Source organism: Sus scrofa, chromosome 3 (assembly GCF_000003025.6).
Source record: "Sus scrofa isolate TJ Tabasco breed Duroc chromosome 3, Sscrofa11.1, whole genome shotgun sequence".
Taxonomy (NCBI): Eukaryota; Metazoa; Chordata; class Mammalia; order Artiodactyla; family Suidae; genus Sus; species Sus scrofa.
Window position 1 is genome coordinate 4430344 of NC_010445.4, and position 141639 is coordinate 4571982.

The 141639-nt window shown below is 46.9% G+C and overlaps 4 protein-coding genes, 1 long non-coding RNA gene and 1 pseudogene across 6 annotated transcripts in view; 1 reads left to right on the plus strand and 5 right to left on the minus strand.

Moving 5' to 3' along the window:
• RBAK (RB associated KRAB zinc finger) overlaps positions 1 to 9600 on the minus strand; it is a 17463-nt gene extending 7863 nt beyond the window's left edge. Inside the window, exons 1-2 of one of the 2 annotated variants that reach the window (XM_021086052.1) lie at positions 9202 to 9600; positions 7790 to 7844 (exon numbers count right to left, since the gene is read on the minus strand). In XM_021086052.1, the coding sequence (XP_020941711.1) occupies positions 7790 to 7828 (39 nt within the window). In that variant the 5' untranslated portion in view covers positions 7829 to 7844; positions 9202 to 9600. Of the gene's footprint in view, positions 1 to 7789; positions 7845 to 8106; positions 8255 to 9201 lie in introns of those variants that run through there. The other variant, XM_005653058.3, reaches the window with a different exon arrangement.
• Positions 11538 to 18181, minus strand: LOC100520556 (speedy protein E4-like). Its single transcript, XM_005653055.3, has 7 exons — positions 18073 to 18181; positions 17384 to 17596; positions 16734 to 16792; positions 16421 to 16506; positions 14000 to 14168; positions 13743 to 13847; positions 11538 to 12443 (listed from the first exon to the last, which is right to left on the minus strand). Exons 1-6 carry the CDS (start codon positions 18179 to 18181, stop codon positions 13788 to 13790), a joined length of 696 nt encoding a protein of 231 aa, XP_005653112.2. The 3' UTR covers positions 11538 to 12443; positions 13743 to 13787.
• On the plus strand, positions 24668 to 40404 carry ZNF12 (zinc finger protein 12). Its single transcript, XM_005653056.3, has 5 exons — positions 24668 to 25166; positions 26098 to 26162; positions 32427 to 32553; positions 32803 to 32898; positions 35448 to 40404. Exons 2-5 carry the CDS (start codon positions 26124 to 26126, stop codon positions 37292 to 37294), a joined length of 2109 nt encoding a protein of 702 aa, XP_005653113.1. The 5' UTR covers positions 24668 to 25166; positions 26098 to 26123; the 3' UTR covers positions 37295 to 40404.
• LOC102160627 lies at positions 37547 to 100911 on the minus strand. The gene is made up of 9 exons (XR_002342211.1): positions 100390 to 100911; positions 98954 to 99096; positions 97937 to 98031; positions 71205 to 71334; positions 70098 to 70401; positions 51791 to 54508; positions 49084 to 49328; positions 44816 to 44939; positions 37547 to 44470 (listed from the first exon to the last, which is right to left on the minus strand). It is a non-coding gene; the product is annotated as an uncharacterized LOC102160627 (long non-coding RNA).
• Positions 84587 to 89132, minus strand: LOC100520018 (annotated as a pseudogene).
• Positions 122200 to 139250, minus strand: ZNF316 (zinc finger protein 316). The gene is made up of 8 exons (XM_021086071.1): positions 139212 to 139250; positions 138318 to 138448; positions 135686 to 135843; positions 135120 to 135475; positions 134801 to 134907; positions 133883 to 134009; positions 133298 to 133411; positions 122200 to 127435 (listed from the first exon to the last, which is right to left on the minus strand). The coding sequence occupies exons 4-8, from the start codon at positions 135445 to 135447 to the stop codon at positions 125097 to 125099; spliced, it is 3015 nt and encodes a 1004-aa protein (XP_020941730.1). The 5' UTR covers positions 135448 to 135475; positions 135686 to 135843; positions 138318 to 138448; positions 139212 to 139250; the 3' UTR covers positions 122200 to 125096.

The window sequence follows — 141639 nt, forward strand, 5'->3', positions numbered from 1 at the left end:
GATGAAAAACCAGGACCATGGAACATACTTCACGCACAGGCAGATGTTGGGTGGCAGCAAAAGTGAACAGCAGACTCGCCACCAGAGCCCTGGGAGATCTCCAGGCCCATCAGGAGAACCTGAGTTCCCACAGCATCAGAGTGACCAGCTGACAGAGACATTAACCACAGGACCAAATGCTCAGGTTGAGAGGTTTCCTGTTCTCAGTACATAGTGGCCAGGTGCACACTGACTCTGCCAAGAACCCTCTGGCCATGGGCACTGGGGCCCACACACTCCAGACCCCGGCAATCAGGGTGACCACACATTCACTGTCCAAACAGAAAACTGCTGATGGGGACGGAGGATAAACCAGAGAGGACACCAATCCAAGTCCACTTCAGGCAAAAGCAGACAAAGAGTCAATTCTCCCCATGCTGGACATGGACATTTTTCTTAAAGCAACTCTTAGAAAACTACTCTCGCCATAAATCAACCTGAGCAGCTTAACCTTGTCCACCAACCCACTGCAGTGAGGTATGAGGTTCAAAAGGCAGTGGTGACCATAGGTATTGCATATCAGAAGAGATATCTGTACACCTAGGTTCATAGTGGCATTATTAACAATAGCTAAAACGTGGAAATACCCAAGTGTCCAACTATGGATGAATGGTTGAGCAAGCAAAATGTAATATATACACAATGGGAAGGTCCCGTCGTGGCTCAGTGGTTAATTAACCCGACTAGCATCCATGAGGATGTGGGCTCAATCCCTGGCCTCGCTCAGTGGGTTAAGGATCCGGCATTGCTGTGAGCTGTGGTGTAGGTCACAGACATGGCTCGGATCCTGCGTTGCTGTGGCTGTGGAGTAAGCCAGCAGCTAGAGCTCTGATTTGATCCCTGGCTTGGGAACCTCCATATGCCACAGGTGCAGCCCTAAAAAAGACAAAGAGATTTCTAAAAAAAGATTTATTCACAATGGAATATGATTCTGTCTTAAAAATGCAAGAAGTTCTGTCACATACTGCCACATGGATGAACTTTAAGAACATTATGCTGAGTGAAATAAGCCAGTCACAAAAGGACAAAAACTGTAGGATTCCATCTACATGAGGCACTTAGAGCTGTCAGAAACGTAGAGACAGAAAGTAACAATAGCATTACTTAACAAGAAATGTACAAAATCTATACTTGAAAAAATTTAAAACACTCCTGAGAAACAGAGAAGTAGACCTGAACAAATGCAATGATTCTCCTTGTTCTTGGACAGGTCAACTTAACACAAAGATGTCGGTTACCCTAAACTACTTCATAAATATGCAATCACAACAAAAACAGCAAAAAGCTTTTTCCTGGAACTAGACAAGTTGACACTAAAGTTCTGATGAGGAGGGACAAAAATCAAGAACAGCTAGGAAAAATCTCCAAAAAAGAAACAATGAAGTGGGCCTAATACCACCAGATTTTATACAGAGACTCTACAGTTAGTAGATACAGTTTGGTTCCGATACATCAATGGAGAGAGACCAATGGAATAGAGCACAAAGTCTACTGAAACAGACTTTAGGATTATGTATTAGTAAGATATATGATTTATAAAATCATAATAATCATGGGGTTCCCACAGTGGTGCAGGAGAAACGAATCCGACTAGGAACCATGAGGTTACGGGTTGGATCCCTGGCCTCGCTCAGTGAGTTAAGGATCCAGCGTTGCCATAAGCTGTGGTGTAGGTCGCAGAAGTGGCTTGGATCCTGCATTGCTGTGGCTGTGGTGTAGGCTGGCAGCTGTAGCTCCAATTGGACCCCTAGCCTGGGAACCTCCATATGCCGCGGGTGCAACCCTAAAAAGCAAAAAAAAAAAAAAAAAAAAAAAAAAAATCATAATAATCAGCAGAACTGACTCAATAAATGATGTTAGAGCAATTGATAGCTTTATGAATATGGATAAGACTGCATCCATTTCTTACACCACAAAAAAATAAACTCCAAATGGATCAGTGATCTAAAAGTAAAAAATGACACTACACAGGAAAAAAAAAAAACAAAAAAAAAACCAACAACCCATGGGTGAATTTCTCCATAACTTCAATGTGGGGAAAGGCTTTCTAACTGACTCAAAATACACAAAACTATGGTTTTCAAGACACTGATCATAAGGCAGTGAAGGACAGTAATTCATGAGAGACAGGAAATAAACAAAGTGAGCCCAACAGCTACTGCCCTAAGAGTTTCCACCCATGGAGCAGGGAGGTGAAAGTGAGACAGAGTTTAGGAGAAAGAATTGACAAATTGGGGTAAATGGATAGGAAAGTACAACTCATTTAAAAAAAAAAAATCAATCAGCTGAAATGGGCCTAGACATGACGTAGATGTTACAATTAGCAGAAAACATTAAAATGGTTTATACCTGCATTCTGTACATTCAAAACATTTCAATAGAGACAGGGAAGATACTTAAACAGACTCAAATTGAACTTCTACAGAAAAAAACTTACAATATTTTCTTGAGGTGAAATTTACAGTGGACTAGATTAGCAGCACTGCAGGAAAGGAACAAATGAATGGGAAGACAGAGCGGGAGTTCAATCCCCAGCCTCACACAGTGGGCTAAAGGATCTAGTGTTGCTGTGCTGCAGTGTAGGTTGCAGCTATGGTTCCGATTCAATCCCTGATCTGGGAATTTCCATATGCCAAGGGTGCAGCCATTAAAAAAAAAAAAAAAAAAAAAAAAAAAAAGAATAAGAAGACATAGCAATAGAAGCTACATAAAATGAAACACAGAGAAGCAAGAAGTAATAGAAAATAAAGAACATCAGGGAGTTGTAGGATAATTTAAAGTAACCTAATATATAGGGAACAGAAATCACTGAAGGAAGAGGTGGGGGAGAAAAGAAATATTTGAAGAAATAATGGTCAAAATTTTCCCAAGGATGATGAAAATCATGAACAACACAGATCCAAGAAGTTCATGATTTCCCAGCACAGAAATATAGCGAAAGCAATACAATCAGACCTGGGAGATACTACGGGTTAGGTTCCAGACCACCACAATAAAGCAAATATCATAATAAAGCATGTCACATGAATTTTTTGATTTCCCAGTGCATATGAAAGTTACATTTACACTACACTGTAGTCTATTAAGTTTGTAATAGTCTATTGAGTTTATATTTAACAAAAAAGTAGATACCTTAACTAAAAAATACTTTATTGGCATTCCCATCATAGCAGAGAGGAAACAAATCTGACTAGGAACCATGAAGTCATGGGTTCCATCCCAGAACTTGCTCAGTGGGTTAAGCATCTGGAGTTGCTGTGAACTGTGGTGTAGGTCGCAGATGCGGCTTGGATCCCATGTTGCTGTGGCTCTGGCGTAGGCTGGTGGCTACAGCTCCAGCTGGACCTCTAGCCTGGGAACCTCCATATGCCACAGATGCAGCCCTAAAAAGACAAAAAAAAAAAAAAAAAAAGACAAAAAAAAAAAAGTTATTGCTAAAAAATGCCAAAACAATTACAATAATAACACCAAGATCACTGATCACAGATTATCATAACAAACATAACAATAATGAAAAAGTTTGAAATATTGTGAGAATTACCAAAATGTAACAGAGGCACAGAGTGAGCAAATGCTGTTGGAAAAATGGCGCCATCAGACTTGCTTGATGCAGGGCTGCCACGGAACTTCAGTTTGTAAAAAAGAAATGCTTGTGGAGCACAATAAAATGAGGCCTGCCCTCACCTAGGCCTATCACATTCAAATGGCTAACCATCAGTGATAAAGAGAAAAGTTTAGGAGCTCCCGTCATGGCTTAATGGAAAAAATCTGACTAGCATCCATGAGGACACAGGTTCCATCCCTGGCCTCGCTCAGTGGGTTAAGGATCCTGCGTTGCTGTGGCTGTGGTGTAGGCCAGGGGCTACAGCTCCGACTCAACCCCTAGCCTGGGAACCTCCATATGCTTCGGGTGCAGCCCTAAAAAAAAGATTTAAAAAAAAAAAAGAGAGAGAAAAGTTTAAAAGCAGCACGAGGGAAAAAAAAAAAGATGTGTAACACACAGAGAAGCAAAGATGAGGATGACATCAGATTGCTCTCGGAAACAACGTAAGCAAGAAGACGGTGGAGGAGCACATTTAAAGTAATGGAGGGAAAAAAATAGCAATAATGCCTTTAAAAGTAAAGACAAAATATGGAGTTCCTGTGTGGCTTAGCAAGTTAAAGAGCTGGCATTGTCACTGCGGTGGCGAGGCTTTGGTCCCTGGCCTGGGCACTTCCACACGCCTCAAAAGCAAGCCCCTCCCCCCCCCCAAAAAAAGTGAGGTCAAAATAAAGACATTTTTCAGACATGAAAGAGCTGAAAGAACTCATTACCAACTAGAAGAAATGTTAAAGAATGTCCTTTGGGCAGAAGAAGAATGACAACAGATAAAAATGTGGATCTACACAAAGGAATGAAACCCCAGAAGTGGAAACTACATATTTTCTCTCATTGCTTAAATCTCTTCGAAAAGTAACTGTTTAATTAAAAATAACAATGTACTGTGGGATTGGTATTACCTATGAACATAAAACGCAACAATAATGTAAAGACCAAGATGAGAGAAATGGAACTGTGGCTTCTCCTACTCTAAGCGAAATGGTGTTATTACTTGAAGATAAACTATGATCAACTAAACTTACATACTATAAACTCTAAGGCAACACTGAACTAATTAACAAGTGTTAGAGCCGATAACCTAACAAAAGGTACAGAATGGAATCATAAAAACCGTCAATCGAAAGGAAGGAAGAGAAAAAAGATGGGACAAATAGAAAATAAGACAACAGACTACAACCTAACCAGTTATATCAATCATCACATTACATGTAAATAGTCTAAACGCCGCAGATAATAGGTAGAAATTGTCAAATTGGATTTTTTAAAAAAGATCCAACTATATGTTGTGTCTAAGAGGTGTACTTTATAGAAAAAGAAGTGAATAGGTTAAAAGTAAAAGGACAGAATTGGATACATTGGATACTGCACACCGCCAATGTTCCAAAGAAAGTTGGAGTGACTTTACAAATATCAGACATTCTGTTTCACAGCACAGACTAGTAGCAGGATAAGGGAAGCCAATTCACAAAGACAAAGTGGTTAATTAATCAAGAGGACATAGTGATCTTAAATGTTTAAGGATCTTTTAATGAAATTCATGAAGCAAACCCTGACACAATTACAAGGAGAAACAGACAAATCACAATTGCAGGAGATTTCAATTCCCCTGTCTCACGACGGACAGAGGACAAGAAGGCAGGTCAGCAAGGACAGCACAGCACATCTGCCCAGCTCCCTCTACCAACTTGACCTGGCTGACATTTACAGAACTCTCCATCCACCGGGAGCAACAGGCAATGCTTCTCAAGTGCACAGAGAACTTCTCCAGAAGAGACTCTACGCTGGCTCATAAATTTGAAAAGAGTCACTGTTCATGTAGTGTTCCTGTCAAAAATTCACAATCCAAATCTAATCATGGAAAAACATCAAGGAAACCTAAATTCAAAGAATTCTACAAAAGAACTGGCCTATGTTCTTCAATGATTATGGTAGCATTGAGAAACGTCTCCATGTTAAACAGACTCAAAAAGCATGAAAACTAAGTGCAATTCATAATCCTGGACTTGATCCTCTATCAGAAATAAAAAAAAAAATTGCTATAAAGGAAATTACTGGGGAAACCAGCAAAACTGGAAGACGAACTGTAGATTATGGTATTATATCAATGTTAACTTTCCTGAATTCAGTAAATGTGCCAAGCATATGTAAGAAAATACCCTTGATCTTAGGAAATATAACTGAAACATGACCAGGCAAAGGAGCATGACATACCATATATCCTCTCTCAAATGGTTCAGAAAAAATTATGTGAAAGTTAAAACAATGGCAATGCAATCAACACAGTCTCAGATTCATCAACCAACTGCAATGTATGGACTCTATTTGTATCTTCATTGAAAAGAAAAAAACGAAAAACATTTCTACAAGTTGTGAAATTTTGAACATCAATATTATATATTAATACAGTCTCTTGGGAAAGACCATGATAGAAGATAAAACAAGAAAGGAATGTATATATATGTCTGACTGGGTCACCTTGCTGTACAGCAGAAACTGGCACATTATAAATCAACTATAATTTATACTAAGAAAAAAATGGTCTTGCGGATTATCCCCACCCATTTTTTCATTTTTCTTTCCTTTTTTTGGAAGGGGAGGCCCCACACCCGCAGCATATGGAGGTTCCCAGGCTACGGGTCAAACTGGAGCTGCAGCTGTTGGTCTACACCGCAGCCACAGCAATGTGGGATCTGAGTCATGTCTGTGACCTACATAACAGCTCATGGCAATGCTGGATCCTTAACCCACTGAGCGAGGCCAGGGATCGAACCTGCGTCCTTATGGATGGTAGTCAGATTAGATTCTGCTGAGCCATGACAGGAACTCCCACTTTTTATTTTTTAATTTTTTTAATGCTTTTTATTTTTTCTTTTTAGGGCTGCACCTGCGGCATATGGAAGTTCCCGGGCTAGGGGTTGAAAAGGAGCTGCAGCTTGCTGGCCTGTACCACAGCCACATTGTATCCAAGCTGCATCTTTGACCTACACAACAGCTCAGGGTAACACCAGATCCTTAACCCACTGAGCAAGGCCAGGAATCAAACCTGCATCCTCGTGGATACTAATCAGGTTTTTAACCTGCTGAGCCACAACATGAACCCCTCCACTCACTTTTTAAGACTCCTTATTGGAGTTCTCTCGTAGCCCAGCAGGTTAAGGATCTGGCATTGTCACTGCAGCAGCTTGGACGCTGCTATGGCTCAGGTTTGATTTCTCGCCTGGAAACTTCCACATGCCAAAAAAAAAAAAGACCTCTTCTCATTTAAAGATATGCACAAAAATACAAACAAACTTTGTTAAAAGCCAAGAAAAAGGAGATTCCATGAGTTTGGAGGTAACAGATGTCAAAGGCAGATGAAGGGCCACGTGAGCTAAGGAGTGGAAGATGCCCGCTGGACTTGACTATCGTTATTCACTGCTATTCTTTACCAACAGATTCCGGAGAGTGGAAGGAGAAAACCTAGGCATGAAGAGCTGAAATGGGAATGGAGAGTGAGAACACCTTTACTGGAGAATATCTGCCTGCACTGTTGGCTGTGCAACCCCAAAACCACGCTGACAGAAACATGTGAAGGATGAGCAGGCCATTCCATGATTTACATTTTGTCTCTGGACTGAACAGTAAAAATGGCAATGGGTCTACTAGGATCAACATACTCTGGAGCCTGGAAAAATCACACATACCAAGTTCCCCTTGGGCAGCTGGCCCTCTGCTTAGATAAGCAGTAGTATAAGCCATATACTGCAATGATTTCATGGCTGTTATTGGGAGAGCTAGCCACAATTACACCAACTTCAAAAAACGTTTTTTCCTAGGAAATCTTTAAAACCCATGAGCAACAAAAATAGGTTCTTATTAGTCAACACAAATCACATAATGGATAGCATTTTCCTTTATCTCTAACTGCCAAGAACATCAGTGCTATTTGCAGCTCAACTTGAATAGCCCTGAAGTATCCTACTCCCTATAAATCGGACTTGTATTCAACCAAGTCTAAGTGCCCACCTACCCTTTAACAACTGTATTTTACACGATTGTCATAGTTTCTCTATTTCTACCTTTCCCTCTTAAAGCATGGACCTTTCTAAACCTCCTAAAATGCATTACAAAACAAAGTGGGGTAATAAATACACAGACAGGAAAACTCACCTGGGGTTCATTCATTTTCTGCTGCTCTTGGTAAAGCATAAGCTATCAAGTGGACCTAGAGAAAAGGAAGTAAGTGACTGTAATTATGAGTGACCTGGCCTGACTAAGCAGTAACTTCCTACAAGAAAACCACCCAAGAAAGCTCAATAAAATGACACCCTATGAATATGAACAGAGGCCAAAAGGGTCACACAGGAGAAATACACAACACAATCAGGTCACTGACATTACTGAATACAAACGATGACTCCATTAAATAGAAAGCGCCCCCCCCCCAAAAAAAATCCCCCTGTAACACTGCTTAACTATTTCCTTACTGCTTCTTTAAATTGCTTAAAATCAAGGAGTTCGCTGGTGCCCTAATGGTTAAAGATCTGGTGTTGTCACTGCTGTGGCTCCAGTCACTGCTGTGGTGTGGGTTCAAGCCCTGACCCTGGAACTTCTGCATGCCCTCGGCACAAGAACCTAAAAAATAAAAATAAAAAATAAAAAATAAAAAAAAATCGCTTAGGGGAGTTCCCGTCGTGGCGCAGTGGTTAACGAATCCGACTAAGAACCATGAGGTTGCAGGTTCGGTCCCTGGCCTTGCTCACTGGGTTAGGGATCCGGCGTTGCCGTGAGCTGTGGTGTAGGTTGCAGACGCGGCTCGGATCCCACGTTGCTGTGGCTCTGGCGTAGTCAGGTGGCTACATCTCCGATTGGACCCCTAGCCTGGGAACCTCCATATGCCGCAGGAGCGGCCCAAGAAATGGCCAAAAAAAAAAAAAAAAAAAAAAAAAATCGGTTAAAATCAAAGATTCCACAGGAACAGAGAATGTGAGCTCTCAAAAGTGGGATAACTGTGCATCAAAGCACAGTATTGTTGTGTACATTATCTGACTGAACTTGGCTACCTTGGCACTTTAAAAGTTTTTAATTAAGAAAACTCTAATACAGTGGACAGAACACTGGCCTGGAAGTTTGAGTCCTGTTACCAATCCCACCTACAGACCCGGTGACCTGGCACAAGAATCTCCCTTCTCATGCCCAATCTCCTCCACCCTCAACCGAGGAGGCAGGACAGATGCCTCGCAGACTCATCCTGCACCCCACTGTGTGGTTCTACAGGGCAGAACCCAGGGGAGTCAGCGGACACTTAGGTTACAGAACCAAGATGCTGATGGGCCTTTAGAGACCCGGCGGAATCCCGAGAGGACGGGAGGAGGAGGGGTGTGTAGCCCCCAATCCCCCAGGACACCCAGAACTCCCAAGTCCTAAGGGAGCGCCCATCTGGGACAGCCGCCCCCTCCATCTCCGGGTAGCGGTCAAACTCTCCCGCTCGCTCTCTTGGGTGGCCCGGGGAGAGCGCCCCTCAACCCCGCTTTGGCGTCAGGGTCGACCAATGCCCGGAGGCCCCCAGACGCAAGACTTACCCCCTGGGACTCGCTGACCCGCCCCGAGCTCCCGAGGCTCCGGGCCAGGGGCTGCCCCTCCGGCGAGCTCCTTTCCCTGGGTTCCTCCTCTCCGCCTCTGGAGGCCGCTGGGCCCGAAGGGCCGGTTCTGGGCCTACAACACAGGCTCCCTTCAGGCGAACTCCCTCCCGGAGCCCAAATCGGCCTTCGGGGGCCTCAGTGTGCCGCGTGCTGAAGCCGGTCGGCCCGGGCTCCGCCGCCCCTGCACCGCCGCCCTCCAGACTCCTCCGGCCCAGGCCGCAGGCCGGGAATCCTCGCCCGCCAGAGGCCAGAGACTGGGAACGAGGGACAGCTGTGACCTGGGCACCGACAGGAAGCGACTGCGGCGCGGCGCGGCGCGGCGCGGCGCTGGTGCGCGTGCGCGAACACGCACCCAGGGCGAGGCGCACAAACACAGCAGGGCGCCGGAAGTCCGCCTGGCAGGGCCCGCAGCGGGGAGCCAGACAAGCTCCAGGACTCTATTGCCCATAAGTCTCCGCTCCGTCAAGATAGGGAACGTCGTAAATGTCTTCACCTCAACTGGAGGTTAAGCGATGCTGTGCTGAGAGCATTGGCCTCCCGGACCAGGGAATCAGGGTCCCTTTAATTTAAGGGAACGTCTGTAATGTCACCTCTTCTCTAGGTGTCTTGCCTGATTGGGACCTGGTGCCCTAATCTTTTCCATACCTTGAGTATTTAAGGCTTAAAATCAGTAGCTACATACAAATATGATAAATAAAGGAAAAAGGGGCGTTCCCGTGGTGGCTCAGTGGTTAACGAATCCGACTAGGAACCATGAGGTTGAGGGTTCGATCCCTGGCCTTGCTCAGTGGGTTGAGGATCCGGCATTGCCGTGAGCTGTGGTGTAGGTTGCAGACGCGGCTCGGATCCCACATTGCTGTGGCTGCGGTGTAGGCCGGCGGCTACAGCTCTGATTGGACCCCTAGCCTGGGAACCTCAGTATGCCCCGCGAGGTGCCCAAGGAAAAACAAAAACAGTAATTCTTGTGTTGTTGTTGTTGTTGTTGTTGCTATTTCCGCTCAGGCATGTGAGTTCCAGGCTAGGTTGAATCGGAGCTGTAGCCACCGCCTACACCACAGCCACAGCAACGCGGGATCCCAGCCGAGTCTGCAACCTACACCACAGCTCGTGGCAACGAGCTAACCCACTGAGCAAGGGCAGGAACCGAACCCGCAACCTCATGGTTCCTAGTCGGATTCGTTAACCACTGCGCCACGACGGAATTCCCAAAACAGTAATTCTGTGTGTTCTTTTGTGCATGTGTGTTCACTTGCCAGGGATCAGTTCCAGGAAAGTACATCTCAGTTAGTTGTAACTGAGCAGGATCCTGTGTGGTCTTTCCTCAACAGCCCCTCTTCCCCACCCCACCCCACCCCACCCCAATGTCCTCTGCCTGCTTTGTAGTTGTTTGTAGAAAATCTTTAGCCTCCTTGGCCTTCCCCAAGTTGCAAAGAATAATTTTAAACCAAGAAGTGAGAAAATGCAAAAACAAAGGAAAACAGTCGTGTAAGACAAAATAATAATACTTTAGCCATTAAACAAAGTCAAGGACTTTATTTCCGCCTCAAAGGCTGTAGATAATATTCTGAGCCATATCATTTGAGCTATTTTGCAGATACTGAAGTCCCCACCAGGTGGAAGAAGCCAACTGTATGCTGCCCATAAGCATGTAAACCCCAGACCAAGTGGAATCAGAAAGGTGTTGATGTTGACTTCCAGTTACCTCACCACCAACCAGTCAGAAGAATGTCCGTGGGCTGATCATGCACCCCCCACAACACTCTCCTCAGCATGTAGCCCCTTCCTCTGTTTCCTACGTAATTTCTTAACAAAACCTGGGGAGGGGGGAGTTGGTTCTTTGGGACATGAGTCAACCTTCTCCCCAGGATTGCCAGCTTCTGCAATAAAGCTCTTTCCTTTTACCCAACACTTGTTTCTCAGTATTGGATTCTTTAACAATGAGCAGCTAAACCTGGGGTTGGTGACAGAGTCACCGTTCCTTCATTTTGAATTTTGGTTTATTATTTAGGTACCCATAGTACTTTCTTCCATTTTTTTTTCTACTCTTATTTCTCTCCTTCAGTATCTTCTCCTTGTTTCCTACTCTAAGACTCTAGCCAGGATCCACCTAATCTTCTATCTTTTTTTCTATGTGGAAAGTAACTCAGGATTATTTTTCAGAGTTAAGGAATGTAGTCGAATAATCACAACCCCATTAACAATATCTCATTTGACAGCAAACAGGCAAAGCAGACTGATAACCACCACACACATCACGAATGTGAGAAGATGTCCATCTTTATTATATTTCTTCAAAACCTACATTGCACAGTCCTCTTTAATAACCAAAGACTACATGCAAACATACTGAGATTAGTTTTTAAAAATTATACCTAAATTCCCACAATTCAAAAATGAAGACTAAAAAATAAAAATTTATTTACAAGAACTGGAAATAAATACTGGAATATATTTATTCTAGCTATAAGTAGAGTGGATATATTATGTAAATATAATAGATGAAAACACAAAAACCTCTCTTGAAAATGTAAATACAATTGTATTGACACATATATAACAGCTATAATACTCATCACAGAACTTTGTAGGAATAACATATTTTCAAAATAATGACTATTTCAAAGCTATTTAAAATACATAAACATAAAAGTAAATATAATAATTTTATAGGCAACCTTTTCGAGATAAGCCAATAAAAATTATGACATATATTAAGTCATCTATCACAGTCCTAGGGCTCTAATTTTATATTTTAAAGTAATTCCCTCCCATCCTGACCTCCCACACTCCACTTTCAAATGGTTCCAGGCTGGGGCAATCAAGTATATATAAAAAAACTGGCAAAAACAAACAAATAAACAAACAAAAAAACTGGGACTTTCAATGTCTATCTCGGGGGAGATTTGAATGAAATGATTTGGAAAATTGTGGCAGTGCCTTAGGAAAGGATAGATCCTGGGGGAAAAAAAAAACACTGATTTATTATTGTCCCACCACAAACTCCTGGAACCACACCCTTCTTCTAGGAGTACAAAACAATAGCGCCATCCAGATCATTCTAGGAGATGCTGGGTTCCTTCCTGTTATCTGCACAAGGGGCATCTATCCTCCTTCCTCATGGCGGTCTTCCCTGTCTGGATTGACTTCCTCTGAACATTGGCATCTCCCCTGGGCTCTGTGATCTGGAATTAAGAGAAAAGAACGAGGATGTCAGATTTCAAAGAGGCAGCACTCCAGATACAAAGATTATTCACGTTCTCAGTCAAGTCTAAGCACAGTTTAGATTAACTCATAATGCCAATTTTATCTCAACGTCTCCATTCTAAAACCCAATCCTGAAGCACGGTTCTCAAGTGTTATTCTTGGACTTTGCCGACCCTGAGTTCAAGGATGTCTGAATACACCTGAGGTCAGTGCTGGTAATCTGCTTTAGAGCAAAAACTCTAGCTGATTCTGCTCAGGGAGTTAGCCCTTAGAGAACGCTGCTCTAGTCTTAACTCACTGTGGGTCTTTAGTACCACTTAAAATCTGAACTTCTAACCACGCTACAAACATCACCAATGAGTTAACATGATGAACCATGAGACCTGATGCCCGATAGCTAACCCTAACCCTTGATCCTAATACTTTAACCATGATACTTAGTACTAAGCCTGGTTGGTGTTATGGTCTGAGTGTTTGTGTGCCCCAAATTCAGGTGCTGGAATCCTAACACCTAAGGTGAACGCATTAGGAGGTGGGGCGTTTGGGAGGCGATTAGGTCATGGGGGGAGCCCTCATGAATGGGCTGAGTACCCGTATAAAAGAGACTGTTGCCTGCTGATTATAAGCAGTAGTATTGTTATTGAAGCTCAAATGGACTAAGACAGCCAGTTCACAAGAGTTCAATCAAAACTTTGCTTTATCTTCTGTCCAAATCTATAACTCTAATGTGTTGATTGTAATAAGCCATGATGAAGACAGCATTTCTTAACCTTCACTCCTTCTGATAAACTCCCTTGACCATAAACTTGGAAGGTGGAGAAAGACCTAACTGGACAAGGGAGTGGTTGGTCAGAAGTGGTAGGTCAGGGGAAATAAAGAGCCACAGGTGATGTGGCCATAAGCAATTTAAAAGTAAATTGGGATGAAAAGAAAGCCAGTCCTAATGTATCTCTTATTACTGAACATGTAGGCTGTTCCACCTAAGATCCTGTTGGGAGACATGTACCCTGTTGCAGATAAACCCCTGGATTCGATATCCCTGAGGGAGGTAAGACCACAAATGAAATAAAAAACAGAAGCTCAAAACATAATATATGGAAAAAATTGGAAACATATTCACTTTTCACAAAAATCAACCTTCCGTTAAAGCTCTTATTTGGACCCATGACTTTTGGTGAAATGACTTCACAGTGTCATGGGTCCAGCAGTTAGATTCCTCAGATTTCCTCAATAAATAGCAAATCATTCAATTGGCACCTGGAAGGACAGAGACCTACCTTTCCTCAGGCCGATGACCCCAGGCCTGCATGGTCCTGGTTCCTCTAGGAAAAGAGGGCACGATCTCGCCCCCACACCCAGAGCTCCGGATCAAAAGCCTGGATCTGGAAAGACAAACATTCCATGAAATGATGATGACTCTCTAGGCGGACCCCCTCTCTCCTCTTGCCCAGCCTCCATTTTTTTCTCATCCCCAAACCTCAACCCCCCAAGACCCAGCCCCTCTCCCTTCCAGCCCTCCCCCTCCCCCACCCACCTTTTCACACTCTTCCAGCGTGACCCTCGTCTTCCAGCCCATGGAACGGAGGAACTGGAAACGCAATTTGTGGAACAAGGGACGCTGGGAGCGGTTCTTTCCATAGAGGAATGAAAAGATGGCCTGTTTGGGGGCCTGGTTGTCCTCTTCCATGTCATTGGCCAGGTAGCTGGGGAAAGACATCAGTTAGCTGTCAGGAGCAGGTCAGGAAGGACCTCTATGTGAGGGCGGCTTCCCAGAAAGGTTGCAGGCTGAGCATCGTCACAGGACGTACCCAGCCCCACTCAGCATTCCAGAGAGCCACTCAGTCATCAAGGAGCCACTTCTGGGCAGAAGGGCACCTCTCCCACCTTGATGAAGAAGGACAAAATCCCAAAACCCCTGTTCCCTTCAACTTGTTTCATCTGCACACACCCGCCTCCCTATGTTGTAGGAACAGGGGCAGTTCCTGAAGGCAGGAGCTGATTGGTCCATTTCTGCATTCATCCCTCTCCTACCAAATGATGATTATAGGGCTGGGTTCATTTTTTAAATTTTATTTATTTATTTATTTACTGCTTTCTAGGGCCACACCTGCGACATGTGGAAGTTCCCAGACTAGGGGTTGAATTGAAGCTGCAGCTGCCAGCCTATGCCACACCCACAGCAATGTGGGGATCCAAGCTGCATCTGTGACCTGCACCACAGTTCATGGCAATACCGGATCCTTAACCTACTGAGCAAGGTCAGGGATCAAACCCATGTCCTCATGGACCCTAGTTGGAGTCTTAATCTGTTGAGCCACAACAGGAACTCTGGCCTTGGTTCATACTGATGGATTCATCCAACAGCATTTCCTGAATCTCTCTTCCCATCACCTCATATTCCCAAGCATGTAGGGTATGCTTTAAATGGTTTCATTGAATGGGTGAATGACGGCTTTATCTCATAGTCAAGTGCAATACTGATTACTTATTGCATAAGACTCGCTATAACTTCAAAATCTGCAACATGAAAAATTGTGCGGTGTTTTGGGGATGCATTGATATTTTGATAAGACCTGCCTTCTGCAGGTTCTAGTCTAATGGGATTGGTGAAGGGGGAGGGAGGAGAGATAAGAAATAACTATAATCCAAATCATCACATTAATAGAAGATTTTTTTGGGGGGGGGGCTGCATCTGTGGCATATGGAAGTTCCCCGGACCAGGGGTTAAATCTGAGCTGCAGTTGTGACCTATGCCACAACTGTGGCAATGCTGGATCCTTAACCTGCTGCGCCACAGCAAAAACTCCAGTATAGGATTTTGTTTCTTTTCTTTTTAGGGCAGCGCCTGTGGCATATTTAAGTGCCCAGGCTAGGGGTTGAATCAGAGCTAGAGCTGCCGGCCTACACCACCGCCACAGCAACGCCAGATCTGAGCCACATCTGTGACCTACATCACAGCTCATGGCAATGATGGATCCTTAACCCAATGAGTGAGGCCAGTAATTGAACCAGTATCCTCGTGGATTCCAGTATACCACTTTTAAAAGTGCCACTGGGATGCAGAAGTGAGGGAGATCAGGCATCTGGAAGGTTTTGGTGCATGAACCCATTTTAAGGATGGGGTCATTTTCTTCAGATAAATGTGTGGAAAAGATACCTGGACAGAAAGCACAATATAAAAATCGAGGGAAGAGTACTGGGAAGGAACAGTGAAATAAAGGTATACAGTATTGGGGTTGGGGACTTCCCTGGTGGTTCAGCAGCTTAAGGATCCGGTGCTGTCCTTGCTGTGGTTCTGGTTGCTGCAGGGATGCAGGTTCACTCCCTGGCTAGGGAACTTCCGCATGCCATGGGCTCGGTCAAAAAGAAAAAAATAATAAAGCATCAGGGCAGTGAGCAAGTGTGATGGGGATTGTAGAGGGGGGTGAATTCCAACCGAGAGCTCTGGCCTTGATTTGACATGTAATTAGCCAATGAGCTGGTGTGAAGGGTTTGACCCGTGTTTTGGAAGGGTATTCAGGCAAATAAAGCCAGGCTGTACAATGAGGGCATTTGGGCATCTGCCATGGGAAAGCACAAGAGGAAGCTCATCATACTTGGTACTTAGGTGGGAAGCAGTGACACACAGGAAATGTCTCCAGCCTGTCCACGGGGTGGGGTGGGGTGGAGTGGGGGTCAATTTCTTCTTCCTCTCCTCTTAGGAGGGTTTCATGTTTTGTTCTGCTCAGTGTTCTAATGGACATTAGGGTTGTTTCTTTTAACCATAACCAATATAAAAAAATACTTCAATTTAAAAAGAACCCACTTAACCATAATGCTATCGTTTTCACACACCGTGTAAACAGTACTAAAAAAAAAAAAAAAGCAGATGGACAGTAAGAACCCCACATCTCTCCCTCCCTCCACCCTCCCAGGGTGTTGGATACTGAGGGTTGGGAAGGAACAAAAGACTCACAGAGCAATGAAGAAATGAATTCTCTGGTACTGCCAGGGGAAGAGGCCAGCCCGGCTGAAGTAAGCAATCACCATCGACAGAAGATACTGATGGGAAAAAGAAAAAAAAAAAAAAGAGAAGAGAGAGAGGTCACATTTGGAACAGGAAGAACAGCGGGATAAGGGAGCAGGAGGCCGGTACAGCCGGTAGGGGTGGTGTCCCTCGGAGAGGAGACCCCCGTGTTGGGTGAACCTGATCGGGTCAGAGAGGGACGTGGCAAGGTGGGTCTACAAAGCATTCCGCCCCGCCCAGGACCGTCTCGGGATGACGTTACCTTGTCAGATACCTTCATTTTTTTGTCCCAGGCCAGGAATCTCTTAACGACCGGGTCCTCTGCGAAAAGAGAACATGTGTTAGGTTGACACCGGGGACAGGGCTGCCCTGAGAACATTCCAGAGCAAAGAGGGAGAAGCATGCCTCCCTCCCGTGGGGAAATTCCGGGATGTGGTGGATGGTGAGGCTGATGGGAACAGCGCGCGGGGTCGGGGGTGGGGGGGCAAGACCATGCCCTGTGCAGCAAAGGGGGTGACTCCCCTTTTGGGGGGTGGGCGCCGAGCGACCGCCAGCGCTACCCCTCCACGTGCTGGCGGGTACCACTGCGGGAGCCACCGAATCGCAGTTCCTCGATGGCCAATCAGGGGGCCAGGATGGCTTGATGCCCCCCACCCCCCGCCTTGAAGGCATTTTGATTCAAAAGGCCAGTCAGAGCTAAGGAGCTTCAGGGGTGCAGTTGAAACCAAGCGAACCCAATCCTGTATCATTTCTAAGTGTCCCCGAAGAGTGATGAGCAGTCCTCCAGGGACCGAGAGCCCAACTAGTCGGAAATTCTTTTCCATTGGAGAAGTGTTGTCACTGGAAGTTTTTTTTGTGTTTTTTAAGCATAGGGTTGGAGGATGCTGGGGGTGGGGGGTGGGGGCTCCTCACCAAGCATCCTGTTGAAGACCTCGTGGTGCTCAGGCAGCACCGAAGACACCCGCTGTCTCTTCAACGTCATCTTGAGCTCGCACACCGACTCCACCATCCAGACGTCCTCGGCCTCAGCGGCGGGCTGGTCCTCCACGTCCTCCGGGAAAGCCGCCGCCAACTTCCTCTTCCAGCAGGGGCACCGAGGCAGGGGGCCGGAGCCGGCCCAGGGAGCTGAGTAAAGGAAACAGGTTATAGTCAGAAGCTTTGGTCTTTGGAATTCAGCCACGGGTTTCCCAAACTCCGCCTCTGCACCCCTTAGCCTCGCTCGTCCAGACTCGTGGCCTTTTCCCACGTCATCTTTCCATCTTTCTCCTCATATCCCCCCCACACTCATCTTATTGTTGCAGCTACCTGTCCTCAAAACTCTTCCTTCTTGTAGATAATCTCTCCCACCAGGAAAAACAAACAAACAAACAAAACCCCCACAACCGTCCCCCTGTTTCCTCTCTTCCTTTGATCTCAAGTCCTTTTTCCTGGCTTTCCAGGTTTTCCGTGACCCCAGCTCCCATACTCTTCTCCAATCCCTGGCATCCTGAATCTCTCTTTCCTTTCACACACACCTATGCAGGTGTTCCTTCCCTACCTCTGTACCCTTTCCTCCTTACTGGTCAACCCTCTCAAGTCTGTTCTCCGTCCAGGTCCCTCACCTGAGGGTCCTGGGCTTTCTTCATTCACAGTCACCTCCAGGGGGTACCCTGGGGAGCTGGGCTTGGGGCTCTGGTCCTCAAACTGGGAACTTGGTGGACAATTGGCCATGATTTCTTCCAAACTCTTCCCTTACAGTAAACCTAGATTGTTCTGTCTCAGCTCTTCTGGACTCTGGCTGAACACAAGCGTGTCAGCCCTTCTCCAAACTGAGCATGAAGAAGGGCTCCCAGGAGATGCTGTTGTCCACCTCTTCTGCCGGGCGCCACGGAGTTTGGTCCTTCCAATCAGGAAGTTCGGAAGCCTCTGATGTCATCGGTCATTCCAACCTGACAACCGGTTTGAAGAAAACACGTGTAACTGCCAGGTCCATGTGTACACCTCTCCTAGAGATGGGAGGTAAATGGTACATCCCGCCAGTGGCCCAACCTCACACTTTCCTCCAAAACCATCCTCCAAGTGTCTGGACCACCCCTTACCCTCCCCGCAGCGGATGTGCTGTTCTCCCCACGGTGGACACTCTCTCTTCTCCCCAGTCTCATTTCAGAGCACAGTCTAGTGGGAGAGACAGGAGAGAGACCAGGAAATTTAGAGTAAGCAGAAATGGTAGAACCTTACAAGAGGGAGGTAGCTATGTAAAAAGATCCCAGGTACACTGACTCAGGGGATTAAGAAGCTCCTTGAAAACACTCAATTGGGCAGAGCTCTTCCGCTCAGTATCAACTGATACTGTGTTCAGGATTGTCTGGGGGGAACACCTGTCCACTCCCCTCAAGGACTTCTGAGTCCAAGAGATATTTTGAGAACCTAAAATCGTAGAACACCCTATGTGCTCACACACGCTTCAGTGGGCATCTGAAAGTTCACAAAGTCTGTGGATTGTCCAAAGCCTGCCCCTGGATTCCCATTAAGGAAGTCTATTCTACTTATCAAAATTCTGAGAATGCGTATCACTCGACCCAGAAATTTCACCATCACTTGTGCGCCTATGAGTAAAGTCATCACACGCACAAAAAGACTAAATGGAAAAATCTCCAACTCAGGACAGATTATGTTATTGTCTATGAGGGTAGGAAGTTAGTGGGAGTACAGATGCAGAAAAGAAAACAACCAACGTCTGTCATACAGGACCTGAGGAAAGGCAGCCTGAGCCGCAGCAGTGACAGTGCCAGATCCTTAACCTCGCTGAGCCACAGAGGAATTCCTGATACCCCCGCTTTTTAGCTGGGTGTCTGAATCTTGCCCGAGCCTCCTCCTTCCCTCCCTCCCTCCTTTTCTTTCTTGTGATAAAATATACATTACATAAAATTTGTCCTTTTTAAGGGTGCACTTGAGTGGCGTCAAGCATTCACATTGTTGTGCAGCCATTACACTGTCCATTTCCAGAACATTTTCATCTTCCCAAACTGAAACTCAGTCCCCGTGAAACCCTAACTCCTCATCCCCTCCCCCAGCCCCTGGCACCCACCCTTCTACTTTCTGTCTCTACGAATTTGACTCTTCTAGGGATCGCCTAGAAGCAGAATCATGTGTGTCCGTTTGTGTCTGGCTTATTCACTTAGCATAACGCCTTTGAGGTTTATCCATGTGGTAACCTGTGTCAAAATTTCCTCCCTCTTTATGAATGACTAATACTGATTATATGAATATACACATTATATTTTGTTTATCCATTGTTCCGTCAATGGACATTTCGGTCGTACCCACATTTTGGCTCTAAATCTTGCTTTTGAATTAGCGTTTGAACTTTGATGCGAAGCATATGTGTTATTTAGGATGTGCCTAAAGTTTTTTGTTTTGTTTTGTTTTTTGAGGGTTTTGAGTGTGTGTGTGTGCATGCGTGTGTGTGTGTGTGTGTGTGTGTGTGTGTGTGTGTGTGGGCACGCGCACACCCATGGCAGATGGAGGTTCCTGGGCCAGGGTGGAACCTGCTCCACAGCAGCGACCCAAGCTCCTCCAGTGACAAACCAGATCCTTAACCGGCTGCACCACAAGAGAACTCCAGGTTGTGCCTAAAGTTTTAGTTTGTATGTTGATCACTTACATGCTGATTGGTCCAATCATGCACATGTAAAGTCCAGTCAGTTCATCCAAGGTACAGGGTCTGTCTCTTTGGTTTGCAGTCGTCGACTTTCTGAGTTGGACTGGGTCTCTGAGGCCAAGCAACCAGTGCTGAGGTGTCCATGCTCCTGGGAAAGGCAGCCCTGCTGGAGGACCCAGGTCCCACCGCTGTAAAAGTTTAAGTGTTAGGAAGCAAATGAATTCACATTTGCATCCATCCTGCTTTGAACCACCACTGCCGGTTGGGTCCTTCCATGACCAAACAGAAGTTCACTCTCCCTCCTGGGTAACAGGGTTCCAAATATTAGTAGATTGGTTTACCGTCCCCATTAAATAGCCCTGATTGCTTTAATCTAATCTTGAGGGATTTGCATAATCCCCCACCTCCCACCAACCCCCATCCACCCAGCACCTTGTCCAAACTGTTCTACGGTTGGGCGGGGCCCATCTTAAAGAATGTTGGGGAGTCGTCACTGCGGTGCAGCAGGTTAAAGATCTGGCATTGTTTCTGCGGCACTTCAGGGTCCATCCCTGGCCCGGGAACTTCCATGTGCCCAGAGTGTGGCAGAAACTGAAAATAAAAGATGTGGTGGTATGTTGTGCAAAAATGGAGTAAACAGTCCAGATTGAATCTGATGCAACTGAGCAGGACCCTGTGGAGCCTTCCCAAGATAGAACCCCACCCCACTCCTGCCAAGTCCTTTGCCTGCCTGTTGTTTTGTAGAAAACTAGCCTGCTAGGCTTTCTCTGACGTCCAAAGAATAAATTTAATCAGAGAAGTGAGAAAATGTAGAAAGAAAGGAAAACAGTGAAACCAGACAACAGAATAATAATTTAGTCATTAAAGAAAGTCAACGACCTTTAGCTCCTCCTCAAAGGGCTGTAGATAATATTCTGAGCCCTATCCTTTGGGCTGTTTTGCAGAGACTGAAACCCTACCAGGCAGAAGAACTTAAGTGTACATTGATCACAAACATGTAGTCCCCAGACGGGTTACAATCAGAAGGCTGATGATGTTAACCCCTGATTACCTCACAATAAACCAATCAGAAGAATGGCCACATCACTGATCACGTACCCCAACCCCGCCTCCCTCACCTTGTCTCGGAATCTGGTGCCTTAGACCACTCGGCCATCCTGACACACCCTCACCTTGTCTTTGAAAACTGTTCCCTGAAAGCCATCAGGGAGTCCTGGCCTTTTGAGCACTCGCAGCCTGGACGCCTTGCTTGGCACCTGCAGTAAACTCTGCACTCTCCTTCACCACAACCCAGAGTCAGTGGTGATTCAGGATAAAAATGAATCACATTGCCGTAGACCTGAAACATTGTAAATCAACTCTAATTCAATAACAAAAACATAGCTGACAAAATAGGGAAAATATTTGTATTCAATGCAAATCCAAATGCAAAACAAAAAGCTTTATATTCTATTTCTTGGAATTTTTTTTTTTTGGTTTTGGTTTTTTGCTTTTTTAGCGTTGCACCTGCAGGCCGTATGGAAGTTCCCAGGCTAGGGGTTGAATCAGAGCTGCAGCTAAGCCTATGCCCCAGCCACAGCCATGTGGGTTCTGAGCCACGTCTGTGACCTACACCACCGCTCACCGTAATGCTGGATCTTAACCCACTGATCGAGGCCAGCAATGGATGGAGCCTGCATCCTCATGGATGCTAGTCAGATTCGTTTCTGCTGAGTCATGATGGGACTCCTACATTTTTATTTTAAAGTCTAAATAGTCTAAAGTCTTTATAGTCTAAGTACCCATATATGAAGAGATCGTAATGAAGCCAAAGTCAAAGGCGGACGTTCGCTGCTTCTGGTCAAAGTGGAATCACGGGATCTAGGTTTATCATCCCAGCTCAAACAAGCTTAAAATGGGGACATACATGAAATGACAGTTTTAGCCATTTGGAGAGAGGGAGAGGGCTGGACATCCCACTCATCTGAATAAATCAATATTTATTCCCTTTTTTAGAGGATTTCCTCAACAAAACTTGTACCATACTTCCAAAGAGAATCCAGGCCACAGTTCAGGGCAAGGGGCCTGAGGACCCCAGTGTGTCTCCGGGCTGAAGGGACAGAGTTGGGTGTTGAGGTGGTCACAGCAGCTGGGGTTCACCCCCCCCCGGCAGAGAGGAGTGAGGTACAGAGGGCACCCCAGTCTTCCGCGGAGACCCGGGCAGCTCACGTGGAGGAGGTGAGAACTGGCGGCCGGATGCAGACTGAGGGCGGCACTGCTCATGCGCGGCGCTTCCAAGCTGCTCCGGGCTGCGGACATCCTCCAGCTGGTGAAAATGGAAAAAGCTCTCAGAGAAACGCCCCTGGAGGTTTTCCAGGCTCAGGCACAGACAAGGTGTGGTCGTGTCGTTTCCTCGGTGAGAATTCCGGCACAGGCCACACTCAGCAGCAGCAAGAACCAGGAAAAGTCCGCTCCTGGCTTTAAGCAGCCTCTTTGAAGAGCAGTTTTGGAGAAGTGCACATTTGGTGCTGGATCAATTTAATGCAGCAGTTCGGCTGGGGGAATCAGGAAAATGGGTTTCGTGCTCATTCATTTAGATGCATCGGTGCTTACTTCCGTTTCTAGAGCACTTCCTCCAGAAACTTGTAGTATAAATACTTTCTCTGTCCCTTTCACATGTATCTAAGCTAAATCACTCCCTTGCCAGCCTTACAACCAGAGATGCTTTTGTTAAGAACCAGAACTATCTCTTTATCTCTTTCTATGTTGCCAGGGGAGTTTAGGCTTCATGCCAGACACTTAGAGCTGTAACAACCTGCTTGTCATAGAGATAGACTTTTTTTTTCTTTTTCTTTTGGATAAAGTGTATTAACTAGCAGGGAAGAGCCACTCCGATTATGGGATGAATTTGGTACGATCTCTGCAAGTTAGGGTGCTGTCAAGTCCTTTCACATGAGACAAGTTACCATTTATCTTGAGAACATGTATGCATTGGATATTATCTGCTGAGCGATATAAAAAGATGAGGTTTAGGAGTTCCCTAGTGGCCTAGCAGTTAAGGACCTGGTAGTGTCACTGCTGTGGCACAGGTCACTGCTGTGGTGCAGGGTTCCATCCCTGGCCCGTGGAAAGTCCTCATGCCGTGGGCGCGGCCAAAAAAAAAAAAAAAAAAAAGAAGATCATTTTATTTGCACTCTCATTAGTAGTTTGCCTGTGATGTGCAACACAGTCTGGTTTAATGATTACTTAACAATAGAAGTTTTATTTCTACATTTGTGGAGAGGATTTTCTAGAAGTGGGTGGAAAATTTTATTTTAATTTTTTCCATACCAGCTTTGAAGAAAAAGTTGGCCAAGAACACAGTTACATTATTTCCCCAAAAAAGTGATAAATCATCGTCCTTATGATTTTACACTATCCTCTTTGACTGCTAAGATCCCCAGTATCTGTGGGGTTTTTTTTTTCTCTCTCTCTCTCTCTTTTTTTTTTTTTTTTTTTTGGTCTTTTTGTCTTTTTAGGGCCGCACCCATGACATAGGGAGGTTCCCAGGCTAGGGGTCCAATGGGAGCTGTAGCCACCAGCCTACACCACAGCCACTGCAACCTGGGGATCTGAGTTGTGTCTGCGACCTACACCACAGTTCATGGCAACGCTGGATCCTTAACCCACTGAACGAGGCCAGGGATGGAACCTGTGTCCTCATGGATGCTAGTTGGGTCTCCAACCACTGAGCCATGAAGGAACTCCTGTTGTTTTTTTCTCTAGTTGATTTTTCTACGGTTTTTGAGGGCCGCACCCTCATATGGAGGTTCCCAGGCTAGGGGTCAAATCGGAGTTGTAGCCACCAGCCTACACCACAGCCACAGCAACTCGGGGTCCGAGCCGTGTCTGCGACCCACACCACAGCAATGCCGGATCCTTAACCCACTGAGCGAGGCCAGGGATCGAACCCGCAACCTCATGGTTCCTAGTTGGATTCGTAAACCCCTGAGCCACGACGGGAACTTCCGATTTTTCTGCAGTTTTTAATGCGTTAGTTGTGTAATCTAGATAAGCTACAATGTCTGTTTTCTTTTCCTTCCTTGGATAAACCTTATGCCCTTGGGAATATTATTTTATATCATGTCTGGGCATTTATTTTATTCCAAACTTTTAGTTTTAATGAAAACTTCCAGTATTTCAGTTACGTGAACAAGATAAACTCCTTCTCCTCTCCTGGTTATGGGGAAATCTCAGTTCTAACCAGAAATATCTCAGGCATGCTAAGCATCAGGGCTCCAGGAGGCCATCAAACAGCCCTGCTTGAGGTCACACCTTTCCTTGATCCTTAACAGGAACGAAGACAAATGCGACTTGAGTTCCCGCTCCAGGCAGCCAGTCCTCTCAGCACAGCACCTCTTAACCGCCTGATGAAGCGGATACATTTACGACGTTCCCTAACTTGACGGCGCAGAGGCTTATGGGCAATAGAGTCCGGCGGCGTGTCTGGCTCCTCGCTGTGAGCCCTGGCAGGCGGACTTCCGGCGCCCTCCAGTGTTTGTGCGCCTCGCCCTGGGCGCGTGTTCGCGCCTGCGCACTGCCGCCTCGCCGCAGCCGTTTCCTGTCGGTGCCCCGGTCGCCGCTGGCCTTCGTTCCCAGGCTCTGGCCTCCGGCTGGCGAGGGTTCTGGGGCCTGCGGGGCTGGGCGCCGTCCGGCGGGGCCTGCACCCAGCGGGTGCGGGCTGTGCGGGCGAGGGTTCGCGCGGGCCGGGTGGAGGCTCGAGCGGGGACTTCCGAGCTCGAGCCCCGGAGCCCCCGGCCTGGGCAGGAGGGGCTGAGGGGCCAGGCGGGCAGGGGCGGCCGGGCCCGGGCCCGACCGTCTGTAGCGCGCGGGACGGTGAGGTCCCTGGAGGTCGACTTAGGCCTCAGGAAGGGAAGTTCTCCTGAAGGGAGCTTGTCCCCTAGGCCCAGAGTCGGCTCCTCGAGCCCAGCGACCTCGAGAAGCGGAGAGGAGGGACCCCGGGAGAGGCACTCGCCGGAGGAGCCACCCCCGGCCTGGAGCTTCGGGAGCCCCGGGCGGGTCAGCGAGTCCCGACAGGTAAGTCGTGCATCGGCGGGTAGCAGGGTTGGAGGAAGCCCACCCCGAGCCCCAGGAGAGAGCAACCAGGAGGGTTTCACCGCTTCCCAGAGATCAAAGGGCAGGGCCGGCTGGGAGTTCCGGGGGTCCTGGGGGAGCAGTGGTTAGAGGCTCCGCCGCGGACGTGCTGCGTCCCCTCCTTTCTCCACATCCCTACACTCCTGCCCCTCGCTCTCTAGGGATTCCGCACGGGTCTGTAAAGGCCCATCAGCACCGTGGTTCTCTAATGTAAGTGTCCGCTGACTCCTCTCCAGGTTCTGCCCTGCAGAACCACACAGTGGAGTGAGGAATGAATCTGCGAGGCACCTGTCCTACTGCCTTGGTTGAGGGTAGAGGAGATTGGACCTGAGAAGGGAGGAACTTGTGCCAGGTCACCGGGTCTGTAGGTGGGATTGCTTACAGGACTCAAAGTCGCAGGCCAGTGGTCTGTCCACTTAAAGTTAGTTTCTCAATAAAAAGTTTTTTTGAGCGTCGCGCTTACAGTGCGATGTACGATACTTGTCCAGGTAATTGAAAGTCTGAGCCGCTCCTGCTTGTATCCCTTTACTCAGAGCATCTTTGGATTTTCTGAGTTTGAGTTGTTAATGGGGGTTAGTAAGAAGAGACGTCTATAACTGTTTATTAAATTTTATATTTAATATTGGAGGATTATTGTAATAGGGTTCTGTGGTCATTCACTGATGAGAAAATGTACCCACACAATCACCACTGACAAGTGGGAGTTACAGGTGTGTGGGTGAGGGCTCCCTCTTGACTCTTCCAGGACCTTCTACAGGGTAAAGACAATCTCCCCCAGATTTCTCTCATGGAGCCTGAGCACAGGTGCCCTGTATGAAAGCGTTTCCTTGGTGAATTCTTCCATAGCTTCACTGCCTGCGTTTTCCTCCACCAGGTGGGCCTCCACTTTCACAGTCCTGCATGTTTTTCCAAGAGCAGCAGAAAATGAATCAATCTCTGGTGAGTTTTCCTGTTTATGTTTTGTACGCTTTACTTTGTTTTGTAACAGTACCTTAGGAGGCAAATAGTTCAGAATTTAAGACAGGAAAGTAAACATAGAGAAAATATGTGGTTAGTCAGAACATAAAGGAGCAGGTCAGGTTCCCTGTAGAGCCCATGATTTTCCATCGCTCTTAAAGCCACTGTATAAGCCTGTGTTCTTGACGTCCATTTCCACCCCCCCCCCAAAAAAAAAAGAAAAGATAATTACCATCCACTTCTTGACTTGCATTGTCCTGCCAGAATGCTTTGGTTTTTCCTTGTTAAAAAAAAAATTTTGGAGTTCCCATCGTGGCTCATTGGTTAACAAATCCGACTAGGAACCATGAGGTTGCGGGTTTGATCCCTGGCCTCGCTCAGTGGGTTAAGGATCCGGCATTGCCATGAGCTGTGGCGTAGGTCGCAGACTTGACTCGGATCCCGAGTTTCTGTGGCTCTGGCGTAGGCTGGTGGCTACAACTCCGATTTGACCCCTAGCCTGGGAACCTCCATATGCCGCGGGAGTGGCCCAAGAAATGGCAAAAAAAAAACAGAAAAAAAAAATTTTTTTTTGATGTGCCTGCTGTGGCTGCACCTAGCTTTTCTAAATGACAGCCCTTAAACTGTTGCCATTGCTGCCGTACTTGTGCCTCCTGTTAGCTGAGGGCATGCTGTCCAGGGAGCACTCAATGCATGCAGCATTTTGGGGCACTAGAACATTGTCGTCACATAAATAGAAATGCTTTCATGGCTCAATCCAGGGATAAAATGAAGATTATCTGGAGAAATGGGCTTCTCGCCCTTCAAGTAAAATTCCGTTTCTCTCTTACCATGTGATGGAGCGGAGTTGTGGGCCATGTATCGCCGTCTCTGGCACGGATTTCTTAGTTCCCACCCCCGTTTTATCCTTCGGGCCCGCAGTCTTGGTTGTGCCCCTGTCCCCCCCCGGACGTGATCTGGTAGAGGTGACCTGTCATTCATCAGGCAGATCCAGGGCAGATGCGCCCGTCCTTGCCTTGGAGCACCGTCGCCTTCCCATCTGCAAAGTATCCTCTGTTGGTTCCTGTGGCAGGTCTCTCCTTGCTCCCTTCCTGACTGTTTCTTTGTCCCACCCTCTTTCTGTTTTCCCACTCTTTGTTTATGACTCTTAAATCTGTATGACTTCACCCTCCAGTGCTTTTAACCTCCAGCTCTGTCAGTTCTCCTGTGTTCAGTCACTTGTCAGCATCTCCATGATGTTTGCCCAAAGGACACCTCAAATCAGTGGATCCAGTGGATCCCAAACTAACTATTTATAGCCCCCCACTTATGCCTTCTCCTCTTGTCCCTAGCAGTTCATTGTTGGGTCATCCAGCCTGTCATCCTATCCAGAAAAATGGGACTCGTTTTAAACTCCTCCTCCATCTTCTTTTATCACATTGTATTATTAGGTTTGTTAATGTTATATTCTACAGGGGTTTTAGTCCCTATTTTTTTATTTCTAAGATGTTCCAGATACTTCTATGCTGCTATCTTTTTACTAGCTCAGGTGTATTTTCCATTTTGAGTATTTCTCCTACAATGTTAATCACAGCATTTTGCTTCTGCTTGGAAAGCTCTTTTGAGGTTCCCATTACACTGAACCCTTAACCACTGAGCTCAGCCCTGGGGAGGTCCTGACTCCCTTCCTGATGATTAGTTTGGATGATTTGTGGGGCAGAGTCCAGATCGGAGAGCTGTAAGAGAGAAGGGCGGAGAACCGGGTTTGGTCTGTTCCTAATGTTTTCAAGACGTTTTTGCTCTCACAGTGAATGGAGTAATTGGACAGTGGTTGGAGTGGGAACTGAGGAGGATGTTTTGTTTAATGGGAGAAAGAATAGTGGGAATGACCCAGTAGACAGTGAAAAATAGCAGAGCTGGGTTGGAGGTGGGGAGGCATCTCCTCTGGGAAGCAGCTCCTCCGCTGACTGAGGGTGAGGCTGAGGTTGGGGGTTTGAAAGGAGAGCCGAACTCTGGGCCCAGCTCCATCCCGCCCATCAGCACACAGCTCAGCTGGTTGGGAAGACTGCTCCGTTCCCCGTTCCTCTCTCTCTCTCTCTCTCTCTTTTTTTTTTTTTTTTTTTTTGTGCCGTGTCTGCAACCTACACCACAGCTCAGGGCAACACCAGATTGTTAACCCACTGAGCAAGGCCAGGGATCAAACCTGCAACCTCATGGTTCCTAGTCAGATTCGTTCACCACTGCGCCACGATGGGAACTCCCGTTCCTCTCTTCTTAACTGGGGGTGCAGTTACTCTTTGGGGACTTCATATAATTACATGGGTGCTTCTCGGCTCAAAGTGAATGGTTCTGCCCATGGAGATGTCTGCTCCGCTGACGGAAAGATGCCCAGCAGAAGCGTCCTGCTTGTCCTGGCCCTTTGCTTTGGTGACCCTTCACATCTGGAATGTTACTACACTAAGTGGCCTTTTAAGACACACACCTCATGGGTTGTTCCCTTGTCCTTTGAAAGTAACCGAAAACCCCTAAGTATCCGCAGTTCTGATTGCTTTCTTAATTTGTATCCAGGTTTTCTGAAATCTGTTTTCTTAAAATATAAAATGCTTGTAAATATTATTTTAAGCCAGAAGAATAGTGCAATTTTCTTCCCTTTCTTTTGTATAAAAATGAACTTGGGCAAGCCACTTAGCCCATTAAAAAAAAAATCCCCAAATAAAAAATCAGTGGGAACATTCACAATAACATTTTTTTCAAGCAGCAACAGTGCATGTATTTCATGCACATTGCAAAAAAAAAAAAACAACCCTGATTTTTTTCTTATTGTGCTGTTTTTCCTCATAAGGCAAAGGTGCAAGCAATTAAAAATCCCCACAAATTACAAATGCAAAACCAGAAGTAAGATAAAGTGTGCATTATTCTATTTATGAAGAGATTAACCTGCTCGCTACTCTCATCCCTCATTCTTGCGTTTGGTAATGACTTCTAATTTGTGCATGAGTGGACTCCTAGCCTTCGTCTGAGTGGCCATAGGCATGGCTGATGATGTCTGAAGTATGGGCAGAGCTTCTGGAAAACTTGCTGTTACTCTCTGAGCCAGTCTTCTTGAAGCTGGGCTTGGGGGGAGGCGGGCAGTTCTGCTCAAACATTCATCTGCATGTTTGGGTGGCAGCCACTTCTACCAGTGTGTCCTGTCAGCAGCTGGGTATCAGGTGACCTGGCATCTGAGGGAACCTTGCTAACAGGACCCATCCCACACTCTTTGTTCCACAGAGAGAACTGAGATTTTCAGTCAGTGTCAGGAGCTTGTAGTCTCCAATGGCCCCTGAGCTTTTTTCTTTTTTGGTTGCCCTGCAGCGTATGGAGTTCCCAGGCCAGAGAACAGATCTGAGCCATAGCTGTGACCTAAGCTGCAGCTACGACAATGCCAGATCCTTAACCCACTGTGCCAGGGCAGGGATCGAACCTGTGTCCCAGCCCTCCTAGACACTGCTGATCCTGTTGAGCCACAGTGGGAACCCAAGTGGGCCCTGAGCTTGACATGGGCTTTCCTCTAACCTGCACACCACTCCTTCCTCCTCGTTCTGTGGAAATCATCTGAGTCTTTGTTTTTTAACATGCCAAGACTGTCTTAGAGTCCTTTCTTGGTGATTACATAAACTTCACAGCCATGTTACCTTTAGTTACTTAAACTTATTAATGTATTTTTTGGTGAATTTCTGTCCTTATCTGGAAAGAGTGGTGAGATACACGGTAGATAATGAAAAGTAATAGTACATATCATTGAGACATGTGTTAAGTCCAAAGAACTTATGTTAAGTGTTCTCCATAGATGAGTCTATTGATACTTGTGTGTGTCGTTATGTAGTATTAGAGTTGATGATTCAGAAGAGACAGTGAGAATGTGTGGATTTATTCCAAAAAGCCACACTAAAAGGTCTGGGTGCAGCAATATCCGGGTCTCCTGTGAGCCCCCTGCCCCTCTTCAAGACTGTGCTCCTTCCCTGGGAGGGTTGGTAGGAAGAAGGGATCGATCCCCTTAACCATCCCTGAGGCCAGTATCCTTGTAACAAAATACAGACCTAGGACGTGTTGCCTGGCTTGTTGCTCTCCTCGTAACTGGCTAATCCTGCAGCCTGGCTCCTTCTCTGAGCTGTAGGAGGAGCTGCAGGGCAGAACAGAACATGTGAGTCTGGAGCTGAGAAGCTTAGGCTGGTGATAGAAATTTGGCAAATGTTGACATGTAGATGGTATTCAGAGCCATGAGGCAGTGGGAACTCCCATTTAGGTCATCTTTAATATCCCTCAGCAATAATTTATTGTTTTCAGTGCTAATGACTTACACACCTTTTTAATTTTTCTAAATGTTTTATGTTTTAGATAGTTTAAATTGTTTCTTGCTAGTATACAGAAATACATTTGATTTTGTATATTTATTTTGAATCTGAGACCTTTCTGAATCCATTTTTTTAGCTCCAGTAGTTGTTTGTACATTTATTATATAAACATGTCATCTTTAGGATCTTCTACTCTTTTTTTTTCTTTTAATTTTTTTAAAATTTTCCCACTGTACAGCAAGGGGGTCGGGTTATCCTTACATGTATACATTACAATTACATTTTTTCCCCCACCCTTTGTTCTGTTGCAACATGAGTATCTAGACATAGTTCTCAATGCTATTCAGCAGGATCTCCTTGTAAATCTATTCTAAGTTGTGTCTGATAAGCCCAAGCTCCCCATCCCTCCCACTCCCTCCCCCTCCCATCAGGCAGCCACAAGTCTCTTCTCCAAGTCCATGATTTTCTTTTCTGAGGAGATGTTCATTTGTGCTGGATATTAGATTCCAGTTATAAGTGATATCATATGGTATTTGTCTTTGCCTTTCTGACTTACTTCACTCAGTATGAGATTCTCTAGTTCCATCCATGTTGCTGCAAATGGCATTATGTCATTCTTTTTTATGGCTGAGTAGTATTCCATTGTGTATATATACCACATCTTCCGAATCCAATCCTCTGTCGATGGACATTTGGGTTGTTTCCATGTCCTGGCTATTGTGAATAGTGCTGCAATGAACATGCGGGTGCATGTGTCTCTTTTAAGTAGAGTTTTGTCCGGATAGATGCCCAAGAGTGGGATTGCGGGGTCATATGGAAGTTCTATGTATAGATTTCTAAGGTATCTCCAAACACTTCTCCATAGTGGCTGTACCAGTTTACATTCCCACCAACAGTGCAGGAGGGTTCCCTTTTCTCCACAGCCCCTCCAGCACTTGTTATTTGTGGATTTATTAATGATGGCCATTCTGACTGGTGTGAGGTGGTATCTCATGGTAGTTTTGATTTGCATTTCTCTTATAATCAGCGATGTTGAGCATTTTTTCATGTGTTTGTTGGCCATCTGTATATCTTCTTTGGAGAAATGTCTATTCAGGTCTTTTGCCCATTTTTCCACTGATTGGTTTTTTTTGCTGTTGGGTTGTATAAGTTGTTTATATATTCTAGAGATTAAGCCCTTGTCAGTTGCATCATTTGAAACTATTTTCTCCCATTCTGTAAGTTGTCTTTTTGTTTTCTTTTTGCTTTGTTTTCTTTTGCTGTGCAAAAGCTTTTCAGTTTGATTAAGTCCCATGGGTTTATTTTTGCTCTAATTTCTATTGCTTTGGGAGGATCTTCTACTCTTTATATCATCTTCTATTCTTTATTTCTTTAATTTCTTGTTTTTGCCCTATTTCAAAAGCTAGGATATCTAGTATAATGCTTAATAAAAATGGTACCTGAAGGCTTAGTAAATTCATGAGGCCAGATGGGATTATCATCAAAGCAATGAGTAAAGGAAAAAACCTGAGCCCTGGGACCCTCTAACTTGAGGATGACTTGGAGGAGATCAGGGGCTAGTAGAGGAGACCGAGGAGGGGGCAGGGGTGGTGGTGGAGGTAAAGCAATGTTGTTAATGTTCTAGAAGCAAAACGAAGGAGCACAGCGTATCTTGGGTTTCCAGCAGTGGCCTCATGCCTGAGCTCTTCCAGGGCAGGGGCTTGTTTCCTGGTCTAGGTCCCCAATAGCCAGGATTATTCCTGGCTCACAGTGCAAGACATTTTTTTTTTTCCCGCATACTGAACAAACTCATGGCAGTGTACTGTTTATTTTCCTCCCACAAGATCTGTAACAGAAAGAAAGTGTATAGTGTTAGCTTCACCAGTGAGCTGGGTAAGCTCTTGTCCCCGTGTTTCGGCCCCACAGACCCAATCCAATCACTGTGCCATTACAGGAACCAGTGTCATTCAAGGACGTGGCTGTGGACTTCACGCAGGAGGAGTGGCGGCAGCTGGACGCTGAGCAGAAGACAACCTACAGGGATGTGATGCTGGAGAACTACAGCCACCTGGTCTCTGTGGGTGAGGGGAGCCTGCTTTCTGACTTGCTGATGTATCCGGGGTTTATCTCTAACTTATCAACTTTGAATTTGATGAGACAAATGTGTTATCTGGGATACCAGGCAGGTCATTTGGTCTTTAACTCCACATGGGTTCTAATTTTGGTACAGCACTTGTGTTGTGTAGCTTGTAAGGCAGCCCTTCCCTCACATGACAGATCCGGAAGCCCAGCAGCCAGGTTCAGGTTCTCTCTTTTGTTTCTGTTAACAGGATGTCACATCATCAAACCGGAAGTTATCACCAAGTTGGAGCAAGGAGAGGATCCATGGATAGTGGAAGGAGAATTCCTTCTTCAGACCTACCCAGGTGTGTTAGGCGGTGAGGTGCCAAGCCTTTAGAAGTGACTTAAAGTTATCTTGTGCTTCATGTGCTTGAATCTCACTCCTGAAGATGTCTTCCTTCCCCACAAATACTTACGCTACTAGGGATTTTCCACACTTGCTTCTACCCATAACCAAAACCCACTCACTTCCTTCTTCCTCTTAAACCTCAGGTCTTCTCATTCTTACAGCATTTTCCATAACCCATTATTGTATGTTCTTTTTGTTTTCAGGCATTCATAGTTCAAAACAATAGAGAATTATTCATAGTCTGTTATTAGAGAATAACTCATGTGACTCTCCATGTTCTTATTACTTTCCTTTTTTATTCTTTCTCATGAAATGCCTCAGACTTATTTCTGTGCCTGGTTTCACTTTTCTCTTCTCTTTGAGTTTCACATCTCTTTGATGTCAAACCTGAGTTCTGTGCTTAAACCAGTAAACTCTGTTGACCTGTGCTGTTGTGAGCACTGGCGCTAGTCATCATTCCTAAGACCAGCACTGCCTGTTTTGTGACAGCACAGCAGGGTTTCCCTCTTTCCCCAAGTGTTCATTTTCATCTCTTTTTTATTTACTGTTCTGTTCCCAGTGCTTTGAATAATGTCCTGTCAGAACAGCGCTCAGCAAGTAGGAGAAACAGCAGTAAATCGTGATTGTTTATCCTCTCATCCACTCCAGAGATGTCTCTCAAGGATCTCCTTCACCCTTTGGTGGTTGCTGTTTTCTGAGTTCTTCAAGGGGCTTCTCCATCTCAAGACTTTAGGGTTTTTGTCTGTTAAATGCTGCATTGTCCACCCTGTTCTCTGGTTCGGTATTTCACATGATAGCAGTAGCCTCATTCTGATTGGATTTGCAAGATGTGTTTGACTGTTTCTAATCCATCTTATCACTGATCTCACAGGATAAGCCTACACTGTTTCCCAAAGGGAGATTTAGTTCCTCTTCCTTTAAGAATCACACAGCATTGGCCCTGTGTTGCCTGGAAAAATTAAATTTTCTGTTGTTTGCCAAAACTGGCTAAACTCCATTTGGTCCACTCTTAAGTGTCTTCTGTTTACATGATTTTTTTTATCCCTACATCTTAACATTTCACTGGGGCCTGGGTTATTTGTCCCAACATTCTTTTAAGTCTGGACTCAAATATTCAGCCCCTCCTTAAAGTTTTTCATTCCAGCTCTTATCCCTCCAGTCTCTTCCTCCTCTCAACTTTGACTCTACCTCTTGATAATGCTTTAAAAAAAAAGTTAGGTTTCATCAAGGAATCTGTTACTTGATTGTGTTATTTTTTGCTTGAGCTTCTCTATTACCCCCCCTTCTCCCATAATCCTATAAAGGGCATGTTCTCCCTCCCACCACTGTAGTATGTAACATACAGTGCACATTTACTTCTTTATCTGAGGAGGCAGGTAGGTGAGAAAACCTTCTTGTGCATTTGTTTACAAATAATTTATAGCAGTTATTTCTTTTTATTTTACTGTTTTTATATTTTATTGGAGTATAGTTAATTTACAGTGCTGTGTTTCAAGTGTACAGCAAAGTGATTCAGATATAGACAGTTATTTCTAAATATGTGTGCATAGGTCACATCCCTATATATTCTGGTACTTGAAAGATGGCCATGTGATTAAGAACAGTTTCTCTGATTTCTTTTGAGGGGTTCAAAGGAAATAAAACCATACTTACTAAGAGGTTTTGGTTATGAGAAAAGAACAGAGATGCATGGATAATTTAAAACTCAGCATTGCACATGTAATATTAAAGTTCAAGTGCAAGGCTGAATCACCTGTGCTAAGATGATTGTATGGGGAGTATTTTCAATTTAAGGGGAAATGCAACTAATAAAGTTGAGAAAGGACTTTTACTGTTTTTTATTTTTAAAGCATGGAACTCCCCATAAAAGATAAGTTTTGAGTAGACCAAGGCTAGAAGTGAAGCAGACTTAGTAAAACAGTAGGAGCAGAGACAGGCTGAACATAAGCTGGGGCATTGTTGGTAGCAGATAATCTCTGTAGGAGATAGTTCCTTAGATTGTAATCCGTCTCTCCACTTGATATGAAGTAATAGGGTGTAAAGTGCTGACCCTATATCCTGCAAACTGACTCCTCCTTGGACATATCTCCTGATGTTCCTACTGCCCCATCAGCTTACCTGCTTGCTGTGAGTCTTTTCATATCTACTGAGTTAGTTGTTCATCCAGCATCCTTTGTCTTGTGGTCATCGCTCCACATTTATATTTTAACCTTTTGTATCTAGTTTTGAACAACATCTTAAAAAGTAGAAAAGGTCAAAGGTGCTTGTGTTTTTACTAGCTTGTTCTCAATCTCGTCTTTCTTCTTCACTGGAGATTGTGGAGGTTGTGTGTGTGCAAATGCATGTTTATTCTAACCCAGAAGGGGAAAAAGTACTCTTGGAATTACATATTTGTCTTTCCATAAAGCTAGCATCTATGTCACAATGAAATGCTTGTGTATAAGTCACGTTTCATATTTTATATAGGAAGATGTGTAAAATTTGGTTAATTTGGTCTCTTTTTAGAAGTCTGGAAAGTCCATGATTTGATAGAGGGAGCCCCGGAAAATGAAGACAAACATCCAAGGCAGACTCTATCTATCAACAGAACAACCCTGATTGAAGAGAGAGGTAATGTTCTTGGTAAGACTTTTACTGTGGAAACAAACCCTGTTCCTTCAAGACAAATATCCTATAAATGTGACTCCTGTGAAAAGAGTTTAAAATCTGTTTCAGAATATATTAGTAGTGATGGAAGCTATGCAAGAATGAAGCCTGATGAATGTAGTGCATGTGGGAAATCACTTCTCCATGTTAAGCTGGAGAAAACTCATCAAAGAGATAAACCCAATGAATTTAATCAAAATGGGGAGGCTTATGCTCTAAATGAGGAAATTTATCAGAACATACATATTTTGGAGAAACCCTTTGAATATATTGAATGCCAGAAAGCCTTTCAAAAGGATACAGTGTTTGTTAATCATATGGAGGAGAAGCCCTATAAGTGGAATGAATCTGAAATAGCCTTTCTCCAAATGTCAAACCTCAGTGTGCACCAGGGGGCTCATATGGAAATGAAGCCCTATGAATGCAACGCATGTGGGAAATCCTTCTGTAAAAAGTCAAAATTTATTATACATCAGAGGACTCATACAGGAGAGAAGCCTTATGAATGTAACCAATGTGGGAAATCCTTCTGCCAGAAGGGAACCCTCACTGTCCATCAGCGAACACACACAGGGGAGAAGCCCTATGAATGTAATGAATGTGGGAAAACTTTCTACCAGAAGTTACACCTCATTCAGCATCAAAGAACTCACTCAGGAGAGAAGCCCTATGAATGTAGTTATTGTGGAAAATCCTTTTGCCAGAAGACACACCTCACACAACACCAGAGAACACATTCAGGAGAGAGACCCTATGTCTGCCATGACTGTGGAAAAACCTTTTCCCAGAAGTCAGCACTGAATGACCATCAGAAAATTCACACAGGCGTGAAACTCTATAAGTGTAACGAGTGTGGGAAATGCTTCTGCCGAAAGTCTACTCTGACTACACATCAGAGGACACACACAGGGGAGAAACCCTACGAATGTAATGAATGTGGGAAGTTCTTCTCTAGGCTTTCATATCTCACTGTACATTATAGAACTCATTCAGGAGAGAAACCCTATGAATGTAATGAATGTGGGAAAACTTTCTATCTGAACTCAGCCCTCATGAGACACCAGAGAGTACACACAGGGGAGAAACCCTATGAATGTAATGAGTGTGGAAAATTATTCTCCCAGTTGTCATACCTCACTATTCATCATAGAACACACTCAGGAGTGAAACCCTATGAATGTAATGAATGTGGGAAAACTTTCTACCAGAATTCAGCCCTTTGTAGACATCGGAGAATACATAAAGGCGAGAAGCCCTATGAATGTTACATATGTGGGAAGTTCTTCTCTCAGATGTCATACCTCACTATACATCATAGAATTCATTCAGGAGAGAAGCCCTATGAATGTAATGAATGTGGAAAAACCTTCTGCCAGAATTCAGCCCTTAATAGGCATCAGAGAACACACACAGGAGAAAAAGCCTACGAGTGTTATGAATGTGGCAAATTCTTCTCTCAGATGTCATATCTCACTATTCATCATAGAATTCATTCAGGAGAGAAACCTTTTGAATGTAATGAATGTGGGAAAGCCTTCTCTCGGATGTCATACCTTACTGTACATTATAGAACTCATTCAGGAGAGAAACCCTATGAATGTAACGAATGTGGGAAGAAATTCTACCACAAATCAGCCTTCAATAGCCATCAGAGAATTCACAGGAGAGGGAATGTAAATGTAATTGATGTGGGAAGGCTTCTCTGAAGTCACAATTTATTGTCACAGAACCCCCTCAATATAATGAATAAAAAACTTCTCTCATCATAAGTCAGAGATTTTACCCAGGTAAATGTGGACCAGCCTTTGAGCATGAGTCAGACTTGGAATTTGAAAGTTTGCAGGGTAAAAACCACAGTTGTAACTAGGCCACATCACATGTGGGATACCAGACTAGGTAAGAATAAGATTTTATAAATTTTATTTAGAATGTACATAGTTTTCACCATGGATTCGAACTGTTTTACATATCAGGGAATTTATATCAAGGGAAACCTCTTAATTTAAGGAAGTGGAAAACATTCTGTTGGAATTATTAATACTAAAATTTATGTTTCTGATAAAATATCAAGCTCTTTGTAAAAAAAAAAAAACACAAGATGGCTGTCATGAATAAACATGCTCCTTTTGTAAATAGAAGCTGTAAAGTCACAGGTAGCCAATCAAGGCAGCGACATGGCAACATTAAATTCATATATGAGTGGTTCTTGAGGGTGTAGGACTAATGCTTTTGAGGGGCATTTTGGTCTGTTTGTTTTATAGCATGCTACATTACAGGAACCATATGTTCATGTCTCAATCATGTTTAAAAATGCATTCTATCCTTACTAGAATAATTTGTAAGACATGGTAACATTTTAGGTAGCACCCCAATGTTAGTATCTTAATATACATTATTACTTAACTAATATTTGAAAAGTATAAAGTATGCTTCTTTTTGTATTCTTCCTTGGCATTTATAATGTATTTTATCATTGTTTATTAACTAAGTCTTCCATAAAGAAGGCAATGTTTTAAGTAATGTTTTCAACTCTGAGTCAGGAAGAGATAGTAACCTATGCATAAAGTAGAAAAATGCATAGATGAATTTTAAATTGTTAATGCCAGAAGTCTCCAGTAGTGAGAAACACTGTAGGACTCACTGCACTTGATAGTTTTTTTAAAAAGTCCAATTTTAGTCTTTTTTCCACCTATTTTTTATTTAAATGCCTGTATAAGTCTGTACAGAGCACACATACTGTGTAACCTAGGAATTAGCTTTATTCTTATTTAATATGATGATATTTTTAAACACCATGCTTCACTCCTTCCTGAATGGATTAAGAGCACATTTGTACGGGTTTGTAGCTGGCATTGTTGAATGACTTCCCTGCTCACTTGCTCCTTACTTGTTGGCTGGCTGAGTTTGGATATCCATTCCTCCTCACAGAACAGGGCATAAATCCTGATTTGTTTCAATGAATAATGATAATCCTGTTTTCATTGCCAGCAGTTGGTTTAGAGGGTCAAGGACCCAATTCTAGACAGATAAAGAAAATATCTGGCAGGTTATTTCTGGAAAAGCTTTCCTCAAAATTCAAGGAATCAAGCAGGGAAAAGTGAAATCTTGTTGAACGTCTCCTTGTCTGGATGTGATGCCTGGCTCTCCTTCAGCAATGAATTACACTTTGTGCACAGCAAAGCAGAAAAACTGGAAGAACTTGGGACCCCGACCATGCTCTTGAGCCACTGAACCAGCCAGCTGTGTAGCCACTCCACCTCTGGGCTGTTTTTTTCGTGAAAGACTACATTTTAAGCTGATTTAGGTCATTCTTAGTGATAACTGAAGATAAAGTCACACTTTTGTAGGAGTTATGCAATTGAGAAGTGGACTTCAGGCAAATCATTTATTTTGAGCTGTTGATATAGAGATTCTTATTTTCTTTAAGTTTTGGTGTAAATAGTTTGAGTCTTAGAAATCAATCTGAAACAATTAAATGTATATGTTTTCTTGAAATGTTATACAACTACCCTAAGAATCTCTAGAATCTGATACAGTGTCAGGTAGTTCGTTCTTGATAATGCATGACATAAATTTTGTTTAGATTAATTTATATTATTCATGGGTCATTGCTACAATGTTGTTGACAATATATGGTGTGAAGTAAGAATCTACTTTGTTTTCCAGTGATTAGCTATCTTGAGTAATTCACCCCTTACCACAGAGATGAAGTACCATGTTTTTCCTGTATTTCCATCACTCGTGGAGCCTGTTGTTTGTTAATCATCACTTTGCCTCCATATTTGTCTAGATAATCGTGAATATGATACATAACAGGAATTAAAATTTGGTAGAGTGTATAGTTTTGAGTAGGAACTATATATTCATAGTATATTTGTTGAAATACTTAAGCTACTTCCCACTAGTGTGGTAAATCTCTAACTACACAGTACGCATTTTTAAGTAAATATTTGAAAAGTTTAAAGGGTTTACCACATTTTTTTTCTCATAGAATGGCTGAAACAAAAGGGCCCTGTATGTTTAAGTGGTCCCAAACTGCCTCTTCCATAATGTGGTTGTGCGGTTGGTTTGTTTCAGAGATGTCAATGTTTTCTTATTTTTACATCTCTGAAATTAGGATCAATAACATACTCAAATTTAACTGGCATTTTTTTTTTCTTCCTTAGAAGTACTTAAACTAATGGTTTGTCTTAGATTTGATGGAATGCACTATTTGAAAAGTTTTAAACTGTTGCTGGCAAGGCCTGAGCTCAAGAAAGAAAGCACTATAGGGGCTGACTCAGTTTACGCATCTGGCAGCAAGGACTGAATGTGGAATTGGAGCAGAGCACAAGTACTTGTTCTTATACACAAGTGGCCTCATACTCTGGAGTATGAGCAGATTAGGAACTCCCAGAGGGATTTCCAAGGGCTGAGCAAGAGGTCAGCCCTTCCTGGCACACAAAGGTGAGATTCCCTCAAAAAAAAATTTTTTTTTTTTAAATTATCCTCTTGTTAGAGAAACAGTGGCTCATTTGCTGCTTCTGTGGCCTCTCAAACAGGTCAAAGTTAAGACACACAGTGTTAACACCAGGGCTTTTTCTGTCTGAGGTCACAGAGGTACCTCTCTTTATTCCATCTCAGTGTGGCTGGCTGGGCTGTCCAGTCACGCTCCTCAAAGGTTGTAAAGAAGCCACATGACTGCAGCCCAAATAACTGCCAGATTTATAGAAACAATTGAACAAAACAAGGACATACATTTTAAAAGTTGTTGCTTTTTTAATTATTATTACAGAGATAACTACATCACAAATAAACTGCTTTTCCCTTCCTTGAATTTAAAGTCTATGATTCCTGCCATGTTCATGAACCAGCATAGGCTGCTGACTTGTTCCCACAGCCTGACGCTGCAGATGCCACAGACGTCAGAGCAGTTCATGGGTCCAGGGAGCTAAACTGTTGGGGCAACTTCGGGTGGGAAGATGCATAGATGTGGCTCTTGTGAGAGAGGTGTTGGCAGGAGAGAGGCAGGTGCTTATGAAAACTTCCATATTGTAAACTTCTGTAACCTGCATGTCCCAGCACACTGCCCTCCCACCCCCAGCCCTGGGGTGCCTCTGTGAGATGGATGCAGGCTGATCTGCTTGGCACTGCGGTGGCAGCTCAGGCTCCACTGACCCCTGGTCCAGCTGATGCAGGAGAACCAGCCTGGAGAACCAACCTCTTCTCTCTCCAAAGCCAAGTCATCACAGTAAATGGACACAGTTTTCTGGGTGGAGGAGGTACTACTGCCCACTATGTCAGGAAGCAGGGGCACATCCCAGTTGGGGGTGGGCCTTTCTCTTTTGTAACACACACCCTACTTCAACTGGAGCTGAGATCTGCAGATACTCCAGTGACAATTCCGAAAAAAGTGGTTGGAGGCCTGAGTTTACTGAGACAGCACACCATACCTTCTGCACAGCAAGCCAGCTTGATGGGAGGTAGACATCAAGATTTCAAAGTTTTTCTAATAGACATCACTGAGGAAAAGTGGATTGGTGGAGTTCCCTGTGCCTCCGTGGGTTAGGGATCCAGCATTGTCACTGCTGTGGTGCAGGTTCAATCTCTGGTCCAGGAACTTCTGCGTGCAAAAAAAAAAAAAAAAAAAAAAAGTAGATTGGTAACATGAAGCAGGAACAGATAGTTACCCGGTCCCCAAAAAAGATGTGGGGGGGGGAATGGCCATGAATAATTGGCATGAGTAAATAATTAGATGATAGAATTGATAGAGCCAACCCCCCCAAATCAGTACAGTATATGATGATGATATTAATTCCTGCAGGACATTACGAAGAAAAAAGAATGCGTGTGAAAAATAAAAAACATATAACAGAGTAGAGATAACATCTGTATCCTAGGCTCCTCAAGGAGACAAAATGGGGAGAAAATAGATGAACTGAAAATTTCTCAGAATTAATGAAACTGAAAAGGGCCACTGTGGTATCTAATGGAAAGATACAGACAATCTCATCAGTCTCTGAAGGAGAATTTGTTTAATCTAGATAAGACCAATGAGTGAAATACGTAAGAATGTATCCAGCAAAGAAAGACGGGCAGTCCAAAAGAACGGATGTGACAGTTACCTGAAATCCTTAGTAACTAGAAAGTGCAAGTTAAAACAGTAAAATATCCCTTGGTACCCATCAGAATGGCATTACGCCAATGTATAAATCTCCGTGAGGATGTGAATGGCGGCGGGTGGTGTGTGTACACTGCGGCAGTGAATAAAATGATCCGGCCCTCTGGGAAACTGACCTGGAAACAGCTGTCAGATTTATTAATGGGAATGCTCTATGATGCAGTGGTCCCCTTATCTGGCCACAGGTCCCACAGAAATTCTGTACACAGGGAACTGCACCACAGGAATTTCGGGATCTCCTAGGAGACCAGCACTAGAAAAGGTGAGTAGAATGGGGGTCAGGCAGCAGGGTGCTGTCCAGCACTTAGGCGTGTCTGCTATAGTTGCACATAGCACATCTGATGAGCACTTTCAGATATGAAGTCAATGGACGGAATAACACTGCATGTAACTAAACAGTGTTTACATCATTAGAAGGACACCCCCCCCCATTACCTAGGTTACTTCAGGTCATACCTTTATCATGCCTGTGGGGGAAGGGGCGGAACTGGGGTTGGCGTGAAGAAAGAAGGGGATGTGCCCGGAAACCAGTGCTACTGATGTCTTCAACTAGCAGTACAGTCAGCTCTGTGCCCAGGATGCCTCCTAAAACTTGAAAGGCCCCCAAATTAAATCCTTAATGCTCTTTTATTCTGTTCAGTTTTAGCCGGAATCTTATGGCTCAGGTACCTGAACGATGGCTGTACCTTTTCTGGCAAGTCCATCCCAAGCCAGCTCTCAGTAGCTGCTCTGTCTGCTGGTTACTGTCCTTGTAACCGTCCTTCCTGTGGGAAGAGCCCCACCTGGGAGCATCTGCCTCACTGCACAGAACTGAGTGACAGACTGGGCGGCTGCTTGAACTGCAGTCTTGCCCTGTTGACTTACATAAGAGATTCCCCCTCTTCCAGTTGCAAAGGACACATCACTGGAGATCTGACTTCCCAACTTACCTTTCAGGGAGCCATGGCCAGGTAAATACCTCGGGGCCCAGAGGGCAGGAACTGTGTCATCTTGTGAGTCACATTCTTAAAGGTTTGTTCTTTGCTGCCTCTTCCTTCCCTTGGGCTGTGATAGAACTTATTATTCTTTTGATTAAAAAAAAAAAACTATCTAAAACCCATTTTTGGCTTGCAAACTAGAAGAAAAAGGCAGTGGGCCAGATTTGACCTGTGAACCGTATCTGCTGACCTCTGCTTTAGGGGATGGAAAAGTGACAAAGGGAAGCTTTTCTCTGGACAAGACCATGGAACAGGGGTGTCCTATGTCCCTGGACCCCCTGTTTAGAATTGTACCCGAGACTTCAGTCTTCTCTCTTGATTCAGCCACTTAACTTGGCAGCCAACCTGACAGTGACACACAATTAGCCAACAAAAAATTAACACTCATTCCTTTCAAAATGCAACCAACATAGGTCTTCCTCCAAAACCTAGTGAACTGGAGTTCCCATTGTGGTTCAGCAGTAATGAACCTGACCCCAACTAGTATCCATGAGGATGCAGGTTCGATCCCTGGCCTTGCTCAGTGGGTTACGGATCTGGCATTGCCATGAGCTGTGGTAGAGGTCACAGATGTGGCTCCGGATCATGTGTTGCTGTAGGCTGGCAGCTGTAGCTCCAATTCAACCCCTAGCCTGGGAGCCTCCATATGCTGCAGGTTCGGCTCTAAAAAGCAAACAAAACCAAATCTAGTGAACTGACTAAATATAAGAGTGAATTTAGAGGAGTTCCCGTCGTGGTGCAGTGGTTAACAAATCCGACTAGGAACCATGAGGTTTCGGGTTCCATCCCTGGCCTTGCTCAGTGGGTTAAGGATCCGGCATTGCCATGAGCTGGGGTGTAGGTCACAGATGCAGCTCGGATCCTGCATTGTTGTGGCTGTGGTGTAGGCCGGCAGCTACAGCTCTGATTGGACCCCTAACCCGGAAACCTCCATATGCTACGGGAGAGGCCCAAGAAATGGCAAAAAAAAAAAAAAAAAGTGAATTTAGAGTTAAGAAGGAAGTAGAGTTAAGGGCAGCCCACTCAAAATCTTTATAATATCAATCAAAACGAGATTATTAGTTGAATCAGTAGAATCTATTAACTACTAGCACAGTATAAAATGTTAAAATTCCTAATGAAATATGCAGTATATGACATTTAGAAAAATGTGTGCCCAGATCTTGGTTTCTAAATATTTTCCCCCACTAAATGGAACCTGAGCTCTTTAGAGTAACAGCTTATTCCAGCATTGATTAGGAAAATCAAGTGTAGAACATTCATTTGTTCTAACAATCAGGAAGTGCTCGAGAACTAATGGGAGGTGATTCCACTAAAAATGGAAGAGTAGGGAAATCGATGGCTCCATACCCCCAACATGAGCGACTACTGAGCTGGCAATTGTGGCGGAACTTGAGTGTCCAGGGCAGGACGTAACAACCACCAGGGAGGTGTGGAGAGCAGCAGCCTCGAGGTGAGAGAGCTGCCCAGCCGCCCTCCCACAGCTCAGGTCAGCCACCAAAGGGACAAGAGTCTGTGCTCCAGATACCGGCGGTGGGGCAGGGTGAGAACTAGACCTCATTGCTCACCTGGGACTGTGCCTGTGGCTTTCACCTGGGGGTCACGGTAAGGTGGCAGGGCTTCCCTTTGTTGTTTCCTTGACTTGGAGCAGTCTTCCTAGAGGGCTGGTGCCAAAGGCACCAGTACTTGTGGCAGCAGCCAAGGGCAGGATGACAGTCGAGGGCGCAGCAGGCATACTGAGAAGCCTGGGAAGGAAAGGGTTGGGGAAAGCTGTGTGTGGGAATGAGGGCTTTTAAAAGCTTCCACCTGTACAAAGGAACCACATGTGCCCAGGGACCTGAAAAGCCACTACACCCTCACCTGGACTGGTCTGTAGGCTCCCTCTTATCTGGGAGTAAAGGCTGAGGCAGAGTGCAACCAGCCTGCTGAGCCCTGAAGGAGTGCCCAAAACAGAGCCAGCCTGCGAGACTCAAGGGTATGCCCTCCCCACTGGTTTTTTTTTGTTTGTTTGTTTGTTTTCGAAGGGCTGGGGTGGGGGTGGGAGGCGCTGTGCCCATAGCATGCAGAAGTTCCCAGCCCAGGGATCTAACCTGAGCCAAAGCACCGACAGTGCTGAATCCTTAACTGCTGGACCACCAAGGAACTCCCTCTTTTCTCAATTTTTTTGGCTCCAGGTATTTCAGGAAATTGACAATACACAGCTGACCTATGAAGCTAATTGGAGAAATACTTTAGTGACCACCCATGACAAAGAATACAGACTTCAAAAATGGTTTAGTAAAGTCAGTAAGTAAGCAAATAATAAGAACCCACAACAGGAGTTCCCGTCGTGGCGCAGTGGTTAACGAATCCGACTAGGAACCATGAGGTTGTGGGTTCGGTCCCTGCCCTTGCTCAGTGGGTTAACGATCCGGCGTTGCCGTGAGCTGTGGTGTAGGTTGCAAGATGCGGCTTGGATCTGGTGTTGCTGTGGCTCTGGCGTAGGCTGGTGGCTACAGCTCCGATTCGACCCCTAACCTGGGAACCTCCATGTGCTGCGGGAGCGGCCCAAGAAATAGCAACAACAACAAAAAAAAAAGACAAAAGACAAAACACACACACACAAAAAAAAAGAACCCACAACAAACAACCCCTAAGGCAGGGGATAAAATCTGATTTCCAGAGTTGCTACATCATATCTAAAATGTCCTAGAGTTCCCACTGTGGCATACTGGGCTAAGAATCTGACTGTAATGGCTCAGGTTGCTGCAGAGGTGCAGGTTTGATCCTCGGCCTGGCACATTGGGTTAAGGAGCCAGCTTTACTTACCTGTGGTGTAGGTTGCAGCTGCAGCTCGGATTCAATTCCTGGCCTGGAAACTTCCATATGCTGCGGATGTGGCCAAAAATAATTTTTATTTAAATGTCCAGTTTTTGGCAGAAAATTACAAAACATGCAAAGAAATAAAGTATGGCCACTCACAGGAAGAAGACTAACACGAGTCCTATCCACAAACCCTGCCTCTGAGGGGGTGGGGGGTGGGGAGTGGTCCAGCCAGTGGGATTACCAACATTCCCAATCAGTTACTTGAGACTAAATTTAAACAAATTCAATCAGAATCCTAAAAGGCTTTTCAGTCAATCTAAAGGTCACTTCTAAGAACTAATGATGGTAAAACCAAGAAAGTTTTGAAAGACAGAAAAGAAGAGGGACTTGGAAAAGTGTTGCAAAGCAAAAGCAATTAAAACACCATCTTAGCACAATTACAAAATGTGTGCAATATTAATAAAATCCAGAAAGAACTGGAGAACTTACAAGCTATGAGTCAGGACTAAGACCGCAAATAACAGAAAACTTACTACAACCCAGCAGCTGGCAGCCCCACGCTCGAAATCAACCAAACAATGGTCTGAGATCACCTGCTGTTAAAAAGCCCCCAACAACAGAAATTCCTGTCGTGGCACAGTGGAGGCGAATCCGACTAGGAACCATGAGGTTTCGGGTTCGACGGATCTCGCTCAGTGGGTTGAGGATCTGGCATTGCTGTGAGCTGTGGTGTAGGTCACAGACGAGGCTTGGATCCTGCATTGCTGTAGCTGTGATGTAGGCTGGCAGCTGTAGCTCAGATTCTACCCCTAGCCTGGGAATCTCCATATGCTGGGGGTGCAGCCCTAAAAAGCAAACAAAACCAAAAACTAACGATGCCCATGGACTCCCTTGCCCTCTCAGCTTAAGTATCCATCCCTTCCACAACTAAACTGGGCCCAAAGGATGGTGCTATTACTGGCTCACCAGGGAATGTGCCAGCTCTTGGCTCTCAGCTTTCTTCTGGGAGGATACAGAGAAGTGTACTGAGAAGACAAGAAGCAAAGCCACTATGGATGATAATTTAATCCATGATAAAGATAGTATTTCAAATCAGGGACAAAAATACATTCAATGGTATAAGGACAACTAGCAACTCATTAGATAAAAATCAAGCCACATCTTGTCCAGGAAAAAGTGGTTAAAGATCAATGAATGATCCCTTTAATTTTTAAAACATTTCACACAGAGGAAAAATACTTAATACGTTAATCAGTTCCAAGAGGAAACTGCTTGCTTGCACTCTATTTCTCTCACACAAGGAATAACGTCATTTCCTCATTACATGGAAATTTGCAGAGCAGAAAGTAGCCATGGAATCATTTTCTCGAAAGAAATCACTCTTGCCCTCAATTTTTGTATTGAGTACTTGTGAATTTTTAAAATGTGTACCTCTGCAATGTCAGGATGCCGCACAGCCCCAAGTGACCAAGAAGTCTCAACTCCAACAGGCTCACACAGAGGGAAAACTAATGACTGGAGGGCTTCCTGATGCAGGGCATCCCCGAAGCTGACTGTCACCCCTGCATCATCGCTGCACACCTGCCTTCCTTCTCCCTGTTCCCCACCCACCTAGCCACCTCCAAGAGTCACAAGACCCAACCTTCTTAGGGCCGCACCCACAGCATAGGGAGGTTCCCAGCCTCGGGGCTGAATCCGAGCTGCAGCTGCAACCTACACTACAGCCACAGCCAGGCAGGATCCAAGCCGAGCTTGCAACCTACACCACAGCTCACAGCAGTGCCAGATCCTTAATCCACCAAGCGAGGCCAGGGATCAAATCCACATCCTCATGGATACTAGCCTGGTTCTTAACTTCCTGTTCCACAACGGGAACTCCCAGCAATGCCATACTGCTTATGACTCACCAGTGACAAAATCTTAACCCCAAATCATGCAGAAAACTTTCCCAAGACATGCTATGGACTATCACCCAAAACAATCCCTGAGGGAGAAAAACAGGCCACAGCGAGGCTCTCCCACAAGGACAAAGTAGAAAGCAGCCTGACGACTGCTGCCAGAAAACAGGTGAAACAGGAGCAGGAATCAGGGCACTGTACCTGCCACTGTGTCAGGCAGTTGGCTCCTGGGTGCCTAACACTTGGGCTGCACGCACTGTATCTCGGTAGCACCCTGTTAACCCATCAGGCACAGGAAAAATAAGGGAATTTTCTATGCCCAGCACAATCCTTGACATAACAAGCACTGCTGTTTGACAGGGCTTGTGCTGCGAATTGCTGTACCTGCCTATGCATATTTCATGAATTGTCATTAAATCAGCTAAACCCAGTTGTTGTTGTTGTTGTTGTTTTGTCTTTTTGCCTTTTCTTGAGCCGCTCCCGAGGCATATGGAGGTTCCCAGGCTAGAAGTCGAATGGGAGCTGTAGCCACTGGCCTACACCAGAGCCACAGCAACACGGGATCCGAGCCACATCTGCGACCCACACCACAGCTCATGGCAATGCCGGATCCTTAACCCACTGAGCAAGGCCAGGGATCGAACCCGCGACCTCATGGTTCTTAGTCGGATTCGTTTACCACTGAGCCACCGCGGGAACTCCTCATGACACTTTTTTTTAATAAGGCATTGCTCAGCTTTTTTATTGAAGAACAGATCAGTAACAATGGGCACTTTTATTTGTATTTGTATAGCAAAAAACAAACAAACCAAAACACCCCGTGAGAATAAATGATTTGATAGTTTTCCAAAACCTTTTACAAAAATTTTCAGAGCTCTTTTAAGAAAAATATATTGAATACCCATGTGCCTACCACTAAGTTCAACACTTGCTAAAATCTGCTGTTTTTTGGAGTTCCCATTGTGGCACAGCGTGAACCAATCCAACTAGGATGCATGAGGTTTCAGGTTCGATCCCTGGCCTCACTCAGTGGGTTAAGGATCTGGCGTTGCCATGAGCTGTGGTGTAGGTTGCAGATGTGGCTCGGATCCTGTGGCTGTGGTGTAGGCCGGCGGCTACAGCTCCGATTAGACCTCTAGCCTGGGAATCCCTGTTCGCCGTGGGTGTGGCCCTATAAAGACAAAAAAAAAAGTGCTATTTTTGCTTCATCTACTTCTCTACGCATGTTTCCTCTGTGCCACTTCAGTGCTGCAGACATGACAGTTCACATCTTCACAGTCAGCACGTGTGTCCTTAGAAACACACACTAACTTTCATAACCACAGTTACCACACTGAAGAAAATTAACTCTAGGAGTTCCTGTGCTGGCTCAACAGAAACAAATCTGACTAGTATCCATGAGGATGCACAGTCGATCCCTGGCCTCACTCAGGGGGTTAAGGATCCAGCATTGCTGTGAGCTGTGGTGTAGGACACAGACGCGGTTTGGATCCTGAGTGGCTGTGGCTGTGGCTGTGGCTGTGCATGGCTGGCAGCTGCAGCTCTGACTGGACCCCTAGCCTGGGAACCTCCATATGCCGTGGGTGTGGCCATAAAAAGACCAAAAGAAAAAATTAACTCTAATTCCCATCGCACATTCAATTTCCTCCAGTTACCTCCGAAATATCTTTGTAGATGTCTTTTTGAACCAGATGTCTTTTGGATCCAGTCAAGGTTCATGCATGGTATTTAATCATGTTTCTGTGAACCAAAAACAGTCTTCTCTGCATTTCTTTTTTAAAGATGACATTGACTTTGGGAAGAGACCAGACCAGTTGTCTTGGGTTCCACATTTCAGATTTGTCTGTTTTCTCCACTGAAGCTGTTCCTCTATCTCCTTCGTTTCCTGTAAACCCAAAGGCTAATAAAGACTTGATTAGATTCACATTAAATATTGCGGTACGAACACTCCACAGTGCAATATAAGTACTTCATATTACATTTCATCAAAAGACATGCCATTGCTACTAACAATGCTCACTGAATCACTTGGTTAAAGTGGAGCTGTCATTCCATAGTACAGGTCGCCTTTTTCCAGTTTCACTGTGTATGTTCTCTGGGTGCTATCTGGCTCTACACAATACCCTGCTTCCTTAGTGTCTAATGATCTCAGCATCCATCTAGCTGCTCCAGAGATTGCAAATGAGCAGTTTTTCAAATCTATCATTCCTTCTACTTTTGTCAGCTGACACTTTTCTGTAACAGAAGCCTCCCCACACCTAGAGATGAAGAGCTGTTCCTACTAAAAGAACAGGGTGAAAACCTAGTTCTTGCCTTCTAATTCCAGAATAAGGAGTTTTAAGATTCGCCTCCAATGGCGGAAATGAGCTGAGCTCCTTCGTTTTGCGTATTGCTACAGACTCAGGTTTTTGTTTCATATTCAGAGGTGAGTCATCCTGTCTGACCATCAAGTTAGCTCACATCTGACTCACACGTGACCTCTGACACATCCCCTTTACCTCACACTTGACCTCACATGCTTCCTTGGTTTTTGACCAAGATGTCCCAGGCTCAGAGTTCCTGTCATGGCTCAGTGGTTAACGAATCCGACTAGGAACCATGAGGTTGCAGGTTCCATCCCTGGCCTTGCTCAGTGGGTTAAGGATCTGGCATTGCTGTGAGCTGTGGTGTAGGTTGCAGATGTGGCTTGGATCTGGCATTGCTGTGGCTGTGGTGTAGGCCAGCAGCTGTAGCTCTGATTAGACCCATAGCCTGGGAACCTCCGCATGCCGCTGGTGCAGCCCTAAAAAGACAAAAAAAAAAAAAAAAGTTCCAGTCTTATCCTAGAACAGTCGGGGCCCAGACCTAGACTCAGCTCTTTCTCCAGGGAGTCCCGTTCCTTGTGCAGGCTAAGCTGGGAACTGAATTTTCTCACCGTCCTGGGGTTGCCATTCAGTGGATGGAGCTATGAAATACACAATTTTAAAAAACAGTATTTTCAATTTGTATTTATCTTTATAGTGGGCTTTACATAAATTCTTTGATTTTGATGGTTGTTTCAAACTAGTTGTTTTGATTTCTAGTAACTTTAACAATCTATTTTTGTCCTATACTACAATAAACACAAAAGAGACTCAAAACACCACTACTACTGACAAGAAAACTGATAATTTTATAATTTTTTGCAGGTCTCTTTGTCCTCAGACAAATCCCATTAGGGATGTATATATAATCACAGTATGGAGTTCAGAAGTTTGTTGCAAGAATTCTTTTTTGGCATGGTTAAGTTGCCAATTTGATATTAAGTTTATCTGTTCCTTTGTTTTCAGTTTCAGAATCTTATTTTTACTTTTGAATACATAAGTAATTTACATTTGTTCAAAAATCAAAAATCTCATAAAAAAGTAAAAATCAAAGAAACCTTGCTCCCACCCCTGCCTCTACCGCCTGTGCATTCCTGCCTCCATAAGCATTCATTTTTACTAGTTTGTAGCTTTATCTTCTTAGTTTCTCTTTGCAAAATAAGAAATTGTGTATACATGTGAGAAAACTCTCAGTTCTTACACAGAAAGTAGCAGGCTGTTTATAGTACAGTACTGTACTTTTTTCTCAATAATATGCTGTGGTGCAGGTATACCACTTGTATACTGTACTATCAAAATACAAACACTGGTAGTGTTTAGGGTAAGAAATCTGTCATATATCATTTTTTTTGGTCTTTTTGCTATTTCTTGGGCCGCTCCCGCGGCACATGGAGGTTCCCAGGCTAGGGGTCGAATCGGAGCTGTAGCCACCGGCCTACGCCAGAGCCACAGCAACGCGGGATTCGAGCCGCGTCTGCAACCTACACCACAGCTACACCACTGAGCAAGGGCAGGGACCGAACCCGCAACCTCATGGTTCCTAGTCGGATTCGTTAACCACTGCGCCACTACGGGAACTCCATGTCATAATAATTTTTAAGCTATGGGGAGACATTCCCCAGCAACAACTATGCTGGCATCCACTGTGTGAGTCAAACACACATAGCACAGGTTCTGTTGTTTACCAACACACCTAAGCCTTCTTACCCCAGGTACATGTCAGGTGGCTAATGCTGTCAGTTTGCTGCTACAGACTGTGTTTTCAAAGGCTTCATATTACAACAGTGAGCAGCATTAGCATTAGATTCACCTTAGGTCACATTTTCAAAAGGTGGTACCACACTGGAATCACGACCTCCAGTATTACATTATTTCTGGAGGAAAAATTGTATCCATGTTTCCTAAATTGATAGATTTCCCCTCAGTATTAATTCCTTTCTTATATAATGAAATTCGATTTTTTTTTCTTAACACTTTTGTATGTAGAACATTTATGTAATTATACTCCACTATCCATTACCTGATGTGCAGTAAGTTGTGATTTTGTAAATGCTTCAGTACCTTGATACCTTTCCTTGTGACTTCTCTGAAGCATACAGCTGATTCATAGGTGGAGACTAGTAATGTTCTCAAGGCTCTCCTGTCAAGTTGTCTGATATAAGAAAACTCAGTTTCTCCAGTGCGTTTGCTAAGATGTGACAAAATGTGATGTCACACGGGAGGATTTTCCACACTGTTGCCACTTGGGGTATCTCCCTGGTGTGAATTACCTCATGTTTGGTGAGAGCTGACTTCTTGAAGGATTTCCCATATTCATTACATTCATAGGGCTTCTCCCAGGTGTGTGTGTGCTGATGCACTGTGAGAGTTGACTTCATACAGAAGGATTTTCCACATCACTTCTCCCCTGCGTGGGTTCTCTGATGATTAATGAGGTGATTTCACATAGTTTTCTCACATTCTGTACATTCAAAGGGGTTCCTTCCTCTATGGGTTCGCTGGTGTACAGTGAGGGGTGATTTCATACAGAAAGATTTATCACATTCATTGCATTTATAGTTTCTCTTCTGTGTGAGTTCTCTGATGGATGATTAGGGCTGATTGTAAACAGAAAGATTTCACACATTTATTACACTCCTGGGGCTTCTCCCCAGTGTGTATTCTCTGATGTTTAATGAGGTGATATCTGAAAGAAGTTTTTCCCACATTCTTTACATTCATAAAGTTTCTCCCTTGTGTGTGTTCACTGATGTTTAGTGAGGCGTGACTTCTGGAAAAAAGGTTTCCCATTCTTTACATTCATAAGGTTTCTCACCTGTGTGTATTCTCTGGTGCTGACTGAAGGCTGACTTCATATAGAAGGTTTTCCCATAGTCATTACATTTGTAAGTTTTATCCCCTGTGTGAGCTCTCTCGTGTACAATTAAGGTTGACTTATGGTGAAAGGTCTTCTGATGGTCATTACATTCATAGGGTTCCTCTTCTGAATGTGTCCTCTGATGATCAGTGAGGCTTGACTTCATAGAAAAGCCATTCCCACATCCTTTATATACGTGGGGTTTCTTCCCTGTGTGATTTCTCTGATGAATATTAAGAAGCGATTTTATGTAGAATGACTTTTGACATTCATTGCATTTAAAGGGTTTCTCTCCTGTGTGAGTTCTTTGGTATATAATCAGAGTTGACTTCACATGGAAGGCTTTCCCACATTCATTACATTTATGTGGTTTCTCCCCTGTGTGAATTTTCTGATGTTTAGCAAGGGATGATTTTTTGCAGAAGGACTTCTCATCCATAGGGTTTCTCCCCTGTATAAATTCTTTGATGCAGTGAGGATAGAATTCATGGAGGATGATTTGCAACATTCATTACATTCACAGGGGTTTAAACCTCTGTGAATTTCCTGGTGTTTAGTGAGATTTTACTTCACACACAAGGTTTTCCCACATTCATTACAGCCATAGGGTTTCTTCTGTGTGTGAGATATTTGTATAATTAGGGCTGACTTGTAGCAAAAGAATTTCCCACACTCAGTACATTTATAGGATTTCTCTTCTGTATGCTTCCCTTGATGTACATGTAGGGCTGACTTACAGTAGGATTTTCCACATTCATTGCATTTGAAAGGTTTCTCCCCTGAATGCATTTTCTGATGTTAAGTTTGATTTCACACAAATGATTTCCCACAATCCTTACATTCATACGGTTTCTCCCCTGTGTGAGTTCTCTGATGATGACTGAATTTGGATTTTGCATAGAAGAATTTCCCACAATCCTTACACTGATAGGGCTTCTCTCCTGTGTGAATTCTCTGATGGACTTTTAGGGCTGAGCTATAACAAAAAATTTTCTTACATTCATTACATACATCAAGTTTTCCCATGTTCTCTGCTGATCAGTAATGGCTGGCTTCCCAGAGGCACTATCACATTCACTGGGTTTCTCTCCTGTTTGAGTTCTTTGAGGGTCAGTAGCTTATGATTTGTGGAAGTTTTTTCCACATTTGTTACTGTCATATAGTTCCTCTTCTGTGTGTGTCTTCTCATGTTGAGTGAGGTGTGATTCCTGGTAAAAAGAATTATTGCAATGATGGCATTCAAACGTTTTCTTTCCCGTGGGAGTTTTATGAAGTTGAGCGAGGTGGGTCTTCGGCCTGAAATTATTCCCATTTTCATTAGATTCATGGGTTTTTTCCTCCATGTTAATTTTCTCATGTTTAAACAGAGTTGACTTCTCACACTCATGAACTTCAAAGTGATTCTTCCTTGTGGGAGCTTTGTGCCGGACTTTGAGGGCTGACTGGTTGCTGATATTTCCCCCCTATTCCTTAGGAATAGGAATTTTCCCTCTTTTGGGGCCCTCTGAGGTGTGATGGTGGCTGCCTCACTGACAGCTGCTCTGCATTCATGATCTTCAAGAGGTGGCCCTAAAGGCTCAATTTTCTGTTGTCCAATAAGGTCTTTTTCCCCATCTTGGTTATGTTCATCAGATTTCTTTCCAGTATGAGTACTGCCTTGATTATTATCAGGAAGCAACTTCCCACATGGATTAACTTCATGAGAATTTTTACTTGGATGATTTTTATCACTAATAACTGATTCTGAAACATTTTTCAAACTCATTCTACCTAAGTCATATTGACAAGGTATTTTTCTGAAAATCTCTCTCTTCTTAGTATTTTTTTTGCTGATAAGTGAAACTTGCCACAAATGCTTATCTTGGTTTTCCTTTCTTCTGTCTATAAGGTCATAAATAAGAAAAATTAGTGTGCTTTTAAAATGCTAACAGTTTCCTATGTAAATACAATTTAGTATATCAGTAATTCTCATTTTTTAGTCCTAAGCTTCTGTGATGAAATCCGAGGCATGTATTTCTCCTTAGGCCAGGAAAAAGAAAAATAGAAAATACCTGCTATAGTGGAAAAGGGAGGAATTCCCATCATGGCGCAGCAGAAACAAATCCAACTAGGAACCATGAGGTTATGGGTTCTATTCCTGGCCTAGCTCAGTGGGTTAAGGATCCAGTGTTGCTGTAAGCTGTGGTGTAGGTCACAGACGCAGGTCGGATCCTGTTGGCTGTGGCATAGGCCGGCAGCTGTAGCTCCGATTTGATCCCTAGCCTGGGAACCTCCGTATGCCACGAGTGCAGGCCTAAAAAGCAAAAAAAGAAAAGAGAAAAGAAAGAAAACAGAGAATGAACAAATATATTTACTGTTTGAAAAATAAGACCTTCAGAATTAAAAAGAGAAGAACTAAACAGAAGGAATAGTACGACTGAGGAAAAAGTATGGTAGAGGAGTTCCTGTCATGGCTCAGTGGTTAACAAACCTGACTAGCACCCATGAAGATACAGGTTCGATGCCTGGCCTCACTCAGTGGGTTAAGGATCTGGCGTTGCCATGAGCTGTGGTGTAGGCTGCAAACATGGCTTGGACCCTGCATTGCTGTGGTTCTGGAGTAGGCCAATGGCTACAGCTCCAATTGGACCCCTAGCCTGGGAACCTCCATATTCCACGGGTGCAGCACTAAAAAGACAGGAAGGAAAGAAGGAGGAAAGAGAAACAGTGTGACAGAGAAACTCACAGAAAATTGGGTTATTATCCCAATGAAAACTATGAACAGGAAGTAGAGTGAGAAATATTAGTATACATGGATTTCAGGAAATACATCAGAAAAAGTCGAGTGTGGGATTAAAAAAGATTTTATGTATACAGATATAACACATTATCTATTAAAGCAATGGACAAAATAAGATCCATATTAGTTGTTTAAGACATCCTTACAAAAAAATACAATAAATACTTTAAAAAATATTAATTCCCATTCACAAGCCACAAATCTGCTTTTCAGCTTTGGTTCTACTAAAGACTTAGTTGACCTCCAGAAAATGTATCTCTCCCCTTTCCTCCCCCTTATCTTCTCTCTCCTTCCCTTCCTCACACACTTTTTTCAAATAATACCTCTCTTTTTTTTTTTTTTGTCTTTTTTTGCTATTTCTTTGGGCTGCTCCCGCAGCATATGGAGGTTCCCAGGCTAGGGGTCAAATCAGAGCTGTAGCTGCCTGCCTACACCAGAGCCACAGCAACGCGAGATCCGAGACACGTCTGCAACCTACACCACAGCTCAGGGCAACGCCGGATCCTTAACCCACTGAGCAAGGGCAGGGACTGAACCCACAACCTCATGGTTCCCAGTCGGATTCGTTAACCACTGCGCCACGACGGGAACTCCCAAATAATACCTCTTAAACTCAATTTTCTCCAACAGTGAAATAGGCACTACCTATACTTTTTATTTACACACTATGGAAAGGACTAATTTTATCTACTAGCACTCAAAAACACAAGTTAAAAACGTATCATACAATTTGTTTATCTCTTCCAACTACAGCCTATACTCCTGGCAGGTTTTAATGTATCGTCAGTTGCCTTTGAGTCCCTCTGATGAGATGTGCAGTGGCGACCCTCAAACAGAAGAACCAGAATTACTTGGAAATTTTTATTCAAAACGTGAAGTACAGCCTGTCATGTCAATGTATAGACCTCCTTGAATCAGAATGTACAGGTAAGTGATGTAGGCCTATATACTTAAGAAATGCTTTCTGAATAAACATATCTATCTGTATTAAGAGATAAGCATACTATTACACATTACACATCAAATTAAGGAAGAATAAAAAAGAGACGCATCAGATGGGGACAAAAGCCTCAAGCGATAACCAGATGCTCTCAGGCATCACAATGAAGTCTGAGTTCCTTCTGGCTCAGCCACTAAGTGAAATGGGAATCTAAGAGGGGAGAGATTAATGTTAGCTCGAGTAATTCAGAAGCCCTTCAAAAAGAGAGGTGAGGAGTTCCCGTCGTGGCGCAGTGGTTAACGAATCCGACTAGGAACCATGAGGTTGCGGGTTCGATCCCTGCCCTTGCTCAGTGGGTTAACGATCCGGCGTTGCCGTGAGCTGTGGTGTAGGTTGCAGACGCGGCTCGGATCCCAAGTTGCTGTGGCTCTGGTGTAGGCTGGCAGCTACAGCTCCGATTAGATCCCTAGCCTGGGAAACTCCATATGCCGCGGAAGCAGCCCAAAGAAATAGCAAAAAGACAAAAAAAAAAAAAAAAAAAAAAAAAAAAAAAAAAAAAAAAAAAGAGAGAGAGAGAGAGAGAGGTGAGAAATTTAGCTCAAATTCAAACTAAGTATAAAATAAGCACAACGAGCATTAATCACATGGCAGGCACAGTCCTACACCCTTTCTTAGGATCTGGAGGGGGGAGAAGAGGTACAGATATGGGAGGGTGTGTGAGCAGTGTTTAGAAGGCACAGTCAAATGGAACTTATCAGGAGTCTTTGAGCAACAGCAACAAAAGAGCTGAATGTGGACTGGTACATTTGTTTTCAAAAGAGCTGTCATTAATAACAGATGGCAACCCTAGGCTTATCTAAGACTATCAACAAGACAAAACAGATGTGCTACGTTTTAAAATATATACTTACAATCAAGAATGAAATAAGGCATCAAAGAATAAGGTTTTGGTTTTGAGTGAGGTCACTGGAAAGTAAGAATAAAAGCTATACAATACAGTTTTCAAATGAAAATAAAAAATAAGAGGAACTATGGAGAGATCAGTCCTATAGGTCTTTTCATAGTTATCAGGCATGGGAGAAAAAATGTTAGTCCTTAAGCAAGTGGAGATAAGGAATGTGAGAGGATTTACAATTTGGAAGAAATGATTTTAGGGTTAGTTTTGTCATAGTGACAGTGAAAGACTGGACACCTCAGGTAAAATGGGGATTAGAGGGTAGATGAGACTAAGATAGAGGAGGTGGGCATTTTCCAAACACTGGGGCAAGTGAAAAGCTTAACTCTCAACAGACAAGGTACTGGGGAAGTACTATAGAGAAGGGACATAAGACCAAACTTCCCAGGAGCAAGAGTGAGCATGTCATCAAAACTGCTTGCTATTGTAAGATGTCTTACTTTTACTAAATTTGATGATATAAAATACTATTTCATGGTCATACTTTTTCTTTCTTTTTTTCTTTTTGCCTTTTCTAGGGCCGCACCTGCAGCATATGGAGGTTCCCAGGCTAGGGGTTGAATTGGAGCTACAGCTGCCAGCCTACACCACAGCCACAGCAACGCCACATCCAAGCCACGTCTGCAACCTACACCACAGCTCACGACAATGCCAGATCCTTCACCCACTGAGCAAGGCCAGGGGTCGAGCCTGCAACCTCATGGTTCCTAGTCAGATTCATTAACCACTAAGCCACGAAGGGAACTCCAACTTTTTATTTCTCTGATGAACAATGAAGTTGTAGGTATTCTCATTTATCATGTGTGGTTTTGTTTCTAATTTGTTTTTCCTTTTCATGTTCATCTTTTGTCCATTTCTCTGTAGGGCTGTGCGACTTTTCTCAGGCATTGTTGGAGTATATTATTCAACAAACTTAACTGAATGCTCAACTCTGTCTGGCACTATCCTTGACAGTGGAAATACAGATACGAATTTCTTAAAAAACAAAAAAAAAAAACCTTTTCTGGGAGTTCCCATCATGGTCCAGTGGAAACAAATCCAACTAGGAACCATGAGGTTGAGGGTTTGATCCCTGGCTTCACTCAGTGGGTTAAGGATCTGGTATTACCAAGAGCTGTGGTGTAGGTCGCAGACACAGCGCGGATCTCATGTTGCTGTGGGCGTGGTGTAGGCCAGCACCTGTAGCTCCGATAGGACCCCTAGCCTGGGAACCTCCATATGCCGTGGGTGTGGCCCTAAAAAGCAAAAACAAACAAACAAACAAAAAAACCCTTTTATCATAAAGCTTATATTCTTGTGGGAGGAAGCAGACATTAAAACAAATAATGTAAAATGACTTAAATTTCTATTTGAGAAAAGCCATGAATGTATTTTATACATTATACCTTTGCTGGTTTTGTGTTAAAAGTAACTTCTCACTCCATGCCATGTCTTTTGAATTATTACGGTATTTTGTAATGAATGTTCTTAATGTAATTAATCTATTTTTTCCTCAAAAACAGTATTTTTGTGCTGTTTGATAAGCCCTTTCAGAAGGATTGCACATGTATGATGATACATACATATTAACACCATACATAAAATTCCCCTATTTTAATATAGTTACAAAGATATTCCACTAGGCTTTCTTCTAGAAGTTTTATATACTTTACTTTTAGAATGATTTCTATAACGGCAAAAGACGTGTTTTCCCCCACGTGCATAAATAATTTTCTCAGCAGCACTCACTGAATAATCTCCCCTTTGCCTGCTCTCACATATGTGATTTCTCTATGTGTGGAGCTAGTCCTGGAATCTTATTTCTGATTCATTTATTTTTATACCAATATAATACTACCATATAACCAGCACTGAATTTGAGAGGGCAAGCTCCCCGATATAGTTTTTCTTAGCCTTCTAAAGGGCTTTATTTTGGGACTATGCTAGTCCACACAAATTTTTTAATTTTGGATCTAATGATCCTAGAACTTGAAGTCTTCATGTTTTAATTCTGTTCTCCTTTTTAAAAAATTTTCACAGTTCTTGTCGTGTCTCAGTGGTTAATGAACCTGACCAGTATCCATGAGGATGTGGGTTTGATCCCTGGCCTTGATCAGTGGGTTAAGGATCCAGTGTTGCCATGAGCTGTGGTGTAGGCCACAGACACGGCTCGGATCCCATGCTGCTGTGTCGAAGGCCAGCAGCTACAGCTCCAGTTCGACCCCTAGCCTGGGAACCTCTGTATGCTGTGCATGCGGCCCTAAAAAAAAAAAAAAAAAAAGACGAAAAAAAACTTTTTTTTTGGCCATCCCACGGCATACGGAGTTCCCAGGCCAGGGATCAGATCCAAGCTGCAGCTATGACCTATGCTGCAACCACCCCAATGCAGGATCCTTAACTTACTGTGCCAGGCTGGAGATCGAACCTGAGTCCTGGTACTTCAGAGGCACCGCTGATCCTGCTGAGCCACAGGGGAACTCCCATTTTAATTCTATTAAATCAATCCCCATTTTAGTTTTAGACTTAATTCTTAAATCAGTACTCAAAAACAATCTTACGCTGTATTTTACCTTTTTTAGGGCTGCACTTTTTAGGGGCTGCACCTGAGGCATACGGAAGTTCCCAGGCTAGGGGTCGAATTGGAGCTACAACTGCTGGCCTATGCCACAACCACAGCAATACCAGACCTGAGCCACATCTGTGACCTGCACTGCAGCTTGCAGCAATGCCAGATCCTTTAACCCACTGAGTGAGGCCAGGGATGGAACCCACATTGTTGTGGATACTAGTCAGATTCTTAACCCACTAAGCCACAATGGGAACTCCTATTTTACTATTTCTTTTGTTGTTGTTGTTGTTGTTGTTGTTGTTGTTGTTGTTGTTGTTGCTATTTCTTGGGCCGCTCCCGCAGCATATGGAGGTTCCCAGGCTAGGGGTCCAATCGGAGCTGTAGCCACCGGCCTACGCCAGAGCCACAGCAACGCGGGATCCTAGCCGCGTCTGCAACCTACACCACAGCTCACGGCAACGCCGGATCGTTAACCCACTGAGCAAGGGCAGGGACCGAACCCGCAACCTCATGGTTCCTAGTCGGATTCGTTAACCACTGCGCCACGACGGGAACTCCCTATTTTACTATTTCTTGAAGTTCATGTTCTAGAAGATTCTTTAAGAATTCATGAGAATAATATTTCCCAACATGCTTACATATTCAAACTTATTTTATTGTTACTTTAACTGGGAATAATATTTTGTCTGCATACAATATTATTGGGATTTACTTTCAGTTCTGAAGGAGTTTGTAATTCTTTCTCCACTACTTTTAAAAGCACTGAATACTATTGTGGATATCTGAGATCAGCTTGATTTTTTTTTTCCTCCCTCTTAAAAATGACTTAAGTCCTGGGGATCTAATGTACAGCATGGTGTCTATAGCTAATAATATGGTATTGCATCCTTGAAAGCTGTGGCAATTAAATCTAAATCGTTCTCACCACCCCCCCCACACAAATTACCTACATTAACTACCTAAGAGGATGAATGTGTCAATATTCTTAATCTTGGTAATCATTTTACAATATATATCAAATCATGTTGTATACTTTAAATATATACAATTATATCTGTTATTCTTCAACCATGTTTGAGATGACTTAATTCTTTGGTTTTGCAGACCAAAAAGATCTTTCTTTAAAAATCTAGTAACTTCCCTAGGATATATCATGGTGGTAACAATTCTGAGTTGGTTTCCCGTGAGTTACTCTGTCCTTTTCATGCAGACTCCAGGGGCTTCTTTCATGCCAGGAAGTTTTTCTTGCAATGTATTGTTCTAGCAGGTATTTCTGGCTCTCCATTCTGGGGCCTGCATGGTGTGTGTGCTGAATCCCCCTTTCCAGTCTGCCTCATGTGCCCCCTAATTGTGCCCTGGCTTCCAGCTCCTGCTCACTTCTTGTGCTGCTCTCTCCCAGGTCCCTCACTGTGTTTTCAGCTCCTTGTGCTCCTTCCAATACTACACCTTTCACTCTTAGGTTGTTTTCTCTTCCAGTTGATTCTTGAGCACTGGAAGCTTTCAGATCATCTCCTGTGGTCTCTGTGCCTCTTTCACCTACCTCAGTGCTTCTGTATAGTTCCTTGTGCTTTTGGATCATAGGGGCAACTGCTGCATTAAGTTGTAAAATATTCAGAGTGAAATAATACTTGGTCACAATATTTCTCTCTTCTTTTTTTTTTTTTTTTTTTTTGGTCTTTTTTTTTTTTTTTGTCTTTTTGTCTTTTGTTGTTGTTGTTGCTATTTCTTGGGCCGCTCCCACGGCATATGGAGGTTCCCAGGCTAGGGGTTGAATCGGAGCTGTAGCCACCGGCCTACGCCAGAGCCACAGCAACGCGGGATCCGAGCCGCGTCTGCAACCTACACCACAGCTCAGGGCAACGCCGGATCCTTAACCCACTGAGCAAGGGCAGGGACTGAACCCGCAACCTCATGGTTCCCAGTCGGATTCGTTAACCACTGCGCCACGACGGGAACTCCCAAATAATACCTCTTAAACTCAATTTTCTCCAACAGTGAAATAGGCACTACCTATACTTTTTATTTACACACTATGGAAAGGACTAATTTTATCTACTAGCACTCAAAAACACAAGTTAAAAACGTATCATACAATTTGTTTATCTCTTCCAACTACAGCCTATACTCCTGGCAGGTTTTAATGTATCGTCAGTTGCCTTTGAGTCCCTCTGATGAGATGTGCAGTGGCGACCCTCAAACAGAAGAACCAGAATTACTTGGAAATTTTTATTCAAAACGTGAAGTACAGCCTGTCATGTCAATGTATAGACCTCCTTGAATCAGAATGTACAGGTAAGTGATGTAGGCCTATATACTTAAGAAATGCTTTCTGAATAAACATATCTATCTGTATTAAGAGATAAGCATACTATTACACATTACACATCAAATTAAGGAAGAATAAAAAAGAGACGCATCAGATGGGGACAAAAGCCTCAAGCGATAACCAGATGCTCTCAGGCATCACAATGAAGTCTGAGTTCCTTCTGGCTCAGCCACTAAGTGAAATGGGAATCTAAGAGGGGAGAGATTAATGTTAGCTCGAGTAATTCAGAAGCCCTTCAAAAAGAGAGGTGAGGAGTTCCCGTCGTGGCGCAGTGGTTAACGAATCCGACTAGGAACCATGAGGTTGCGGGTTCGATCCCTGCCCTTGCTCAGTGGGTTAACGATCCGGCGTTGCCGTGAGCTGTGGTGTAGGTTGCAGACGCGGCTCGGATCCCAAGTTGCTGTGGCTCTGGTGTAGGCTGGCAGCTACAGCTCCGATTAGATCCCTAGCCTGGGAAACTCCATATGCCGCGGAAGCAGCCCAAAGAAATAGCAAAAAGACAAAAAAAAAAAAAAAAAAAAAAAAAAAAAAAAAAAAAAAAAAAAAAGAGAGAGAGAGAGAGAGAGGTGAGAAATTTAGCTCAAATTCAAACTAAGTATAAAATAAGCACAACGAGCATTAATCACATGGCAGGCACAGTCCTACACCCTTTCTTAGGATCTGGAGGGGGAGAAGAGGTACAGATATGGGAGGGTGTGTGAGCAGTGTTTAGAAGGCACAGTCAAATGGAACTTATCAGGAGTCTTTGAGCAACAGCAACAAAAGAGCTGAATGTGGACTGGTACATTTGTTTTCAAAAGAGCTGTCATTAATAACAGATGGCAACCCTAGGCTTATCTAAGACTATCAACAAGACAAAACAGATGTGCTACGTTTTAAAATATATACTTACAATCAAGAATGAAATAAGGCATCAAAGAATAAGGTTTTGGTTTTGAGTGAGGTCACTGGAAAGTAAGAATAAAAGCTATACAATACAGTTTTCAAATGAAAATAAAAAATAAGAGGAACTATGGAGAGATCAGTCCTATAGGTCTTTTCATAGTTATCAGGCATGGGAGAAAAAATGTTAGTCCTTAAGCAAGTGGAGATAAGGAATGTGAGAGGATTTACAATTTGGAAGAAATGATTTTAGGGTTAGTTTTGTCATAGTGACAGTGAAAGACTGGACACCTCAGGTAAAATGGGGATTAGAGGGTAGATGAGACTAAGATAGAGGAGGTGGGCATTTTCCAAACACTGGGGCAAGTGAAAAGCTTAACTCTCAACAGACAAGGTACTGGGGAAGTACTATAGAGAAGGGACATAAGACCAAACTTCCCAGGAGCAAGAGTGAGCATGTCATCAAAACTGCTTGCTATTGTAAGATGTCTTACTTTTACTAAATTTGATGATATAAAATACTATTTCATGGTCATACTTTTTCTTTCTTTTTTTCTTTTTGCCTTTTCTAGGGCCGCACCTGCAGCATATGGAGGTTCCCAGGCTAGGGGTTGAATTGGAGCTACAGCTGCCAGCCTACACCACAGCCACAGCAACGCCACATCCAAGCCACGTCTGCAACCTACACCACAGCTCACGACAATGCCAGATCCTTCACCCACTGAGCAAGGCCAGGGGTCGAGCCTGCAACCTCATGGTTCCTAGTCAGATTCATTAACCACTAAGCCACGAAGGGAACTCCAACTTTTTATTTCTCTGATGAACAATGAAGTTGTAGGTATTCTCATTTATCATGTGTGGTTTTGTTTCTAATTTGTTTTTCCTTTTCATGTTCATCTTTTGTCCATTTCTCTGTAGGGCTGTGCGACTTTTCTCAGGCATTGTTGGAGTATATTATTCAACAAACTTAACTGAATGCTCAACTCTGTCTGGCACTATCCTTGACAGTGGAAATACAGATACGAATTTCTTAAAAAACAAAAAAAAAAAAACCTTTTCTGGGAGTTCCCATCATGGTCCAGTGGAAACAAATCCAACTAGGAACCATGAGGTTGAGGGTTTGATCCCTGGCTTCACTCAGTGGGTTAAGGATCTGGTATTACCAAGAGCTGTGGTGTAGGTCGCAGACACAGCGCGGATCTCATGTTGCTGTGGGCGTGGTGTAGGCCAGCACCTGTAGCTCCGATAGGACCCCTAGCCTGGGAACCTCCATATGCCGTGGGTGTGGCCCTAAAAAGCAAAAACAAACAAACAAACAAAAAAACCCTTTTATCATAAAGCTTATATTCTTGTGGGAGGAAGCAGACATTAAAACAAATAATGTAAAATGACTTAAATTTCTATTTGAGAAAAGCCATGAATGTATTTTATACATTATACCTTTGCTGGTTTTGTGTTAAAAGTAACTTCTCACTCCATGCCATGTCTTTTGAATTATTACGGTATTTTGTAATGAATGTTCTTAATGTAATTAATCTATTTTTTCCTCAAAAACAGTATTTTTGTGCTGTTTGATAAGCCCTTTCAGAAGGATTGCACATGTATGATGATACATACATATTAACACCATACATAAAATTCCCCTATTTTAATATAGTTACAAAGATATTCCACTAGGCTTTCTTCTAGAAGTTTTATATACTTTACTTTTAGAATGATTTCTATAACGGCAAAAGACGTGTTTTCCCCCACGTGCATAAATAATTTTCTCAGCAGCACTCACTGAATAATCTCCCCTTTGCCTGCTCTCACATATGTGATTTCTCTATGTGTGGAGCTAGTCCTGGAATCTTATTTCTGATTCATTTATTTTTATACCAATATAATACTACCATATAACCAGCACTGAATTTGAGAGGGCAAGCTCCCCGATATAGTTTTTCTTAGCCTTCTAAAGGGCTTTATTTTGGGACTATGCTAGTCCACACAAATTTTTTAATTTTGGATCTAATGATCCTAGAACTTGAAGTCTTCATGTTTTAATTCTGTTCTCCTTTTTAAAAAATTTTCACAGTTCTTGTCGTGTCTCAGTGGTTAATGAACCTGACCAGTATCCATGAGGATGTGGGTTTGATCCCTGGCCTTGATCAGTGGGTTAAGGATCCAGTGTTGCCATGAGCTGTGGTGTAGGCCACAGACACGGCTCGGATCCCATGCTGCTGTGTCGAAGGCCAGCAGCTACAGCTCCAGTTCGACCCCTAGCCTGGGAACCTCTGTATGCTGTGCATGCGGCCCTAAAAAAAAAAAAAAAAAAAGACGAAAAAAAACTTTTTTTTTGGCCATCCCACGGCATACGGAGTTCCCAGGCCAGGGATCAGATCCAAGCTGCAGCTATGACCTATGCTGCAACCACCCCAATGCAGGATCCTTAACTTACTGTGCCAGGCTGGAGATCGAACCTGAGTCCTGGTACTTCAGAGGCACCGCTGATCCTGCTGAGCCACAGGGGAACTCCCATTTTAATTCTATTAAATCAATCCCCATTTTAGTTTTAGACTTAATTCTTAAATCAGTACTCAAAAACAATCTTACGCTGTATTTTACCTTTTTTAGGGCTGCACTTTTTAGGGGCTGCACCTGAGGCATACGGAAGTTCCCAGGCTAGGGGTCGAATTGGAGCTACAACTGCTGGCCTATGCCACAACCACAGCAATACCAGACCTGAGCCACATCTGTGACCTGCACTGCAGCTTGCAGCAATGCCAGATCCTTTAACCCACTGAGTGAGGCCAGGGATGGAACCCACATTGTTGTGGATACTAGTCAGATTCTTAACCCACTAAGCCACAATGGGAACTCCTATTTTACTATTTCTTTTGTTGTTGTTGTTGTTGTTGTTGTTGTTGTTGTTGTTGTTGTTGCTATTTCTTGGGCCGCTCCCGCAGCATATGGAGGTTCCCAGGCTAGGGGTCCAATCGGAGCTGTAGCCACCGGCCTACGCCAGAGCCACAGCAACGCGGGATCCTAGCCGCGTCTGCAACCTACACCACAGCTCACGGCAACGCCGGATCGTTAACCCACTGAGCAAGGGCAGGGACCGAACCCGCAACCTCATGGTTCCTAGTCGGATTCGTTAACCACTGCGCCACGACGGGAACTCCCTATTTTACTATTTCTTGAAGTTCATGTTCTAGAAGATTCTTTAAGAATTCATGAGAATAATATTTCCCAACATGCTTACATATTCAAACTTATTTTATTGTTACTTTAACTGGGAATAATATTTTGTCTGCATACAATATTATTGGGATTTACTTTCAGTTCTGAAGGAGTTTGTAATTCTTTCTCCACTACTTTTAAAAGCACTGAATACTATTGTGGATATCTGAGATCAGCTTGATTTTTTTTTTCCTCCCTCTTAAAAATGACTTAAGTCCTGGGGATCTAATGTACAGCATGGTGTCTATAGCTAATAATATGGTATTGCATCCTTGAAAGCTGTGGCAATTAAATCTAAATCGTTCTCACCACCCCCCCCACACAAATTACCTACATTAACTACCTAAGAGGATGAATGTGTCAATATTCTTAATCTTGGTAATCATTTTACAATATATATCAAATCATGTTGTATACTTTAAATATATACAATTATATCTGTTATTCTTCAACCATGTTTGAGATGACTTAATTCTTTGGTTTTGCAGACCAAAAAGATCTTTCTTTAAAAATCTAGTAACTTCCCTAGGATATATCATGGTGGTAACAATTCTGAGTTGGTTTCCCGTGAGTTACTCTGTCCTTTTCATGCAGACTCCAGGGGCTTCTTTCATGCCAGGAAGTTTTTCTTGCAATGTATTGTTCTAGCAGGTATTTCTGGCTCTCCATTCTGGGGCCTGCATGGTGTGTGTGCTGAATCCCCCTTTCCAGTCTGCCTCATGTGCCCCCTAATTGTGCCCTGGCTTCCAGCTCCTGCTCACTTCTTGTGCTGCTCTCTCCCAGGTCCCTCACTGTGTTTTCAGCTCCTTGTGCTCCTTCCAATACTACACCTTTCACTCTTAGGTTGTTTTCTCTTCCAGTTGATTCTTGAGCACTGGAAGCTTTCAGATCATCTCCTGTGGTCTCTGTGCCTCTTTCACCTACCTCAGTGCTTCTGTATAGTTCCTTGTGCTTTTGGATCATAGGGGCAACTGCTGCATTAAGTTGTAAAATATTCAGAGTGAAATAATACTTGGTCACAATATTTCTCTCTTCTTTTTTTTTTTTTTTTTTTTTGGTCTTTTTTTTTTTTTTGTCTTTTTGTCTTTTGTTGTTGTTGTTGCTATTTCTTGGACCGCTCCCACGGCATATGGAGGTTCCCAGGCTAGGGGTTGAATCGGAGCTGTAGCCACCGGCCTACGCCAGAGCCACAGCAACGCGGGATCCGAGCCGCGTCTGCAACCTACACCACAGCTCACGGCAACACCGGATCCTTAACCCACTGAGCAAGGGCAGGGACCGAACCCGCAACCTCATGGTTCCTAGTCGGATTCGTTAACCACTGCGCCACGATGGGAACTCCCCTCTCTTCTTTAACAGTGTTTTTAGGTGAGTGTTCTTCGCTTACTACATTTTTTTGCCTTTTCTTTTTCTCTTTTTTCTTTATGAAAACATGCATCCTGCACTTCTGCTTAGGACCAAGGATTTAACACTGAATTTGATGGCCTTTTATCTCCCTCAGAAAACCTCCAGTCATTTTTACGTGCAGCCTTTTTTATCCCCCACCATCAATACTTTATGAAGCTAAGGCTTCTGTGTGGGATTCCACCTTGAATCCCACTCCTCCTCTGGTTCTCAGAACCAAAGCAGTTGGTCCTATTTCCATTTTCGAATCAGAAATTCATTGTTTCCTTGTTTGACAAGCCTCTTTCTTGGCCTCCAGAATACTCTCTTGATTTCCAACTCTTTACGCACATGCTGTAGAGCCCGGGGTTTCAGCCTCTTTTCCTGTCTATCCACATCCACTCTCCAAAGCTCTGTCATGACTGCATACCACCTTCCAACTCACGACCCTCAGTTTAATCTGCACTCCTGCCTGTTCTCCAACTCCAGGTCTCCATGTCCAAGTGCCTCACCAATATCTAACCTTGAATAATTAATAGTCATCTCAAACCACTGGTGCTTCTCAAAGTAATTTCTTGAAAAAATTGGCCAACTGCTCCTCCCCATTTTTCCAATCTCAGTAAACACTTCCCACTCCGTCGGGTTGCTCAGACTTAACACTGTCATCCTGGCGTCCCTCCTTTCTCGCACACTCCACATCTTACCCCATAATAAATCCTACTTTCAAAACACACAGCCACATCTCACCACCATCACTTCAAATCCGAGGTACTGCAAACCTCTCTTCACGGTCGAGAGCCAAAACCACCAACACTCCCACAGTTTATGCTTTCTGTTACCGTAACTAATGTTCTACTGTGTTCAACAGACTTTACTGCTCCAGGAAACTCATGCCCAGGAAGATAAAAGTAGAAAATTGTTTTGCTGTTCATTTCAGAAGTTTCATCAAAACCCTTTAACTCACCTCTCCAATAGATACTAAGCTGCTTATTCCCCAGGACTATTCAATCCTTGTTGAATCCTTGTCCACAAACCCTAAACTATTAAATCATGATTCTTACCCAATGGTTATCTAGACCTTGCATTTAAAAATATACATTAAACCATGCCCTCGAATCTCATAAATAACCTGACTTTGTTCACGTCCCTCCAAGATGCTACCAAGACTGTCAAGGTGAGCAATAAACTCAGATTGACCCTAACAATGATGGTTGTGGGTATTTCAGGGGCCAGCATTTCACACTGTCTTGATGCTTTTATTCATGTCCACCACTCTTGCATAGAAGCAAAGAAATTATTTTAAAACATTCTTTTGCAGAAATCCATTAACAGCTATTCATCTCACCAAAATGAAGTCAAAGCCCCTCCCATGTCCTACAAGACATCCCAGGGTCCCTGGCTACCTCTCTGATATCATCTCCCACCAGTATCCCTCTCAGGTGCTCCCTGACACCACAGTGGCCTCCCTGGTTTTCTCAGAGCACTTCCAACAAACTCCTGCCAAGGAACTTTGCCCTGTGGCTGTTCCTTCTGCCTGGAACCCCAGAACCCACACGACTCACTGCCTACTTCATTATCTGCTCTAGTGCTGACTCTACCAGAAAGGTATTCTCCACCCACCTTTGACAAAAGCACCCCCATTCTCCACTCCTGATAGCCTGCTTTAACTCTTTTCATCATTCTTGTCACCACTGGACATGTCAACTTACTCAGGTCTACCTCCTCCTGCTCACTTGTAAGCTCTAGGAGCTCAGGGACAGTGTTAGTTCATCAGCGTAATCTCAACACCAAGAATGCGTGACACAGGGTAGGGATATCCGCAGAATGAATAGTGAATGAAGGTCTAGGGGAAAACTGAAAAGAAAATAGTCCATGAAAATGGAGAGAAAATGAATACTAGGCAAGGAGAAACCAAGAACAAAGGACAGGCAGGAGATCAAAAGCGGGTATAAGAATGGCCAACTTCCCTAGTATGTACACTATTGTATATGGATTGGATGTTCAACAGGGACCTCCTGTACAGCACAGGAAAGTCTACTCTATATTCTGTGATGGCTTAAATGTGAAAAGAATCTGAAAAAGAATGGATGTGTGTATATGAGTAAATCACTTAGTTGTACAGCAGAAATTAACATAATATTGTAAATTAATAATACTTCAATAGTTTTTAAGAATGAAAAAAAAAAAAAAGAATAGCTACCTTCCCTAAAAGTCAGGCAGAAAAGGACAGCGTTGGTATTTAAGAGTGGTGGACGCAGTGTGATTCACGTGATGCGAAGCAGGATGCTCTCTGGCCAGTTACTTCCGAAGGTCTGAGGCCCCTAAACAGAATTCCTGAGACACAGACCAAAGGTTCCAACTCCTGAACCCTCCAATCCGGGACCTCATTTCCACTGGCTTCTTTTTTTTTCTTTTTCATCTAAAAATGCCCAACTCACCTGGACCCCTCCAGCCTGGGAATTCTCTAACAGCCACAGCTCTTCTCCTTGCTCCAGCCTGAAGATCACCTCTGTTACGGTGGTCCAGTACCCTGTGAGTGAGCGTCAGGGTAAGACTTCTGACGAGGCGCTAGACGTCAGGGCCCCTGAAGGATAAGGAAGGTGGGCTTTAAGAGTCACATGATAAAGGTGCCCATTTGAACAGTCTTGACAGAGGTGAGGACATAAACATTCTTTTGGTGCCCAGTGGAGACAATCATTTCTGACCCATGAGACTCCACCAAGGGCTCCTACGTGTTGGCAGCTAAGGAAAGAAATGCACAAGAAGAGACAGGATTAAGATGGCAGAGTAGAAGGACTGGAGCACACCTTCTCTCAGAAAAGCAACAAAATTACAACCAACTGCTGAACAACCTTCAACCAAACAGACTGAAAACTTTCAAAAAAGATACCCTACCCCAGAAGACAAAGAGGAGGCCACATCAAGACAGTAGGAGGGGTGATTATGCGATATAAGCAACCCCACACCTGCCGGGTGGGCAGCCCACAGACTGGAAAGTAACTGCATCACAGGGACTCACCTACGGGAGGGAAAGTTCTGAGCCCCACATCAGGTCCCCATGCCTGGGGATCTGGCCTTGGGATAAGGACCCCCCAGAAGCCCAGTGGGGCTTGTGTGCAGGAGCTCCAAGGCACTGGGGGAAACAGAGACCCCATTCTTGAAAGGCGCACATAGGCTTTCATGTGCACTGGGTCCCAGGGCAAAGCAGAGACTCCAGAGGAATCTGGGTTGGACCTGACTGCAGTTCTTGGAGGATCTCCTGGGAAAACATGGTGACTGGCTTGTTGTGGGGGACAGATACTGCAGGCAAAGTTCTCTGGAATAATCACTCGTGTGTGTTCCTCCAGAGGTGGCCATTTTGGGAAAATCCTGGCCCCAGGCATTAGCGCTGAGAAGCCCCAGGCCAAACAATAATCCAGGTGGGATCACAGCCCCATCCATCAGTAAAAATGCTGCCTAAAGACCCCCCAGGCACACAGCCACCTCTAATCTCACCCAGAGACAAAGCCCCACCCACCAGAAGGATAAGAATCAGCTCCACCTACCAGTGGGAAGGCACCAGTCACTTCCATCAGGAAGCCTATAGTAAGCCCCTGTGACAACTTCAGCCAGAGGGGCGTGGTGGACATCAGAAGTAAGAGAAGCTGTAACTCTATTGTCTGCAAAAACAAAAACCTATACAAAATGAAAAAGCAAAGCACTATAACTCAAAGAAAGGAGTGAGAAAAAAAATCACAGAAAAACAGCTAAATGATCTGGAGATTATCAGCCTCCCGGAAAAAGACTTTAGACTGATGATAGTGAAGATGATTCAAGACATTGGAAATAAACTGGAGGCAAGGACTGATAAATTACAGCAAACACTGAGCAAAGAAATAACAAGGTTTAAGGCTTAAGCAAGCAGAGATGCAAAATACAGTAACAGAAATAAAAAATTCATTAGAAGCAACCAACGGGAGAATACAGGAGGCAGAAGAACGAATAAGCGAGGTGGAGGACAGACTAGTGGAACTTACTGATATGGAACAGAAAAGAGAAAAAAGACTGAAAAGAAATGAAGACAGTCTAAGAGAAATCTAGGACAACGTTAAACACACCAACATCCGTATTACAGGGGTTCCAGAATGAGAAGAGAGAAATAAAGGGCCAGAAAAAAATATCTGAAGAGATAATGGCCAAGAACTTCCCTAACATGGGAAAGGAATCACTCACTCAAATCTAGGAAGCACCACAAGTATCACATAAAATAAACCCAAGGAGAAACGCCCTGAGCACACATTAATCAAACTGACCAAAATTAAAGACAAAGAGAAAATACTGAAAGCAACTAGGGAAAAGAAATAAATAACATACAAGGGAACCTTGATAAGGTTATCAGCAGATTTTTCAGCAGAAACTCTGCAGGCCAGAAGGGGGTGACACAATATACTTAAAGTGATGAAAGGAAAAAAACCTCAAACCAAGATTACTCTACCCAACAAGGCTTTCATTCAGATTTAAAGGAGAAATCAAAAGCTTTACAGATAAACAAAAGCTAAGAGAATTCAGCAACACTGAACCAGTTACAACAAATACTAAAGGAACTTCTCTAGGCAGAAGAGAAAAGGCAAAACTAAAAACAAAAACACTACAAATGACAAGGTGTGCCAGGAAAGGAAAAATACAGTAAAGGTAGGAAATCATCCATGCACAAATATGCTACCAAAATCAGAAATCGTGAGAAGAGGAGGGTACTAATGCAGGACACTGGAGGTGCACTTGCAATTAGGAGACCAACAACTTAAAACAATCTTGTATATATATATATAGACTCCTATACCGAAACTTCAGGGGAGTTCCCGTCGTGGTGCAGTGGTTAATGAATCCAACTAGGAACCATGAGGTTGTGGGTTCAATCCCTGGCCTTGCTCAGTGGGTTGAGGATCTGGCGTTGCAGTGAGCTGTGGTGTAGGTGACAGACACGGCTCGGATCCCGTGTTGCTGTGGCTCTGGTGTAGGCCAGTGGCTATGGCTCCAATTAGACCCCTAGCCTGGGAATCTCCATATGCCGCGGGAGCGGCCCTAGAAAAGGCAAAAAGACAAAAAACAAAAACAAAAACAAAAAAAAAAAAACTTCAGGGTAACTGTCAACCAAGAATCTACAATAGATACACACAAATAAGAAAAAGCAACTCAAATACAATAATAAAGATAGTCATCAAACCACAAGAAGAGAGAACAAGAAGGGAAGAAAAAAGAGCAACAAAAACGAATCCAGGAGTTCCCATCATGGCGCAGTGATTAACGAATCCGACTAGGAACCATGAGGTTGCGGGTTCGGTCCCTGGCCTTGCTCAGTGGGTTAAGGATCTGGCGTTGCCGTGAGCTGTGGTGTAGGTTGCAGATGCGGCTCGGATCCCGAGTTGCTGTGGCTCTGACGTAGGCCAGTGGCTACAGCTCCGATTCAACCCCTAGCCTGGGAACCTCCATATGCTGCAGGAGCGGCCCAAAGAAATGGCAAAAAAAAAGACAAAAAAAAAAAAAAAAGAATCCAAAACACTTAATAAAATGGCAATAAGAACACATATACCAATAATTACCTTAAATGTAGATGGACTAAATGCCCCAACCAAAAGACTGGCTGAATGGATACAAAAACAAGACCCATATATATGCTGTCTTCAAGAGACCCACTTCACTTCTAGGGACACATACAAAGTGAAAGTAAGAGGATGGAAGAAAATATTTCATGCAAACGGGGATCAAAAGAAAGCTGGAGTAGCAATACTCATATCAGACAAAATAGACCTTAAAGTGAAGAATATTTTAAGGGACAAAGAAGGACATTACATAATGATCAAAGGATCAATCCAAGAAGATGATATAACAATTTTAAATATCTATGCACCCAACACAGATTCACCACAATATATAAGGCAACTGCTAACGACCTTAAAAGGAAAAATCGACAATAACGCAATCATAGTGGGAGACTTTAACACCCCACTTAAAGCAATGGACAGATCAACCAGACAGAAAATCAACAAGGAAACACAGGCCCTAAATGAAGTATTAGACCAAATGGACTTAATAGATATTTACAGAACATTCCGTCCAAAAGCAGCACAATACACATTTTTCTAAAGTACACATGGAACGTTCTCTAGGACTGGTCACATTCAGGGCCACAAATCAAGCCTTGGTAACTTTAAGAAAATCAAAATCATATCAAGCATCTTTTCTGACTACAATGCTATGCAACTAGAAATCAACAAGAAAAAAACTTCAAAAAAACAAAAAACAAAACAAAAAAACACCAACACGTGGAGACTAAACAACATGCTATTAACAACCAATGGATCACTGAAGAAATCAAAGAGGAAATTAAAAAATACCTAGAAGCAAATGACAACAAAGACACAACACTCCAAAACCTAGGGGATGCAGCAAAAGCAGTTCTAAGAGCGAAGTTTATAGTAATACAAGGCCACCTCAGGAAACAAGAAAAAGCTCAAATAAACAACCTTACTTTACAGCTAAAGCAGCTAGAGAGAGAACAGACAAGGCCTGAAGTTAGCAGAAAGAAAGAAATCATAAAGATCAGAGCAGAAATAAATGAAATAGAAACAAAGAAAAACAGAAAAAAGATCAATAAAACTAAAAGCTGGTTCTTTGAAAAGAGCAACAAAATTGAAAAACCCTTAACCAGACTTATCAAGAAAAAAAACAAAGAGGACTCAAATCAGCAAAATTAGAAATGAAAAAGGAGAAGTTACAACAGACGTCACAGAAATATAAAGGATCATAAGAGAGTACTACATGCAACTGTATGCCAAAAAAACCTAGAAGAAATGGACAAATTCTTAGAAAAGTACAATCTTCCAAGACTAAACCAAGATGAAATAGAAAAGATGAATGGACCCATCACAAGAACTGAAATTGAAACTGTGATTAAAAAACTTCCAACAAACCAAAGTCCAGGACCAGACAGCTTCACCAGTGAATTCTATCAAACATTTATCCTTCAGAAAGTTTTCCCAAAAAATTGCAGAGGAAAGAACACTCCAAAACTCATTCTATGAGGCCATCATCACCCTGGTACCAAAACCAGACAAAGATACCACAAAAAAAGAAAATCACAGGCCAGTATTACTGATGAACACAGGTGCAAAAATCCTCAACAAAATACTAGCAAACTGAATCCAACAATACAGTAAAAGGATTGTACATCATAATCAAGTGGGATTTATCCCAGGGACGCAAGGATTCTTCAATATCCACCAATCAATCACTGTGATACAGACTGAACATTAACATTAACAACCTGAAGAATAAAAACCATTGGAGTTGCCACCATGGCACAGCAGAAATGAATCCAACTAGGAGCCATGAGGTTGCAGGTTTGATCCCTGGCCTCACTCAGTGGGTTAAGGATCCAGTGTTGCCGTGAGCTTAGTATAGGTCACAGATGCAACTCGGATCTGTGTTGCTGTGGCTGCGGCGTAGGCCGGCAGCAACAGCTCTGATTAGACCCCTAGCCTGGGAACCTCCATATGTCATGGGTGCAGCCCTAGAAAGACAAAAGACAAAAAACAAACAAACAAACATATGATCCTCTCAATAGATGCAGAAAAAGCCTTTGACAAAATCCAACACCTATTTCTAATAAAAACCCTCCAGAAAGTGGGCATAGAGGGAACCTACCTCAACATAATAAAGGCCATATATGACAAACCCAGGGCTAACGTCATTCTCAATGGTGAAAAGCTGAAAGAATTCCTACTGACATCAGAACAAGACAAGGATGTCCACTCTCACCACTACTATTCAACAGTTTTGGAAGTCCTAGCCATGGCAATCAGAGAAGAAATAAGAGGAGTCCAAATTGGAAAGGAAGAAATAAAACCACCACTATTTGCAGATGACATGATACTATACCTAGAAAATCCTAAAGATGCTACCAGAACACTGTTAGAGCTTATCAACGAATTTGGCAAAGCCACAGGATACAAAATAAACAGAAATCGATAGTATTTCTATATACTAACAACAAAAGATCAGAAAGAGATATTAGGGAAACAATTCCTTTTACCATCAAACCAAAAACAATAAAATACTTAGGAATAAACCTATGTAAAAATACCAAAGATCTGTACTCTGAAAACTATAAGATGCCGATGAAAGAAATCAAAGACAAAACAAACAGATGGAAAGACATACCATGCTCTTGGATTGGAAGAATCAATATTATCAAAATGACTATACTACCCAAGGCAATCTACAGATTCAATGCAATCCCTATCAAATTACCAAGGACATTTTCCACAGAACTAGAACAATATATTTTAAAGTTTGTCTGGAAGCACAAAAGACCCAGAATAGCCAAAGCAATTCTGAGAAAGAAAAATGGAGCTGGAATCAGGCTCCCTGACTTCAGGCTATACTACAAAGCTGCAATCATTAAAACCATATGGCACTGGCACAAAGACAGAAGAATAGATCAGTGCAACAGGATAGCATGCCCAGAATTAAACCCATGCACCTACAGTCAACTAATCTATGACAAAGGAGGCAAGAATATACAATGGAGAAGACAGTCCCTTCAATAAGTGGTACTGGGAAATCTGGACAGCTACATGTAAAAGAATGAAATTAGAACATTTCCAAACACCTTACACAAAAATAAACTCAAAATGGGTAATATAAATATAAGACCAGATACTATAAAACTCTTAGAGGAAAACACAGGCCAAACACTCTCTGACATAAACCACAGCAGTATCTTCTCAGATCTGCCTCCTAGAGTAATGACAATAAAAACAAAAATAAACAAACGAGACGTAGAAGTTTTTGCACAGCAAAGGAAATCATAAACAAAACAAAAAGACAACCCAGAGAATGGGAGGAAATATTTGCAAATGAAGCGACTGACAAGGGATTAATCTCCAAAATATACAAACACCTCCTGCAGCTCAGTACCAAAAAAAACAAACCTCATCAAAAAATGGGCAGAAGATCTAAATAAACAGTTCTCCAAAGAAGACATACAGATGGCCAAAAAAACACATGAAAAGATGTTTAACATCACTCATTATTAGAGAAATGCAAACTAAAACCACCATGAGGTACCACCTTACACCAGCCGGAAGGGCCATCATCAGAAAGTCTACAAACAATAAATGATGGAGAGGGTGTGGAGAAAAGGCAACACTATTACACTGTTGGTGGGAACAAAAATTGGTGCAACCACTGTGGAAAACAGTATGGAGGTCCCTCAGAAAACTAAAAATAGAATTACCATTTGATCCAGCAGTCCCACTCCCGATATCTATCCAGAAAAAAACATAACCTGAAAAGACACATGTACTCCTACGTTCATTGCAGCACTATATACTATATACAATAGCCAAGACATGGAAACAACCTAAATGTCCATCAACAGAGGAGCTGATAAAGAAGATGTGGTACATAGACACAAGAGAACATTATTCAGCCATTAAAAGGGAAAAAAAACAATGGCATGTGCAGCAACATGGATGGACCTAGAAATTATCGGGCCAAGTGAAGTTAGTTAGTGAGACACCAACATCAAGTGCTCTCACTGACATGTGGAATCTAAAAAAAGGACATGATGAACTTCTTTGCAGAACAGATACCAACTCACAGACTTTGAAAAACTTATGGTTTCCAAATGAGAGAGGTGGTGGGGTGGGGGCATGCACTGGGGGTTTGGGATGGAAATATGCTATAAAATTGGGTTGTGACGATCATTGTGCAACTATAAATGTATTAAGATTCACTGAGTAAATTTAAAAAAAAAGAGAAATGCACACTGTGAGGTGCTACACAGGAAAAACTCCTCACTCACGGAGACCAGGTGGCTGTGGTTTTCCAGCATCATGTCCCGGTATAGGATCCTCTGCATACAACTCCGCTGTAGCCACTCATCCTGGGTGAAGTCCGCAGTCACATCCTGGAATGACCCAGATCCCGGACCAGCACACTTCTATTTACCCCAAAGAGATCAGTACTGGGTGACATGAGAGATGTAGCAGACCATTCTTAACATGTTTGTTCTGGGAGTTTACCATACATGTTATCCAGGCTGCCTATTACGTATTTCGTGTTGTGGTTTACTTAGTGGGATAAAGTGATGCCGGGATAGGAAAATCCAGACGTATACTAACTTATTAATTCAAACAAAAATATTAAACCTTAAGTTCCCACCATGCGTCTGAAACCGGCCTAGCCTGCCAAGAAGACTCAACTACATCAATCCTTTTTATTTGGCCCTTAAGGAACTTAAATCTTGAGAAGGAGACAAATCTTATCTATGAACATTTCCCCTGTAGTGAGGTATTACTAGAACAAGGCTAGGGTCAATGTCACATATGGTAGAAAATCTGATTCTATTTCGTTTTTTCGGGTCAGTCTTCACTGAATAGTTGATCTTCATGAATGTGGGGCCAGCACATATGTAAAGTCAGAGGCTTGAAAAACAACAGGATGACAGGAACAGGGCAGGGCCACAAGAGGATGCAGAGCTACAAAAGTGTCCAAACACCTCGTGGAGTAATTCTGGACTCACTGCTCTATGGGAGTGGCTCCTAAAAACTTCATCACCACCCTGGCAGTGCTGTCTTGTGCACCCCCAGTTAATTCACTTTAATAAGTAATACATACATTCTGCTGACCTACACGGTCAGCTTGGTTTCTCTCTCTTCTTTCTTGTTAAAAGTTAAATGTAAACGACCTGTTGTTTTCTCCCCAGTGGAGAAGAAAGCACTGGGGTATCTTGCGCCTCCACAGGTGAAAGGTGTGACCGCTGAGGACAATAAGGAGCCTGTGCAGACATGACACCATTGCTGCTGTAGCCGTAATGCTGACATTAAACAAGAAAGATTTCAAATCAACAACCAAATGTCACACCTTAATAAACTAGAAAAAGAACAAATTAAACCCAAACCGAGCAGAAGGAAGGATGTAATAAAGAAGTAAACAAAATAAATAAGACCAGAGAAAATTAAACTAAAATCCAATTTTTAAAAAAGACGAATAAAATTTCTGAAATAAAAAGGATTATAGGAGAGTACTGTGAACAACTCTGTATCAATAAGCTGGATCACCAAGATGAAATGGAAAAATTCTGAGAAGCACATGACACACTCAAGACTAAATCATGAAGAAAAGAGGCAATCTGAAAACGCCTATAACTAGTATGGAAATTGGATTGACAATAAAAAATATCATGACAAAAGTCCTGGACCTGATGGTTTCACTGCTTCATTTTACCAAACACTCAAAGAGTCAATACAAATCCTTCTCAAACTTTTCTAAAAAACTAAAGAGGAGTTCCCTGGTGGCCTAGCAGTTAAGGATCCAGCATTGTCATTGCTATGGGCCAGGTTCAATCCCTAGCCTGGGAACTTCTGCATGCCACAGGCATGGCCAAAGGGGGAAAACATCCTAAAAATGAGCTAACCCTTCCTAACTCATTCTGTGAGGCCAGCATCACCCTTATACTAAAGCCAGACAAAGACGGTACAAGAAAACTACAGAGCAGTATCCTTTACAGTACTACAAAGCTACAGGACTCAAAACAGCATGGTACCGGCTTGAAGACAAACAGCCAATGGAACAGAGAGCCCAGAAATAAACCCTCACATGTACAGTCAAATGGTTTCTGACAAGGGTGTCAAGACCGTTCAGCAAGGAAAGGACAGTCTTTTCAGCAAATGGGGCTGGGAATACTGAATATCCACATGCAAAAGAATGAAGCCAGATCTTCACTCAGGCGCCCCTGCTCCAATTAACTCAAAATGGATCAAAGACCTAAATGTAAGACTTAAAACTATAAAACTTTTGTAAGAAAGCAGGGAAAAGCTTCATAACACTGGATCTGGCTACAATTTCTGGAATGTAATACCAAAGACACAGGTAACAAAGAAAAAACAGACAAACTGGACTTCCTAAAAATTAGAATTGCTGTACATCAAAAGCCAAATCAGAATTTCTACTGTGGCTCAGCAAGTTAAGAACCTGACATGTGTCCATGAGGATTCAGGTTAGATCCCTGGCCTTGATCAGGGGGTCAAGGATCTGCTGTTGCTGCAAACTGCAGTGTAGGTCGCAAATGCGGCTTGACTTCCATGTTGCTGTGACACAGGCTGGCAGCTACAGCTCCGATTCAACCCCTAGTTCAGGAATTTGCATATGCTACAGGTGCAGCCATAAAAAGAAAAAGACACTATCAACAGAGTAAAAGTGCAACCCCCAGAATGGAAGAAGATACTTGCAAATCATATGTCTGGGAGGAGATTAATAACCAGAATATATAAAGAACTCTTAAAACTAAACAACAAAAATAACTCCCAAATATCCAATTCAAAATGGGCCAAGGACTTGAAGCCTTGCTCCAAATAAAACACACAAATGGCCAATAAATACATGAAGAAATGTTCATTACAGGAAGGCAGATTAAAACTACAATGAAATACCACCTCACACACATTAGGATGGTTACCATGGGAAAAAACCCATCACCACCACAAAATAACAAGTGCTGGAGAGAATACAGACAAAGAGCAAGTCTTTTTTTTTTTTTTTTTTTTTTTTTTTTGTCTTTTTGCCATTTCTTGGGCCGCTCCTTGGGCTCATGGAGGTTCCCGGACTGGGGTGCAATCAGAGCTGTAGCCGCCGACCTACACCACAGCCACAGCAACATGGGATCCAAGCCGCATCTTCGACCGACACCACAGCTCACAGCAACGCCGGATCCTTAACCCACGGAGCAAGGCCAGGGATCGAACCCGCAACCTCGTGGTTCCTAGTTGGATTTGTTAACCACTGAACCACGATGGGAACTCCGAGAAAGGGCAAATCCTGTGCACTGCTGGTAGGAATGTGAAATGGAACAGCTGCTAATGGCAGTTCCTTAAAAAATTAAAAATAGGAGTCCCTGCTGTGGTGCAACAGGATTGGCAGCATCTCTGGAGTGCTGGGATACAGATTCGATCCCTGGTCCAGCATAGTGGGTTAAGGATCCAGTCTTGCCACAACAGGATATAGGCTGCGACTGTGGCTGGGATCTGATCCCAGTCCCAGGACTCTCTATGCTGAGGGGTGGCCAAACAAGGAAAAATACATTTAAAAACAGAACTGTCACATGACCAAGCAGTTCCACTTTCGGGTAAATACCCAGAAGAAGTGAATGTAGGATCTTTTTTTTTTTTTTTTGTCTTTTTGTCTTTTTGCTATTTCTTTGTCTTTTTGTTGTTGTTGTTGCCATTTCTTGGGCCGCTCCCGCGGCATATGGAGGTTCCCAGGCTAGGGGTCGAATCGGAGCTGTAGCCACCGGCCTACGCCAGAGCCACAGCAACGCGGGATCTGAGCCGCATCTGCAACCTATACCACAGCTCACGGCAACGCCGGATCATTAACCCACTGAGCAAGGGCAGGGACCGAACCCGAAACCTCATGGTTCCTAGTCGGATTCGCTAACCACTGCGCCACGACGGGAACTCCTGAATGTAGGATTTTAAAGAAAGACCTGTACACCCATGTTCGTAGCAGCATTATTCACAGTAGCTAAAATGTAAAAGCAGCCCAAGTGTGTTCACTGATAAACAAGTAAGCAAAACATATGTATATACAACAGAATATTATTCCGCCATAAAAAGGAAGGGATTTTCACATATGGTACAAGGATGAGGCCAAAGGACACTGGGCTAAGTGAAATAAAACAAGCACAAAAGGACAAATAATTTGTGACACTACTTATATGAAGTACTTAGAACAGTTAAAATAACAGACATAGAATATAATGATGGGTGTCGGGGCTAGGGGAAGGAAGGAATGGAAAGTTATTGTTTATTTGGCAGAGTTTCATTTTGACAGGATAAATATGGTGGTGATAGTTGCACAATGTAAGTGTATTTATTTAATACCACTGAACACTTAAGATGGGTAAAGCGATAAAATTTTATATGTATATGTCACCACAATACAAAAAACTGGGGAGAAAACTGCACTAAAGAACGGAAACTTGGGAGTTCACATCGTGGCTCAGCAGTAACAAACCGGATTAGTATCCATGAGGATGCGGGTTTGAGCCCTGGCCTGGCTCAGTGGGTTAACGATCTGGGGTTGCAGAGAGCTGCTGTGTAGGTTGACATCGTGGCTCGCTGGAGCTGGCAGTTGCAGCTCCAATTTGACCCCAAGCCTGGGAACTTCCATATGCCAAGGATGCAGATTTAAAAAGACAAAAAAAAAAAAAAAAAAAAAAAGAAAGAAAGAAAAAAGAATGAAAACTTGGAGTTGCACTGTGGTGCAATGGAAACAAATCCAACTAGTATCCGTGAGGATGCGGGTTCAATCCCAGGCCTCGCTCAGTGGGTCAGGGATCCGGTATTGCTGTGAGCTATAGTGTAGGTCAGCAACTGTAGCTCCGATTCGACCCCTAGCCTGGGAACTTCCATATGCCCCACCTGCAGCCCTAAAAATCAAAAACAAAACCAAAAAAGAATGAAAACTTCTCCCCACCATGTACAAAGATACAGAAAGACACGCCATGGTAATACTAACCAAAGGCAAGAGTGGGAGTTCCCCTGGTGGCGCAGCGGAAACGAATCCGGCTAGCATCCATGAGGGTGCAGGGTGGATCCTGGGCCTCACTCAGTGGATTAAGGATACGGCTTTGTTGAGAGCTGTGGTGTAGGTCGCAGACATGGCTCAGACCTGGCATTGCTGTGGCTGTGGTGTCGGCCGGCAGCCACAGCTCTTGATTTGACCCCTAGCCTGGGAACCTCCGTATGCCGCAGGTGTGGCCCTAAAGACAAAAAAAAAAAAACAACCAAAAAACTGGAGTGGAGTGCCTATATTATTTTTAGATACAGCAGACTTCAAAGTAAGAAAAGCTACCAAGGATAAAGAGAATCATTCATGATGATAAAGAGGTCCTGTCTCCAAGAGCAGATAACAAATCCTTAACGTGCACCTAACAACAAAGTGTCAAATCCATCAGGCAAAAAGTGAGAGACGTAGGAGGAGGAGCAGGGGAATCCACTGCTGGAGGCCTCAACGTCCCTGCATCAGAAACGGCTGCCAGCAGAGCAGTAAGACACAGAGGGAAACCTCATTTTACTGTGCTTGGCAGATACTGCGTTTTTGTTTTCAGTAATTGAAGGTTTGTGGCAACAGTATATTGAGCAAGTCTATGAGCACAATTTTCTCAGGAGCATCATTTTTCAAAATAAAGTATGTGCATTGTTAAGACATGATGCTACCGCACACCTAGCAGACTACAGTACAGTGTCAACATAATTTTTACATACAATTGAAAACCAAAACATTTGCTGACCTATTTTACTGTGATGTTTGCTTTGCTAGGGTTGGTCTGGAACCAGCCCACGCTGTCTGTTCGGGTTGGCTGTAGATGAAGTCCACCATCCATCAACGGGTTCTAACTGACACCTACAGGTGGCTTCATCCAACAAAAGCAGAATACACATTCTGCTCAAATTCAAACGGAGTAGTCACCAAGATGGACCATATTCTGGGCCATAAAACACACCTTAATATATTTAAATGGACAGAAATCATACAATGTCTAACCTTTACCACCACAATGAAATTAAGCAAAAATCTACAGCAGAAAAGATACTGAAAAACTCTGAAATATATGAAGATAAACAACACATGCCTAAATAACACATAGGTGAAAGGCGAAATTCCAAAAGAAATCTTAAAATATTTTGAACTGGAGTTCCCGTCGTGGCGCAGTGGTTAACGAATCTGACTAGGAACCATGAGGTTGTGGGTTTGGTCCCTGCCCTTGCTCAGTGGGTTAACGATCCAGCGTTGCCGTGAGCTGTGGTGTAGGTTGCAGACACGGCTCGGATCCCGTGTTGCTACGCCTCTGGCGTAGGCCGGTGGCTACAGCTCCGATTCGACCCCTAGCCTGGGAACCTCCATATGCCGTGGGAGCGGCCCTAAGAAATAGCAGAAAGACAAAAAAAAAAAAAAAAAAAATTTGAACTAAGTGAAAATGAAAACACAATTTATTGTGGAATGCAGCAAAAGCAGAACTTGGCAACTGAGAGCACTGCATGCATACATCAGGGAAACAAAGATCTAACATCAATCACCTAAGATTTCACTTTAAGAAACTAGACAAAGAAGTGAGTTCCCATTGTGGCTCAGTGGTAACAAACCCAACTAGCATCCACGCAGTACATTTAAAACGTACATCCACACAGAAACCTGCTCATGGACACTTACGGCAGCTTTATTCTCAACTCCCAAGACTTCGAAGCGACCGAGGTATTCTTCAGTAGGTGAGTGGATACACTGTGGTTCAGACAGACAGCGGAATATTACTCAGCACTAAAATGAAGTGGGCTATCAAGCCATGAAGAAATCTTAAATGAGTATTACCAAGTGAGAAAAAAAGCCAATCTGAAAAAGCACACGCTGTATGATTCCAACCCTACGACACTCTGGAAAAGGCAAAACAATGGAGACAGTGCAGTGGTTGGGAGGCGAGGGAAGAAGGGATAAATAGGTGGGGCCCGAAGGATTCTTAAGTGCAGTGAAAATACACCGTACGGTCCTCTAACGGCAGAGCCAAGTCCTTACCCATTCATCACAACCCACAGAATGTACACGACGGAGACGGACCCCTAGGGTCAACTATGGATTTGGGGTGACGATGATGTGTGGGTACAGGTTCACCCCCCGTGACAAATGCTGCAGTCTGGTGGCAGTGCTGGTAACGGGGAAGGTTGCAGGGGTGTGGGGGCAGGGGGCATATGGGAAATCTCTGTACCTGCAGCTCCATTTTGCTGTAAACCTAACACTGGCCAAACAAAAACAACTTCTTACAGGGAGGCCCCTGGTGGCCCAGTGATTAAGGATCTGGCATTGTCCCTGCTGTGATTCCGGTCACTGCTGTGGTGCAAGTTCAAGCTTTGGCCCGGGAACTTCCACATGCCACAGGCACAGCCCAAAAAAAAAAAAAACCTCTCCACCTTGCATGATCCACAGCAGCATTCAGAGTAGAGAGGAGACACCATTCTCCTGGATAGCCCTGCTCTGTGTTCAGGTAGGACGGGCATCCAGGAAGAGCCGAGTCCGGCTCCCAAGCCCACTGCTGGCTCAGTCAGCCACGGACACCTGAGGAGCACCTGCCAGGATCCAGGCACAGGGAGAGGAGCCCACAGTACAGGGAAGAACACAGCGAGCATCTGGGATCCAAAGGGTTAATGGCCTGGTTGTCGACATAGACACAAACCGGTCATGTCCACACAAGGGGCAAGTGCACTGACAGGGACAGCATGGAGCAAGGGGCGGGGGGGGGGGGAGCGCAGTTAATGGAGAGGGGGACGAAGAAAGAGAAGGGCTTCCTGGACGAGATTCCCCCACAAGGCAGCTCCTGAGGGATGAACCGGAGGCTCAGGTAAGGAATGGACCCACAGCACAGGGTCGGGAATGGAACGCACAGCCTGTGGTCACAGGATGTGTTTAGGAAGCCATGCCAGGTTTGTCATCCCTGCAGAACACCCTTACATGTTTGGTTTTTTGCTTTTCTCCTTAAAACAGTGTTTATTCATTTTAAGTAAGAGTAAGCATAGGTGATGAGAACCAGCTTGGTGACAGAGCGTCTCCGGGGTGATGTGGGGTTCAGCACCTGTTATGTCTCACTTGCTGGGAAGAGGATTCTTTGCTGTGAGGGCAAGGCTGGAACCAGGCTGCCTGTACTCCCACTCAGGCACAGGACTTGGGCAAAGTCTCAACAGAGGTAGTTTTTACTTTTATAACCACAATACTATGGAAGTATTGTGTACAAGAGTAGGCTTCCTTCTCACTCGAAGGCCTTCCGTCTTCAGAAGAGACTGGTGAAGACTTGAGTGGATTCCAGCTCCTGTTCAGAGCACAGAGATACCCAGAAAAGGGGCCTGCTGCTCTTTTGCTGACTCAGAAGGGGGCAGGAAGCTTATGTCATTAGGCCCCAGACCTCTTCCTCCGCCATCATATCGCAAGCCTTCTTACACCACTCTGACCCAGGCTGAGGCCTGGTACAAAATACCCTTAAATGCAATTAAGACCAAAAAGCTTCCCATTAGCAAAGAAGAATTATAAACCATATGCACTTATTTCTCCAGAGATGGGAAGAAGAAAAGAACTAGCCAAGGCTTATGAGTTTTGGGGGAGTTTTTTTGGTAGCACACCAAGCTAGTTTGGCATAACCAGCTACAGAGAGCCTGAAGCCCAATTCACTCTGTTTTGATTAAGAATGAGGTGCTTTTATTATTATTATTATTATTACTACCATTTTCCTTGGAAATAGGGGAGAAGGAGGAAGCTTTAAAATCAAGAATCAAAATACAGTGCATTTGGAAGGCATCAGGAGCGGGACAGAGATTTAAGACTAAGGGACATAGAAAGAAACCTTGCCTTCTAATCCCTGCCTGCTGCACTTGAATTTAATTGTCTAGGAGTTCAAGGTCGCTGGAGTTCAGGCTTTTCTCTTCATTTCCAGCAATGCTGGACAAGAGAGGACTCCTCATTGACAACCTCAGGGTCCCAGGGAAGATGCCAACACTGGAGTGGAAGTAGCAGCAGGATGATTAAGAAGGATGATTCCACACATACACTCATGAGAGTATATGAGACAATCCACAAAATGGGCTCATTCATAGGCAGGGCTGGGACGCAATTACTGGCTATGTCTTCTGTTAAGAAAGGCCCAGAAATTTCTGACACCAGAGCACCTGCAATTTCTGCACAGGGGCTGGCTGCGAAGCCCACCCTCTTCCGAGCTCTGTCAAAGACCACATAGAAGCCCTCCATCACGGTAGCACCCATCACCAGTCCGTTTGTGGAAGGTGAAATGCTGAACTGGTAACACTCATAATTCAGGCCAGCCCCCATCATGGGCTGGATGTAAAGCTGAGGCAGGACAGTTACGCAGAATGATCTGCTGGAGTTCTCTCTCAGGTAGATGGAAATCTTAGGGAAATAAGACCAAGGTGTTTCGGTATTCGTCCAGCAGGCCAGCTGGGACCTAGTCCAGAAACCGTCAGAGAATTCTGGAATCTCTCTGCAATCCAAATTAAGGCTCTGGGCTCTGATTTCCAATTTCAGAATTTCTATCTGATAGCACCACTCCTCCTTAATAGGGGTATACCAGACGTCTTTGTACAAAGTTGGTTCTTTTCCACCCAGGACAAGACTACCTCCACTGGTACCAGTTCCAGCTACTGGCAATCCAGTCCCACACATCTGCATGGAGAACACATTGGGAATTTTTGCTTGTGCCACGAGGGAGTCAAAGAATGTCTCCAGAGAACTTGATGGCTTGGCCAGGGTAGCATAAGCCAGTCCAAGTGTCCCATTCCACTTAATCGCAGGTAAAAAGAAATTCTCTGGCTCAAAAAGAGTGGCAATGTTGACAAGAAAAGAACTACTTAAGTCCTTGGGGACGGTAACAAGGTCCCCCCCAGTGAGGCCAGTCCAGCTCCCCTGTGTGTACTTCATGGTGACATCAAAGCCCTTGGGTTGGTAGGAGCTGGACCTCTCCACATCAAAGTAAGAGTCGATGTAGGAATGCAGGGCACCAGCCACAGCAAGGTTACCGCTTCCATTGTCAACAAGTATCTGCAGCTTCTGCTGAGGGGTCCCGCTCAGCATCTCAACCAGAGTTCCCCTGCAGGTTATCCACCATGGCCAAGAAGTTGGCAGCTCCCCTGGCAGGCTCCAGGGTGAGTGCCAGGCTGTTGGCGCAGGGTTCAGCTGGGGGTCTGGGCCCAGGGGTGGGCACATCCCCGCAGGTGGCAGCAGAGGCCACCCGGAGAGGCAGCGTGAAGGGCATGGAGGGCCCGCACCGGGCCTGCACCAGGAGCCACTGGGCCAACAGCAGCAGCAGCGCCCTAACCACCACACAACAAGGGGCTCAGCGACTCAGCGGCACGCAGGGCTGTGGGGCAGGGCTGGGCATGCAGCGGGGCCAGTGGCCCACATATTTGTTTGTTTGTTTTTCTGGCCACCCCATGCAGCAGCTTGATGTGGGATCTCGGTTCCCAGACCAGGGACTGAACCCAGGCTGCAGCAGTGAAACTGCTGAGTCCTAACCACCAGACTACCAGGGAGCTCCCCTACATGTTTACTTTTTAAAAGTCACCTTCTCCACCAAACTAAGAATTCCATCATTCTGAGCCAAGTCTGTGCACACAGTTCAGCACCTCCCACACTTATAAACCACTGTTGAATAAGATGTATTCAATTTTTTAAAAAATGTTAACGAAACAAAGAAATAAGTAGCCGTCCTGTTCTCAACAGCCTTAATTTTCCGATGAGGCGCTCAGCCTGGCCCTCTGGAGGGTAAGGACCTCGTCAGATGGCTTCCCTACTCAGGTGGCACCATCTGAACAGACTAATTACTCAGGAGGACAGACTCAACCTCAGGGGAAAAGAAGCAAAAACTGTCCCAACAGCGCCGGGAAGAAAAGACGAAGCTCCCAGAGCAGATGGCATTAAGGAGAAAAGACAGCGTGGAGAAATGACAGCATCTTCAAGGTCAGAAAGCCCAGCTGCCACACAGCAGGAGGTGAGAGGCAGGAAGAACCCCATTCTGGTGGCTTCACCACCTGCCTGGGGCGGACCATCACCCAACAGGGAACAGAGGCGCACGATGAGCTGGGGGCGGGGCCTGTAAGTGGTCAGGGTACGAGTTGAGCAAGAGGTGTGTTAGCCACCTGCACAGAGATGGGCAGGCCATGAGGGACGAGCCCAGGCTGTAAAGACACTCAGTGTGACCACCATGGAGGCCACGAAAGCTCAGGAAGGACTGGCGGAGCACCGGGCAAGGGAGCCAAGGGTGGGAATCTGGGGATAAGCCATGAGAACGGGCAAAGAGGAGGAAGATGCCAAGACGGAGACATGGAAACCAGTGTAGGAAGAAAGCCAGAAGAAAGCTGTCACAAAACACCAGGAAAAGAGGCCTTTCTGGGAGAAGCGCAAAGGTGAACTGGCCCCTGCAGTGCTGCCGAGGGAGGGCAAGGCCTGGACACCATCCCCTGCAGTGCTCTGTGGAGACGGGCCACTGAGTTTTATTAGGACATATTTAGGCAGGTGGTGAGAAAAAAGTGACTACAAACAGTGAATTAAAATGTGAATGGGTAAACTGATACTTGGACCGGAACGCTCACAAGAGGCACTATTTGCTAAAGCCAAGTGTCCGTTAACATACGATGGAGAGTCAGAATGTGGGGATACCTACAGGCATTCCTCGGAGATGCTGCAGGTTCAGTTCTAGACCATTCAAATAAAGCAGATATCTCAACAAGATGAGCCATATGGATGTTCTGGTTTCCTAGTGCATTTAAAAATTATTTTAGGAGTTCCCATCATGGCACAACGGAAACAAATCCGACTAGGAACCATAAGGTTGCGGGTTCGATCCCTGGCCTTGCTCAGTGGGTTAAGGATCCAGCATTGCCATGAGCTGTGGTACAGGTTGCAGACGTGGCTCAGATCTGGCGTTGCTGTGGCTCTGGCGTAGGCTGGCGGCTACAGCTCCGATTGGACCCCTAGCCTGGGAACTTCCATATGCCGTGGATGCAGCCCTAAAAAGACAAAAAAAAAAAAAAAGAGTACATTTAACACTGTGAAAAAAAATAAAAATAAGAATTATTGAGAATTGCAGATTAAGATGGCAGAATAGAAGGACTGGAGCTCAACTTCTCTCCTAAAAACAACAAAATTCACAATTAAAGACTGAGCACTCTTCACCCAAATGGACCAGAAACCTTAAAAAAGATATCCTACTCCAGAAGAAAAAGAGGAGGACACATCAAGAGGTAAGAGGGGCGATTTCAAGATATAAACAACCCCATACTTCCTGGGTGGGAAGCTCCACAGAACGGAAACTAACTGGTTCACAGAGACTCACCTACAGGAGTGAGAGTTCTGAGCCACATCAAACTCTCACGTGTGGGGAGCTGGCCCTGAGAGAAAGAGCCCTGGAGCATCTGGCATTGAAGGCCAGTAGGACTTGTGCTCAGGAGCTCCAAGGGACTGGGGGAAACAGAGACCCCATTCTTAAAAGGCGCACACAGACTTTCATGTGCACTGAATCCCAGGGCAAAGCAAAGTCTCCATGGGAATCTGGGTCAAACCTGACCGCAGATCTTGGAGGACATCCTGGGAAAACAGGGGTGAACGTGGCTTCGTGAGGGAAGGACATTGAAAGCAAAGCTCTCGGGAATCCTCTGCAACTGTGCCTTTCTCTGGAAGTGGCCATTTTGGGAAAATCTGGCCCCACCGACATCAGTCAGCTGCTGAGAAGCCCCAGGGCAAACAACAACCCAGGTGGGATCACAGCCCCGCCCCTCAGTAAACAGGCCACCTAAAGACCCCGCAGGCACACGGCTGCCTCTAATCCCATCCAGAGACGAAGCCCCCCCCACCAGAGGGATTAGAATCAGCTCCACCTACCAGGGGGCAGGCATCAGCCCCTCCCATCAGGAAGTCTACAGCAAGACCCCCATACCAACTTCAGCCACAAGAGGGGCAGACACCAGAAGGAAGAGAGGCTGCAACCCTATTATCTGTAAAAAGGTCACCACACCAAAAACCTATAAAAATGAAGAGAACTATAACTCAGATGAGGGAGAAAGGAAGAACCCCAGAAAAACAGCTAAGCAAGGAGGAGATTCTCAGCCTCCACGAAAAAGATTTTAGACTGTCGATGCTGAAGATGATGCAAGACATTGGAAATAAACCGGAGGCAAAGATGGATAACTTATAGGAAACACTAACCAAAGAGATGCAAGATATAAAACTTAAACAAGAAGAGATGCAAAATACAATAACGGAAATAAAAAATTCACTAGAAGCAGCTAACAGGAGAATACAGGAGGCAAAAGAATGAATCAGCGAGGTGGAGGACAGATTAGTGGAAATTATGGATGCAGAACAGAAAAGAGAAAAAAGATTGAAAACAAATGAAGAGAGTCTCAGAGAACTCTGGGACAACGTTAAATGCACCAACATCCGTATTACAGGGTTGCCAGAAGGAGAAGAGAGAGAGAAGGGGACAGAAAAAATATTCCAAGAGATAATAGCCAAAAACTTCCCTAACATGGGGAAGGAATCACTCACTCAAATCCAGGAAGCACAACGAGTACCATATAAAATAAACCCAAGGAGGAACACCCCGAGACACATATTAATCAAACTGACCAAAATTAAAGACAAAGAGAAAATCTTGAAAGCAGCTAGGGAAAAGAAACTAACATACAAGGGAACCCCAATAAGGTTACTGGCAGATTTTTAAACAGAAACTCTGCAGGCCAGAAGGGAATGGCATAATATACTTAACACAATGAAAGGAAAAAACCTCCAACCAAGATTACTCTACCCAGCAAGGCTCTCATTCAGATTTGAAGGAGAAATCAAAACCTTCTAAGCAAAAGCTGAGAGAATTCAGCAACACTAAACCAGCCTTACAGCAAATACTAAAGGAACTTCTACAGGCAGAAAAGAACACGAGAAGAAGGAAAGGAAAAAGAGCAGCAAAAACAAATCCAAAGTAATCAATAAAATGGCAATAAGAACATACATATCAATAATTACCTTAAGGAGTTCCCGTTGTGGCGCAGTGGTTAACGAATCCAACTAGGAACCATGAGGTTTCGGGTTCGATCCCTGCCCTTGCTCAGTGGGTTAAGGATCTGGCGTTGCCGTGAGCGGTGGTGTAGGTTGCAGACGTGGCTCGGATCCTGCGTTGCTGTGGCTCTGGTGTAGGCCAGTGGCTACAGCTCCCATTCGACTTCTAGCCTGGGAACCTCCACATGCCGCAGGAGCGGCCCAAGAAATAGCAAAAAGACAAAAAAAATTGATAATAATAATTACCTTAAATGTTAATGGACTAAATGCCCCAACCAAAAGACATAGACTTGCTGAACGGATACAAAAACAAGACCCATATATATGCTGTCTTCAAGAGACCCACTTCACTTCTAGGGACACATACAAAGTGAAAGATGATGCAAGACATTGGAAATAAACTGGAGGCAAAGATGGATAACTTACAGGAAACACTAACCAAAGAGATACAGATATAAAACTTAAGGATGGAAGAAAATATTTCATGCAAACGGGGATCAAAAGAAAGCTGGAGTAGCAATACTCATATCCGACAAAATAGACTTTAAAATGAAGAATATTTTAAGGGACAAAGAAGGACATTACATAATGATCAAAGGATCAATCCAAGAAGATGATATAACAATTTTAAATATCTACGCACCCAACACAGGTTCACCACAATACATAAGGCAACTGCTAACGACCTTAAAAGGAGAAATCAACAATAACACAGTAATATTGGGGAACTTCAACACCCCACTTAAAGCAATGGACAGATCAACCAGACAGAAAATCAACAAGGAAACACAGGCCCTGAATGAAGCATTAAACCAGATGGATTTAATAGATATTTATAGGATATAACAATTTTAAATATCTACGCACCAAACACAGGTTCACCACAATATATAAGGCAACTGCTAACAATCTTAAAAGGAGAAATCAACAATAACACAGTAATAGTGGGGGACTTTAACACCCCACTTATAGCAATGGACAGATCAACCAGACAGAAAATCAATAAGGAAACGCAGGCCCTAAATGATACATTAAACCAGACGGACTTGATATTTATAGGACATTCCATCCCAAAGCAACAGAATACACATTCTTCTTAAGTGCACATGGAACATTCTCTAAGACTGATCATATCCTGGGCTACAAATCCAACCTCGGTAACTTTAAGAAAATTGAAATCATATCAAGCATCTTTTCCGACCACAACACTATACGACTGGACATCAACAAGAAAAAAACTGCAAAACGCACAAACACGTGGAGACTAAACAACATGCTACTAAACAACCAATGGATCACTGAAGAAATCAAAGGGGAAATTAAAAAATACCTAAAAGCAAATGACAACGAAGATAGACACTCCAAAACCTATGGGATGCAGCAATAGCTGTTCTAAGCGGAAAGTTTATAGCAATACAAGCCCACCTCAGGAAACAAGAAAAAGCGCAAATAAACAAGCTAACTTTACATCTAAAGCAACTCGAGAGAGAACAGACAAGACCTAAAGTTAGTAGAAGGAAAGAAATCATAAAGATCAGAGCATAAATCAATGAAATAGAAACAAAGAAAAACAGAGAAAAGATCAATGAAACGAAAAGCTGGTTCTTTGAAAAGATCAACAAAATTGATAAACCCCTAGCTAGACTTATCAAGAAAAAAAGAGAGAGGACTCAAATCAATAAAATTAGAATTGAAAAAGGAGAAGTAACAACAGACATCACAGACATACAAAGGATCATAAGAGACTACTATATGCAACTATATGCCAATAAAATGGAAAACATAGAAGAAATGGGAAAATTCTTCGAAAAGTACAATCTTCCAAGACTAAACCAAGATGAAATAGAAAAGATGAATGGACCAATCACAAGAACTGAAATTGAAACTGTTATTAAAAAACTTCCAACAAACAAAAGTCCAGGACCAGATGGCTTCACAGGTGAATTCTATCAAACATTTAGAGAAGAGCTAACACTTCTCCTTCTGAAACTATTTCAAAAAATTGCAGAGGAAGGGATACTCCCAAACTCATTCTATGAGGCCGCCATCACCCTGGTACCAAAACCAGACAAAGATTCCACAAAAAAAGAAAACTACAGGCCAATTTCACTGATGAACATTGATGCAAAAATCCTCAACAAAATACTAGCAAACCGCATCCAACAATACATTAAAAGGATTGTACATCAAGATCAAGTGGGATTTATCCCAGGGATGCAAGGGGTCTTTAATATCCGCAAATCCATCAGTGTGATATACCACATTAACAAACTGAAGAATAAAAATCATATGATCCTCTCAATAGACACAGAAAAAGCCTTTGACAAAATCCAACACCCATTTCTGATAAAAACCCTTCAGAAAGTGGGCATAATGGGAACCTACCTCAACATGATAAAGGCCACATACAACAAACCCACAGCGAACATCATTCTCAATGGTGAAAAGCTGAAAGAATTCCCGCTGAGATCAGGAACAAGACAAGGATGTCCGCTCTCACCACTACTACTCAACATAGTTCTGGAAGTCCTAGCCACAGCAATCAGAGAAGTAAAAAAAATAAAAGGAATCCAAATTGGAAAGGAAGAAGTAAAACTATCCCTATTTGCAGATGACATGATACTATACCTAGAGAATCCTAAAGATTCTACCAGAAAACTGTTAGAGCTCATCCACGAATTTGGCAAAGTCGCAGGATACAAAATCAATACACAGAAATCGACAGTATTTCTATATACTAACAATGAAAGAGCAGAAAAAGAAATTGGGGAAGCAATCCTGTTTACCATCACATCCAAAAAAATAAAATACCTAGGAGTAAACCTACCTAAAGAGACAAAAGACCTGTACTCTGAAAACCATAAGCTACTGATGAAAGAAATCAAAGATGACACAAATAGATGGAAAGATATACCATGCTTGTGGATTGGAAGAATTAATATTATCAAAATGACTATACTACCTAAGGCAATCTATAGATTCAATGCAATCCCTATCAAATTACCAAGAACATTTTTCACAGAACTAGAACAAAATATTTTTAAGTTTGTTTGGAAGCACAAAAGACCCAGAATAGCCAAAGACATCCTGAAAAAGAAAAAGGGAGCTGGAGGAATCAGGCTCCCAGACTTAAGACTATACTACAAAACAACAATCATCAAAACCGCATGGTACTGGAACAAAGACAGACATATAGATCAGTGGAACAGGATAGAAAGCCCAGAATTAAACCCTCGTACCTACAGCCAACTAATCTATGACAAAGGAGACAAGAATATACAATGGAGAAAGGACAGCTTGTTCAATAAGTGGTGCTGGGAAAACTGGACAGCCACATGGAAAAGAATGAAATTAAAACACTCTAACACCATATACAAAAATAAACTCAAAATGGATTAAAGACCTTGATATAAGACCAGACACTATCAAACTCTTAGAGGAAAACATAGACCAAACACTCTCGGACATAAATGACAGCAACATCTCCTCAGATACACCTCCCAGAGTAATGACAATAAAAGCAAAAATAAATGGGACCTAATCAAACTTCAAAGTTTCTGCACAGCAAAGGAAACCCTAAACAACACAAAAAGACAACCCACAGAATGGGAGAAAATCTTTGCAAGTGAATCGACAGACAAGGGATTAATCTCCAAAATTTATAAACAACTTCTGCAGCTCCATACCAAAAATCTAACAAGCCTATCAAAATATGGGCAGAAGATCTAAACAGATAGTTCTCCAAAGAAGACATACAGATGGCCAAGAAACACATGAAAGGATGTTCAACATCACTCATTATTAGAGAGATGAAATCAAAACCACTCTGAGGTATCACCTTACACCAGCCAGAATGGCCATCATCCAAAAGTCTACAAACAAGAAGTGCTGGAGAGGGTGTGGAGAAAAAGGAACACTAGTACACTGTTGGTGGGATTGTAAATTGGTGCAACCACTGTGGAAAGCAGTATGGAGATTCCTCAGAAAACTAAACATAGAACTACCATTTGATCCAGCAATCCCACTCCTGGGCATCTACCCAGAGAAAACCACGACTCTCAAAGATACATGTTCTCCAGTGTTCATTGCAGCACTATTTACAACAGCCAAGACATGGAAACAACCTAAATGTCCATTGACAGAGGAGTGGATCAAGAAGATGTGCTCCACCACACTGCCTCAAAAAAGACTGACAAAAACGCCAGCCCTCAGGAAATATTCCACGGCAGTGACAAGGCAAACACTGCCCGATAACGGAGAGTACAACTCCCTCAGGAGAAAGAAAACAACAAGCAAGATGAAAAAGCTGAGAAACCACCCCCAGTCAAACCAACAGGAGAACTCACCTAAAACAGTCAACAATGAAACAGATCTCTGCAGTCAGACAGACCTGGAGTTCAAAAGAGAAATAGTGAAAATACTGAAGGAATTAAGAGAAGATATGAACAGTAATGCAGATACCCTCAGAAAGGAACTAGAAAATATAAGGAGGAGCCAAGAAAAACTAGAACATTCATTTGCAGAGATGCAAACTGAACTAGGGGCAGTAAAAACCAGAATGAATAATGCAGAAGAACGAATCAGTGATATGGAAGATAGAATAATGGAAATCACTCAATCTGGTCAACAGACAGAAAACCGAATCAAAAAACTGGAAAGCAATATAAGAGACCTATGGGATAATATAAAGCGGGCCAATCTACGCATAATAGGAATTCCAGAAGGAGTAGAAAAAGATAAGGGAATGGAAAATATATTTGAAGAAATTATCGATGGAAACTTCCCAAGTCTAAAGGATACTGGATTCAAGATACAAGAAGCACAGAGGGCCCCAAACAAACTGAACCCAAACAGACCCACACCAGGACACATCATAATAAAAATGGCAAAAGTTAGTGATAAAGAGAGGATCCTAAAGGCAGCAAGAGAAAAACAGAATGTTACCTACAAGGGAACCCCCATAAGATTATCAGCTGATTTCTCTACAGAAACACTACAGGCCAGGAGGGAATGGCAAGAGATATTTAAAGTGCTAAAAGGAAAAAATATGCAATGTAGAATACTCTATCCAGCAAGAATATCATTTAAAATAGAAAGGGAAATAAAAATTTTTCCCAACAAACAAAAACTTAAAGAATACAGCAACACAAAACCCAGGTTAAAGGAAATATTGAAAGGGCTTCTCTAAACCAAAAAGAAAGGAAGGAAAGGGAAGAAAAAAGAAATGAAAAAAAAAAAGAAGAAGAGGAAGAAGTAGAACTGAGGAAACCGCAATCAGAGAGCAGTCACTCAAATAAGCCAGCATACAGATTTAATCATGAACATGCTTCAAACGAAATAAAATTAAAAAGAAAAAAATAAAAAAGAGTCATCAAAACCATAAAATGTGGGCAAGGGATGTTAGGAGGTAAATAACCCTTTTTGTTTGTATGTATGTCTCTCTTCTTAATTTTAATATAGTAATGAAGTGTTTGAACTTACAGGACCATCAGGCTAAAACACACAATTATGGGAAGGGGTTAGCATACTTAAAAAACAGGGCAACCACAAGCCAAAACCAAATATTGCATTTGCAAAAAATGAAAAAAAAATACACTCAAGCAGATAATAACAGGAGACCATCCAACCAAAAAAAAAAAAAAAAAAGAAGATGTGCTCCATATACACAATGGAATATTACTCGGCCATTAAAAAGAATGAAATACCAGCATTTTTTGCAACATGGATGGACCTAGAAATTATCATGCTAAGTGAAGTCAGCCATACAGTGAGAGACACCAACATCAAATGCTTTCACTGACATGTGGAATCTGAAAAAAAGGACAGACAGAACTTCTTTGCAGAACAGATGCTGACTCACAGACATTGAAAAACTTATGGTCTCTGGAGGAGACAGTTTGGGGGGTGGGGGGATGTGCTTGGGCTGTGGGATGGAAATCCTGTGAAATCAGATTGTTACGATCTTACACAACTACAGATGTGATAAATTCATTTGAGTAATAAAAAAATAAAAATAAAAGAATTGCAGGCTGAAGGAAAAAAAGAATTATTTCACATCATACTGTAATCTATTTTTTTTTTCCTATTTAAGGCTGCACCTGCTGCATATGGAAGCTCCCAGGTTAGGAGTTGAATCAGAGATGCATCTGCAGGCCTACACCACAGCAACACAGGATCCGAGCCATGTACTCCACAGCTGACCAGACCCTTTAACCCACTGAGAGTGAGGCCAGGGATCGAAGGCAAATCCTCATGGATACTAGTCGGGTTCTTAACCCACTAAACCACAATGGGAACTTCAGATACCGTAGTCTACTCTAGGATTATGCCTCATATAACAATGCACATACCTTAATGAAAAATAGCTCATTGCTAAAAACATGCTAACCATCAACTGACAAGACAGGTTGTCAGAAACCTTCAATTTGTAAAAACCACACTGTCTGTGAAGTGAGGCAAATCGAGGTATGTCTGTGGAATAGGATTCAGCCACTAGAAGGAATGAGGCTGTGTAACATACCGCGACGTGGGTGAACCCTGAAAACATTAAGTGAAAAGGGACAAACACAAAAGGAAAAAGAGTGTATGATTCCACTTACACAAAATATCTAGAACAGGAACATTCACAGACCTAGAGAGGAGAGGTTGCCAGGCTCTAGGGGAGGAACGAACGAAGCATCACTGGTTAAGGTCACAGAGTTGTTGTCTGAGATGATGAAAAGTGTTCTGCGAATAGAGAGTGATGGTTGCATTGTGAGTCTAATTAACGCCTCTGAATCGTACACTTAAAAATGATTAACATGGCAAATGTGTTATATAAATTTTACCACAAAAACAATGTACTCAAAGTTCCCGTTGTGGCTCAGTGGTTAACGAATCCAACTAAGAACCGTGAGGTTGCATGTTCGACCCCTGGCCTTGCTCCATGGGTTAAGGATATGGCATTGCCAGGAGCTGTGGTGTAGGTCGCAGATGCGGCTCGGACCCCACGTGGCTGTGGTGTAGGATGGTGGCTGCAGCTCCCATTCAACCCCTGGCCTGGGAACCTCCATGTGCCTTGGGTGCGGCCCTAGAAAAAGACAAAAATAGATAAATAAATAACGTACATGGATCATGTATAAACTTTTGCCAAAGACTCTGAGTATGAACGATTTGCTGTCCAACCCACACAGTTTATGGGGTTATCCTAAGGAAATGCAGCCTGTCTTTCATTCCCCAGACAGCCTCATGTTTTGTCTCTGAATCGAAGCGGACGTATAGAAAGTGCTCTACAGAGCCCACGTGCTTTGATGCTTGGCTCCAAGGAAGAGCCGTGACAGGGGATTCTGTGAGGTCCTCTGCTACCAGAGGCCTGCAAAGACATCCTTCCCAGACCCCAGGGCCAGGACATCTTCCTGCCCCAGGAATGCTAACGAAAATCCTTTGCAGAGCAGGAAGTTCAAAGACACATGTGCCACTCATTTTGAGGACGTGACGGACACAGATGACAGCCACCTCTGCCTGCTAGTCAGGGGCCACTCCCTCCCTCCTCATCTATTCAGAAGGACCTTTTTATCTACTTCCACTTTTCCATCTTAATATATGAACACTTAATAAAAGCCATGAAATCCACGGTAAGACGCAACAGGGAATAAAAGAAACGACTCACCTGGGATCTGTGCATTGTGTGTTGTTCTCCTAAGAGTGCCAAAACCCGGGAAGGCCCTCCTGGAGGAGGAGGGAAGAGGACCAGGATGATTCGAGCTTACCCACTCTCGCCTCAAAACGTCCAGTGCCAGCCAGGTACCCAGCCTTTAATCAGCGAGAAAGAGAGGAAGGTGACACTGCCTCATTGTGACTCCTTAAACCTGCCATGTTCCCTAACACTGTCTTTGTCCCCTGCCCCACACACACACTAACACAGAAATATTTAAAACAGAATTATTAAGCTAATAATAGCACCTCAAAATATGAAATGCTGGGAGTTCCCTTCATGGCTCCAGGATTAACAAATCTAACTAGGATCCATGAGGTTGAGGGTTCGATCCCTGGCCTCGCTCAGTGGGTGAAAGAACCGGCGTTGCCATGAGCGGTGGTGTAGGTTGCAGAAGAGGCTCAGATCCCACATTGCTGTGGCTGTGATGGAGGCCGGCAGCTGTAGCTCAGATTCGACCTCTAGCCTGGGCACTTAAATATGCTGCAGGTACGGCCCTAAGATACACACACACACACATATGAAACACAATGACTTCATTAAAACGGACGTAGCAGGGAGGAAAACACTAAAGGCTATTTGGAGTATCTGTTTTACTATGGAGATATTAATTCCTTGAGTCTGAGGCTCCTCCTAAAGCTCTGGGAAAGGAGATAGGTGCCTTAAATGGAGCTGTATTTTAAAAACCTGTTTCTTCTAATTTGCTGTTTCTCAATAGGAGTTTTACAGAGGAAACGCGGTTTCCGTGGCTCTCCAGGCCAAGCCAGGACTGCACGTGCCTCTTTTTGATCCTCGGCAAGTCATTTCCCCTCTCAGGTGCTTCTCCCCTTTAGTCAAATGAGACAAAAGCAGAAAACCCCGGCAAACCCTCCTGAAACGCCTACCCTTTTAACTAGTTATTTCTTTTTATGGTCGCACCTGCGGGCATATGGAAGCTCCCAGGCCAGGGGTCGAATGCAGGCCTACACCACAGCGACCACACTGTGAGATCCAAGCCACGTCTGTAACCTACTCCACAGCTCAGGACAACACCGGATCCTTAACCCACTGAAGCAGGTCAGGGATCGAACCCCTACCCTCACAGAAACGACTCAGGTCCTTAACCCGCTAAGCCACAAGGGGAACTCCCTGGAACTATATTCTTGACTCTGCAAGATCAGGAACAGAAAAGCACAACTCCAGAGGCCGGTCCTGGTGATGGACATGGTTTGAAAGGTGCCCAGCCTCCAGGAAGAATGAATGGAGAATGAAGGGAGGTGGGGTTTAAAGATAAAACTTTCCCAGCTGCAGAACCCCCAGCATCCCACCAACCCGGGGACAATGATCACACAGTCTGTCCCCTGCCACCACTCTCAGCCCCAGCTCCCTTCTCTCTTTGCAAAGTGACTCACAGCTGATTGTAGGCAAATCACTCAAGCCTTGGCCGCTCTGAGCCATACGCTCCTTTTCTGGGTTTCCAGTGCTTCTCCTCTGAAGCTCTGATCCATCTCGGGTCAGAGGCTGGAGGGGGGTGTGGGTCTTCCCGTGAGATTCCTGTTTCTGGAGTCCCCCTCTTTCTTGACTCCGCAGAGATGCCTTGTTCCAACGGAGCCTAGGGGACAAATTCATTTCAGCTGGAAACTTCATCAAGGGCGCCGGATCTGCCTCCCTAAGAGCACACATCTACCAGAATCCTCAGACCACACTTCTGCGACTGGTCAAGGCTGAAAAGCCTTCTGGGTCCGGGGGGTCTCCGTAAAGGCGGGAGGCTCTGGAGGTCAGAGCTGCGCGAGACCGGCAGGGAGGGTCAGTCGGTCCCGAGTCTCAGCAAACTAAGGAAGCTCAGGATTCAAAAGCCTCGGTCACACACATTTCAGTTTTGCACTTGGGGACTCAGGCACCGGCGCCACAGCGCGTCCGATTTTGGACGCGGTGCATGCAGGCAGGGCAGCCTCGTCTTACCTCCCTGGCTGGCGGGGCCGGATGGTGTCTGTCGTTCTGTCCTCTGGGCCGCAGCAAGCGCAGCCTCGCCCCCAAAAGCAGCCCTTCCTGCGCGTTCGCTCGGGGCCCCCAGGTCTGCCTCCATTCAGTGTGGACGCGACGCAGGCGGCGGTGCCTCTTTCCCGAGCCCCTCTCCATCGTGTCGCGCTGCCGACGCGGGCCAGGGCGCGACCTCCGCGACCCACCGCCCGCCCCACGCGCGACCGCGCCCGGAGAAGCTCGACACCGCCCGGCCGCCCCACCGAGGACCGATGAGCGCCTGCGCACAGAGCCCGGCGCCACGTGCCGAAGACCCCGGGGCGGGCGCCCACTGTGGGCGGGGCCTTGCGGGGCCGCCTTGCGCCGCTCCGCCCCCAACCCCGCTCATCGCCCCCACGCATATATTATCCAACTTCACCTGTGCCCCCCACACATCACCCCCCCACTCACACGCCACCCCTCCCCACATGACCCCCACCTCGCCTTACCTGCTCCTCCCCCTCCACGCTCACCCCCACCCCAGCTCCTCTGCGTCATCATCCATCACCCCCCCACCAGAGGATGCGCCTCCTCCCAGCCGCCTAACGAGTGAGAGATTTAAGAGCCCAGGTGAAAAAGCTAACCACATTAGCCCAGCCAAGCAGTTTTTAAAAACAGGAATGAAAAAGGAGAGGAGGCAAAATTTAATAGGCGATGCAGCGAAAGAGAAGGTAAAGCAGAGGGCACACAAATGAAGAGGGGAATAAAAGAGCAGCTCCCACATTCAAAAATAACTGTACTGAATTGTTAGGCGCTCACCTGTCTGAAATTTGTATCCTAAACAATTCAGAAGGATAAGAAAGAGCCAGCGAACAGGCCTAGGAAAGGGGGACTTGGCACTTTACCAAATGATCAAGGGGTCTTTGGGATTGACGGGAAGTATGTATTATGATAGCTCAACTACTGACCACACTCAATTACAATTAGGGTCAAATCACCAGCTCACACATTAGAGTAAATAAGTGTTACCTGGGTTCAAGATTTTTTAATTCAACAGAAAAATTGGTGGCCCCGCCCCCAGCACGTGAACGTTGCCTGGCCAGAGATTCCAACCCACACCACAGGAGAGACCCCAGCTACTGCAGCGGGACCACCAGATCCTTAATCCACTGGGCCACAAGGGAACTCCCAGAAACGTCTTAAAGCATAGTGAATTTTAGAATATAAAACCAACGGTTGGGAAAACATATGACAACAAATGGAGAAACCATGAAGCCAAAAACTGATTTTATTTTATAAGATTACTCATTTCAGTTAAAGATTAAAAACAAACCAAGTTTAAAGACAAACTAAGATCTTTATAACATATAGAAGAAACAAAGACTTTATAATGTTAATTTTTAGCTGCTCTTGTAAATTGTTGAAAAGATCAACATTATCACTTCTTTAAGATATGAAAAAGGAATTAATAAAAGACAAGATATAAATGAGCAATAAATATATGGGAAAGTCCCTCATGACAAATAAAAGATATCAAAGTTTAAGATATTTTTAGAAAGTAAAATTTGAAAAGAATTATATGATAGGAATATCCAGAGTAGGTACCGATTTAGGAAAATATTCATTTCTCTCATGTTTAGTATCAGGGTGATTCGTACGAACTTTCTGGAAGATACTCTGTAAAGATAATAAAAATGCCCTCTAACCTAGCAATTCCCCTTTAGTAGTGAATATTAATGAACGTACATCCAAAAATGTATGTACGTGAACCTTGTTCACAGTTTGGTTGTAACACTAAAAAAAAAAAAAAGGAAGCAATATAAATTAAGACAATTTAAGTGTCTAACCAAGTGAAAATGTGAAGTAAATTGTGGAAGGTGGTAGCTATTCTAAAACGATATTGTAAGATATACCTACTCACGTGTAAGAATGTTCATGATCTATTTTGGAATCCAAACTGCAATTTAGGGAGTTCCCTGGTGGCCTAGCAGGTTGGAGATTCAGCGTTGCCACTGCTGTGGCTTGGGTTTGGTCCCTGGTCCTTCCACACGCTGCAGGAGCGGGCAAAAAAAAAAAAAAAAAAAAAAGTATTCACTTCTTATTTGTGGGATTTTAAGGTTCAAGGCAGCAAGAGGAGGTCAGTGCACTTTTGCAAAGACAATTCCAAACAGAGGCAGCCTGGTTCTAGCTGTGAATCAAAGTCTCCCATCTGCCCAGACTTCACAGCCTGAAGGACAATGGGCTGGCCATATAGTGAGTTCTCAGCTCCAAGATTTCATAAGTCTGTGATTTCACAATTCCAGCATTGTACAATGGAACACTCAGAAATCTTGAATCTGCATCCTCCTGACACCAAGAGATAAAGGACACTGACCCCAGGTGCCCTGGTGTTCAGGCACAGAGGCAGTTGTGTGACATTCTGTGATGGAAATAGGATTGGACATAAAAAGCTGTCTCTGTGTGTTTTTGCTCAAGTGTCTTCTTAGAGACAAGAGTATCTGAGAGGCAGTTAAGCAGAAGGGTTGGAGCTGGGGCTCCAGAATCAGAGTTTCTGGGCTCAAACTCTAACTCTCCAGTTTGCCACACCTTGAGACTTCTGTGCCTCAGTTTCCTCACCCATAAAATGGGGATGAACTGGAGGCTCATGCGGACTGAGGAAGTTCATGTAAGTAAGTGCCTGGAGCAGTGCCTGGCAGAGAGAAAAGCCAGGGGTCAAGTTAAGTGCACAGGAAGATGTTCAAGGCATGGGTGGCTTTTAGGTGTTTTTAAGGGAGTCATCTGAATGGATGTGTTGCCTGAGTGCGTTTATAGGCACTGTGGTGGTGGTGGTGGGCACCCCAAAGCTTCTTTCTTTTCTTTTCTTTTCTTTTTTTTAAGGATGCACCCACGGCATATGGAAGTTCCCAGGCCAGGGGTTGAACTGGAGCTGCAGCTGCCGGCCTACACCACAGCTCACAGCATCACAGGATCCTTAACCACCGAGCTAGGCCAGGGATCGAACCCATGTCCTCATGGATACTAGTTGGGTTCGTTACCGCTGAGACACAATGGGAACTCCCCCAAAGCTTCTTTGAAATAAGGATGGTTATGAATAAACAAACCAAGAAGTAAGAAAGTAATGACTATAGGTGTGTATGCTCCCCCAGAATTCATAGGTTGAAACCCTGATCCCAATGTGGTGGCATTGGGAGGGGGGTGGGGCTTTGGGGAGATAACTGGAGTTTGAGGGTGGAGGCCTCGTGAATGAGATTGGTGCCCTTTTAAGAAGAGGGCAGAGAGCTAGTTGTACAATACAGTGAGAAGTCAGTCATCTGCAACCCAGAAGAGGGCTCTCACTAGAACCCAAGCATGCTGGCACCCTGATGTCAGGCTTCCAGCTCCCACTGGTGAGAAATAAATGTGATGTTTCCGGTCTACAGTAATTTGTTATAGCAGCCTATGCTAACACAGACACCATGGCCCTCACACTCTCTTCATCCTTTCTGCTCGGTGGCAGCAACTTCTCAGGCCATGTGTTGCTGATAGTACAGCTTCAGGAAAGCAGAGCCTCCTGCCTTGAGCAGTCTACCTTGTATCCAAGTGACTGGGTGGAGGGTCCCTTGCCAGCCCATACCAGAGGCATTATCAAGACCAGAACCTAAGGAGTTCCTGATGCGGCTCATCAGGTTAAGGACCTGATGTTGTTTCTGGGAGGATGCATGTTCAATCCCTGGCCTGGCTCAGCGGGTTAAGTATCCATTGTTGCCACAAACTGTAGCATTAGGTAGGTGGCAGATGTGGTTTGGATCCATTTTGCCGTGGCTGTGGCTGTGGCTGTGGCCGCAGCTGCAGCTCCAATTCAACCCCTGGCTCAGGAAATTCCATATACAGGTGTGACCATAAAAAGAAAAAAAAAAAAAAGAAAAAAAGAAAGAACAGAACTTAACACTTGTTTTTTTGTTTTGTTTTGATATTTGTCTTTTTGCTATTTCTTTGGGCCGCTTCTGCAGCATATGGAGGTTCCCGGGCTAGGGGTCCAATCAGAGCTGTAGCCACCGGCCTATGCCAGAGCCACAGCAACTGGGGATCCGAGCCGCGTCTGCAACCTACAGCACAGCTCATGGCAATGCCGGATCCTTAACCCACTGAGCAAGGGCAGGGACCGAACCCGAAACCTCATGGTTCCTAATCGGATTCATTAACCACTGCACCACGACGGGAACTCCAGAACTTAACGCTTGTGTTGAGCTATGAAGAATCTGAGGTCAGCGATTTGTCACCACAGCAAAGCCCAAGACACTGTACCAAGCTCTTCACACATGTAACTTACCCTATCATGTAGATGTGCTGCCCTACCTATATGGGGAAACGGAGGTTTTTAGCGGCTGAGTCACCTGCAGAGGTCATGAAACTGTGACTATTCTTCTCAAGTTCAGCTCGTAAGCATAAGACCAGATTCATACCACTAATAAAACTACCAGTTCCACCATGCTTCCAGCAAACCTTATGGGAGCTCCATCCAAGAGGTCACATCTCTCTGACCGTGAGGTAGGACAGACATCCAGAATGGACAGGAGAGGAAATATGAGCCCATACTCTTATGATGTCTTCTTCCCTCCTCTTACACCTAAAAAGTGAGAACAGAAGCTGGTGAGGTTACAGAAGCATCTGTATCACTTTCTTTCCTTCACCTTTAAGGAAGAGAGAAAAACAAAGCACTGATTTCGTGAGCAAAACCACTTGGACCTTCCCAGAGCTCCTTCTCTGCCCTCCTCCTTGTGGACTACAGCATGCTCATAATGCCCTTTCTCCACATTTACTGAATAAGCTGGATCTCAGCCCAAAGACTCTGTATCTGTGAGCGACATCTTGCTTCTCAGGAGAATTTTGAAGAGCTTTAGAAAGGGCAGAAATTCAGAACCACAAAAAAAGCATCCGCGCGTCCTAGGGCGCTTGGTTAAGTTAAGGAAAACCCTCAGCCTGGCTTTGAAAGGAAAGGCAAGCACGTGGAGTCGTGGGTAAACTCAGGCTACCAGGCTGGATTCAAACCCATAGAGGGCAGGATCCTCCGTTACTCTAGGTTGGAGTCCCATTGATGTCCAAGGGCAAGCGTCAGAGGCAGAGAGGCAGCCCAGCAGCCAGGGGTGGCTCCTCCAGACCTGACCTGGGCCTGTAGGAGAGGTGGAAAGGATCCAGTCCTCGGCCAGGTTAGGGGGACGCTGCTTACAGATCCCCATCTCTACGGTCAGTGAGTAGATCCAAGGAGAGGACACCAGCCCCAAGCCCCAGGTGCAAGAGTAGTTGGGAAGAATGCAAAGCATGCACAGTCACTCCCAGGCTCTCTCCACAGAGCTGAGCCTCCCACTGGCCTCCGAGATCCACCACTAGCTGATCGGCGAGGGCCAGAAAGAAGGAGGCATGAAAGCGGCTGAAGAGAAAGTGGGAAGAACTTCAGCAAGTCAGCCAATTTCGAGGGAGGATTGTACAGAATGGAAAGCCGGCCTCAGCATATCCCCAGAGAGCAGAATGGGGGCATGGAAAATGATTCAGCCAACCTGAGAGAGCAGAAGCGAGCGTGAGAGCCTGCTCTAGCCAATCCCGAGGGAGCAGCATACGGCGCGGAGACCTGATTCAGCCAATCCCGGGAGAGCAGAATGGGAGCTTGGAGAATTACTCAGCCAATCCAGAGAGAGCAGAAGTGAGCGTGAGAGCCTGCTCTAGCCAATCCCAAGGGAGCAGCGTAGGGTAAGGAGAGGCTGATTCAGCCAATCCCGGGAGAGTACAACTAGGTCTTGGAGGATGACTCAGCCAATCCTGAGAGAGCAGAAGTGAGCATGAGAGCCTGCTTTGGCCAATCCCAAAAGGGAAGCACAGGGCTTGGGGAGCCTGACTCGGCCAATCTTGAAGGAGCAGTCCAGTGGCGGGCCTGCTTCAGCCAAACCCGAAGGTACAGGGGGCATATTGGGTGAGCTCTTAAACCAATTAGAGAACGTGGTTCATCCCTCCAAGGTCTCTTTGTGAAAACCATTTTAGGCTGCAGAAGCTTTTTCCAAGGCTGCAGAAATCAAATTAATGCTCAGACATGATGTTGCCTTAGGAAATATAAGTTCTCGGTTACTCATGTTGAACAGTAATATCACCTGTGCCAAGAAAGACTACTTACTTGGTTCTCTCTCTTCCACAAACCTGTATTCCTGGGAAAACCTCCCAGGATTCTCCAAAGGATTTAAACTATCGCAAAATGGGAATTAACAGGGAGTATTGGGGAAATTATCATGCAAGCATCCGTATTTAGCACCTGAAATTAGAATTGGCTTGGCTTGTCTATAGACATTTTTTTTACTGTATTTTTAAAGATAGATATTCTCTTCTTAAAGAAAGCACAAAAAAAGGATTTCCGAAAAACTAAGAAACAAAATTTACTATTACTTGCAAGCCATTTGATTCCTACCCTATTTTCCTCTCCATGTAGAGGGTAGCATTGCCTGCTTAGTAAGAAATAAAGTTCCTTTCTCATAACTTTCACACCATCTCATGAGGGAGATAGTCATTAAACCAGCCATCTACACAGTGCTATAGAGTGTAGAGTAGGGAATATAACATAGATTGGGGAAGCAGGGAAAACCGATCTGAAAAAGAGATATTTAAGTAGAAATCTGAAAGATGCCTTGCCATTTAGAACCCTTTCTGCTCCAAATACAGAAATCCAACTCAAATGAGCTTATTGTCCAAAAAAGGAAAACTTTTTCTGTAAGTAGCATAAGAAGTCCAGTATGGGTCTCACCAGTTTCAGATACAGTTAGATCTTTGGGCTCAAACAGCCACATTAGGGTCATGTCTGTTTCTGTCCACCACTTGGCCCTGTTTGCCACTTTCCCTTATGTTATGGGCTGAACTGTGTCCTTGACCCCCCCCCCAAAAAAAATATGGCAAAGTCTTAACCCCTGGTACCTCGGAATGTGACCTTATTTGGAAAAAAAAAATATTTGTTGCAGGTATAACAGTTAAGATGAGGTCATAGTGGAGTAGGGTGTGTCATTAATCCAATGTCTCTTTTCTTCAGCTACACCAGTGGTATATGGAAGTTCATGGTCTGGGGATTGAACCTGCACCTCAACAGTAACCAGAGCCACTGCAGAGACAACGCAGGATCCTTAAACCACTACACCACAGTTGGGACTCCATTAATCCAATGTCTTTGTAAGAAGAGGAGACACACAGGGAGAAAAATGTGTGAAGGGAGAAGACGGCCATGTGACCACAAAACAAAGATTGGAGTGATGCATCAATAAGCCAGGGAACATCAAGACCTGACAGCACACATTGGAAGCTAGGAGAGACAAGGAAGAATTCTCCACAACAGGTTTTAGAAGGAGCATGGCTCTGTCCACAAATGGATTTTGGACTTCTAACCTCGGAACTGTATGACAAAAAAAATTTCTATTGTTTTAAGCCATCCAGTGTATGGTGCTTTGTTACACAGCTCTAGCTAACCGATACACTTTGTCTTGGTTCTTAGGAGACTGTCTTCTTGTAAAGCCAAAGTTAGCCATGGAAGCTGCAATCTTTTCTCATTCTTAGTCCCCATAATCTTAAGTAAGGGACATCTTATCCTCACAGTGTCTCTTTGCCCCAATAGGTTTTATTATCAATTCTCAGGGTACTGACTGAGTCTACAAAGGTTTGTCCTTGGTCATAGTTAAATGAGACTCAAACCTAAGAAGCAGCATTGGGAGGACAAAGTGCCATTTGGAAGTCAATTTCCAGGTTTACATACCCAAAGCAAATGGATTCCTATCTTGGAAAAATAATTCAAGTCACACAAGCTGATAAGAACCAGGGAAGCCTTCCTGTCCTAGAAAATTCTTAAACCCCCTGGTCTAAATGATGGGATCCCACCCTTGCCAAGGGCAAGGTCTTAACACAATCAGAACTAGGAAAAGGAAGGTAAAATCTCCACCTGCCTTAGTTGCAAACCTATTAGTTCACTGGGCATTTCATCCAATATGGGTACATTTTCTTTCTTGTCACACTGGCAGTAATGCAGAGGTAGGTCTTAGGTAATCATTTCCTCCTTCAGATCACTGGGATAAAATTTAATCTCATGGAGAAATATGTCAAAAGATTGTTGACTAATTCATAAGCCTGTTCAAATTTTCCTCATCCATTTTGGTCTGTAGATAAGAAGTTCATATACTTAGGCCCTGTTCATCAGTGCTTATTAAGAACCTGCCCACACCCACTAGTATGGTTATAATTTTAAAAAAAGAAAATAATAATGGAGTTCCCTTCGTGGCTCAGTGAGTGGTTAACAAACCTGACTAGTATCCATGAGGATGTGTGTTCAATCCCTTGCCTCACTCACTGGGTTAAGGATCCGGCATTGCAGTGAGCTGTGGTGGAGGCCGAAGATGTGGCTCGGATCCCGGGTTGCTGTGGCTCCAATTAGTCCCCTAGCCTGGGAACCTCCATGTGCCATAGGTGCGGCCCTAAAAAGCAAAAAAAAAAAAAAAAAGAAAAAAAGAAAGTAATGAGTGTTGGTGATGATATAGAGAAATTAAAATTCATATACCTTGCTGGTGGGAATGTAAAATGGTATGGCTGTGTTGGACTACAGTTTGATGGTTACCAGAATTACCATATGACTCAGCAATTCTGCTCCTAAACTTATACCCAAACAGATCTGAAACAGGAACCCCAACAAATACTTGTACATGAATGTCCATAGCAGCACTATTCACAATAGTCAAAAGGTTAAAACACACACACACACACACACACACACACAGATTGTCAAAAGGTGGAAACAGTCACATCAGCTGATAAATGGACAAGTAAAATGTGGTATATACACACAAAGGAATATTCTTCAGCCTCAAAAAGGAAGAAGGCACTGATACGAGCTATAGTGTGGATGAGCTTCAAGAATATTATGATAAGTGATATGACTAAGTGTCGGTGGTCACATATTGTATGATTTCATTTGTAAGAAACACCCAGAAGAGGCAAACCTACAGAGAGGGAGTAGATTCATGGTTGCTAGGGTTGCGAGGTGGGGTCGAGAATGACAGTTTAATGTGTACAGGGTTTCCTTTGCAGGTGACAAAGATGTTTGGGAAGTAGATAGAGGTTGTGGCTGCAGAACATGGTGAATGTCCTGAGTGCCACTGAACCATACACTTCAAAATGGTTAATGTTACATCATAGAAATTTCACCTTGATTTTTTTCTTTCTTTTTTTTTTTTGGTCTTTTGTCCTTTTTAGGACCATACCCACAGCATATGGAGGTTTCCAGACTAGAGGTCGAATCAGAGCTGTAGCCGATGGCCTACACCACAGCCACGCCAGATCCAAGCCGTGTCTGCGACCTACCCCTCAGCTCATGGCAATGACAGATCCTTAACCCACGGAGCAAGGCCAGGGATTGAACCCACAACCTCATGGTTCCTAGTCAGATTCGTTAACCACTGAGCCACGGCAGGAACTCCCTTCACCTCGATTTTTAAAATGAGAAGACTCTGCATGTGATTCTACTGCAAGGGTCCAGAACATTAGGAAGAGCCTCTGGATGAAGTAGTTAATATTGTCCAGTGGGAGAAGAATAGATGTGTTCTGACCTTTCTGCTAAGGTTCCTTAGTTCTCTGATGACACTCTCAGAAGAGATACCAAGTCTCACAAAAACTGGGATAATTCACACAAATAGACCCGGAACCTTCTGTGTATGGAAACTGCGGTGTTTGCTGGTCTTTGGCCTGTAACTTCATCCATGTTCTGGGCAGGACTGACACATTTCAACACTGGGGACTAGGAAGCCACATCCCACAAACCACAGTGTCCACAAGCAGCCTCCTGTGAGGGTCCCCTATTGACAACAGGGGGTAAGGATATGGTGAGGGGGCACGCATACCCATTCTCACTCCGTCTAGTGTGTCTTGTACTCCTGAGGCTGGAAAGCTAAATGCTGCATTTCCCAGACTCCCTTGCTGCTAGGATTCTGGATTCAAATTAGGCTCTGCCAGTTAGATGCACTGTGATATTTAGCAGGTAGAGGAAAGGAAAGTGTATCTTCCTATTGCTTCGGGCATTGTGCTGGCAAACACAGTCATGGAGACACTGGGTTTTCTGCAAGCCGTGCAATGTACAGCCACCAGATTCACGAATGAGCACAACAAGTGGAAATAAATGACCTCCACATTTTGGTTGCCTGGCCTGCATGTTGCCGTTTCTGCCTAGAAAGCCTGAAGGGGACAAAGCAGGAGCATCAGCCTCTTGGCCAGGTGGTCCAGGAAAGCCTGACCAGTCCCAGGAATAGTTCTCAGCTGACCTGCACTGAGGGACAGAAGTAAGTAGGTGGCACTTGGCCCAGGCCCTCTAAGAATGGGCTGACCACCTGGAAAGGAAGTCCTTGAAGGAATGGTGCAGTCACACCTGTGTGCACTGGATGTTGTAAAGGACTGGGTTTGGGATGGGAGAACTGGGGAGAGGTGACGGATGAGATGGAGGTTAAGGCCAGGGTCCGAGAACCAGGATCAAAGAAAAGGGGCCTCCAAGGATTTGCACGAGAGCCTGGATTATGGAGAATAAGAAAATTCTGGAAAGGCAGGGACACCTGCCAAGACCTGAGCCTGTCCCTGTCTTCTCTTCCTCATCTACCTTGGTAGGAATAGGAAAGAGTCATAGTTCACCTGGTCAGGGGGAAGGAATCCCCACCAAGACTTCCCAGATGTATCAGTTACTACAAGGCCACAGCAGATGTTACCTATAGTTTTTGACTCTATAGGGAGGAGTCCTTTGTTGTGAGTCTTAATGGGATGCAGTGCCCATGTCCCACCATAGATGCCAAAGGGGCCAGGTAAAGAAGCCAGCAGCCAAGAAATGCACCCATGATCAAGGCTCAGCCAGTCTTGAGAGAATGAGGTAGGTACAGAGGACAAGTTGAAAAATGACTCCTAGAAGTAGCAGCTGGAGTCCCAGCAGCTGACATGTCCAATTGGTCATCCTAACTGGGAAGTTCCAGTTAAGAAACAGGGAAAGGCTATGGCTATGTCCCCACCACCCAGGCCACCTTGGTTCTTGCTATTGGAACCCCAGACTCTTGCTCTTGTTCTGCAGGGCCATTCATCACAGCATGTGGCTTCCATCTTTGAAGTGACTTCATTGTCCCAAAATGGCAGCTGACCCCTAGCCATCACATCTGCATTCCAGGCATAAGAAAAAGAAGAGTCAATGAGCAAAATGATGTACCTTGCAGCTGAATCAGCTCCTTTTAAAGAGCTTTCCTGGAAGCCACACAATTTTTTCCTTACATCTAATTGGCTATTTGTGTCTACAGGGGAGGCTGGGAAATGTAGTTGGGGCACATTAGTATCCCCCCACAACACAGAGATTCTATTGGAGAAAAAGAAGAGAATGGACATGGAATGGACAAATAGGATAAAGGGAATAGAGTTAAGGGGAAATAATAAAAATCACATTGATTTGGGCAAGCTATCACAGCAAATTTGCATTCATACTCTTTGCTTGGATCACAAAGTAATGAAAGATAAAATTGTAAATAGAGCATTCTAAAAAGACAGAACTAGCCTCAAAAAGCAAGGTTAACATCTCTATAGACCAAAAATAAGCAGAAATAATGTAATTAGAAGCAAAGGCCTCATGGGCTCTAGAGCTGGAAATTTGTGGGAGATCCTGGGAGCTCAGTTCTGGGTGGGGAGAGGACACCCCAAGGGCTCCTGTGAGAAAAGGACCCAAGGCAGACTCACTGGGTGAAACAGAGCTGGGAACAGGGCTGCACATCTGGTGCTGGAGGGTGGATTACAGGGAGCTGAGGACCTAGGGAGGTAAGTGATGGGGACAGAAAGCCAGCTTCCTGACCAGGAGTCCAGCCAAGCTACATGCAACCTCCTTCCCTGGGTCTGCAGCACACGTGGTATCACCACAGAGCACATGAGAGCGCTGTCGTCCCATCTCTTGGCTACCACAGAAGTAACTGACAACTGCTGGACTGCGGGGCCAGGGAAGAGAGAGTGGAACCCAGTGGGGGCCAAAATCAAATCAAAACCAATAAATGGGGGGAAAAAACTGTTCCTACTCAAAATGAGCCTGGCTGCAAAGTACGTTTTCAAAATATGAAGAAATCTAATGTCGAGAAAAACAATTAGTTCATTTAGTAGTCAAAGCATGAATTCACTCCATATAGAAATTACATTTAAGGAGTTCCCGTCGTGGCGCAGTGGCTAACGAATCCGACTAGGAACCATGAGGTTGCGGGTTTGGTCCCTGCCCTTGCTCAGTGGGTTAACGATCCGGCGTTGCCGTGAGCTGTGGTGTAGGTTGCAGACGCGGCTCGGATCCTGCGTTGCTGTGGCTCTGGTGTCGGCTGGGGACTACAGCTCCGATTGGACCCCTAGCCTGGGAACCTCCATATGCCGCGGGAGCAGCCCAAGAAATAGCAAAAAGACACACACACACACAAAAAAAGAAATTACATTTAAGGGACAATATGTCAAGAACCTAAATAGGTATGTTCAGGATGTTCCAAGATACAAATGAAGACATAACTTCAAAGTTTAAAAAGAAAGAAAGAAATTACAAAATAAAACCTGCCCAGAGCCTCAGTGTACCCACTTTGGCCATCAGACATGGGAAGGGACACCAACATTCACTCTGTGTCTCAAGGGGGGAGCTAAGACCCAGCTTCCTCCCTGATCCAATCTGTGCCTGAAGGGAATTCACCTAAGGTCCCTGAGATGCCCCACTTTGTTCCCAGCCAAGGTCAGTTTTTACGTGCTGACCTGCTGTTCACCACGGCTCGGCTCTTCCACACCCAACCACGTGGTCGTATTTTCTACTTGTTTTCCCCTTTTCCAGAGAGATCTACTTTCTGAAGCTACCCATCCTCTAGCTCATATCAGACTGATGTATCGCTGTTGGTCTGGGCAGCTCTTTGCCTGGGACTGGCTCCACTATTTCCTGCATTCCAAATCTTTCTCTTTCTTGATTGATTCTTTCTATTTCTGACATGCTTCCTACCACGGAGAATGGATGGTCAATTTTCTGACTCCTTGCATGTCTGAAGATATTTTTTGTCCTCCTAACTAGAATAGCTTAGCTGGATCTAGAATTTCAGATAGGAAATTATTTCTTCCTTGGCGGGGGGTGGGGTAGGAAATCAACCTAGTGGCACTGAGCACCCCAGCAACCAAACGGTGGTTCCTAAATATCATTTCCCACCAAAGGAATCAGGGCTTTTGGAGAATTTGGCTGGTTACCAGTTTGGGGTAGGAAATTTTCAAGGTAAGCCTGGGACATCTTGTCGTATGAAGTTAAGGAAGCTATTAATGAGTGTTACTGTTGAGTAAAGGGACAATGGAACCAACTTCAAGAGGCTCCCATTAGCTAAGGATGGGACAATATGAGTATTAATAAGAATAGTAGGAGTTCCCATCGTGGCGCAGTGGTTAACGAATCCGACTAGGAACCATGAGGTTGCGGCTTCGGTCCCTGCCCTTGCTCAGTGGGTTAAGGATCCGGCGTTGCCGTGAGCTGTGGTGTAGGTCACAGACGCGGCTCGGATCCCGCGTTGCTGTGGCTCTGGCGTAGGCCGGTGGCTGCAGCTCCGATTAGACCCCTAGCCTGGGAACCTCCATATGCCGCGGGAGCGGCCCAAGAAATAGCAACAACAGCAACAACAACAACAAAAGACAAAAAAAAATAAAATAAAATAAAATAAAATCTTTAAAAAAAAAAAAAAAAGGCCATGTGGGAAAAATAAAAATCATTATAAAAAAAAAATAAGAATAGTAACTGCAGGGACTTAAAATGAGCCTCAAAAAACCAACTCTTTGAAATCCGTAGAGGATGCTAGAGAAAACTAAAGAAAAACGACTAACTCAGAAACAGAGCAGCCTCTTGGTTGCCAGAGCTGGGGGCTGGGGAAATACAGAGACGCGGATCAAAGGGTAAAAACTTCTAGTTATAAGATGAATAAATTCTGGGGATCTAACATACTATCATTAACAACACTGTAGTGTATGTGTGAAAGTTGCTAAGAGAGTAGATTTTAAACGTTTTCACCACAAAAATTAATAATGGCAATTACCTGAGTTGCCGGATGTGTTCACTACCCTTATTGTGGTAATTATTTTGAAATACATATCTGTATCAAATCATCACATTGTACACCTTACACTCGCATGGTATTATATGTCAATTATATCTTCATAAAGTTGGAAAAAAATAACTTTTTTTTTTTTGGCCACCCTGAGGCATATGGAGTTCCGAGGCCAGGATTAGATCCGAGCTGCAGTTGCCACCTATGCAGCAGCGGTGGCAGCGCCAGATCCTTAAACCACTGTGCCGGGCTGGGGATCAAGCCTGCATCCCAGTGCTCCAGAGATGCCGCTGATCCCACTGTGCCACAGCAGGAACTCCTCATTAACTTATTTTAAAAAGAAAAAGTTAAAGCATTTTTTTTCTGCCTTGCCAACACCAACTGTACCTCCAGGTGTGAAACAGTTGATGAGAGAAAGCTTCTATTTGGGGAAGAGTGTTGCTAATACAGGAGGAAGAAATGATAGATTCCCATTTTGTACCACCTGGTGAATGATCGGATCTGTGCAATAATCAATAGTGCTAACATCACAACAGAAGAGACATCCAGACACATATGTTGCTCCTGACAGAAGTACACACTACTAATAATGAAATAGTCTGTGGGGTGGGGTGGGGTAGGGGAAAGAAACCTGAATTTGATCAAGGCTCTTGATCTATCAATTTTCAAACACGTGGGGTAAACACGGGAATAACACAACACGTCCACACTCAGCAAAGTCCAGACTGTGGGAACCTCGGCCGGACAAAGGACCCAGACACTCCAACAAATTTTTCCCACGGGAAAAAATAAGATTTGGGGGCCATAAAGATGTAAAAAAGACGAGATCAACAAATTGCAATGTATGGACCTTACTTGGATCCTGATTTAAACAATCTATTAAAATACACACACACACACACATTTATGAAACAATGAGCAACATCTGAATACTTGCTGGTACTGAACAATTATTGTCAGCAGTTTTAGGCATGAAAACGGTACTGTAGTTTGTGTCTCCCTAAGAATCCTTACCTTTTAGAGATACACACTTAAATAGTTACAGATGAAATGCTAAGATGCCTGGAATTTGCCTCAAAATAACCAAGGCACCGGGAGAGAGGGTGGTCAGTAGGAGTGTAGATGAACCAAATTTGGCCATCAATTGACGACCCTTGGTGATGGACACAGTGCATCCGGTATACGATGCTTTCAAGTTTTGTTGATATTTGGAATTTTCCATAATAAATCTCAAAAGAAAAAGTAATTTCCCTAAGGAGTTTTCAGGATTTGCTCCGGTGATGCTAATGAGAAATCTAATGTCAGTTTTATCTCTCTTCTTCTACAGGTGACTGATTTATTTTTTCCTCTCTAAAAATTCCTAAATCCTCCCTATGTATGTTGCCCTGATTTGTTTGTTTGTTTGTTTGTTTAGGGCCACACCTGTGGCATATAGAAGTTCCCGGACTAGAGGTCGACTCAGAGCTGCAGCTGCTGGCCCATGCCACAGCTACAGCAACGAGGGATCCAAGCCACGTCTGTGATCTACACCACAGCGCACAGAAACACCAGGTCCTTAACCCACTGAGAGAGGCCAAGGGTGGAACTCAAGTCCTGGTGGGTCCTAGTTGGGTTTGCTAGACTGAGCCACTCCTGCTGTCCTGAATTTCCACAAGAATGCATCCAGTAATGGGTCCCTATCCACGCTGCTCAGCACCTGGTGGACTCTTTCATTCGGAAGACTGTGTCCAGCACCTCTTGGAAATGATCACCTGTTATTTCTGCTAATTTCCTCAATGTCCATTTTCTTTCTTCTTTCCTTCTGGAAGTCGTGTTGGCTCGGCCCGGAGCCTCTAAAATGGGTCCTTTCTGTCATTGTTCCTGCCTCTTCCTTCTGCTCCGTAAGATGAACTTCACCTTCTATTTTCTCTTTTGTTTTTCATTTCCAGGTTTTTCTTGTTGTCCGACTTCCCTTTCTCTTCACCTCCAGTTCTTCCCCTCAGCACAGGCACTGTCTTCGTGACTCTCTATGTTGGAGGTGGGGGGCTTAAACAACAGAAATTAACTTTCTCCCTGTTCTGGATCCTGGAATTCCCAGATCCAGGTCCAGCAGGGTTGGTTTCTCATGAAAGATGTATTAGTCCGTGTTCTCCAGAGAAACAGAATCAACGGGATCTCTCTATGGGAAGCGATCATTGTAAGGAAGTGGCTCACACAATTGTGGAGGCTGAGAAGCCCCAAGACCTGCAGTCAGCAAGTGGGAGAGCCGGGAGAGCTGAAGGTATAGCTCCTGTCTGGGCTCTAAGGCAGGAGAAACACCACTATCCCAGTTCAAAGGGGGACGTCGCCTTACTCAACCTTTTTATTCCATTCAGGCTGTCAACAAATTGGGTGGCATCTCCAACATTGGAACTATCGATTCAAAGGCTAATCTCACCCAGAGAGACTCTCACCAGCACACCCAGAATAACGTTTGAGCATGTATCTGGGCACCCCGCAGCTCAGCCAAATTGACAAATAAAATTAATTATAAGGGTTGTGTTTCTGGCTCGAAGGGGCCATCTTCTTGCTGTGTCCTCACATGATAGAGAGAGAGAGAGACCGAAGTAGAGACAGAGACAGAGAGAAGAGAGGATTTGGTGTCTCTTCTTATAAGGACAATAATCCCATCAGACGAGCGCCCTACCCTTACGGCCTCATTTAACTTTGTTTTCTTACTATGATCCACTGGGGGATCAGAACTTCAACATATGGATTTGGGAAGGACTCAATCCAAGTTGGATGACAAGTTACCACAATTTTGCCGCTTAAAACATACTCATTTTTATTGCAAAGATCTTCAGGTAAGAAGTACAGGCAGGCTCTGCTGGATTCTCTTCCCAGGGCTTCATGAAGCCAAAGGCAACATATTGTCCAGACTGGGCTGTCACCTGGAGGCTCTTGGGGAGAATACGTTTCTGAGCTCGTGAAGGCTGATGGCTGAATTCAGATCCCTGTGGGTGTAGGACTGAAGCGTCACTTTCTTTCTGGCTTCGGCACAAAAGCTTTCCTCTGTTCATGGAGAAAAATTCCAGGGTATGCGGCCCCCTCTGTATTCCAAGCCAGCAAGCACTAGTGGGCTTCAAATCTCTTGCTTCCTCTTCTGTTACAGAGAAAACGCATTGCTTTGAAAGGTCTCGCACGTTTAGATCAAGCCCACCCAGGCTCTCTGGCCTTTGCCATGTGAGGAAACGTCATTGCTGGAATGATATCTCTTCCCACTCACAGGACCCCCTACCCCCTGCAACTCAAAAGGGAGGCGATTACACAAGACTGAAGGTCACTGGGGGTCATCCTTCAAACCACAGTCTCACAGAACAAATTCCACCGTGGATGAGAGCCCTGGCTTGTGCCCGTGGAATTCCATCCCACTTTCGCTCTTCCTGAAGATATTCATTAACAAACCTCTAAAGTTCTCTTGTTTGGTGCATTATCTCTGTTTCCTCTCATTCCTTTTTTTCCCGATTTATTTTGGTGGTATTTGCTTTTAACTAGCAGGTTTCCTTCCCACGTCTGGTAGTCCTTGGTTGACTCTTCTTGGGTCGGTAACAGATATGCAGGAATATTTGTCTGAAATATCTTAGGATTCCTGGAGAAACACATATGTTTGACAACAATATGGCAAATTTCCCTTTAGGATGAGCGGATTCTGCCGAGGGTCTCCTGAAAATCCAAATGCATGTGACCTTATTCTATGGGCTAATACTCACATGAGGAATGATAGATGTGGCAGTAAAAAAAATGGCCGTGAAATTCTTTAACATTCCTACTATTGAGAGTTGGGGTTCTAGGGCCCTCCCCTTGAATTAGCTTTAACCAACTGAATACGGTGGAAGTGATACAATGTCTCAGGTGAGGACATAAAAGGCCGTGCAGCTTCTGTCTTTTGTGTGGCACATGCTCAGACCCCTGCAAACATTCCAAGACCACCATGCACATGGGGAGGCCCACCTGTGGCCATGCTAGCCCCAGTCCAGGTGCGTGATCCCAGCTGCCCAGTCTCTCCCAGCTGATATCCCAGATATCATGGAGCAGAGAAAGCCATCCCCACTCTGTCTGAATATCTGACCCGCAGAATCCTACATATAATCAAATGGTAGTTGTGTTAAACCACTAAGTTTGGGGGTTGATTTTTTTTTCTTTTTACAGCGACACCCACAGCATATGGAAGTTCCCGGGCTAGGGGTCAAATCGGAGCTGCAGCTGCCAGCCTACCCTGCAGCTACAGCAACACCAGATCCAAGCCACATCTGTGACCTACGCCACAGCTTGTGGCAACACCAGATCCTTAACTGAGTGAGGCCAGGGATTGAACCCACATCCTCATGGATACTAGTTGGTTTCTTAACCCACTGAGCCACAATGGGAACTGCTGGGGGTTGTTTTGGACACAGAAGTAGTAATCAAACAACAGACAAGAGATAGCTTCTGACTCCCCTCCACACATCTGCAGCAAATACAGTCTCATTGCACAACACTCTGTGACCACGCAGTAACCTGGTCTTTGCACAGCCCCCCCAGGAGGGCACCTGCAGAAGAGCCCCTGGGATCACACACCATGCCCGCCAGGCTAGACATCCTGCTCAGGGCTCCATGCCTCCCTGAGAGCTGGCACTTTCCAAATGTGGAAAGATGGGAAGGCGGGCATCCGATCTGCGTAAGCTTCGCTGCCACTTTGAAAGCTTCCAGACTCCCCAGTGCTGGTCAGGCCTCTCCCTGCTGCAGATGATGAAAAAGCATCTCCAACTGTCTTTAGAGCAAAATGCTATCCCTGTCGGGCTTGGGCGACAGCTCTATCCAAGGGCCTGAGTAACAGCAGCCTTTTCTGCATATAGACGACAGGGTCACTCCACGTGACAAACGCAGCACCTGCTGGCCGCACAAAGCACATCCCACCAACCTAGTGACACTCCCCCCTCCCCGAAAGAGGATTTCTTCCCCTTTCACAGTGAAGGAACCAATCGGATTGCTTGCTTAGGTCCTGTGCTCTCCTCTGGGCAGATCCTGGAGGGGGTGGGGGGTGGGGGGTCAGTCCACGCAAAGTGGGGGGAATAGGTTGCCTCTAAGAAAGACGTATCCGTTAAAGGAGTCTGCTATTCTGTCATCAGCTCCAATTTCCACAAGGGTCAGGTCCACACGGGAGAGCCCCACTGCGTGGCTTGAACAAAAACAAGCCTTGGGCAGGCTTCTCTGTCTCAAATTCCTCTCGCGACATGGGGCTAATGGAATAGATTTGTTGTATTACATTGAATTAACTCACATAAGGCTCTCAGACCAGCACCTAGGACACAGATGCTGGACAGGTGTTCGCTGCCATGACCACCAGCACTGGCATCTCTCTCTGAGAGGGGACAGGAAGGGGAAGAGGACAAAAGGGAGAAGAGGCAGCTGCCCTCTCCCCGTACCCAGTCTCCAGAGAAAAGAAGGGCTCCGGGCCTCCAGAAAGCTACACCATCCTGGCTCCCCACACTCACCCCCTGCCCAGGTCACCAAGGTCCACCCTAGTCCCCTCATGGCCTTAGATGCAGCTACTAAGACAGAGATGCATCTGAACAGAGCTCTTTGCTGATGCAGATCCAAGCCCAGCCTCTTGCCTTTGCTGTGCTGGACACTGGGCAAGCCCCCCTCCCATAACTGGGGCGGGGGGGGGGGTCCTCACTCAGAACGGGGCTGGAGTTTAGGGAAATTCAAACTGTGGTTTCCACACTGCAGGTCATGATTTATCATGGTCTGAGGTTTTAAAAAATGAAATAGATGAAATACAATGGAATAAAAAATGCAGTAAGAGTAAATTTTGGTTCATGAAAGTGTGTGTGTGTTTGCATGAGCACACAGCCTAGGTCACAACTGTGTAAAAGGGATTTGTCACTGTGTATCATGAGCCAGTTTTCAAAGCATGGAGTGAGAGGATTAGAACGTTTGAACAGGCTTGGCACTGAGGCCACTGAACAAGCGCCCAGTGTGGCCACAGGGAGCCCCCAAATAGGATACTCTGCTCAGGGAAGATGCTCAGGGCTTCTGTCGAATCAATGAATGAATAGAAAGAAAGGGGACCGCCTGCTGGCCCTTGGCTACTTGAGGGCCTCTTTGGGAGCCGTGGGAGCGGCTGCAGCAGGACGCACAGGACACAAGCCCAGAGATGGTACGAGGGCTGGAGTCTGAGAGAAGCCAGCTTGGTCTGGGTAGGGATATTTTCCAGCCACAGCCACAGACACACCCACGGGTTTTACACGTTACAAGAAAGAGATGCAAGCCATTCACCTCTCCGTAAAATGAACCAAGATGAAGCTGGATGCTGATGCCCTGTGCTGAGGGGGCCACGGACCACCAGCGCCTCCTCACTGTGCTGAGAGAACACCGGGCTGGGCTGAAGTTAGTCATTGTTGGTGACAATTCAGCTATATCCTTTTTTTTTTTTTTAGGGCCACACCCGTAGCACACGGAAGTTCCCACGCTAGGGGTCAAATCTGAGCTACAGGGGACGACCTACGCCACAGTCACAGCAATGCCAGATCCCATCCGCGTCTGCGACCGACACCACAGCTCACAGTGACACTGGATCCTTAACCCACTGAGTAAGGCCAGGGATCGAACTCGCATCTTCATGGATCTTAGACGGGGTTGTTAACCACTGAGCTACGACAGGAACTCCTATATCCTTAAATTCAAATATGCATACCCTTTGAGCCAGCAAGAGCGCTTTCAGGATTTCAGCTCATATAAACAGGTACATTACAAATCTACAAAACCGCACAGATATGTCCAGGAATCAATGTCGCAGCAGTGTTTGCCATAGTGAGAGGCTGGAAACAGCCAAATACGTGATGGAGGAGCAGTTTTGTAGGTGATGGTACATACCCACAGGAGCAGTTAAAATGAGTGAGGAAACTCGGCCAGCTAGGAGAGAATGTCACATGGTTAAATGACAAGAGAACGTCGTAAGAGAGGATATAAACAAGGTCCCTAGATTTCAGACATTTCCATGGATACAGAAGACATGTGCTCCCGCACCTGCAGCCACTGCGCGGCGCCTGCTGGCTGGATGAGGTGTGACTCCTTAGGAAAATGCAAAGTGGGGACTTAACACGTTTTTGTATTGCTGGGATTTTTACCACTAGCGTGCATTTTATAATCAGGAAAAAAATTAAATAATGAACAAAGGATCATAAAGCTTTATTTAATAAATATAACCAAAAATTCCAAAATACTTTATTCCATATGTCGCCAATTAGGGAAAGAAAAAAAGTTAGAAGGAAATGGTTTGAAGACATTATGGGAAAGGGCCAGAGAAAGGGTGGGTGGGGGAATTCAAGCAATGAAGGTTAAGTGGAGACCAGAGGGTGCTCAGGGCCCTGTGACTCTCGCAGCACCACCTTTCATGGGTCACAGCACATGGGTCACTGGGGGCTTACGTTCCTCCTTGGCAATGATGGGAGATGCTAGATGGACATTTCCAGAATTACTCAGGACCCCAGAAATTCAGTAAGCCCCTCGAAACCAGGAAGGCTGCCTACCTGCTATGACCATCAGAACTGCCTTCTTTCCCCCCAACATAATCTGGCTGGACAACTACAAGCTCTGTGGGAACAAGGTCATCTTTCTGAAGAGACTTGCAGATCCCAAGACCATCCATTTGTAACTAGTTCTTAACATTCATCTGAAATACTGGCTGCTGTTCTGATGCCTCCAAATCACATTCGAAGAGAATTTACATCATAGTTCATAGTTTTCAAATCCATGGAGACACCACTTCGTAAGAAGTCAACACATCAGTTCAAAGACAGATGTCTGACTCCCCCACCCCCGGGGCATGGCGGTGTGTGCTTGGCCCTGACACGGAGCAGGTGAGCCTGGATAAACCCGTGGGGTCCTGGGGCCTCAGAAGAGGGCTCTGTACCACCAGGAAGGGAGGTTGGCCAAAACAATTGTAAATGTTAAATGTCCTGAAATAGGTGTGCCTGTTGCCAGGGGTATGTGGCAGGGTGGGGGCCCACTGGGGACTCCCAGAAAGACCTGGTGGACACAGGCAGCGCGGGCCAAAGCTCTCTTGGGCTGACTCCTCACAGGCCAGTTCTAGATTCTGAGGAGAAACCCCTAAAGATCGACTGCAGAAACAAGGGGGGGCCTGAGACCTTGCAGCATCTCCAAGGGTCCTGAGGAACAGCAACGACATGGAATCCAGTCACAAAGCTCATTTCGCCACTCTTTATTAAAGCTAGGTCCTCCTGCTGACAGCTTGGAGCGGGGTGGAGCTGCTGGGCCCAGGAGGGGCACGGAAGGTATACACTCCAGGGCTGTGCCCGGAGGGATGGGCATGGACCAGGCCTCAGCCCTGCGAGGCTAGCCCCCTTGCCCTTGGCCCTTCCTGAGGCTCCTTCCCACTGCGGGGAGAGAGAAAGCAGGACCGAGGGCACCATGTGGCACTGCCGATGCCTCCCCGGGAGCCCCAATCCTCCTTACGACCCCACCCCACCCCTCTCTCAGCCAGGCTAATTCTCACCACCATCTCCAGGCCCTCCTCCCACCCTGCCAACTACGTGCCTCCAGCAGCCTGGCTGCTGGCTCTCAAGCCCCAAGACCACGTCTACGCTAAAACAGAAGGAACTAGGTCTAAAATGGAATGCAGTTGCTCCTAAGTTTCGGTTTTCTAGCCCCACTCACGGTGGCCCGAAAGGCATGAAGGGAGGGGGGCTTGCAGGTGACCCAGTGGCTGGAAATGGCCCAGCCCAGACGGCGGGGTGCTGGCCAGCTGCGGGCCTTGCATAGTTGGATACTTGGTTAGTTCCGAGCCACAGGCTCAGGTCCAAACCCCCAGAGGTGGACCACCGCTGTGCAGCCGGCCCGGCCCACAGTGCCTCCACTCACTGCCCACTCTGTGAAACGGGCATCTAGACAGAAACACTACCTGCTTCTAGTGTAGGATAATGACAGAAGCACAGTTAATTAACCCGCAGAAGCCACAGGGCTCTAAGGACAGGAAGTAAGAAAGGATCCTGCTACCAACCTCAGTCACTTTACACTTGGTCATTATATCTAAATGGGCCACGGGCTCAGATGGACAAGGCCTCGTATGTCCACCCACCCAGGGAGACGCCGCTTTCCAGAACGCACAAGGCTGGGGGCCTGCGGGGCTCCCCGAGGACCCTGCAGCACGCTGCCTCCTGCTGCCAGAGGACTCAAGGGGAGGCTGAGACCAAACCCAAGGCGCCTGGCTGCCCTGGGCGCTCAAGTGGGTAGAGCCAGTGACTCTGGAGAATAAGGCTTCAAACTCGCTCAGACCCGGCGCACACCTGCAACCCATCTGCCCAGGGCCACGATTTGGTTTCTGTTTGTTTGTTTGTTTGTTTCTCCTCCCAGATCCTTCAGGCCATTCAAGCGGTGGAAATAAGCAGCCACGGTCAGTCGACTGAATAAAGGCTTTCCCTGCTGCCTCTCCGCCTCCCCTCCCGGCCCCAGATTAAGGACGAACGTCGTCCCGCGGAAACCCACGAGGCTGGCCCTCGCCATGAGCACGGTCCCTACAACTTTCCGGACATACACGAACGACCAGAAGGTCCCTGAAGTCTCCCACTGAGGAATGGGATGAAGTCGTCTACCAAACCCACTGGGGTAGCCACGCGCACGGCCCTCGCTCGACCTCCCCGCCCTCCCTCGACGCAAAACCCAGTCACAAACTCACAAGCCGCCTGTCCCCGGGGCCAGCCGAATTCGAGTAAAATAAATAATATCGCCTGCTAGCCCTACCGCTTGGCCTCTCCGCCTCGATCCGGGGACGTCGCAGTCTCTGTCGGGGTGGCCGCCCCCGCCCTCCTCTGCTGCGCGCGTGGCTCTCCTCTCCCCCTGCGCCCGGCCGGTTCTCTAGCGCCGGGCAGGAGGGGAGCCCGAGGCCGGTGCCCCGGGGCTGAGGGGAAGGCACCGCACCAGGGCTGGGACCCTCAGCCCCGCGAGGCCAGAGGAGCAAAGGGCCGGCGCGCAGCGGACAGCCGCCGAGCCGCCCCCGGGAGGGGCCGGTGGCCTAGCGGGCTGCGCCTCCGTCCGCCTGGGGGCCCTCACATGACGCTCTCCTCGTAGGCGCCCGAGGGCCCCGCGAACGCAGTCGTCGGCTCAGAGCCGAAGCTCGTTCCGCCCGCGAACTCCAGCAGGATGCCGCCGTGCTCCCCCGGCCCGGTCCCTGCGCCCGCACCCGGCGGCCCCTTCGCCGGCGCCTCGGCCTTGGACGCGGGCGCTGCCGGCGCCGGGCCGGCGGCGCCCGCCGCGCCGCGGTGCGTCTTCATGTGGGTGAGCAGGTGCGAGCTCTGGGAGAAGCGGCGGCCGCAGTTGGCGCAGGCGTAGGGCCGCTCGCCCGTGTGCGTGCGCTGGTGCGTCACGAGCACCGAGCGCTGCGAGAAGCGCTTGCCGCACTCCGGGCACGGGAAGGGCCGCTCGCCCGTGTGGCCGCGCCGGTGCTTGGCCAGGTTGGAGCGCTGCGCGAAGCCGCGGCCGCAGTCGGTGCAGCGGAAGGGCTTCTCGCCCGTGTGCGTGCGCCGATGCCGTTTGAAGTCCGAGCTGTGGCCGAAACCCTTGCCGCAGTCGGGGCAGCGGTGCGGCTTCTCCTCAGCGTGCGCCCACTGGTGCCGCGTCAGCGCCGCGCTCTGCCCGAAGCGGCGGCCACACTCGCCGCAGGCGTAGGGCCGCTCGCCCGTGTGCGCGCGCCCGTGCGCCGTCAAGTGCGCGCGCCGGCTGAAGCCCGCGCCGCACACGCCGCACACGAAGGGCTTCTCGCCCGTGTGGCCGCGCACGTGCGCCGCCAGGTGCGAGCCGCGGGCGAAGCGCGCGCCGCACTCGGGGCACGGGAAGGGCCGCTCGCCCGTGTGCGTGCGGCGGTGGCGCGCCAGGTGCGAGCCGTACACGAAGCTCTTGCCGCAGTCGGCGCAGCGGTGCGGCCGCTCGCCCGCGTGGTAGCGCTGGTGCTTGGCCAGCGCCGCCCGGCGCCCGAACGTCTTGCCGCAATCGGAACAGATCCACGGGCTCTCCTCCTCCGCCAGCGCGGCGGGCGCCGGCTCGGCCAGCAGCCCCCCGACCGCCGGCGCGAACGCGCGCAGGCCGCCGCCGCCGCCCCCAGCCCCCGCACTGCCGCCGAACGGGTCGCAGGCCAGCCCCGCGCCCTCCACCAGGGAGAGCCGGCCCCCCAGGGGTCCGGGCAGGGGGCGCCTGTCGGCCTGCAGCCGTTCCCCAAAGTCCGGGAGGCCCAGAATCGGAAAACCGTCTGGGTGGAGCCAAGATTTGGGGTGCACGGGAAAGTGGAAGCCGAGCGGATGCGAGGAAGGGCCTTCGCCCTCCCCCAGGCCGTTGCCCAGCTCCAGGAACCGCCTGTCCGGTTCGGGATCCTCCTTGCTCCCGGGCGCGGGCAACTCCACCGCCACTTCTCTCGCTTCGGCTTCGGCCTCGGCCTCGGCCTCAGCCTCTCCGTCTGCCTCACCGACCTCAGGCTCCTCGGGCCCCTCAGGCCCAGTCTCGGCCTCCTCCGGCCCCGCTGTGGGCACTGTCTCGCAGGGCTCCCGCCGGGGACCGTCGGCGCTGGGCTCTGAGCAGCCGCCGCCGCGTCGATGGCGCTGGAAGTCGGCGCGGAGGCGGAAGGCCTGGCCGCAGTCGGGGCAGCAGTGAGGCCTGTCGGCCGTGTGCACGGCCTGGTGGCGTGCGAGCGCCGAGCTCTGGCTGAAGCTGCGGCCGCAGTGCGGGCAAGGGTAGGGCCGCTCGCCCGTGTGCGTGCGCTGGTGCGTGACCAAGTAGGAGCGGCGCCCAAAGCCCGCGCCGCAGAAGGCGCAGCGGTAGGGCCGCTCGCCGGTGTGGATGCGCCGGTGCGTGACCAGGTGCGACTTGTATACGAAGCGCTTGCCGCAGTCCGGGCACGGGAAGGGCTTCTCGCCAGTGTGCGTGCGCTGGTGGATGGCCAGGTGCGAGCGGTACACGAAGCCCTTGCCGCACTCGTCGCAGCCGAAGGGCTTGACGGCTGCGTGGTAGCGCTGGTGCTTGGCCAGACGGGACCGGTGCGGGAACACTTTGCCGCACACTTCGCACGTCGTCTCCGGCCGCCCGGCTGGAGCAGCCACCGCGGAAGGGAACGCCCAAGGGGCCAGCAAGCTCGCACCGGGCTCCCGGCCTGGCAGAAAGGGCTTCGCCTCGGGGCCCTCGGCCAGGACCCCGAGGCCGCCAGGGTCCAGACTCCACCCATCTGGAGTCTGCGCCGAATCTGAGTCGTCGGGGCCCCACGTCCCAGGCACGTCCCCCACGCCATAGGCCGCCGACCACAGCCCGGGGGGCTCGTTCTCCTCCTCCGCCACCTCCGCCAGGAAGTCCTCGTCGTCGTCCTCCTCATGGTCCTCTATGTCGTCGGTCCAGAACCAGGCCCCTGAAGGCGACAGGGGAAGGCCAGGGGGGAGAGGTGAGGAGAGGCTGGGACGCGAGCCACTTACAGGCTCCCGCTCCTTTAAGGACTGGTTTGCGCGGGACCCCAGGACCCCACGGACAGGGCACCTCCGTTCCACGGGAGTGAGAGGTTAGGCACACTTCCTCCCCCAGAGAGGCACTTTGCCGCAGGGAGAAATGCACACGTGAGTGTCCCTCCCAGGAAGGCTGGGGTTCCATCACTTCTAGGACTTTCCTCAAAGGCCCCCAACCAATCCCTTCTCCAGACCTCCAGGGCTTGTCACCCTGCTGAGAAACAGGGACACTCTACAGAGTGGGTGACCTTGCCTGTGGATTCTTGTGAGACCAGGGGCAACACCCATAACACGGATCCAATGGCCAGAAAAGACGAGACACCAAGTCTGTTTTCCCCTTGTCTCCCTGGCCTCCTGCCTGACCTGCGTGGCCCAAGGCAGCACAGATGCCAGCAACCCGCACAGCCTGGGCAGGGCCGAGGACGTGCCTTTGCAAAACCTAGGATGTGCTCAGACCCCTCTCTCTCTGGGTCCCTCTCCACCAGCCTCAGGCTGGCCAGCAGCCAGGGGTCACCCTCCCACCTCCCAAGGAAAGGCTGCCCTGGGCCAAGGAGACCTCGAGGGACCAGGAGGCCCCAGCTCTCCGTTCTCACCCCAACAGGCTCCAGCAACTGTGCAGGCCAGGCCTCCCTGAAGCTTGGCTTTTTCTGAGCAGTTACACTTTGGGGAAACGGTCAGTCCTGCCCCCGAGGAACGGTCGGGGCCCAGGAGGGCTGCACTCCCCCAGTGGGCCCTTGTCCTGTGTACTGTGACAGTCTGCATAAATGGTGACGGGTCATGTGGGGAAACACAGCACAGAGCTGAGTTTAAAGGCAGAGAGAGCTGCAAGGCATGTGAGGGAAGTATGTGGAAAGGGATACAAACCCCTTTTTTTGTTTTTTAGTACTTTCTAAGTTTTCTCTAGTTAGTAATAATATGCTATTACAGTAAAAGTAAGCTTTAAATAAAGGACAAAGCTTTCCTGTTACTGAGTTTACCTCCTACTGCCACCCCCAGTGGGTCGGTGATGAGCTGTGGCTGAACAGCACGAGGAGGCCCAGCCCCTCCCTGTGAAGACTGGAGCACCCCGTGGGGGCAGGCGGGGGGCAGGAGGGCTCGGGGAGAGAGACAGGCAGTTTGGGCCCATGGTCAGATTAGCTGGAAATTCGTTCAGTGAGTCTCAAAAAGGATTTTCCTTCAGATTCTGGTGCGAGTCTTGGACCGTTCTAATGAGAGACTGCCTAAGGCAAGAGTGCTTCGGGGGGGGGGGGGGACACACAAGGTCAATGTCTTGGTGGGATGAATGCACCCGGGACCCAGCCAAGGTCAGTGAACACTTGCTGCATCGAAGAGGACACCCAGGCCAAATGAGGGCCTGCCAGCCAGCCACCTCAGCTGCTCAGAGCTGGGGGACAGGCCAGGTCCCAATGACTCACCCACACCGCCTCTTCCCTGGGGGATGAGAACCGTGAAAGGCCTCCCACTAGGGAGGTGATCCCCCACCTCCAGCCTCTGAACACTGGTGAGCTCTGCAGAGGGGGCTGATCCTAAGATGGGATCCGGGGACCTCATCACTAGCTCTGCAGCTGGCATGGCCACTTGTCCAAGAAAGAGAAAATACTTGCGTATTTTCATAAGGCAAGGTGGGAGAGGCCACTGCTGTCACTGAGCGAGGACAGACAGGGCACTCAGGTCCCTGGAGGGCAGAGCTGGCTGCACCAAGCTCTCCAGAAGCAGCAGGGGACCCAGAGGGACACCAACCTGCCTCGGAGCCATGTTCCGTTACCTCGTCTTCCACCTCCAAAGTGGCCTGGGGTCTGGAGGTCCAGGCCCTGGGCTGGAGGTGCTCAGTAGGGGTCAATCCAGGCTGCAGTGGGCACAGGGTTCCCATGGAGCTCGCTAGCTCCTGGATGCAAGCGTGTTTTGGATCCAAGCGAGGACTCATCAGGGGTACTTGTGAGACCAGAGCTGGGCAGAGAAGATGCTCCGACCAAGTGGGGAGGAGGGACTTTCTCAGCAGCGGCCTCTTCCAGAAGCCACCGGGGAGAGTGGAGAAGTGGACCCTGGGGAGAGGGAGCTGACATTTCATCTCACGGAGACATCTGCTCCTAAGGACGCTGCCACTGGGTGATGATTAGCTACGCCAGGGCCAGTGCTCCGAGCCTGACACTCCCAGGGGCTGACTGGTGGCTGTGTGAAGAGCCCCCAAGGCACCCCCAGTAAGCGCCTACTGGGGCACTGCTACACGTGGGGGAGGATGAGGCCCGAGGCCGCACACCTGACCTGACACACCTGCCCCCTGAGCTGCTGGAAGGCGGACAGAAGGCTGCTTGGCACGCCCGACACACTCTGCCTGAGAACGGAGCTGGTTTCTCCAACTCCCACCCTGGAGCACGCTCTGCCGTCCTGCCTGGTCCCAGAGACCGGGCCTGAGGCCTGGGCCCCACGGGGAGCCAGACCCATGGCTGCTCTAACTAACCCACCCTCGGCGGGGTCGGCCTCAGCCCAGGTCCTGGAAGGCGGTCATGTGTGACCCTCCAGCCAGACACAGACTCGGGGGAGAGCCTGCCCCAGGGACAGAGGCACAATGTGGACAAGGGGCTGCCATCAGCAGCCGTTCTGTCCCTGAGTGGGAATTTGGTCACCGGGTAGGCAGTGTCTGGTGGCGGGCCCAGGTTTCTGCGCTGGATCCATCCTCCCAGCTGCAGCGTCCTCAGGCTGACACGCCTTCCAGGCGGTGGCGACCGCCCCCCCTCCCCCGAGCTCCTCCCCCCCACCGGAAGCACTGACTGCTCCCCCGCCCAGGAACTCGCTCACTGTGCTGTGTTTCCACCTCTGACTGCTTCTCAAACTTTTTCCCCCTCCTTCCTGTGTAATGTTTAAGCCAGCTCAATCCTGCCTGTTGTATTTCTCTTCTTTTATTTTCACATGAGGGGCAGGAACGACAGTCAGAGAGGGGTCACCGGCCAGCCTGCTGGGGACCAGCTCTGCACTGAGCACGGTAGAGACGGCGCGGGCGGGAAAAACACACGGCGCCTGCTCTGACAGAGTCTGCTGGAGGCGGCCAGCAGGACAGAAGGAAGCAAGCGCCTAGGCGGGATCCTGGAGAGCCCGCTGAGGGCTCTAAACGCAGGGAATGTTCTGGAGTGACGGGGGAGGGCAGGCTCCTGACATCAAAGTGGGCAGAGGATGCTCACAGTTCAAGTGGGCCTAAGAGCTGAGCCAGCCACAGGAAGGTCACTCCAGGCTGATAAAACAGCAGGTGCAAAGGCCCTGAGGCAGGTGCGAGCTTGAAGAGAAAGGCTGTGGGTGGAGCTGAGTTTGAGGTATGGGTGTGTGAGGGGCACAGGCTGCAGAAGATCCCAGATACAGTGCCAAGTGCACAGAAAGGTGGGGAGGGAGAGGCAGCAGGCAGTTGGGGGATACCTCTGCCCACGTGCCTGGCAGGCTCATGCCAGCCTGGGCCGGGGTGGGGGGCAGGAAGGCCAAGGGACAAGGACTACTCTAGCCCACAGCTAGGCCCACTGTGTGCCGGGGACATGGCAGGAGGGGACCAGGGTAGGATACGTGGTGCCACTTCAGGTTTAGTTCACTCTGAGACAGCCTCAGATACCTGAGTGGAGACGCCCAGCTGGTGGGGAGACAGACAAGGCCAGGGCTGGAGAAAGAGGCGGGGGACAGGCAATGACACTTAAAGCCCTGGTCCCAGCTGGAGTCACCTGGAGAGAGTCACGTGCGAGGGCAGGTGGAGGAGCAGAGAAACTAGGGGCACGGGGTCCCATCCTGGAGGGCAGAAAAGCTGGCCTAACAGGGAAACAAGGCCAGGGCACCAGGCCAAGGTGGCCACAGCATCCTGTGTGGGTCTGGAGTCACCGCAGGAAATAGGGTTCGGTCACAGACAGGAATCTGCCAGGCGACCACACTGGACCCCTTGCCACTGAAGCCGGGTAAGGAGGGGAGGGTGAGGACCCGGGAGCTGGGGGTGCTGGATGAGGGGGCTTCAGGTCGGCACTCGGAGGCCGCAGGACACCTGAATGGCTGAATCTGCCCAGAGTCCAAACCTTAGACGTGGCCCAACTTGTCAAGAAGCACAAGAGACGAACACGCTTGTGTTTTGCGAGACTGTGATCTAGAAACACAGACACTCTGCCGGGCTCGGAAGAGCAGCCGTCCTGCGCAGCCCTAGCAACGCTCAACGAACTCAGTTGCTCAAAAATGAATGCGGGGACAAAGGCGGAGGGAAGCAGGTAGCAAACGGGCTATAATGACAGCTAAGAAGGAAGACGTGGGATGGAGTCCCGCTGCCCCAGCCGACCCCAGCCTTTGCTACTGAGTCCCCCCAGCAGACAGGTGACATATCTAAGACCATGCCTGGATCCCGCACCCACCTCAGGCTCTGCAGACAGTCGGGGTGGGGGTGGGGTGCATCCCGGGTTCACCAGCCTTGGCACGGGGACAGTCCCAGCAGAAGGTGAGGGGCACTGGCCCAGCTGGCCAGGCCCCTCAGTGAGCTGCCAAAGCCCGGCCAGGTTCACAGGCCCACTGTGGGGACCACCTAGGCTCGAGCCTGTCTAAGGATCCATCCTAGGACCCTTCAAGCACGGAGAACGGGGGCAGAGCTGGACTGTGTTACGAGAACGGCCAATGAAAGGCCAAAAGCTCCTTCATCTCCAGGCAGCTTTTTCGGGCTGTGCCAAAAATCAGGGCACACCTTGCACTACGACCCTCTGAGAAACGTCACCCACGTCCTGGCCTCAGCCTGGAGGCAGAAGCATTTCTTGCCACCAGAGCCCTCCTGAGCCTGAAGAACAGGAGATGTTGCCAGAGGGTCTAAGGGGACATGGGGAGCCCAGGGCGGGAGGCCCTCCGCCCGCACAGTGGCAGCACGGCCCGAGGCCGCCGGGGCAAGGGGCCGCATGGCTGCTTCAAGAGTGCGCCTGCTCCTCTGGGAAGGGAGACCGGGCACCCCCCTGCACCCTCACAGGGCCGCGGAGGGTGAAAAGCCCCCGGGAAGCGCTCCACGGAGCACGTGTGCAGGCACTGCCTGTGTTTCTCTGTGTTTTATTTTAACACATCTACAAGCTGCTCCCAGCCTATCCGGGCACGGGTGTGGCATGAGACATGAGCCAGCAGCCCCCACTAGGCTGGCAGCCCTAAGCCACCGTGCGCAGAGCGGGAGGGCCTCGCCCAGCCCTCCTGAAGCCCCGGGCAGAGCTCTCAGACCTCCACAGGACCACCGGTCTGACACCTCCGGTGGGAGCATCTTTGTTCTCCAGGAGAATACAAGCGAGGCCCAGAGCGGGGTGGGGACAGAGCCAGAGCCAGGTCCCAGGTCTCCAGAGAAATCCGCCACCCTCGACACGTCCTGCCTGCATCTCTCCAGAGTCTCCACTCTGGGAGGCCCAGAGCCGCCCGCCCAGGCCCGAGGCTGGGTCCTGGGCCTCCCAGGGAGAGGAGATGGCCAAAGGGGTGGGGAGGTGACTCAAGTCTGGGAGCCGGGAGGCCAGCTCCGGCTGCAGCCACAACAAGCAGGCAGTGTGACCATCCGCCCTCGCACACAGTCAGAGGCTCCGAGGCAGGGGCGTCATTTTTAAAGACTCGTAAGAGGAACCTCTACCTTCTCTAAAGACTCCCCAGCCCTTGGGCCTCCCTAGACTGGAACGGAGAGGAGCCAGCCCCAGAGGCAGAGGCGGGCCCCTGGCTCCGCCCCGTCTCCGCAGAGTCCACCCCACAGCGTCCACCCCACAGCGCGGGCCAGCGGAGTGAAGGGGCAAACTCTGTGTCCCGCTCACCTGTGTAGACGCCGGTGACAATGTCTCCGTCCTCGGGACGGGGGCTGTCCGGGACCCACGGCTCCTCTCCTTGTTCCAGCCGCGAGATCAGATCCGGCTTGGGGATTGGGTATCCTGCCCAGAGGGGAGAAGAGGCAGCAGCTGCAGGGCTGGGCCGCAGGCTGCACCCACACAGCACCGTCCCCACGGCTCCTCCTCGTCCTGCCCACTCCCGGCCCCGGGCGGGGAAACTCCACGGCCCTCGCTGCAGAACCTGGCCCCGAGCCCCCGCCTCCTGCCACGGCCCCTCCAGACGTGCACCAGCAGGGTGCCCGGGCCGCTCCTCTGTCACCTGACTCCTCACCCCCGAGGCCTCTGAGGAGTGTGCAGCCCAGACCAGAGCCAGGCTGGCAGTTCCCCAGAGCACGGCCCCCCAGGACACACCCCCACAGAGAAGCCAGCATGGTCGCTAGGGCTTCCCTTGGAGGTGGGCTGGCTCCAGCAGCCCCTTCTCCGAGTCCCTGCAGCTCCAGAAACCTCTCAGACGGCTAAACCCCTGGCATCCATGGGCCGCAATGCCTCTCATGGACCGAAGGCTCTGCTCACCCAAGGACACCAGGATCCCGTAGTTTTCCTGCATGACTTCCTTGTAGAGCTCCCGCTGCTCTGAGTCCAGCCTCTCCCACTCCTCCAGGGAGAAGTACACGGCCACATCTTCAAAGGTCACCAGCCCCTGGAGACAAAGAACCCCAGCCACTCCCTGCACCGCCCCGGGGTGGGAGGCAGGGGAGCCCCAAAGGAAGAGGACGGAGCTCACTACGGGGGGAACTGAGCCCACCCAGTGGTGCAGAGTTCACGGGGACACAGCCCCACACGGCATCACAGCAAGCCTACAAATGCCCCACGGAACTGGGGGCTTCCGGGCCTTGCCCCAGCCCCAGGAGGCAAGGACCCCATCCCCACTCAGATCAGGGACTCAGGCTCAGAGAGGGCGTCTGCTCAGCTCCGACGGGGCAGAGCCGGGCTTCATACCCAAGTCAGGAGACAACGAGGCCCAAGACCCCAGGACCGTGCTGTGTGGCCACCTTGTCCCCGCCTATGTCACTGTGCCTCAGGCCAGCAGGCAGTGTGAGGGCCCACACCTGGGTGGACAAGTGGCACCAACTAAACTAACTGGGCACCAGCGCCCACCTGACTGGGCTCAGCAGAAAAGCAGAGCCTGGACAGGTGACGGGTTGAGGGCACAGCCGACCCGGGGGAGAGCCAGGGCCGGTGAAGCCGCGCACGCTGCGGCTCAGTGGGTGGCAAACAACACAATCCGCAAGTTCCAACGGCCTGGAAAGGGCAGGGCCCGCACAGCGGCACCCCATCCTCTGCGCCTGCGGCCGGAGAGGCCCAGCGGCTCCCTGCAGCCCAGTCCCGGCCCACCCCTCGGCCTGAGGGACTCAGCGGAGCTGCCCGGCCCCCGGCAGCTGCTGATCCCCTCCCGTGGTTTACAGGGCCCCAGATGAGAGGGCGGCTCACCTGAGACCCGGACACCAGAGAACCATCCTCTTCCTCTTCCTCTCCCTCCTCGTCCTCGTCCACATCCTCGTGACTCGGCGAGGCTGGAGCCTGGGAGGCCTGCAGGGCTGAGGGGAGGGGACCTCTTCGGGGCCAGCCTTTGCCTCGGGCCTCACTGCCCGGGCCACCTCCTGTCCATCCGGCTGCCAGGGTCAGCGGGCCCGGCCACTGCCCCATCTCGAAACCTCTAGGCCCACCTGGTCAGGCCCAAGAGCCCTTCCTGGCCTGCGCCCCCAAGCCCTGCTAACGTCTTCCCCAAGGGCCAGCTCCTTTCTCTTACCCTTTTCCCGAAGAGCTGGGGACTCCGTGTCACCACCACCCCGACCCAGGCCAAGGCGCTCCTGGGTCCCCAGCACTGGACTCCGCTCTTCTGCCACCACCTCCGCCACGTCGTCATCCTGCTCCGCCTGCTCCGCCGGCCCTGCCCGCGCCCCCTCGGCCTCCAGCTCCTCGGCCAGGTCCTCGGCCTCCTCCTCCATCGCCGCCTCCATCTCCTGCCCCTTCGCTTCCTCCTCTTCTCCGTCCTGCTCGGGATCACATTCCGACCCAGCCTCCGTCCTCTCCAGCTGGGCGGCAGGGGAGTCTGGAGTCGTGGGAAGGGCCGCCATGGTCTCCGGAAGAAAGCCTCAGCCTGGCCTGAAACACAGGCGGGCGACGGTGACCAGCTGCCTCGGGCAAGCGCTTGGAGGAAGCTAGGGACTGATCACGGGTTTTAGCCTCGAGGACAGGGACGCATCAAGCCCGGGTGACATGTCCAAGGGTGGCCCAGCCTGAGTTTAGCTGAAAGGGGTGCAGGGAGCCTGCGAGGAATGCCCCACCTGATGAACGGGCAGAGGAGATGCTCACCCAGCTCTCAACGTGCATGAACTTGGTGGCAGGGAGCGTGGGAGGCGAGGTCTGAGCATGAGAGGCCAGGCACGCCGGCGCAGCGCAGCAGGCAGTGGACAGCGAGGGCCCCCTGCCCGGGCGGCCCGCTCTGCCCGGCCAGCAGGTCGGGCTCCTTCCTGCGGGAGGCAGAGGAGAAGAGACCCTGAGCAGGCATAACCCCTGCGCCCCGCTCACCCCTCGCTCCATCCAGGGCATCTAGAAAAAGCTTCACAGATCGTGACAACCTGGTTCATCGCTGGACCAGCAAAGGTGAGATGAGAAGCCCTGTGACATGTCCTCGAGTCTGGGGATCAGGGGATCCTGACTGTTGAACCACCGAAGGCCCAGGGGCGCCCATCATCCTACTCTCACATCGATGACACATCCGCTCAGCCCGGGCACCCAGGGGAGACAGAGCCACAGTGCCTCACAGCGCAGAGCCCAGGGCTATGGATCCAAGAGGGACAGGAGGCTGCGGCCCGGGGGCCACTCCTCCCTCCCAGCTGTACATCCTTCACCAGCCTCAGTGGAGCCCCAAGGACCAGAGCCATGGGTTTGGACAAGCCAGTTTCTGTGGCTCCTTTTTGGTGCAAACATCAGCACAGATCCAACAGCAGCACGGCCCCAGCAGCCTCTCAGACCTGAATGGGGTCACTTCCAACGCGAGCCAAGCCCACTGCTAATACGGCGACCCCGGAATCCTGGGAAGAGAGCAGGAACCTGGAAGATCCTGAGAGGAAGGCCACACACGACAAGGTCCACCCCAGCTCACACACGACAGCCTCCGGCACAGGGCCCCTAGAACAGGACGGGGCCCCCACAGAAAGATGCCCAAAGTAAGAAGAACAGTTCAGACCGCAGGGCGCCTACGAGAACCCCACAACTCATCCCTTTCTGTTAGGCAGGCAGTGTACGTTTTCTGAACTACTGTGAGCTGCTGCTTTAAAATCCACACTTTAACAGTGAGGGAACTGGGAGCATTCATGCAGCTCCTCCCAGAGACCCGGGCCTAAGTCCAGGGGCAGGGGAGCATTGGCGCCCAGAAGCCACCTCTGTCCCCATTCTAGATTCAAGTTCACTGAACCAAAGACACAGGTCACAGAACGACATCTAGCAGGGCCACCCAGTGTCCGGCCTCCCCCGGAGCCTACTTCCCTGGTCTCCAGAGCCATTTGGGCATGCGAACGTGCCTGAGCTGTATAAACATGCGTGCCATGTGTCACCTTAGTCACCTGCAGGAGGACGTAACCCTGCCCAGCAGTCGGGGCATCGAAAGTGCTCAGCAGAGGTGTCCCAATTGCCGCCCACCTCAGGCCCAGAGGGAGGCTTTTCTCACTCAGGCCTCGGGCTGCCAATTCAGGCTGAGCCCAGATGCCAGGCAAAGCCCAGATGCCAGGTCAAGCCCAGCAGAGCCGCCTCCTGCCTGCCTCCTCCCAGAGCAGGCTCCACAGGCCAGGCCACCGCACCCGAGGACCCACGGCTTTGCCGCTCTGTGCTCTTTCTGCCTCAGAACCTTTGCACACGCCATTCCCGCCCCCCAGCACCCTTCCCTGCTTCTTCACTGACCCTTTGTGGGCAGCCCCCGGCTCCTATGACACACACAGTTCCCTGGACTCTGCCCTCTCAGCGCCCACATTTTAACATACTAAGGCTTGTTGTGTGTCTCCCCAAGTACACAGGCAACTCCAGGAAGTCACAGGTTCCCTTTGCTCATCTTTGAATCCCCCTGTGCCCGACACAGAGCGAGCACTCAAATATTTATTGAAGAAATTAACCTATAGTCTGTGGTCAATGTGATAAACATGAGATTTTCAAAACTCAGTATTTTGGCCCCACTGTCATGTCCCGGAAGAAACTTACTGCTGCTGAGAAGCCTTCAGACTGAAACTCACTGGACAGTCTCTGCCTCTAAAAAGGCTGCAACCTGAGGTCCCTTCTCCCAAGAGGTGCACCTGCTGGTGACTGGCGGAGGGAAAGACCCAGCAGCCATGGAGGTGGCCGTCATTCCGCAGATGGGACGGAGGCTGGCACAGCCAGACACCCTGACCCGGCATCCAGAACAGAATGGTTCTGAAGAAAAGGCTTCGGTAACATGGGTGCTGGGTTCCTTCTGCCTCCCCAGGCCAGGTGTGAGGTGGGCAGGCCCCCCAAACCCGCACACTCTCTTTTCGTCTCTTTCTAGCCTGCCAGCCCACCAGCAACGCGCTTGCTGGCATCGGCTCAGGAGGCCACAGAGTCAGGTAAGCAACCCCCAGCAACATAACTCTGCAGAACAACTCAGATCCCAAAGGGGTGGGGCTGCACCCTAAGATATGGTGCTGCAGACACTTAGAACAGGGTGTGTGGGGGGGGGGGGGACAAGACATGCCTTCCCTGGGGAGAAGGAAGGACCACAGGGGCAGAATGGCACACTGAATACTTTCAGAAACTCTTCGCTAAAGTCTGGTATCCAGGTAACCTTCACAGAGACGTAGGAAAAACGTGTGGGTGGCACAGGTATCTAGGCCCCTTCCTCCCCTCTGGGGCCTCGCTGACCACACCCAGTGCCCAAGGCCTTCCACAGTTTCATCTCCTCCAAGGAACCCTCCTTCCCTGACTACCCGGATCTCACCGTTTGCCCACGGATCGGGGCTCCCCTACTTTCATGGGTTTGCTACCCCTGCAGGTGTATCCACAGGGCGATCCTGGCTGCTCCAGGGCAGCCCCTCACCATGCTGGCCAGCTCCCCAGACCTGCCAACACCTGTTGAATCAAACCAAGTTCCAAGGTCTCCCCACACAGCACAGCTAAGAGGCCTGATCCGGCACACCTCCGCTTCCCCGTGCCCACTGGGGCCTCCCCCAAAGGCCAGCCCCTCTCCCACCTCTGCAACCACATGGGGCAGCCCGGACCCCATCCAACCAGAGGAATAAGTTCCTCAACCCGCCTACCGGCGGCAGGAGACTCCACGGAGCAGCCCACCGGGACCTCCATTTGCAGAGGGAGGACCCAGACAAGGCCCCCAAGGTCACTAAGCAAGCTCGTGAGGGTGCCAAGCCAAGCCACCTCCATCCCTCCAGCGGCATCGGCCTCCCTCAGAGGCCAGGGCCTTGACAGCCCCTCCTGGATGGGTGTGTCCACGGGGGCGGCCGCCAGCCCAACCCCCGCCCCTCCGGCCTAAACGGAGGCGCGGGCACCTCCCCAGAGTCGCGGGTGTGTGTCCTCCCCCGCCCGCCTCCTCCGTGCTGCCCGCCTAGCCCGGCCCTCGGGGTGGGAGCCCGCCCCCATCACGCAGGCAGGGGAGGGGGTGCAGGGGCCGCGCCGGGCGTGGGCGCGGCCGCCTAAGGCCCGGCCAGCCCGCCGCTCCGGCCCCGCCGGCCCCGGCCCCGGCCCCGCCCGCCCCGCGGCTCGCCGCGGCCTCCCGCGCCGGCGTCGAGGGGCGGCGCGCCCCCGGCCCCACGCCCGCGCCGGGCCCGCCCGCACCTGCCGCCCGCGCCGCCGCCCGCCGGCCCCGCCGCTCACTCACCGCGCCACCCCCTCGCCGCGCGCGCCGGCCGCCGAGCCGCCGCCGGACACCCGGGCCCGGCCGGGGCCTGCGCACCCCGCGCTACACAAAGTGACGGCCCCGAAGCTGCGCGGCGGCGGCGCGTGGGCACCGGAAGTGCCGCCGCTGGGCTCCGCCCCGCCAGTGCCCACGGGGGGGCACTTCCGGTCACGCGGGGTCCAGCGCGGTCCCCGAGGGGGTGTGCGTGCGGGGAATGGCCGCGTTTGATGTGCGACCGCGCCCCCGGCCCTGAGTTCCTGCGTTTGTGCGCACTTCTTCCCCAGCCCTGGGGGCCCTGGCGCCGCCCCAAGACCCGAACCCACCTCTGGGGACCCCGGCCCCGCCCAGCCCCGCGAGGTCCCGAGGCTGGAGCGCGCTGGCCCCCCCAAACCCGGCCGGCTTCTTCATTCACCCATGATTGAGGGAGCACTAGTAGGTTTCAGACCCGCTGGGCCCGCCCAGGCCTCAGAACCCTCCCCAGGTCCCACGATGGTGGAGGGAGGCCGTGACCCCCATGCAGGGCCTCGTGGAAGTGTCCCGCTGGCTCACATGGCCTAGAGCTGGACAGGGGCTCACCCTGCAGATGAAGGGCCAGTGAGGCTGGAGCAGGTGGGCCGGACGCCCACAGCTCCCGCAGGGCCAACCCTGGGTGAACGTGGAGGGGGCATTCCCGGAACGGATGAGGACTGAGGAGGCGGTGGGCCGGGGTAGCTGGATGAATGCCATAGAGCCTCGGATCTGGAGGCTTTTCTTGGAGGGACAAGTGATCCATGGGGAAGGCCAGCCTCTGGGAAGGGGAGGGTTGTCCCCGCAGAGGGAGGCAGAAGGGATGGAGGCCACCTGAGGAGCTGTGAGGTGAGGTCAGTGGACTTGGTGGATACTCTCCCCAAAGCCTGTCTGCATCCACAGCTGGGGTCTGATGGTGAGCTACTATCCCGTAGGCACCATTATTTTATATTTTCGCTAGTGTCCCCCAGCCTCAAGACAGGGCAGCAACCTCAGTCGGCTCAGGGAGGGTTCTCACCTGTCTGAAATAACAGTGTCTCTCATTCAGAACCTCAGCCCCTGGCTGGTGAGCTTCCAGGCCCACTGAGAACTCAAACCTGCCCAGAGAGGGGTACAGCCCTGGCCCCAAGCCTTGCCTTCCCCAACTCAAAACACCTGCCGCATGCCCTCCAGCTCAATCTAACCCCTCACAATGGCCCCTGATGTTTTTTAATGTTTTAAAATTAATAATTAACACTACAAAATGAAGGGTTTCTTGGAGTTCCTGTTGTGGCTCAGAGGAAATGAACATGACTGGTGTCCATGAAGATGCAGGTTTGATCCTTCGCCTCCCTCAGTGCATTAAGGATCTGGCACTGCCCTGAGCTGCTGTGTAGGTCACAGACGTGGCTCAGATCTCATGTGGCTGTGGCTGTGGCTGTGGTGTGGGCCCACAACTGTACTCCAATTCCACCCCTAGCCTGGGGTCTTCCATATGCCACGAATACAGCTCTAAAAAAAAAAAAAATTACAATCCCACCTGGCACCAACGGGGACCCTTTGATAACAACTGTAAATGAAAACAAGATATCATGCTTCAGTGTCGTGGATGATTGGAAATGGAGAAGGGACTTGCCAACTTGCCACCACTTTTGACATGATGGGCTGGGATCTGCCTGAGACGCAGTCCTGCCAATTGCCTGCCTCTGCAAGGGGCTGCTGATGGGCCAGAAGAAACACAAGGACCGTCAGAGGAAGGCACCCAGTCCCTCTCAAGACCTCTGCGAATACAAGGCCACCTGGAGAAAAAGGGAAGGTGAGTGGGTCTGTACCAGGGCTGGTCCACCCTCCATCCAGCTGCTTCTGAGACAGAAGGAGAGAGGTGGTGGTGGGTGGTGGGTCCCAGGGACAGGACCTGCCCCAGCCTGTGCAGCCCGAGAGAGCAGGAAGCAGCAAGAACAACAACAACAAAAAGCAATGAGACCCGAACTTGACATCGCCTCTTGGCCCCACCAGCACAAACCTGTTAGCAGCTGCTTCCCTCCAGGGCACAGAAAGGAGCTGATGGAGGTGGGCTGGGCAGGGCGCAAGCAGCAGGGGGAGGGGCTGGCCTCCCCCTGGGCTGGTCTGGGAGGACACGGCAGTGAGGGGTACAGGGCCCCCTGCCCAGAGCAGGGCAAGTCCTGAAGTCCCAGTGTGAGGACCTCAGGTGCGAAGCTGAGGGGAGCAGCCGTGAGGTCTCATGCGTTCAAGAGGCAGGTGGCATTTCAGCCAAGCCCAAAAGGTAGCCAGAGACTGGGATGCAGTGGGGCAGGGGAGACCTGGCCTGAGCAGGAGCCTGCAGGTGGGGAGCTTGGGCAAGTCTAGGGGCCAGGACCATCCTGTGGCTGGAGCCTCTCATCTCAGTGGGAGCCCAGTGGCAGCA

What these genes read in the sequence shown, in the direction of transcription:
- LOC100520556 (XM_005653055.3), bottom strand. Translation starts at nt 18,181, where the DNA reads ATGGCCAATTGTCCACCAAGTTCCCAGTTTGAGGACCAGAGCCCCAAG. An exon ending in AAATGAAGGTATCTGACAAG is followed by an intron (nt 16,507 to 16,733) that starts GTAACGTCATCC and finishes TTTTCCCATCAG; the next exon opens with TATCTTCTGTCGATGGTGAT. An exon ending in CGCTGGAAGAGTGTGAAAAG is followed by an intron (nt 13,848 to 13,999) that starts GTGGGTGGGGGA and finishes TTGTCTTTCCAG; the next exon opens with ATCCAGGCTTTTGATCCGGA.
- ZNF12 (XM_005653056.3), top strand. Translation starts at nt 26,124, where the DNA reads ATGTTTTTCCAAGAGCAGCAGAAAATGAATCAATCTCTG. An exon ending in AGAAAATGAATCAATCTCTG is followed by an intron (nt 26,163 to 32,426) that starts GTGAGTTTTCCT and finishes GTGCCATTACAG; the next exon opens with GAACCAGTGTCATTCAAGGA. An exon ending in CCTTCTTCAGACCTACCCAG is followed by an intron (nt 32,899 to 35,447) that starts GTGTGTTAGGCG and finishes GTCTCTTTTTAG; the next exon opens with AAGTCTGGAAAGTCCATGAT.
- ZNF316 (XM_021086071.1), bottom strand. Translation starts at nt 135,447, where the DNA reads ATGGCGGCCCTTCCCACGACTCCAGACTCCCCTGCCGCCCAGCTGGAG. An exon ending in CTCTGGTGTCCGGGTCTCAG is followed by an intron (nt 134,010 to 134,800) that starts GTGAGCCGCCCT and finishes CTTTGTCTCCAG; the next exon opens with GGGCTGGTGACCTTTGAAGA. An exon ending in TGTCACCGGCGTCTACACAG is followed by an intron (nt 127,436 to 133,297) that starts GTGAGCGGGACA and finishes TGTCGCCTTCAG; the next exon opens with GGGCCTGGTTCTGGACCGAC.